The sequence below is a fragment of the Cuculus canorus genome, chromosome 18, assembly GCF_017976375.1.
Source record: "Cuculus canorus isolate bCucCan1 chromosome 18, bCucCan1.pri, whole genome shotgun sequence".
Lineage (NCBI taxonomy): Eukaryota > Metazoa > Chordata > Aves > Cuculiformes > Cuculidae > Cuculus > Cuculus canorus.
This window is the reverse complement of record NC_071418.1, coordinates 6,107,108-6,215,716: the sequence shown is the minus strand read 5'-3', so window position 1 is coordinate 6,215,716 and position 108,609 is coordinate 6,107,108. Positions and strand designations below refer to the sequence as shown.

Here is a 108,609-nt window from a genome sequence, read left to right as displayed (position 1 = left end):
ATGGGAGAGAGGGGCATGGGGATTACATGACCACAAAGAGGTTTTTAAAGTCCTTCCAAGTTTCCTACCATCCATTCCCAGCTGTTCTGCAAGGCTCCCTGTGGAAAACAGCGCTTTCGACCCCTGTCCTGGAAATGAGTGTTGTAAGAAGCTGGGGCTTTGGTTGCCAATGGAGAGGTAGGGTGAGCTGGCCTTTCTCCTTGATATGTGGAGGGGAGGCAGTGAGATCTCCAGCATTTTGTTGGAATGAAGGAGGCTGTGTTGGATTGGTGGGGCTCTGGGATGGTGGAGGGGAACTGGAGGAACTGTGAGGCAGCTGCCATTCACCAGCAGTCGGGAGAGGAAGGATATGGTCCCAAGCACAGCTTGCCCCGCACGTTACTCCCTCTGTGCTCTGCTTGCCTGCGGCCACCCCATACCGCTGGGATGGAGATGGGGCTGCATGGGGTTGGTGACTTACTTTTGGGTGGCAAAAATGCCTGATCATCACTCCAGCACTTGTTTGTGCAGTTTGTCCTGGAGGATAAAGCTTTTTCTTGTTTCCTTTTCCCTGGGTGTTGGCTGTAGTGTCCCGTGGCAGGGTGGGGAGGACCTTCACAAGGAGTGAAGAGGTGGCATTGTCCATCTCCAGCCCAGCCCATCCTAACAGCCACAAGCAGCTTTGGGGGCTCTGCTGACACCAGGGGTGAAGGGTGCCTGGCTGAATCACAGCCATGCCAGGATGGGGGGAGGCTTTGCTTTCTGCTAATTAGCCAGACAAACAGGCCTGGACCGTCTCCCGCACCCCGAGGCAGGGCAGATCCAGACTGGTTGCTGCTGGACAATGTGATCTAATCGGTCAGTGTCTGGAGCAGTGATTGATGGGGACAGAGAGGCGCTGGCGCCTTCACCTGTGGCCATGGTAGCCAGTAGCATCCCCGCATGCCCTGCAGCATCCAGACCCCATGGGAGGCAAGTTTCTCTGCAGCTCTGTAGGGTCAGGGCTCTCCTGGGGAGCCCCACACCCTCTGCATATGGCTCCTTCCCAGGAGCTGCCTCCCATTCCCACCAGATCGCCCTGCAGACAACTCCTTCCTCCCACTCCCTCCTCTCCCATTCTCGCCCTGCTGTTATTTGCCACCATAATTAGTTTATTGATCTCTGCCGAGGGTACCAGGACTGGCCTGCAGTGAAAGCTGCTACACACATTCCCCATGAATCATATCACTAAACCTCTGATGCTAACGAGCCTTTGGCAACCGCGGACCGAAATCTCTGCTCCTGCCTGTGTCTTTCCCTGCTGTGACTCGCTTGTTGGAGGGTTGTGCGCATTAAATCGGGACTTAACAGAGCTCTGTGTTTGGCAGTCAGGCTTCCTGCAGCAGCTCGAAATGTCAGCGTTGGATACAGCACACACTGATCCTCTGGTACTCTTTCAAAGCAGCCACGGGTCGTAGCTCAGTGCCAGTGGGACTCCACGTGCCCACAGTCCTGCACCAGGTCCGTCGTGTCTCTCATGGTGTGCGTAAAGCCAGTGGAGAAGCGTAAAGCTGTCACTTTGTGCCCTGTGTCTAATCAGTGACATCAGCTCTGGGATGGAGGTGGTCCTGCTTGATGCTGCCTGCGGGGCTGTGCTGCTCCCATGTCCCCTCCTCGGGATGTCTCTAGATGTCCTTGTTCCTTCAGCTTGGCAGACGCCTTGGTGTGGGTCCAGGTTGGCTCCGTCCACCGCCCCAGCTTGACATGGATGGATTTGCGTTGGGAAAGAGCCCAGCCATGAGCCCAGCCTGTGCAAAGGGGACACGGGGCAGGAGCAGAGGGACCCCACTTGAGGTGCCTGGTGTGAGGCACCGCAGGGGCATCTCCAAACCCGCCTCAGCCTGCGATGCCCTGGGCCATTGCTCTCCTGGGATGTGTTTCTCTTCACCTTCTGGCTACGCCAAGCATGGCTAAGGAGTTTATTGCTACAAAATGAAGGGATTTGTGTCTTGGCTGCTTGGCAGCCCCAGGGCTCCTCGGAGCTGAGACTGCAGTGCTGCCTCTTGCAACATCTCACATACCTTAATGAGAGATATTGGACAAGAATTCATTTGTTTTCTGGGTTTTTTTTTTTTTTGTTTTGGTTTTTTTTAATGCATTTGAGTGACTCCAGGTGATGCATGGGAGCCACAGGGGATGGAGCGACTGCCCCTCTGCCTGGCATGGGGAGGAGGCTGGACTGGACCCTGTCCCTCGCCAGGGCTGGGCTGTGGAGGATGGCACAAAGAGAAGGAGGATGGCAGGAAGAGAAGTGGCTGATGCAAGGGTAGCCCTGTTATCCCACATGATGACAAGGAGGTATCTTTGCATGCAGAAATGGTACCAGGGAAGAGGGTGTGTGAGTTGATTCTGCTGATGCTTCTGCACGGAGGCTCACTGCCACCAGCACTGTCCCCATTGCCCAGGCTGCCCACACATCTCTAGGCAGGGACATCTCTGCCAGCCACCCCCAGACCACACCAGCGTACGGGGCTCCCGTGCCAGCGATGTCCCCATGGCCAGCCCCGCCAGCTCACCAGCTGTCCCCAGCCCTGCCAGCACCTCCATCACGGCTGGCCAGGGACCCCGAGGCAGTGGGGGGCTGCATTTGCTCTGTCACCGCGTTCCTCCCAGCTGGCTTCTCACAATGCATCTGCCTTGTTACGGGAGCTAATGAAGGATGCAGGCAATTACAGGGGGAGATTGATTAAATCCTAAATCAGGGAGGTTTCAAATAGCCTTGACCTTTCCCAGCTGTGCCATGGGAGGCTGATCAAAGGCTGTTAAAAGATAAGTGCCATAATATGACGGGTTATGTTGCAGAAGAACTGGATGTGTCCTTCTGTCATCCCCTATGCCTTCTGGCATGGCACAAGCAGGAGGCACCAGCAAGAACTGAGGCTGGCCTGGCTGCCTCTGCCCTGTGGCCATCAGTGTAAGCCCATCTCCCTCCTGCCAATCATAATCGTAGAATGGTTTGGGTTGGAAAGGGCTTTAAAGCCCATCCAGTCCCAACCTCCTGCCATTGGGGCACCTCCCACTGGATCAGGTTGCTCCAAGCCCCATCCAACCTGGCCTTGAACACCTTCAGGGATGGGGCAGCCACCACTGCTCTGGGCAACCTGGGCCAAGGCCTCACCACTCTCAGAGGAAAACATTTCTTCCTAAGATCTCATCTCAATCGCCTCTCTTTCAGCTTAAAACCATTCCCCCTCATCCTTTCCCTGCACTCCCTGATCACGAGCCCCTTCCCAGCTTTCCTGTAGCCCCTTTCACTACTGGAAGCTGCTCTAAGGTCACCTCGGAACCTTCTCTTCTCCAGGCTGAACAACCCCAACTCTCTCAGCCTGCACTCGCATGGGAGGTGCTCCAGTCCTCCATCTGGGGCTTCAGGCTTGGCCACCACACGCCCGTGATGATGCTTTGAGAGAACATCAATGGGTGGGAGAGGATGTGGTGGTACCCAATGCATCCTCCAAAGGCCTTACTGGGATAGATGCCAGTGGTGATGTGTTGGTTCCAGCGGGCTGCCCTGTGCTGATCATTAAGCTGCAGCCCGTGGTTGTTAATGATTGTGGCTAATTGCTCTGCGTGGGCACAGCTCCAACGCTGGGGTGATGCTCACCACCTCCAGCGTGGCAGGGTGGGATGCTCCCCAATCGCAATGCCAGGAGGTGGAGCCCTCCCCGGGGTCACCCTGGGGGCTGCGACACGCTCGGGGGTGGCAGTGACAGTGAGACAATCACAGCGATGGTGACAATGACAATCACACCTCCCCCCTTGCCGCGCCCGCCCGCGCCGCCCGCCCGCGCCGCTCTTTCGCCTCCTCACACGCGCGAAACGCAGAACCGCGGGGCGGCCCCGCCCCCGCCGCTCTCCCATTGGCGGAGACCGCCGCGGTGGGTGGGGCTTCGGCGCCGACACGTGTGCCGGGACCAGGAAGTGGCGGCGGCGCCGCGGCGGGAGCGGTGAGCGGGGACGGGAGAGTACTGGGAGCCCTCGGCGGGGCTGGGAGGGGGGGGAAAGGAATCTTGGGGGACCCCTTTGGGAACCCGCAGAGCCGCGGGGGCTGCGGGCGGGCGGTTTGGCGGCGGCCCCGGGGCAAAGCCGAGTGTCCGGAGGGTCTTTTTATGGGAGAGGAGGCGGCGATAATGCATCTATTTCTTTTTATTTACGCTTAAATGTATCGATGTAGGTGTATTTCTTATCTATTTACGTGTAAGTGGATAAATGCATGTGTGTTTCATATATTCATTTATAAATGTATGTGTGTTTGATATATTTGCATGTAATATGCAAACACTTGCACATTTCTTAGTTATTTATACGTGAGTGTACAAATGTTTGCCCATTTCTTAGCTATTTATATGTAAATACGTGCACATTTCTTATATTTATGTATAAAGGCATAAATACACGTGTGTTTTTACATACTTACATATAAATCTATACTAATATATGTGGGTTTTATGTGTTTGTATGTCTGTATTTATGCCCACACGTGTATTTTCTTAGCAGGGCTGCTCTCCGGGCTGTTCCTGGGGCCTGGATAAGCCTCTCCTGGTCCCCTCACAGCCCCACAGGCTCAGCCTTGAGCCCCGTTTGGTGCCCTGTCCCAGGACACCATTCCCTTTTTGCTTGATCCTGGGGCGCTGGTGTCTCAGGGGTACAGGAAACCGGGCGCTGCGAGGGCGTTCGCCTTCGGAGCGAGTAATAATTAGGTTTTGGCATAAATAAGTGCCACGGAGAAGTGGGACGTAGTGCCACGGAGAAGTGGGATGTGATGCCACGTGCCTGGGAACCACCTGGGACGTGGGCTGAAGCGTCTACTCCTCAGTGAGGTTTCAGCGCTGTTTCTTTGGGTTTCTCTGCCCCACATGAGCAGGCGGTTGTGCGCTGGATGGGCTGTGGTTCGTGTCATCCGTCTGTGGTTCCTCCTGCTCCTCTGAGCTTGGGCTCAATTGCAAAGTCTCGCTTAGGGGGAAGAGAGCAGCTTAGAGGAGCGTTGCGGGGAGAGTGGTGAAGCTCCCTCCATCCTTTTTGGTGAGGAGGTCTATGGGCTGTGCTCCCCTGTTAAGCAGAGAGGGATTAGAGGGTTGTTCTCTGTCTTTAGACACCAAGCACTTCTGATGCGCCTCATCTCTCCTAGGTCAGCATGATCCCAGGGCACGGGCCGGTGATCCAGTCGGTGCTGGGAACCATCCTCACCTGGGGGCTGACGGCAGCTGGCTCGGCGCTGGTGTTCGTGTTTTCCAGCGGGCAGGTGGGTGCTGGAATCCCGTTCTCTGTCCTGGGAGACAAGCAGGGAGCAGGGTGGAGGGCTGCTGGGTTTGGCTGCCTGGTCCGAAGCGTGAGGGATTTAACTGGGAGGTCCTGGGGTAGGAGGAGGAAAAAAAAAATCCAGCTCATTTCTATCCTGTGTGTCAACACAGGAGAGAGGGAAATCAAATTCCTGACCCCGGGCTGTGGTATGTGCTGTAGTTGCTCGCAGCGTTTGGGAGATGGGTCAGGGCCGCGGGCAGGGATCTGTTTGGGACAGCAGGTTCTTCTCCTGTAACCTGGTTTTGCTGCCAGGTCTCAGCGCAGGATTCGGGTTAGTCCGTGCTCAGGACAAGCAAAGTGCTGATGGTTCAGTCATCTGGTGTTCCAAAATTAGAGCCCCCTCCTTGCTGTTGTGTTCAAAATTGCCCAGATGAATTTATTATTGATGCTTCTCTCTTGCGATGATTTATTCAGGGGGTTGTTGCAAAGTGAGATTCCTGTTGCAGCAGCACTTTATTTTCCTTCCTGGGGGAGGGCGATGTGCTAAAGAAGGAAAAATGCACTGGGAATGGTCTGGGTCACTGAAGGACCGGTGGCTTTGGTTGTAGCAGCGTGTTATTAGAGGAATGAAAACACAGGGCAGCATCCACATATAGGCAAGAGAGTCTACGGTTTACTTTTCCACATCTTCGGATCATTTTGGTGTGGGCACTGGGTGGGCTGAGCCCCATCTGGGCAGCGTTGGTGGGTTGAGGGAACTGGTATGTGCCGTAGGCTCTCGGTGATGGTGGGGTGCTATTGCTCTGGGGTGCTGGGCTCCTCTGCGTGTGGAGCATGGCTCTTGCCTCAGAGCACAGAAATCGCTTGGGTTGCAGAGATGGGGAGCAGGTAGTTCTCTTAGCGCAGTTGGCTTTGTGGCCTGGTTGTGCTTCACTGCTTCTGCCCGAAGTAAATGTTTTGTTCTGTGTTTGGTTTTCTCTGCAGAGGCGGATCCTAGATGGGAGCTTAGGCTTTGCCGCAGGGGTAAGTACAGCATCGTTCTACTCTTCCTCTGCCTGTGTTCTCCTGCTGATGCCTTGGAAGCCCCACCACACTTTGTTTGGTCACCTGCTCAATGTTTCTTGGATAATTGTCCGAGGTGCAGGTGGGGCAGGGAAGAGGGTGGTGCAATGCTGGTCACATCTTGTCATGTCTTGGTGCCTCTTCAGTGAGGGTGGAGATAATATGAAGGGGATCACGAGGACGTTGAGCTGCCCATGCTGGATTTGGATCTTAACTTAAACTCTTCTTGTTTCCTTGGGCTTTGGGATCGCCCCTCCCATAGCACTGGGGTGATGAAGATGGGCAGGAGAGCCTTTGTCTTGGATGCTAATTCGTGTAGCTGGCTTCGTGCTTCTCATTGTCCTGCAGAGCATGGATACCTTAAACCCTTGGGAGAAGGGGAATAAAGACACTGCAGCTCTGCATCGAAGGTGCACACTATATGTGGGACTTGTTGCATTTTTCTTGGAGAAAGATATGAAACTGTGTGGCTTGAAATTGTGTTGCAGCTTATCGGTGTAGACTTATTCCTGCAGCCCAGCTGTGGGGGTGATGGGGAGCAGGTGGGGCTCATCTAGACGTATTAAATCACGATTGTTTTCCTTCAGGTGCTGGAGTGTGCCTGAGAGCCCTGGGGGATGTGCTGTGGGTAGAAGGTGCAGGTGTGCTGGGACACAGTGTTCTGCCAGTCCTGCTCGCTGTGTCCCGGCTGTGTAACTGGCACCTGGAGCAGGAGTGATGCTGCCCAATTTTGGGGTGAACCATGAGCCCAGCAGTGTGGGTGGTTTGTCCTGCAGCATACATTAATGCTGGTTGTGCCACGGCTGTGCTTGGAGTGGGGCTTCTTCCCCTCCATGCGCCCCCAGATGCTGTGATGCTGCTGATCAGGGTGCAATTCCACTGCAGCTCTGGAGATCACGGATCTTCTGCTGCTCTTGAGGCCTGAAGCAAACCTAGCTGCAGTGACCAAGAGCCTGTGGTGGGTGATGTGAAATGCCACGAAGCTCGGTTTCCTCCTGTGCAAGCTTTCCTGGAACATGCCTGCAACCTGCTAATGATGTAAATAATTCAACTCATCTGTTGTAGCGGATTCTTGGGCCATCATTTATGAATGAATCACTTGCGTTAGGAATTGCCCGTTCTGGAGCTTTCCTCCGTGGTTTGATTTCGGAGCTGTTTCTCTCCAGAAGACACACCCTCATCGCTGCAAGCCAAGTGGGAGCCACTTCTGTGGTGTTGGGGAGATGCTGCTGGGGACAGCGTGGGCTGGGCTGTTCCCTCGCTGTGGCATTGCTGTCTCCTCAAACAGGTGGCACAACCGTTCTGGAGGTACTGAGGCATGGGTGTCTTGGGGTGTCTTGGATGCTGTCCTTGCCACGGAGTCACCCTGCCAGGAGCACTGAGTCATCCCTGCGTGGCAGAGGTGTGGCTCAGCTGGTGAAGCAGAAGTCCTGCAAACATGCTCTCCTCCCAGCTTCTTACAATTTCCTGTGCTCAGGGTAGGCAATGAGGATTTTTTTTTCCCTGGGCTTGCAGTGTCTGGAGGTTGAATATCAGTGAGGCAACCTGCAGTGACAGAGTCCCACTGGCAGAAGGTGCTGCCCCATAAACCACCCCTGAGCTGCTATTTGTGAAGGTTTCTAGGTCGTGTTTATGGGCCTGAGCTGCTGAAGCTGGTTGGGGTAAGCTGTCTGTGTCACCCAGGGTTGCTGCAGTGCTGCTGATGCTGCACTCAGACCAGCTCTTTTGGCCAAAGATGCCAGAAATCCGCAGGAGTTTGTGTCACCAGTGCTTCTATGGCTTGCTGGGAGCAGGACCTTGCTCGGTGGTGGAGTGTTTGGGTGGCAGTGATGTGCCAAAAGAAAGCTTTGGTCTATTTTTGTGCGATTTGCTCTGGATATGCCCATAGTGCTTTGCCTGGTGCGTAACAAGGGGCTGCATATCCCCCTGTGAGGGCTGTCCTCCATCCTACACTGTGATGCTTTCTCTTTACAGCTGCCCAGAGTTTGCTGGATGTAACCCCAGGCAGGAGCATCCCCCAGAGGTTTTAACGGTTTTTCTTTTCCCAGATGGGCAGCATTGTAATCACTTGACCAGCAGTGTGACCGGCCACGTTTCTATCTCATCCTTACCCAAAAGGGTTTAATAATGTGAGCAGTGTTTTCCTCCCCCTGCAGACAGGGAAGGTGCTAGTGATGTGTGTGCTTAGTGGCTTTGGAAAGAGTCCACGGAGAAACTAGAGGAGAAACCGCCTCCTGACTGGGCCTTTGGCAGAAGAGACTGTGGCCAACCCATAGCTCCCTGCATGCAGGTGGAAGTAGGCATGGTGATGTTTGGCTGACAGTTGGACTTGATGATCCTGGAGGTCTTTTCCAGCTTTGATGATTCTATGATGATTCTAAGTGGGATGTGACGCTGGAGCTGAGCCAGCAGCAAGCCTGAGGCTGGTCCTGCCTGAAGAGGAGACTCAAATAGGCTGTGAAGTCCTCCTTGCTGCATGGAACAAGAGGCTGTTTGTTTTCCTGCTGCATCCAGGCTTTTGCTGCAAAACTGGTATTGGGGCAACCTCAGGAGCAGCACGAGCTCTCTGGGTTTTGGCTGCTGGCTTTCGGGGGGAAAAAGCAGGACGTGGAGCAGCTGGTTTGTAACCTGTTTGACTCTTTTCTTTCTCTCCTGCACTGTGAGAAGAGTTTCTTCAGGCAGTGGCATTGCTCTGATCCTGCATACTTGCCTTGCTCTAAGGGATTTCTATTTAAAACATAGTGGCTTTGATGTAGGTCTCGCAGATAGGGGTGGGCTGTTCCTCCGAGCGCTGGGATAGAGAGGCAGAACTTCTTTGTCTCTGCTCTGAAATGTGGGCTGCTACGTTTCATTAAACTTCCCCTGTGCTCAGAGCCAGCTCCAGTTCCTCTACTTTCAGAGGCAGGTAGTTGCTTCTAAACTTGCTGGTTTGGTGCTTAGGTTGAGATCCCTGATAGTCATCTGAATTCCAGGGAGTGTGCATGGTGTTCTCTGGTGGTTCTTTCTCCTGTTGGTAATGATTTGCAAGCTCTCAGAAGGTGAGCAGGCAAAGCGAAATTAACTAAAATTAACTAATTAACTAAAAGCCTACCACTGCTGAGCCAGAAGGAGGACATGTGACAGAGATGTCTTGTAGACCTCGAGGAGGATGATCGGAGATGCAGAGTGCTAGTTTGAGAAGCAGAAAGCTGCTGCCTTCACTAGAGACATGCCATCTGATCTGGAGAGCTGATGCAAGCCTGGAGCATGCTGTGAGCTGGGGTGTGCCAGGAGAGCTGCCTGCGTGTGCTGGGAGCATCCCGACTGCAAAGCAAAGTCCCCTTTTGCACTGACTCAGACTGAACACATATGATGGCACAAGTGTCATGTTGGGTAAAGGAGGGACCTGTGTTGCTGCGGCATGAAGGAGCTCAGCTTCTGCCAGCCTGGTGCCTCTAGTTGGGTGTCTGAGCATTAAGGTTCTCTGCCTCAGTTCCCTCTCTGGAAATCATGGGTAATAGAGGGTTTTGTAAGTGAAAGCCGCTGAGGTGATGTGTTTCCATGGAGACAAGGCTTTACTTGCTTGGGCATCTGATGTGGAATTCTCTCTGTTCTCTTAAATCTTGATATTCTTAAAAAAGACATTTTTTTAGAGGTTCTCTGGTACCTCGGTATTATCCTGGAGGTGCTGTGCTTTCAGATTTCATAAACCCTTGCGGTCTTCCTTCCCTGCAGCCTCGTACGTCTGCTCCTCTTACTGGTTGATAGTTTGATTTCTTCTTCTGTCCCAAGTGAAGCAGAAGATCATAAAGCCATGCTCTTTAAACTGCACCAGGCATGTCTAGTATTGAATATTCCCTTTCAGTGCTGCTTAAAACAGCATCAGCAATTTCCACTGGTCTACTGAGACCGGTTCTCGTTGTTGGAGTCAAGCTAGAAAGCTTAATGAGGTCAAGCTAGAAAGTTTGTCAGGGAAAGTGTCCTGCTGGTCTCTCACCTTGCACTTCTTTCCTGTGCTGCCGAGGGGATCTCTTATCACTTGTAAGCAGCTTGGACTTTCTGATCCACGTGCCACTGAAGTGACTGTTCCCCCTGAAGCTGCCATCCTCATCTCGATGGTCGCACAGGAGCGTGACAAGGTGTTACTGCTTGCAGGGGGAAAGATGAGAGGGCTTCGATTATAATGCTCCAGTGACAACAGACTCGGATGTGCAGGGACTCTACCCCACACCCTAGAGACCGGCTGGGGATGAAGGTCATTCTGTATTTGCGGAGTGAAAGCTTCTGAGTGGCTCTGAAGCTGCCACAGTCTGGGCAGCTTTTAGGAGAGCCCAAGCTGGGCACTCACCTTGATTCCCTGCCTGGAAGGAGGTGCAGGTGATGGAGACCTGTCAGTCCCTAGGAGGGGCGTTGGGGCATGATGCGATTAAAATCCTGCTGCCTGGCATGTTTCAAAGGTATCCTGTCAGCGTGAGGGCACAGACCTGGCTGGATTCGGTCATTTTTCGTGGCACTAAGCAGTTGTGTTTGAGCCTGGGCTTTGTCTCCGGTTGCAGTGATGTATGCCAGGGAAGGACTTGAGCTCGTCGCAACCTGGGGATGCTTTAGATATGCAGCTGCCTTCTGCATGCTTTCTCCTCCCCCAACAACTGCGGCTTGTTTTCCCAAGAGCTGCTGGATTTACGGTGTTGTTGGATCTTGGATCTGGAGCATAAAGTCTTTTTGCAAACATGTCCAAGCCCCGTTTGGCAGGAGGCGCCTGTCTGTCCCCGGTGCCAGCGAGCCAGCACGCTATGGGTCCCTGCTTCTCATCTTGGCTGGGCTGAGTGGAGTAGGGCTGGTATGAGAAGAAAGCTTTGTGCAGAAAATCATACCCTCTGCCAAAGTGGCTTCATCTTTTATCGATCTGAGGAGAGCCTAGGCTGACTTTTTCTCTTTTATTCCTGCCTTTAATGCCAGCCTGCCTGGTGGCATTGGTGGGGTTTGGGTTCCTGTCCTTAGCTGGATAATACAAAGATTTGTAATCGAGTGTGATTTCTCTTTTTTTTTCCTGTTACTTAAATCAGCTCGCAGGCAGAAATCCTCACCCTTTTGTAAGTGTATGAGCATCATCTGGGAAGGGATGCTGAGGGTAAGCACCAGCCCACACCTGAGCTCAGAGGTGGGCTGAGGGCACCCACAGGGATTCTGTCGCTTCCAGTGGCTGCAGCAGGGCAGTGACTTCCAGCTCCCCCTCCAAGTGGAGTCAAGGGAGTTCTCTGCATAAAAGGGTGTAGGAAAAAAAATCTTTTCTTCCTTCCCAAGCAAGCGAAGGTGGTTGGTGCCACTCAGCAGTTTGCTCACAAGGCTGAGGTGGCTTAAAGCTCTGTCATTGTCTTCCCCCGAAGCCTGTGTACAGCAAAGCCAGTGGGAGCTCCATTGCTGACTTTGGTGGTGACAGGATCTGGAGGCTGAGCAGTGTCAGGCCTCTGTTTTCCGTGGGGAAATGATATCTTAACTTAAGATGACAATATAATTCTGCAAAGCCTTTCCCTGTTGCTTGTGTTTCCATGTTAGGGTGTGTGGTTGTTTTTTAAAGGAGGTGGCATTTGAAATATGAAGTTTGACAGCCATGCTTAAGCCTGACATGACAACCTGCTTTCTTCTTACTCATAGTGAGCTGAGATTTACACAGTCCCTCAGGGACGGGTGTCTACAACAATAGGCATCTTGTTCCTTCCTTAAAAATGATTTAAAATGTAATAACTTGTTACGCATTTTTATTCCGCGGGCGAAATATCATACCATGAGAGTGAGCTGAGCAGCATCTCTCCTGAGCATCCTGCAGATGGGACTCTGGGGAGTTGCTGGGTGGAGAGGTCATCTATCCTCCTGCTGCTGTCTCCAGGCTCGCTTTGTTCCTTCGCGCTGCACCCTGATCCTGCACCCCTTTCTCTGTTGAAAGCTCTCCTTGGATGCGCTTCCCTGCCTGCAGGCAGGGTTGGGATAGAGAGCTCAGAGCATGCCTTGTCCACCTTGAAGCAACGCGGACCCTGCCCGCCCATGGTGAATCAGTGGATGCCACCACTTCTCTGCCCTTGTTGAGTCGGTGTAGTTCCCAAAGCCCAACGCAGACCTCGGCATGAATTTTTTTAAGGCCATCCACGCTTATCTCTGACTTGCTTCCTCGCAGCGTGTGATGAGAGCGGTCCCCAGCGCTGGTCACAGCTGAGCTCCTGTGGAGCTGAAGGGCTGCAGGGAGAGAAACCGGGGCCAAGGCTGCTGCTGAGGGCATGGTGCTGGGCTGATGGCTTTTTAATTAACCCAGCCCATCAGGCAGCAGAGAGGAAGAGATTAGGTGGTAAAATGTATGTTAATATTCTTTAGTAGAAGCTGTTGAAACTGGTGCCTTGCTCGGCTTTTTATTCTATGTGCTGGGTTACGCTGAGCAACCAGCTCTGAGCAGGGCTGTGGTGGAGACCCCCACAAGCCCAAATTCTGTTTTTTCTATAGCCTTTTGAGTAGCTGCTCCTTCTCCCTCCCTGCTAAGCAGCAAGCGAGGAACAAAGCACTCTGCTACTGGAAAGGTTTGTTTTCCTGGTGCAACCTGCATTGGTGGGGCTCTGCCACAGGAATTTAGCAGCGCTGCTCTGTGCTGGGAGCTGGCGTGTTGCTGTTTGGGATGAGAACTTGTTCTTCCCCTGGCCTGGGTGCTCTGCGTGGAAGCAGAGGAAGTGCAAAGCCCTTGTGCTGTGGTTGCCTTGGTCTGGGGAAGCAAGGTGGGAACCTTGGCAGCTAAACCACAGCAGGCTTAAGGCTGCGTAGCGAAGCCGTGATGTGCCCTCAGCTACCTTGGGAATGGATCTTTGGCTGCAGGTGTTATCTGATATTTATTCTATTCCTGCATGAGACCAAGGCTGTGTTTCCCTCCTCCTTTGTCCACTCTGCGGAGAAGCCCAGAGCTGGATGCAGAAAGGGTTTGGTTCACCCCAGCTTTGGCAGGAGTGTGGGAATCATGGATCTTCTCCTATTTCTGCAAAGGGTGGGACGGTGGTTTTCCTGTTCCCATTCGAAGGACTGTGATGAGAGTGCTTAATCCCACAGAAAATCAGCCTAATGGGCTTGTCTTGTTCATTTGCTGCTTTGGACTTTTGAGTCAAGAAAAACCCTCTTGGGGAAAATAGGGAGAAACCTCACTTCTCCATCCTTCAGTGATTTGTTCTGTCAGAAAGCGCGTTTTGATGGCTCTGCGGGGTTGCAGTGGCATAGGGAGGGATTGTTTGGGCTCGAGGGTGGGCTGCCACCGCTGCTGCTGCGTGGCATCAGTGTCAGGTCCTCCTGGCATCAGTGCCTACGTGGTTCTCACCCCTCCCATTCTGTCTCCCAGGTCATGCTGGCTGCTTCCTACTGGTCCCTCCTGGCCCCGGCTATCGACATGGCTGAGGAGTCCGGCAGCTTTGGAGCCTTCGCTTTCTTCCCGGTAGCCGTGGGCTTTGCTCTGGGAGCAGCTTTCGTGTACTTTGCTGACCTGCTCATCCCGGCGCTGGTAAGTAGGCATTTCTGGGCTGGGTGGGCTTCTGCTCTTCTTTCAGCTTTGCTGTGACAGGAGCCAGGTACAGCCTAGTTTCTATGACAGATTTAATGAAATCATGTTTTCCCTGAGACTCTGGGTGGCTCTGCCAGTGCTGAACGCAGCTTTAGGCTGTCTGCACTCGTTTTTTTTTATCTCTTTACACTTCTGCTTTTGTTCTTTTCGCTGGCAACACTCTGCAAACAGTTCAGGTGTGACCTTCTGTTTCAACCCAGGGGTTTAATTTGCAGGGCTACCAACCCTTTAAGTGTTTCAAAATTGAATGAACCATCCTACCGTGGAAAAGTATTATTAAAAAAATAAATAAATTGGAAGCTGTTGGAGTTTTACAGCTGAGAACACAAGAATGGCTGAGTCAGTGAAGATAATGTCAAAAACTCCCAAAGAGCCTTTTAGATTTTTTTTTTTATTTATTTATTTTAGTGGAATTGGCGATTATCTGTGGTTATGAGGAAGGGATGTAAAGTTTTCCATTTGGAGAGCGGTGTGGCTGGTAACCCAGGTGTCCGGGAGAGCCCACAGCATCAGCCTTCCCTGTTCCTGTGCTTTTCGAGCCCTTCGTAGCAGCTACAGTCAAATGTATTTGCAGCTGTGAGGAAAATTGCTTGATATTAAGGTGTGTTGCTTTCAGTGGGAATGGATCCATTAAAGAACAAATAAATGAAACGACAGCCGTGTCAGGCAGCTGAAAGCCTGGCCTCGCTCTACGTGCTCTGCCTGTATTCTGGCTCTTCTTGAGGATCCCAGCCCCTTTGCAGGATGGGTCGGGGGCTGCCGTTGAGCAGCTGGAACCTTTGAAAGCCGATTGCCATCAAACCTTGATTTTTTTTACTTCTGCTTTCAGTCACCCAATGTCTCTTGCCGGTGTCAGCTGTAGCAGCAAACACCTCCGTTACAAGGTGCTGGATGAAGCCCACGTTGTGTTTGATCAGCTGCCCGGAGCTGGTGTTTCCCAACAGGATGGATAAACAGTTGCACCACAAAACCGGCTTCTTCCTGATGGCTAACATTCTTCTCTCTTACATTTTGAAATGGGGGTGTGTGGAGGGGGAAGAGCCTAAGGGAAATGAAATTCTTGTGTTGCAAAGAGCAGGATGAGGTGGTGACGAGGGCGGCCAGTGTGCCCACTAAACCATGTTCCAAAGTACAACGTCTACGCGTTTTCTAAACACCTCCAGGGATGGCGACTCCAACACTTCCCTGGGCAGTGTCTGCCACTGCTTCACCACTCTTCTAGTAAAGAAATTTGTCTTAATATCCAATCTAAACCTCCCCTGATGCAACTTGAGGCTGTTTCCTCTCATCCTATCACTTCTTACTTGGGAGATCAGCATCCACTTCACTACAACCTCCTTTCAGGGAGCTGCAGAGAGCAATGAGGTCTCCCCTCAGCCTTCTCCAGGCTAAACACTCCCAGTTCCCTCGGCTGCTACTCATAACGCTTGTTCTCCAGCCCCTTCCCCAGCTCTGTTCCCTTCTCTGGATGGGCTCCAGCCCCTCAATGCCTTTCTTGTAGCGAAGAGCCCAAAACTGAACCTGGGATTTGAGGTGTGGCCTCACTTGGAGCCCAGACTTCTCTCAGGAGCAAGTGTCACTCAGACGAGAGTTACGCCATTGCACTTCTCTTCCAGCGGGTTTTGCTTCTTTCTAAATCAGTTAAAAGCTCAGGATTGGTTTTTTTCCCCCCCACCTTGAAGTGGTGGGGATGAAAGGGAAGGGATGCTGGTGAGCCCGTGTCACACCATCCTTGGGAGGACTGGACCAGGGCTCTGTTTTTAGCAAGGCTGCTCTTTGCACAGAGAGCTTGCTCTGCCTGGCACTCCTCCATAATTTCGTTTGCTGGATAGCAACAGGTAGTAAAAGGTTTTAATGACTCCTTATCACCCCAGCCATGCTCCCCAGGGAGGGAGCAAGGCTTTGCTCCTGCTTGCAGCCCCGCTGGGAGCTGAGTGGCCCTGGTGGTACCTGAGTGTTCGCTCAACAGTGGAGCTGGGGCAGGCAAGAGGGTTAAACCTCCAAGACAAACTCATTAATGATGCCAAACAGCTGTAGTCATTAAATTCCTTACAAAAGACAGATCTAACTTTTGCATCTTTATGTTTCACAGGCTGTCTGTGTGAAGCCTTTAACGTGTTTGTTCATCCTTTAGCTGAGTTTATGGAGGAGGAGATGCTCGCTTGGGAGTGCTCGGCTTGGCTGGTGGGGAACAGCGAACCACAATGGGGCAGTCGGGCGCACTTGGAGAGTGACAGCGTTGCAGAAAGGGACCTCAGGAGTTTTAGGAAAAGGGGCTCTCCTTTATTTTGGCAAGCGTCTCCTTGCATGTCATATTCTGGCAAAGTGTGCTGGTTTCGGTGGCAGCAGAGCTCATTCTGCGGCAGGACGGTGCTGTAGTTTCAGGAATATGTTAAACCCTCTAACGAACAACCTATCTCTCACTTCCCTCCCTGGCCACAGTGATGCTGCAACAGGTTTCTCTCCTTCCTTTGCTCTAGTTGAACCTTATGGCTACTTCTTAAACAAAAACTTGGCTTTCAGCTGGTATTTGAGGAGGCTTCTGGCTGGAGAGGTGTGGGTGATTAAGGGTGTATGAAATGCTGTTGTCTTTACTAAAAGAGGCTGGGGCTGAGGGTCTTTGTCAAAACTTGAAGTCTTTGAAGGAGAATTTACTTAGAAATACCGCTCAGTGCAGTTGGTTCCTGATTTCTGAGTAGCTATTTTGGGTCTACTGTAAAGCATAGGAATGCTGGAATTAGGTATTATTATTCTCATCTGTCAACTCTGTCTTGCAGCTCTGCTGACTTGGCAGGATTTTGTTCAGAGTGTGATGTTTTATTGGCTTTCCGTGATGGGTTTTTTGCTTCAGCCTCCCTTTTTTCCAGAGCGATCCCACAAGAGTCCAGAGAACACATCTAGCTCTGACTCTGTTTTTCACAAAGTCCCTGGCTGCTTTTCCTCCTGAATTTTCACATGCACATGTGTTGCTTTTGTTTTTGAGCTGGGAGAGGTGTTGGGGGGATCCCGCAGGCTGTTGGCATTCCCAGAAGCATTCCTGTGCTACGTGTTGAGTGGGATGCTGGGTCTGGGCAGAGTGGAGCATCCGTGTCGGAACTGTGGCTTCCAGGAGCTCCCTTGCTCTTGCCTTTTCCAGATCACTTCTCTTAAATGCTCCTTCATTCAAGCAGGAATTCAGAGGCGTGATGGTGGTGGGATTGGAAGGTGGCATGGGCTGGGAAGAGGAGAAAGCAAGCTGCCTGTAGTGGGAGATAATAAACCCCTCGCGTGCTGCACATCAGCTTGGCTGACCTGCCTGCCCACGTGCATACACGCTTCTATTAACCACTTTATTCTTTCCGCTCCCTGGCTGCATGACGTCCTCTCGGCTCCTCGATCATTATGCTAAATAGGATAATGAGGCTTAATCAGCTTCATCTCCTCTACCTGGAGGCTTCATTTTGCTTGGAAACATCTGTCTGCATATAGAAACCAGTGCTCTCGCTCCTGTTGTGTGCAGGTCTGTGACCGGAGCTGAGCGCGGTCCAGGACTCCTCTGGACCTGAGGGCTCCTCTGGGAGCTGAAAGGGGCTCAGAGGGAGGGAAAAGGAAGGCAGATGTTGTGGGAGAACCAGGAGTTAATATATAATCCAGGGAGAGAGTTGATGGGCCATTACTCAGTTATAACTAGGAGCCTGCCAATACTTCTCGTGTAAAAGATGATCTGAAACGGGAGGATGGGGAGCCAGGGCTGTAATTCTGTCCTAGAATACCATCTCAATTGGATCTTTTTTTTTCCCCTTGTCAGCTAGATATGGGGTTTGTTGGTTTTTTTTTCTGAGTACAGAGTAAATCAATAAAGCCGCATGTGATGGGTGGACCATTCCATAGATTTAAAACAAATAGTAACTAAAGCGCCTTTTAAAAGTGCCTTTTGCCTGGCTTGACGTGTGCCCCATGAGCGTCAGCGCTGGCTCTTCATGCTGCAGGAGGGACCGGTGTGATCAAAACCCCTGCCTGGGTCTGGGGCTTGCGTTTCATAGCTGTTTGGAAATATTTTGGGCTGTGGTTTGTAGCTGCGTGATGGTTTTCATAAGCAGAAGACAACGCTCTGGGGGAGACCTTAGAGCGACCTTCCAGTATTTGAAGAGAGTACAAGAAAGCTGGAGAGGGACTTGTTTGCAAGAGCCTATAGTGACAGAACGAGGGGGAATAGTTTTAAATTGGAAGGAGGAAGATTTAGATTAGGCATTAGGAAGAAATTCCTCACTGTGAGGGTGGGGAGACCCTGGCCCAGGTTGCCCAGGGAAGAAGTTGCGTTCGCCCACTCCCTCGAAGCGTTCAAGGCCAGGTTGAATGGAGCCTTGAGCAACCTGATCCAGTGAGAGATTTCCCTACCCATGGCAGGGGGTTGGACCTGGATGGGCTTTAAGGTCCCTTCCAACCCAAACCATTCTATGATCTTCCCATGGGATGGATGAGCGGAGCGGATGTGTGGATGTTCATAGTAGGAGGCTGGATCCCGTTAACCCTCTCAAAATGTAGTTATGTTGTTCTCCTGCCTTCTGCTATTTTTGCAGATCGAGGCTTGCAAGTTTTTTTGGAATATAATATGGGAGTGGGAATTTTGCATAGTGAATTTTGGGCTATTTCTGGTAAGCACTGTTGGGAAGCGTTTGAGAACTTGATAAACAGATATGGGAGGGACACTCTCCTGTTTAGAGCTGATGGTGTGTCTTGAGGATGTGTATTTTGCTTTCTAAATTTGTGCAAGTCCTGTACCAGGGGAAAGTGCATGGATGCTGAGAATAGTGCGTAGATGGTGAAGCTGCAGCAGGGGAAGGAGAGACCGTTGCGCCTGCTCCAGGCATAATAGCATGTTAATTAAAATTGCATTGTCTTCCTCAGGGCTGAAATCAGCTGGATTAGACCAGGGGAAGCATTTGTTTTGGGGGGCACTCAGTAGTGATTCCTAAGCAGGTAACGAGGCAGGGTGATGCTTAGTGTCATGGGTACAGTCTGAGGATATTGGTGATGCTCCCAGCTTGGGCGCCGGCAGCATATGTTCTTCCACCCCACCAAGATGGAAAGCTTTTAATACAGCTCTCCCACCTGATCTGCATGGAGCTGGATTTGATGGGTGGATTATTTCATGAGGCAGTAAAAATGTGCTGGGTCTTGTCACTGGTGTTAATTTATAATCGGAATAAAGGTTCCTCTTATGCAATTTGCTAATTCCTATGAGGCATGCCCATTGCAAGTTCCCATTCTTAATGTGCTTTTTCCTGTTCATCTGTGACTCCTAGAAAGTTAATTAGCTGCACATCCTCATTGCCATGGTACGTAAGAGGCCTTACCCATTCGAGAATTAACCAAGGGCCATGCCTGGGTGTGGAGCATGTGTATTTTCTGGCTTATTAGATTTTTGAGGCTGAAATGCTGTCCAGAGCAGCCTGGGGCCCCCGGTGCGGTGGCGTGGGTGGCATCTCACCGAGCTCAGCCTGGCAGCTGCCTGTCTTAGGTCATAATCTTGAGAAAATGAACAAATAAAAAGATCCAGTGAGGTGTTTCTAGTGGGCTGAGGCAGCGTGCAAAGTGACTCTGCCCTTTTTACATGACCACTGTGTTTAGTTTCTCCTGCTGCCTTGGCATTGCTCTCCTGGCGGGAGCTGAGCTGCCATGGGGATGCTCAAGTGCGGAAAGTGGGAACAGGCAGGCAGGCGAGTGCACAGTTGTGAAGCTGCGTCTGTGCTGTGCTCGTGCAGCCCTGAGCTGGGGCTTAGCTCTCCTCAAAGCCGGGTGAGGTGACAGCCTTGCTGCTGTTGGTGTGCTGTCACACCCCTCAGCGCATCAACATTGCACCAACTCTGGCCTGAATTGGTGCTTGGCTTTTGGGGGGCTGCTTTTGCCTCTCGAAGGGTACGAGGATGGACCAGAGGGGCTTGATTGACATGGACTTGCGTGAGCTGCAGCTTGACTGGGACATTCCTGGTTTGCTCCGATTTCCTTTGCTTAGGGGAAAATAAATAGCAGCCCTTCTGTTTGTTTGTTTTGTGGCATTCTGGCCCTTTTCCACTGGCTCTGGAAGGAAGGAAGAATCCTGCTCTGATGACTGAGGAAGGGAAATGTTTTTTTGGAGCCTCATTAGGGAGCACAGCAAAGCTTTCTATTGGGAAAGGTCCTTCCCCTTCCAGCTTTAAATGAATAGAGTACCTGGGCATGGGTTTTTTTGTTAATTTATCAAATAAACTCAACCCAACTCCACCCTGGGGCCACTTGGGGAAAGTTATGGGTCTGTACAGGACTGATGCCTGGGACCTGCTGCCCTATGTCCTGTCCTGGGCTGGTGGCAAGGGCAGGATTTGAAATGTGGTCTGTGATGCTGGCCACAAAGCCCACCGTGGGATCCTCTGTAGTCTTTTGTTAAAGCTTCTCAAAGCTGACATCCAGAAACCCCTTCAGGTTTAGAATCGGAGAATGGTTTGAGTTGGAATGGATCATAAAGCCCATCCAGTTTGACCCCCCCTGCCATGAGCAGTGTCCCCCTGGATCACGTTGCTCAAAGCTCCATCCAACCTGGCCTTGAACACCTCTAGGGATGGGGCAGCTATGACTTCTCTGGGCAACCTGGGCCAGTGCTTTGCCGGCCTCACAGGAGAACATTTCTCCCTAAGGTCTCATCTAAATCTCCTGTCTTTCAGCCCAAGTTGAGTTGAATTCTGTTTACCCTCTGTTCTGTGGAAAGCCTGCCTGCCTGCCTCCTACCTCCTGCCATTCTCTGCCCATGTGCAGTGGTTTTAGTGATTGAAATCCAGTTGGTGTTAGATAAGGTGAAATTAGCGACAAAAAAAAAAAGAACACTGTAATTATACTAATTTTTAAAAAAGCACTTTGTTTTATTAATGGAGGTAAAGGGTTATTTACTTCCAGAGCGCAATTTGTCAGCTGCTCTTAATTATAATTCTCTCTCTTATTATGCATTAAGCATTTCAAAAAAAACCCACTGCATTTGAAGCCCCGAAGTTCGAGCTAAAGAGCAGAGATGTTTTGAAGCTAAGTCGGGGCTAAATCGCCCTCTCACCCTCTGTAGGGTCATGGGGGCAATCACCGACTGCGCTGCCAGCAGATGCGATCCGGAGCATTTTGCTGGCGCTTGCGGCAGCGTGGCTCTGCGGGCTGACAGCAGGCTCGCACAGGGAGCGAGGAGGGGGAAAAACCTGCTGTAACAAAGCAAGGAGCGAGAAAACCTGGCTTAATTTTTCATTCAGTAAGCACCTGCACTGGGTACGTGTTTGTCCAGTGTTCCCTGCTCCGTTATGTACCTGTGATAAAGCACCTCTTTCCCTGCTGGTTACCTCAAGCGGGTATTACTGGCTGATAAGGCTGGTGATGTGATATAGGGCTTTTCTCTCCTCTGTGGCTCAGCTTTTGCTGATTGAATTTCAATCACTGTTTGAGATCTGGCTCAGAATTGCAAAAGAGGATCAATTTTCTGAAAGGAGGAGCACACTGGAATACCAGATCTCTCCTCTACCTGCCAGAAGAGTCTGGGGAGGGATGCATCACTGTCAGCGGAGATGTTCTGTTGGGTCCTGGACAGTGTCTGACCTTTCTGCTTATTGAATTTGAGCACTCTTTTTTTTGTTACGTTGAGTTTTAATCCTGGAATGAGCAGCAAGCAGGCAGTGGGCTCCCAGAGGGGGGGGCAGGGCATGGGTGCTGACCCACTGCTCACAGCTGAGTATGGACTGGAGGGGATGTGGCTGCTCCGAGTGCCCTGGCGTTGCACCCGCGCTTTAGGCTGGATGAGCTCTGGTGGGAGCCTCCTGAGCTCTAAAAGCTGGTGGTGGTGCTTGGGAAACTCCAAGCTCCCCTCCTTGCTGCAGTGATGCTCTGCATCCAGCCAGGCTCAGGGATGGAGTTGGGAATCCTCTGCCTCCCTTTGCTTTCACCACGGTGCCAGTTCACGCTGAAGAACCTGCTGCCTGGAGATGGCATCACCTGTAAGACTTGCTCCTGTGGCATCATGTGCTTACTCTGAACACCTGAATGAGGCTTCATTTATCCATGCCGAGCGCTATGGATGATTCGAGCGCTATGGATGATTCGTGAGCTGTTCTTTGATCTTAAAATCTGCCTTTGAATTTGCTCGTAGCGTAACCCCAAATTAATGCCTCCACTGTGAAAAGTAAACCTGCCATTAAAGTGACAGAGAAGCAGCGAGCAGGGTTGCAATTGGTTGGGTGGTGAACGTCAGGGAGAAGAAGGCTGCTTTCATGGAGATCACAGATAATACATGTGCAGAGATCTAGAAATGCCACACAATGCCAGCTTGCTCCCAGGGTAAACTCTGACTCACTCAGACTGACTTGACACGCTGTCTGCTTTGAAGACAAGCTGTAAAGATTGAGTTTTGTGCCTCGTGTGTGCCCGTGTCCCCGGAGAGGACAGTCCCCTTGGTGCGGCTGAGTAGGTCACTGCCTTGTGATGCTCAGTGGCTGCCCTTTGGCACAAACGGCTCCGCGTGGCGCTGGCCGTGTGCCACCTCCTGCCTTATAGGCACCGTGAGTGGTGTAAAACAGACACTTAATCTGGTTGAACATCGTGCCTTATTCATGCCCTGCTGGAGAGGGACTCGCTGCTGGAGAATTGGGGGGAAAAACAACTGGTTTGTTCCTTTCTGCTCAGCCTCCTCTGCTGGGTTTGGACCCCACAGGTGTCTCTGCTTTTGCAGGCACGCGATGCTCCAGGCTCGCGTCCGTGGGGTGGTGTATCCTCCGGCTGCGCCTGTCCTGAGGGATCTGTTAGGGTGTGCTACACTCAGGGTGGGAAAAATCTTTGTGGTGTGTTTTCCTGTCTCCCCCCATCATGCTCTAATTATCAATGAGGTGGTGAAAGCGATGTGACTTTAATTTGTTGTCTGCAGGCTTCAGAGCTAATGCAAAGTGAAAAAGTGACTGGATGAGTCCCTTCTTCAAGTTTCGGGCTATTTGCTGGCTTGGGAAGGTATTTTCCTGTTGGTTTGAGTTTTGTATGTGTTGATTAAAGGCTGTCAAGGCTTTCTAGGTAAGGTACGTAATACGCATGAAAATAAATGCTGTGAGGGCTGTTTTTGAAGCTTGGTTTCTGGACTTTAGGTCATATTGGTGAGAGTCCAGTGCCCAAACGAGTTACCAAGGAAAGCTGAGGACCAGCCCTGGCCATGGGGATGGTTGGAGGGGAACCAGCCCATTCCCTAGCTGGAAACTCTGCTGTACCCCAGGAAACAGTCCTGGATTTACTGTCCTCAGCTTCCAAAGGCAGGGAAATTGGTTAGCGGCTGGTTGGTGGTAATCAGGAAGTGCTTTGTCCCTTATTGCGCCTCTTTTCTGTAATGAATTAACAAATTAATTGCACTTGCTGAAGAGAATGAAGGGTCTCTCTTGTGGATTTGTTTTTCTGTGCTCCAGGAAGGTGTTTGAGGCTCCTCTGGCTCTGTCGCAGCTCCTGCAGACAAGCAGAAGAGTTGGCGTCTCTCTTGGGCTTTGCTGCTATTTTGGTAATTATGGGATGTGCAAGATGTGGAGAGGAGAAAAGCAGAAACCATGGCCTTGGAAATGAGCTGGCTGCGGGCTGGATCCTCGGAGGCGGCGCTGGCGCCCATGAGACTGGGATGCTCGGGAGGGATGAGGGGAGAAGGGACTGTGCCCTAGCAGTGCTGCTCCTCCATCCATCTGCCAGGGACTGGTGCACATTCACATTGCTAATTGCAGGTCTAAAGGAAGTTATGTTTTAATGTAATGTAATTAGGCACTGGCACGGTGGTTCTTCAGAGGGGTGATGGATCGCTAGCTGAGCCCTGCTGCATCCCACCAGCCCTCCGAGGAGCCCTTGTTCCCCTCACAGGGCTCCTGACATCCCACCCTGCAGCAGCAACCGCTGGCTTTGTTCACCCTTTCGCATTAATTCAATCGACACTGATAGCAAATCATTACTGAGTAGTATATTGTGTAAAAATGAGCTGTTAATTGAAGTTTTGTTTGCTTTTTCTCTTACCCTTGCAAAAAGCCTTGCATAATAAGGGACTGTAAAAATACGTGTTGCCACGCTACAAATATACAAGGTGGGAAGGGGGCAGGGAGAGAAAAGCAATGAAGCTGGTCTCCATTAGACTTTAATAAGCATGTGGAGAAAAAGCTCTTGTTAATCCCATCTGAGGCTTAAAGGTTTATTGCTAACAATTAAAATCTCATATTGTAGTGCTGACTCGATGCCACAAACCTCTCTGCCGTGTCCTGCTGAGCAAGCCGCGGGCGTCGGGGTGGTGATGATGTGCGAGACAGTCCTTAGGAAAATATCCCTTGGGATCCAGCTGCAAGGCTGGCTGTAACAGGCAAGCTTCTTCCCAGCAAACAACTGGAAGCATATATGCATCCTAACTGGTTTTGGTGGGTAGCACTCATCTGCTCAAAAGCCCTGCGTGGAGCAATTGGCCCTTTGAAAAGTAAGTTTACTGCTGGTGCTTTGAGGTTTCTCCAGGCTTCCTGGTGGACAGGAGGTTGGGGGTGGGAGGTCAGTGACACAAACCCTGCTCCTGTGCTTGCAAAGATGGGTTTTGTTTGTTGAACAAGTTGTTTGGTTATTTTGCGTAGTTGCATGGCAAAACCAGGGAAAATATTCCTGTGCTTTTGTTTTTGTAATGGCAAAGGTTACCAAACCGATCTCCTTTCTGCCACTTAAAACAGCGCTGTTGCAAAACATCACGTTTTGTAACAAATCCCTTGGGTTTCCCTTGGAGGCTGGGAGTTGTGCGTGTGTTCCCTCCTCCCGGGCAGAGCTCACTCGGCTTCCTCTGCCTTCCCAGACCCGGTGCCAGCAACATTCCTGCTATGTTTTTCCTCTCTCCTGGAAAGGCCAAAGCCCCAAATGTGCCGATGAGAAAAATCTGTACATTTGTTTTTAATATGAATGTTGCTTTGGCCAAAAAGATGGATTGGCCCGGGCCAGGCACCCCTTGGTGGGAATGGGGCAGCGACCGCTTACTGGTGGCAGCGATGCCCTCTGGGCTTCATCCTGCTGAATACCAGCTGGGAGTGGGTACCGCTGCATCCTCTGATTGGGAGTGCTGTGTTTGCCAAGGGATGCAGGATGCTCCCCTCTCATTCCTGTCAGAGGTCAGAGCTGGTTTATTTGAGGGTTTGGGGTGGATTTTGGTAAACCTCCCTCCCACAGGTTGCCAGGCTGGTGTTTCTGGGTGTGCTCGGTGCTGCCAGCTCATGAGAGCACTACAGGTTTTGGCACTGCTGAGGGGCTCCCATCGGCTGCTGTCGGATGAGGCAGCTCCCCGGGGAGTTCCCATGGCTGAGGCTGCTCCGAGGTCACCTCGCAGGACACCTCGGTGGTCCCCACACTCTGGTGACAATGAAGGGAGGTGATTTATTCCTTCAGCCCTCGCAGCCCATCAGCAGAGGCCAGGGATTAAAGCCGCTGCGTGCAATTTTCAAGAATTATGAGTTATTAAAGTGGCTGATAATTAGCGAATAAAATGTACTTGCAATAATATTACATTAGTTACAGATAAACTGATAGCAGCCTTCCTTAATTTTCACTTAAGCTTCCCTGTTTACAGTTATTAGGGGAAGGCTCTGGTGTCGTGTTGCTGCCAGCTGCGCTGTCAGGATGGGAAAGGCCTTCCAGCCTGATGTGATCTGCTCTTAAGATGCTGCCGGAGCAGATCTGCCGTGAAGACAGTGAAATTTTTGTCTATGGATGAACCTTTCCTTTCCAATTCCCGCTGCAGTGCTGCCATAGCTACAAGCCTCCTGCCTGCGTGCTGAACTGGGGGAGGATGCGGGGCTGGAGGAGCCAGATGGAAGATGCTTGGCGTGGGAAGTGGGGAGCTCCCAGGCCTCCCCTCACACCTGCTGCCATGGCTCTGGAAAAATCTTGGTGGTGGTGCTGGTGCAGGCAGCGGGGATGGCACGGTGGGCACGCGTACCCTGCCAGAGCCGTGGTGAGGGCTACGCTGCGGCGTGTGTTACGGAATTGGGCCCTCAGAGGCTGTTCCTCTTGGGGAAATTGGGTTTCCTGAGGATGCTCTTGTGTTAAGTGATTGTTGGATTGATTGTTTGACTCCTAGACTGAAACTGCCCCTGCTCAGGATGACCTCAGTCCCACCTGGTGCGGAGCAACCTGGTGCTGGTGGATTTCCCCAAGGGCTTCGGCTGTTGAGGAGTGATTTTCATCCATCCCCCTTGTTGGCTGAGTGAGCCACCCCGACCCAGCGCAGAGCTGGTGTTGCTCTGGGACAAGGATGTATTTGGGATCTGGCTGTTGGGATGAGGGCTTGGGTTGGATTCATAGACCCCAAGAGCTGCTGACATCCTCCAGCAGCAGCGAGTCCTTGTGTGATGCTTCCCGTGTGCTCATCTTTTCTGTTTGCCTTCTCTGGTGTGCTTTGTCTTCTCCTGCTGATGTCTTTGGCAGCACTTGTAGCTTTCGGAGGACGGTACTGGTTACGGCCTCTGGCTGCGCATGCTGTGGTTTAGGTTTTGTGAAACTTCAGGCAGTTGAACTCGGGAGAAAAAAGGGAAGAAATCCATTTTACTGTGTGATAGACAGCGCTGACCCAACTTTTGCTAGCAAACCCCAAAAGAACTGGTATTAAAGTGCCTTTCCACCTGCTCTGCCCATCACTGCTGCTCCTTTGTTAGCCATCTCCAAATTAGAATGCAGACCGTGATGTACCTGTAACACTTGGAGACCCTTAAACTTCCATATGAAAGTAAATTCAGCTTTCCGTCTTCATCGCGCAGAGTTTTATTGGTGTGGGGTTGGGGTTACTCGCTGTTACTCTGGCAGCTAGAGCTGTAGCTGCGGTCCGGGGCATGCTGGATGTCTGCAGGTTTATTCCCAGTTTATGGGGGCTGTGGTCTGGTCCAAGGGGTTTGGGTGCTGCTGGTGGGACCCAATTGTGATCCTGAGCAGTCAGACTGGGGTGTGGGGCTGCCACGCACCGTGGGAATAGAAATAAGGGAGATTAGAGCTGCGTATTGGATCCTATTAATCATAAATACGACTGCACCCACTTCAGCATTGAGAAGAGCCTTTTTTTTAATTCTGTGGAGCATTTAAGGTTGCACATGAGTTGTTGATTTTAGTATTTCATGTCGGGGGTTGCCAGTGATTCAGGCTGTGAGAGGAGGTGCAATTCAAGTCTTCTTAAATGCGTGCCAGCTAACTTCTTCCCTTAACTCATCCCTTCCTGCCAGCTCAATATTGACCAACACTGTGCTTTTTTCCCCCCTGAGAAGAGGTGGGTGGATGCAATGTTTTTGGGGATGCCGTGCTGGGGGAACCTGAAGCGGGCTGACTGTTTTCTGGAGGATTCCTCGTGGCATCCAGGCTTCTGGCAGCATGACTCGCTATAGCCTTTAAACCCCATCCCAGGCAGATCCTCACCCGCCTGACAGTTTGTGCTCCTCTAACAAGTGTTGGCTTCTGGTCGCCGCAGAGCAACACGGAGCCTCTGTGAGCAGCCCCAGCTTGGTGATGCTCCAGCACAGTGCTGGGGTGAGAGTTGATGCAGCCAGGTGGTGGTGGTGGTTGGCTTTTTATGATAAAGATGATGATGATTATTATAAAACATACATAATTTGCAACAAGGAGGGCTTTGGAGAAGGTGTGTGAATGAGAGGACCTGCCTTCAGCACCCTCGGTGGAGAGGCTGGAGCAGGGCGCTGCTCCCTGGGAGCAGGATGGGTGTGAGGTGCTGTGTCCAGGGATTGGGGCTGTACAGGGGCTCGGCGTGTCCCGTGGAACGGCGACGTCCCCAGCAACTGCTGGTACTGCCCTCAGACACCTTTGGGAGCAGTGTGACCAGCTGAGGTCTCAAAGCTGAAACCAAAGGGTGCTGAGGGACTGCGGAGCTGCTCGCCATCACTCGAACTGTCCTCTTCTCTTGGTGGGTTACAAAAAAGTGCTGCCTGCACAGGGATTCATAAACCAGCAGAGGTTCATTTGGGAATGTCAAGCCCTTGAGATGTTGTTTCAAATAATAAAATAGCAGTCTGTTGTTTCACATGCAAATGGGCGCTCTCTGCTAACGAACTGCTTTCTGAGGGACCTCTCTCCCCGTCTGATCCCAGTTCATGGTTTTAACAGCAAGCCGTTCATCCGCCTCAGAACAGTGTGGACTCGCTGTGTTGCTGCTGCATGGCCATTGTCTCTGTCCCCAGAGGTGCTGGGCTCTGTGCAGATGTGCAGAAGCAGCAAAGCCAGGCGGGCAGCTGATGCGGAGCTCGCCACAAGCTCGCTGGGGCGTGAGGGGCTGCGGAGATGCTCTCTGCTCATCACTGTGGCTGAGGCAGGCTCTGACACGGGCTGGGGATGTGCAGTGTCTCCCCTTCCTTGCTCCCCACACTGCTTTCTTTTATCACTTTCTGGTTTCTGATCAGTTATCTCTTTCTCTCTTTTAATAAGTGTGAAACAGGAGCCTCTGGGCACCATCAAAACACGACTTGTTGTGTCTCATTGTCTCTGTGTCAGCTCCCAGGCAAGTCAGGAACAGTTTTATATTTGTGTTTAATAAGGTAGTAAAAATGATTCTTTCTCTCTTTGCTGTTGGGATGCTTTCTGGCGTTAGTTGATGTGTTATGGACTTTGTTCCCTGGGGCTTCGCGGAGCCTCTTCTGGGCTATTTGATGGCCCAAAGCTGGTAAAATGTTGCATGAGAAGAGCAGCATCATCGAACTTCACAGACGAGCAGCACCTCCAGCTTTGATGCCAGGTGATCTACCTAAACGCAGACAATCAGGTTTTATCATCATGATTTCTTTGTTAATTTTGATCAGGTGGGGAAGAGCAGGTTGTTTCTTAAAGGTGCCACTCGCTCTTCATTTGTTCTTAAAATTGGATTCAGTTCAATTGGCAACTTGTGCGAGGGGTTGGCTGGGGAGCAGGGTGCAATCTCAAATGTTTGCTTCATCTAAAAGCAAGCGGCTGCCTCCTCCCTGTCTCACTCCTTCACCCCGCAGTATTACGGTGTTGCCGTCAATGCCAGGGGATGGCTGCACAACCCGTGACACTGGCAGGAGAGTGTCCGTACAGATTGATTCATATTGCTAAAGCTTTTGGGTAGCTTTTGGACTGCAATGATCTAAGAATGACTTTTCCGCTGTTGCTCTGCAAGCACGGTGGGGTCTCCCGCATCCCAGAATAGTTTTTCTCCAAGCTCTACAGGTCTTCCTGTCCAAGTCTCTCATTATATCAGGCTTTTTTTTTTTTTTGCAATAATCAGCCCCTGTGGTTATTTCAGCTAATGCTAATTAGTGGCATGAACTAATTAATGTGGGTTGACTTCCCTCTTCTCTTTCTAATGCTTTTTTAACCCACTGTCACATTCCAATTATGGGCCTCATGCGGAGACCGGACTGAAATGACTCAGAACAATCACAGTTGGAATCAATCGTGTGGTTTGCTGAAGGTCACTAATATTTCTTCAAATTGCCGGTGTTGTGTATGTGTGCTGCCAACAGAGACGTAAGCTGACCTGACAATAAGCATCTGAAATATCGTCAAGTTTGCCTCCATTTCGGAGCAAGCAGATTTGTAGGTACCACGTTGTTAAGCATTTGATGCTCTGAGAGTGGTGGCATGGAAAATGACCCTGGGAGGCGTCTCCTCAGGACTGCCGACCTTGAGGAATGTGGCCTTGGCCTCACAAGGACCTTGCTTGTCTGCCTCTGTGGCTGTGCAATGGTAACAGAGGGCAAACACTGAATGCCACCCACCTGCTCTTTTTTGTATGAGTGATTTCTTTGTCCCTTGGCTGAGTTATTGTAACCTGCAGAGTCCTGCGGGCTTCAGCCGTGCCTTGGATCTCGCTTCCCTGCCGGTGCTGACAAGAAATTGAGAAGCACCTCTCTTTGGGCTGAGGGAAGCCGCAAATTTGCTGGTGATGAAGTCCACGATGCTGCTGTCATGATGTTTGTAGCTCATCTAACAAAACGCTGGCAGGAGCCACGTGGGATTGTTTAGAAGAGGAGGCTGAGGGGAGACCTCATTGGCGAGTGCTGGTCTCTTCAACCAAGTAACAAGTGATAGGATGAGAGGAAATGGCCTCAAGATGTGCCAAGAGAGATTTAGGTTGGATATTAGGAAAAATTTTTTTACTGAAAGAGTGGTGAAGCGTTTGAACTGGCTGCGCAGGGAAAGTGGTGAAGTCCCCATCCCTGGAGGTGTTTAAAAAAGATGTAGGTGTGGCACTTTGGGATGTGGTTTAGTAGGCATGGTGGTGGGGGTCGAACTTGGCAATCTTAGAGGTGTTTTCAAACTTTAATGATTCTATGATTCTACAAAGGAAAACCTTCCGCTTCGTGAAACCTGGTTTTCTTCAAATCTAAGGTGAGAGCGATGACAAGTGGGAGGCAGCCATTGCCTGGGGCAGGGCTGGAGAGCCCCATGCAACGTGTGCAAATCCTTCTTGTGCACTTAAAGTTGAGGCTTTACTTCTGCAGCTACAAATTCCCATCCTTGCTCATCCTCAGGATGGCATTTTCCAGAAAGTGATGCTACTCGCTTTCCAGAAACAAAAACCCTTTTAGCTTCAGCAGGACTGAGCTCTCTTCTGGATATGTGCAGACCACGCTGCAGGAGTGCCAGCAGCGGAGTGAGCCCATGAGTGTCTATTCTTGCTTTCCTGCCTTATCCAAGTCAGGTCATGATGCTGAAGCTCTTGTCTTTCCTCATTGTGTCATGCCAGCCAGCTTTTGCTGGAAAGCGCTTATATTTCTCCCTGCTCTTCCAGCTTTTGCTCATGGGATGAGGTGCAGAGGTACTGGGCAGGGCAGTGGGGTGCACTGGGTGTCCCTTCTTCCCGGGGATTTAAGCGTGAGCACTTAGTCGATGCGTGTTGTAATTGCTGGGTTAATGGAGGTGAAAGCACCCTGATTAAACTGCAATAGAGAGCAGACAGCAAATATGTGCTTAGTATTAATAGCACCGATCAGACTGTATTATGCAAATGATGGGAGACTAGACAATTTAGTTATTCATCTTTAACCTTTATTTGTGTTTAATGTGACCTTACCCATCAAGTCTCTCATTATCGTCTCTGCCTGTTCAGTTTAGTCTGCTGCCATCAATCCAACAGCTAACACTGTGTTCCTGGCCGGTGATGCCGGGTGCAGCCGGGACATCCCTCCTCATGGATGCTCCCAGGGGCTGCTTCCAAGCCCTACTACGACCAGGACTTGGGGTCCTGCTCCTCCTGTTTTGGGTAGAGCTGGTTACATCGGGTCATACAACCACCGCAATGGGGACACGTTCCCTTCTCTCAGCTGTGCCTCTAACCCCGTGTTTCTCATTGGTTTTGTGGCTGTCTCTGGGTGGCTTTGAGCAGCCTGTGGACATCCAGAGATGCAGACCTTCCTGCCATGTGTCCAGCGCCACGGGGGAAAGTTAGAAACAGTGTCTACCAGGTTATTTTTGGCTGATGCAGATGAAGACTCTGACGTGTCCTTGAGTTGCGACTAGTTTTTGCCAGCCGTGTCCAGGTTGGCAGGAATCGCTCATGGAAGCAGTGTGGTTGCTTTTGCTGCAGGGTGTCTGCTTGGACACTTTGCGGACTTTACGTGTAGCTGGACAGTATTGGTTTTGGCTGTCCCTCTCTGCTTTCTGGAGGTTACAAATGATGTAGGGATCCATTCCAAGAGAGTCTGAAGTTTCACCGGGCCGTCTGGACGAGTCCGGCTGAACTGAAACTGGATGGTTGTGAACGTAGTGTCTCGTTTGATGCTCAAATGGGTTCAGTTTTGAACAAAGTTATTTTCATTGCAAACTCAATCCACGTCAAAGATCTGGAAGCCTACTGCAAACTAAACTTCTGCAGACATTAAGTCAGCAGCTTGAACCCTCTGACCACCTCCACAGTGCTGAGCGCAGCGAATGTCCCGCCTTGTCTGCTGCTCTCCTCCAGGTTGGCTTTGGAGGGAGTTGCATTATGGAATTGCATTTCTTTGCATTTGCGGAATTGCGTTTCTTGCAGAATTTTGGCTTTCTATCTTTATCCCTGTCCTTCTTGGCCCACAGCTCCTGTTAACCTTGTTCTTGACGTTTCTGCTGGAAAATTGCATATTTAAATCTGAACAACGAGGCAGTCTGGAGAAAGAGAGAGAGAAGAGAACCCAAAAGACACATCTCCATGCAGCTGTGAGAAGCTGATGTGACACATGCCCTGATTGGCTTCTCAACCACACAGATGCCAGAACAGTCCCTGAGGATGCAGCTGGGAGAAGGTTTGAAAGGGGAGTTGGAGGGAAAGTCTTAATTTCTCTCTTGCCTTGCAGGGTTTCAGCGGACCTCCCCATGCAGTGTTTGCCTTGACCTGCGACCAACGAGCGGTGAAAGAGAAATATGAGCATGAACCGGCCCATCACCTGGACTACGAGAGCGAGTTGTCCATCCGGATAGGTAGAGCTGGGCTCCATCCAGGCAAGCATCCTGTCATATACCAACTGCAGAGCATACGGGGAAAATATCCCCCTTAAACTGGCACCTAGGCTGTCATGTATGTGATTGAAATTGGATTGGTTTTGATGTGTGCATGCAAAATGCACCTCTCTCCCCTCTCTGGATCTATGTTTCTGCTGACTCTTCCTCTTAGAATCATTTCTTCTGTTTCTACTTCAGTTCTCAAAACCACTTGCATGTCTGTCTGTGCCTATGAATTATTGATAATTAGATATCTCTTTCACCAGGGAAATGAAATCATCAGCTTAGCTTGAGATAAGTTTATTTTCAGCATGGACACAGTGAGTGCTAGCCCTGCCCTTGCCAAGTTATGCCACGTTGAAGGTGCCCGGTGACACTGACCCTCTATGGCCCTCCCTAATTATAGACCAGGCCTGGCAGTCATGCTGTCACTCCTTATTTTGGAGGTTACTAGAATTGTAGCTGCCAAAGCATGGAATAAAATGTCTCGTTGGCAGTTTCCTACTTAGATTTTAAAGAAGGAACTTCTTAGTCAAGGTGATAGGACCTCATCGGGCTTCCCCAGATCCAGGGTGTGTGTATGGGATGGGTGGTAGCCACCCTTACACCCGCCTGCGTGGTGATGCGTCCTCTGAGGCGGTACAATTTTCTTTTCCTCTGAACAGCAGCTTTTCAGTAGACAAAGAAAGTGTAATTTAGTGAACTAATATTATTGCTTCTCTACTTTTTCTTGGTTGGAGAGAAACTGAAATAGCAGCTTCCAGTATCTGGAGTGTAATCAGGAGCAGACTGAGATGAAGAAATTATCCTTCTTTTTGCAAAGGATAGTGCTACCCTTTAAAATCAGTCTCTGTTATTTAACCACATTGCTTAATTGCATGTTTTGTGAAGTATTTCAAATCCACAGGATTTTTCAGAGCTTGAAATACCAACTTAGATTTTTCCGAAGGGATGGAAGGAAGTTTAATGCTAGACTCAATGGGCTTTGGGTCCTGGATGGTTCTTTGTCAAGGAGTGTAGTGATAGGATGAGAGGTAATGGTTTTAACCTGAAAGAGGGGAGATTTGAGATGAGATCTTAGGAAGAAATTCTTCACTGTGAGGGTGGGAGGCGCTGGCTCAAGTTGCCCAGAGCAGTGGCTTCCCCGTCCTGGAGGTGTTCAAGGCCAGGTTGGATGGGACTTGGAGCCCCTGATCCAGTGGGAGGTGTCCTTGTGGAACCTTTCCTTCCCAGGTGCAGTTTAATTTTTATTCTTTAAAAAAAAAAAAAGTGGACAGCCCTGCAATTTTTGGAAACTTAAGCTGTTGGAGGTTTATGTTTTCATATTCTCTTAGTTGCAAGTAGTAACAGTGCAAGTGGCTCTGAGAATAGAAAATTTCTATTAGACTTCACTGTCATTCCTCTCTCTGGGAAAACAGTATTAAGAGCCTACAATACATTAATTCTTTTATTGTCTTTTCTACTCTGTGTTTTGCTAACTGAAATGAACTCGGTATTTTCACAAGATACCTCAAGCCTTCCAAGAAAGCAGCTTTTTGCCAGCTCTGGGTTCTGCTTGGCTGCGTTCTGGGGAATGCTCTGGGAATGTAATGGGGATTTTCAAAGTCTAATAGTTACTAACTGGAATATTTCAGACTTAATCACTGTTGAGTCATTGAGTCTTCCTTCATATTTACATCTTTTAAAATCACGAAAGCTCTAAACTTGAAAAACAAATCCCAGAGCCGGCTGCTGCCTTGTTTTGCAGTTGTCTTTACTGCCTGGGGCTGGTGATGAGGAGCTGGTATGGAGGTGTTTGGAGAATGTGTAAGGATATAGCTCTGCGGTGCCCTGTATATCTGAGGTCTTTGCCGTTAGAGAAGTGAAACGCGTATTTTAACGTAGCTGCATAAGAGAACCGACTCTACGGTCACACTGAGGTGATGGGCTCCTTGTAGGTGCATGAAGCAAGTGAAAAGGTTTCTTTTAGACCTATAGAAAGAGAGACAGAGGAAGTGCAATAGTTGGACCTATCCTTTATCTACTCTGCTGGGAGAAAGAAACTCTCATTCCACTTTTTCCCATGGTCAGCAGTGTTTTTGGGTGCCTCTTTCTTCCATTAGTTTCCCATCACTTGCAAGTTGCCTGTAGGGAGTGAAGAAGCACGATACCACCCGGACAGGGCTGGGAGACCGCTCTCTCCCTTTGCATCCCTCCTCTCGTCCTCCAGCTCCTCTCCAACCCGCTGCTGCTATGCGGTCACTGGCATTGACACTAAATCAAAGCAAGATTGTTATGGGAGTTGCTGGATGCTGGCTGCCTTGTGGATGCGTGAAGTAAGGCATGTGTTTCGATGTGAAATGGAGTATGGGCGGATCTGGTATGAATTGCAGGGAAAAGCCTGTGTCTAGACTCAGTATTTGATGAGTGGGATAATCACTAGGCTTTAATTACTACAAATGAAAGAGAACCCAGCCTCGTCTTTAATATATCTGGGTAGGCAAGGGACGTCATCTGTATTTCTCTGTCTCCCTCAGAACAGGTTGGGATAAACCTGAGGAGGGTTTGATTGTTCCTCTGGATATAGGTGAAGCCCCCTCTGGTGCTCGGTAGGGACTGGACAGGTAGTGGGTTGACCTGGTCCCTAAAACCTCCCCCTGCAATCCCAGGGCTCGGGGCAGCTCATCCTACTTGAGTTTGCAGACATTAAAGCCAGGAGAAATAGTTTCGATGGGGTCACCACAGGCTGCAGGGCTGTGAGGCCAGGTTTCACCCCTTAGATGGTAGCTACGTGCATGGTGTTCTTGGGTAGTTCTCAGAAAGGATTTACATTCAGCATCGCACCTTGAAACCTGAGCTGTGACTCATGCTCCTACAAACTGTATATTTAACAGCGAGGCATGTTGATTCTTTATCATATCCTGGTGTCGAATGATTCACGTCGCTCCAAATCAGATTACAGAGCAGAGTGGGAGAGCAACAACGTTCCCCAGAAGACTCCTTTTCTCTCTCTTTACCATCCTCACTATCCTGTTGTAGATGGGAGATCTTCTGTGTCCAAGGACATGCTTTGTAGCTGCACCGAGGCAGAGGAGTTCACAGCAATGTGGCTGTGAAGCACCCAGAGCGAAAGACCAAATATGTTGGAGCTGGGAGCATCCTGAGTGGTGGCCACAGCTCCCATCCTGGAATAGAAGTTAAGAGTAGAAGTCTCTGAGCTGGCTGCTGACCCAAACCACAAATAAATGTCTGCTGAAGTACTTGGCTAACCAGTAGCATCTCTGCTCGCACGTTGTCTATCCCAAACTCATGGATATCTGTGCTGAGGGGATGCGATGTGCTTCTGGCATCACGCTGTCTATGCTCTTACGCCACTAGTATTATTGAAGTGAATCAGGTTTTGTTTTAATGACCTAATTGACTTTTGATGGGGCGTGATTTAGGTACCGTGGTGTTTCTGTGTAGATGTTCAGTAAGGAAATCCAGATGGGTTTAGTAATTGGAAAAAGGTACTGGTGTTCGAAATACTGTGCTTAAGAAATGAAATTTCATTAAACTTGTTACTTAAATGAGCCCTGAGGTTTGGGGGCACTGTAGAGAAACCTCATTACATAGAATTTGTACTTCTTTTTTTTTTTTTTTGCCTTAAATTTGAGCTGCTACCTCAAACCATTTGGAGAGGCTTAGGCAGTGTTTTGGCAGGGGAGGTGGGTGGGCTGGTGGCACCGCCAGCACCAGACCTGGCTTGGGTCCCTCATGCTGCGCTGCCCTGACACCAGCTGGTCCTGTTTCGGCAGCATCACCCAGCCTCTGCTCCAATTTTCTACTTCCTTTCTGAGGCTGTCATGTTTTTTTCCAGCTTTGCTTTATTTTTCCCCTCCAAAGGGAAGCTATTGTGTACCAGGGCTGCTGGAGTGCACCGCACATGAGAGGAAACAGTCCATGCTCACGTAGCATCTCTTTCATCTGTGCTCAGGCAGTTGAAGTCCTGTAATCATGGAATGGGTTGAGTTGGGAGGGACCTTAAAGCCCATCCCATTCCACCCCCTGCCATGGGCAGGGACACCTCCCACTGGATCAGGTTGCTCAAGGCACCATCCAACCTGGCCTTGAACACCTCCAATAATGAAATAGTAAACTTCTGATGAATGGGACAAGGGGAGCTGGGGAGATGAGGAGAAAAAAACCCTTTGGGAACAGTACAAAAAGAAGATGTGAGGTGAGTTATGGAGTTGGTACTGATGCTTCAGGCAGCGTATGGGTATGGTTTGAGTCTGTCGCTGGTTGTGTCCTTGCAGCCAGAAAATTCACTTTTTGTCCTGTTACTGCTGGTCTACCAGCTGGGTTTCAGAAAATCCAGCCTTGTCCCAGCTTTTCAGGCTGCCCTGACCTGTGACTGTCCCCCAGGACCAAGGGGAAAGCTGCTCCACAGAAATGCCAGTTCCTATCATAAGAAAACGAGTGTTTTGCTGATGCTTGCCCTATAAATTTTCTCATTTTTCCCTCCCTCCCTAAACAGAAGCATAAGCTGTGAAGGAGGGATGATGTATAAAGCCTCTCCAGCCATGAAACCCATTGTGATTCATTGTGGTAATATTCAGACAGAGCCTCGCGTGTGCATCTGGAAGGTTCATTAAGTCATTGCGACTTATATAACGTGGGGCTCCTTCCGCAAAATGGGATGTTCACCACTTTTAGATGGCTCCAACTGTATTTGTAGTAATGTTGACATGTTCACACCGTGCTTGGTCTGGAAAACTGCTACTTTCAAAAGGCATCAATTCATTTCGAGTTTTAATAGCCAGCCTCGACGATGAACACCTCTGGCAATGTCTCTATTGATTTAGAAACATCCTAAGGCCTCTTTCTGGAGCGTTTCAAATGTTTATTGACCATCCTTGTCAGGCTGGGTTCTGTGGTTGTTTGTAATAGTCATGACTAAGTGTGAATTTATATACGCAGAGCTTCAAAGCGTAAATAAAATTGGGGCATCTAATCCCTTATACGCTGATGTAAAGCCTTCTTCACATGTAGGTCTGTACCCCCGTTATTCTGGTGGCATTCTTGCTCCTTGTATTAGGAATTTTGACTTGATGGGGCTAAATGAGACCTAGTGTTTTGTTCTCCTTTGCTCTTCGTTGGCGTTGTCACTTGGTGTAAACGTCTTTGGTTCTGCTTTGCGATATGTGGGTAAAAATGTTTTGGATGTATTTACAGAGGACCCTGTTCTGCACTCCTACACTTATCAAAGCCTGCAGTAAGTAAACCACCCAGTTCATCAGGTTGTTCCGGGTGAAGTCATTAGGATTTCCAGCTCCAAACAGCCTGATCCCTAAAGAAATATCAACCTGTTGCCTACTGGGAGAGAGCCTTGGCTCTGGGTGACCTGTGCTGTGCCAGGACTGCCCTTCTCCATCTCTCTGGGCTCTCCAGATGGGGATCTTTGTGTTGCATATCCCATCTGTTCACTGTTGCTCATTTCCACCTTGCTGGGGGAGCACAGCTTGTTTTCCCACATCGTGGTGCTTAAATTACTAAGAGGGTGGAGGAGGAGAACCAGGCTGCAGCAGCACTGGCAAAATGACTTCCAAATTGCTTGGGTGTGTGGTTTTGTTGTTTTTTGGTGTTTTTTTTTTTTCCAAGATACTCTTGAGTTAGTGGTAGGTCTTTAAAGAGTTCAGCTGCACTTTGAAGAGGAGGAGAAGTCTTGAGTTGGAAAGTTGTCAGACCTTTCAAAGAGGAGAAGCCTTGATTTGGAGAAGGAAGGTTGTCAGACCTTTCGAAGGGGAGGAGAAGCCTTGATTTGGAAGGCCATCAGAGGTTGAGGACACTTGAGGAATGGCTCCTCAGGATAAGCCTGGCAAAGCATTTGGTTGCTTTGTCCTTTAATGCATTCTCAGTTGAACAGCGCTATAATGAGCGTGAGAGCCACTGGTGAGTGCAGGCAGCTGCTGTATCTGCCTGTGAAGGCAGGAGGTGCCTCCACACTTGCTGCTTTCATGTCTGCTTGGACAAGGAGAAGCGCTGTGCCGAGAGGAAACAGCGTCCCTGTCTGCAGATGACATCTGTTCCTGCGAAATATGCTCTTGGCATCTTGTACTGTTTCCTGCTGGTTTTGCAAGTATCGTCTCTCATGGCTTCTTGTTAATGTGTCCATCTTTCCTGAGCGTTATCCAGTGTCCTCCTAAATGAAATGTGGCCAGAAGGACTTAGCTTAGCTACAGGCTTCTCTGTTTAATTATGTTCAACTAACAGAGTTGCAAGAGAGCTATAGCCTTATTTCCAGCATCTCTGGTTCAACACGGGGGCTCTTCAGTGGGACCTGCAGGTGGCATTTGAGCTTTTTGGTGCCGGTGGAAGAGGCACAGAATTATCTTGTTAGGGATTTGGTATACACCAATGCTGGTGGCATCACTGGAGGATTGAGTTGTGCCCTGCAGGTACTGCCGTGGAGGATGGAGGATGTTGCTGTGCAACAATGCCTTATGCTGTGCACGAGCACTGAAGGGACAGACGCTACCTGAGAACTGAAAGGGCTTTTGTCTTTGAAGTGGCTCTTCCCTTAAGCCACTTATTCTGCCTTTGTCAGCACGGGCACTGATTTATCAGCACGAGGACGTGGCATTCCTGCTCTGTGGTGGTTTGCTGTAGGATCTAGCCGTGTCTTTGACTCTAAAAATGAAGTTAGCAAGTAATGAGGGCTGGGAAGGTCTGTAAATGTGGCAGAATTCCTCATCTGAAGTGCTTGGTGGCAGATGAGCAAGTGGTGCCTTCATGCCAACTGCGTGTGGTGGTGCAGGAAGGGCAGCTCCTTCAGAGACCTTCTCAGCTGGCACGGTGACCTGCACACGCAGCCCACGGGGACTGCAGGTGCTGGGGATGCAGGCGGTATCGTGCTACGTGTGCTTGCTGCTCCTCTCTGCCCTCATTGTGTTTCAGGGTTATTTGTTAATCCTCAAGGCTTATTAAAGTCTGTTGAGTGACATGCTGGTTAGGACCCACGCTCTGAAATCGGGTCTATCGGCAAGCGTGGAACCTGCAGAGAGGCTTTCTGTGGTGCTTATGGCCATTAATCAGAGGAGTAATTTCCCAAATTGAGCCTCGTTAACTCTGTGCAATATTATCAAGGAGCTTTAATTTCCTGGCTACACCTGACAATCTGTTGAGTCTTTTTAATTCTGCAGCTGTATAAAATAGGTTACTCAGAAGCTCATTTCCATCCTCAGCCTGTCGGTGGAGGCAGCTCTGATGGCTTCTGCGTGGTGCTGGGTGGTGGCAATGCTGCAGAGATCAGACGTGTGAGCAAGTGTGTGTGCAGGGGCAGGCACTGCTGCTGTAATTAGTCCTCTAGTAATAACTCTCCTGGCTCAGCAAGATAATAAGCATCAAAATGTCCCCCTGAGGAACAAGGAATCATCGATTGTGTGGGTAGGAAGGCCCCAAATTCATGGGGATCTGGAAAAGAATCATAGAATGGTTTGGGTTGGAAGGGACCTTAAAGACCATCCAGTTCCACCTCCCTGCCATGGGCAGGGACACCTCCCACTGGATCAGGTTGCTCCAAGCCCCATCCAACCTGGCCTTGAACACCTCCAGGGCTGGGGCAGCCACCACTGCTCTGGGCAACCTGTGCTAAGGTCTCACCACCATCAGAGTAAAGAAATTCCTCCTAAGATCTCATCTAAATCTCCCCTCTTTCAGCTTAAAACCGTTCCTCCTGCATTGTATCAAACCCGTGTCTTCCCAGCGTGGTTGTCCCGCAGCTCCGGAGCTGGCTGGAGGGTTGAAATCCTGTCTCAGCTCAGTTCTAGGCTAGAAGGAATTAGCACAAGTGAAGCTTGGGAGAAACATGACTCCACTGCAGCTGCATTCAGGAAACCCATAAATTTCAAGGTTTATTAAACTGAACTAACAATCAGTGTCATTGCCTCTGAAGTGGATGTTGTTTTGGCTTCATTCAGTAAGCATAGTAATTCATTTATTTTCTAGCTATGGTTCTTTAGTTGAATGGGGATGGGAATAACTTTTAGTCACCCTAAGGATGCTTTGGAGGAGTGAAATGAAAACACTCTTGCAGTAGCTCTGCATTATGGCAGCAATATTAGCTGAGGAGGGATGCCAGGGCATGTACCGTGAAGTGTGGGAATGTCATCATCGTTCCTTGGGAGGAAAGGGAATAAACAGCATCAAAAAAATGGATTATTCCCCACATTCAAACTAAACAAACATTTTAAGGATAACAAAGTGTATAAAAACCCATAGCCCAGCTGTGTCGTTGGGGATTGACCTTGGCTTCAAGCGCACAAAGTTGCGTGTAATGGGGTTTGCAATGGATGGGCCAGGAATTGGAGCAATCCTTGGAGTTAGGGGAGGGCACTGAAGTGATCCCCAGCCTCAGTGCATCTGTGCAGAGCAGTTTGTATCCATATATTACAGAATGCGAGGTTGGGAAGGACCTCGAGGATCATCTGATCCAACCTTTTTGGTAATATATAGTTAAAAAGAGATGGCCCAGAACCCTGTCAAAGTGAGCTCTTCTTTTCTCTGAGAACAACCCATTCTCTTCTCGGTGACGTGCCCATCAGGAGATCTGTTTAGGTGAAAGCCTGCGCTGCTTTGGGATTTTTAATCCTTGCCTGTGCTTGATGGGTGGTGGCGGTTGGGATCTAATGAGAGCATCCTGGCTCTATTTCTGCTTTGAGTCAGCTCTGAGCAAGCACAAACCGCCTCAGCAGAACCGCAGCTGATCTCTGAGCACCCAGAGGGCTGCGGGGGAACGCCACGAACTGCATTTTTATTGCCTAAAAAGCATGAAGCGCTTGTGCAGGGCCTCTTGTCTTTGCAAGGCTGTGCAAATGGTTCCCGAGAGCTGCTGAGAGATGGCAAGAAGTTTGGCAGCACTCACCAGTGGGCTGGCACCCCGTGTCCCAGCTGCGGCTGGTGGGTGTTGGAGTGCTCAAATGCCTTTGTGGAGCTGAGCCTGTGCCCCTGAAAGATGGATAATCAAGACTTTGATCTTGTTTGTGATTTGGGAGCTCTTGGCGAGATCTCCTGCACCGCTGCCACCCCAGAAGGCTCTGCCTTGTGGATTTTGCTCTTGTCCACCAGTTTGGCTCCAGTTTACATTGAAGCTGGTCACCAAGCAGGTGCTGGAGCAGAGGGTCAGGAACCATTTTCCTACTGAAGGTGGTGGGTTCTTTTTCTCCAATGACTGGTACTGATGTGATTTGTTCTGGTCATTTATTTTCCATCTGATTTCAATTTCAACACATTTTCATTTCAGTTTACCGTGTCCTGAGACAGTTGTTCATGTCCAGGCCTCTCTGTTATCCTTTTCCATGTGGTATATGGCACAGGATGATGGAATATGCCTTTTCACTAAAAATCAATTTTATTTCCTCCCCCCCTGCCAGGAAGCTTTCATAGATATGAGTATTGATTGCTGGGATAAAAGACACGTTTACACTCTAATTGCTCTTTAAATCAGTGGGGCTGGTGGGTTTACACCATAATTGCTCTTTAAACCAGTGCGGAGCTGGTGGTAGGTGCCACGGAATGGAGCTGCTCCTTGGACAGAGATGTTTAGAGACGTGTTGGTCATCTGAAGCGCTGGAGTAATAATGTTTTGCAGAAACCTCTGCTGTTTTCCAGGTTGTGCAGAACAGGGAGCTGCTGCGGCAGAGACATCGCATCCTCCACGTTGGTCTTTAGTGCCATTGGGCTGACTTCATCAGTATTGATATTTTCAGTGTTATTTTCACTGCACACACATTCCGACAGGCTCCTGAGAAGGCAGCTGGGCGGGAGGGATACCCTGCTGTGTGAAATGGCAAATAGCCTGATTTTCACCATGGGAATCGCTGGCTGCTTTTCAGCAGTTGGATTCTCTCTGCTCTGGGAAAGGAGATGATGCCCAGCGTGGTGGGTGTGCACCCACTCGTGGCTGTGCAGGGGTTGGTGGCCTCTTCCTGAACGAACCCAGCCTGCATTCTGCCCCCCAGTACATCCCAGTCCCTGCTCTGTGCTGCCTTCCGTGTTCCAGGGGCACCAGGAGCGAGTCCTTCACTTCTGTTACTGGGGTGCCAATGGATTCAAACTGCTCCCTGGGGAACAGTGCTAGAATTCCAGGGCCAGGCCAGCTGGAGTGATGTTGCCCAGGCTTCAAGCAGGAGACATCGCGAAGCTACAGGGAAATTTTTACATATTTGAAGGTGAAAGCTCTGCAAGGAGCAGAAGTAATGAGTGCTGCGCTCCTGCATCGCATCGAGACCCTGCTGCCTTGTGAGACAGAGACTGTGATTGAGGCTTTGTCAGCGCCTGGACTTTTGTAACAGCTCTATTTAATTTGAGTTTTTCAGCATCTGAAGAGAAGGGAGCTCCTGCTGGTGCCATTCCCAAGAAGGAAACCCTAACAGCAGAGCATCCCCCTCCTTCATCTGCCTGTTTCCTTGAAAGGGAGAATAGCTTTGAAGCAGCTGCTTTTGCCTTCCCTGCCTCCAGTCTGCCTGCTGCATCCCAAAGCCATTCAGCAATGCCCAGGGGACCCGGCTGAAACTGTGCTTTGTGGCTGGGATGCAGGCAGGGGGATGCAGGGCTGGGTGGGAGACCCTCACCCAGGCTGGGGCAGGTCTGTGTGCCAGTGATTCTGAGTTGTACGGCTGCCAGGAGAGCTGCTGGATAAATAACCCCAATTAGAGATTGTCTTTCTGTTTTTCACATAGGCACCACTGGGCTGAAATGGCTTTTAGTTTCAAGCTGAGCCTGTGTGGTGGATTAGCTGTTTAGACAGCCTGTCTGTCACATAATGTCCTGCTCAGTGGGCTGGGGTAAATGAAGGCTTTATTTCCTCCCTGTATGGGGGGCAAACAGCATTCAGCCTGGCTGGGAGGCTTATTGTTGGGCTCGTGCTTGTGTTTTTGTTACCTTGCTGCTCGGCACAGAAATAGAATCACAGAGTGGTTTGTGTTGGAAGGGACCTTAAAGATCGTTCAGTTCCAACCCCCTGTGATGGGCAGGGACACGTCCCGCTAGATCAGGCTGCCCAAGGTCCATCCAACCTGGCCTTGAACACCTCCAGGCTGTTCCTGGTTCAAGCAGGATCCAGGGAAGCGGTGCTGTCTTCAAGGCTCAGCTCTACTTTGGAGGCTGCACCGAGTTGCTTCATCCGGATTCGGATGTAGAATAGCTGCAGCCTCAGAGCGGGGAACTCAAATTGGACGTTTTCTCCCTTATTTTCTAGTTGGTTGTGGAAGCAGGAATGCTCGTGGGACTGGAACAGCCCCAGAACCCTGAGCAGGAGCCTGACAGCTATCTGCGAGGGAGGTGTGATGAGAACACGCTCCCCATCACATTGCCCTCGCTGGGACTGGGCTGGGGGCAAAAGCCTCTGCTGGCTGTGAAGGCATTGCAGCCGCTGCAGGGACCGAGGAGGCAGCGGGGTTTGGCACTCAGCTTCTCGCCAACTCTGCAGAAAAAAAGCCTTCTCTTTTTTTTCCTCTTTGAAGACTTAGTGGTTTCTCATCGGTATTTGTTGTAAGCTCAAACTAAGTCTCTGTATTTTTTGAATTGCTATCTGCAAGTCCTAAAGCTGTGGCGTAGTCATTGTCATTTGGATGTCTCTATATAGGAGCAGAGTCCTCGCCTGGAGCCCTGGTTTTGCCCTTCTGGGTGCGAGCTGAGCAGGTGATACCCTCTGTAGCATGTGCTGCTCAGCGATAACGCTGGCCTTCAGGGCATCTGGAGAGAGGAAGCGAGGCTAAGACTGATCCTCTTCGAAGCCCCGAGATGTATCTGTGACAGCAGATGGTGTGAACAGCCTTAAAGTCAGTAGGAAATAGCGCTGAATTCCCAATTGCGTGTAATTGAAATGGTGCTTATTTATGCCAGTGGGAGGCTCCCCTCTTTGTGTGAGGGGCTCCGGCCAAAGGGTGCAAGCAGGCAACGGCAGTTTACAGCACCCACAAGTGATGCTCAGGTTTAAAAATAATCAGCAAAATATTTCTTTCCACCCAGGAGTCTCTCTCCAGTGCACAACGGGGTTTTGTCCCCTGGTGTCCCATCCCAGCCAGATACGGTTTGTGGAATGACATTTGTTTTTTTTGAAGTTGCACATCCTTTTCCTGGTGGCCCCCAGCAGCTTTCCCAGAGTGCGGCATAGTGGCTGAAACACTTGACTTTTAGTATTTTATTAGCTTCAGAGGAGACCTCAGCCTGCTCGGAGTCACGGTCACGCTGGGCTTGGGGAATCGGCCGTGCCTGGGAGGGTGCATCGCTGCTGGGTGCAAGTGCCCTGTGAAACACTAATTCCTTTCTGCATGCATTTTGTTGGTTTGGTGCTGGTGTTTAGAGAGAGCAGGACTGGTCCCAGCACGGGATCTCCATGTGCTGTAGGCATCAGGTCCCGCTCATGGTGGGGAATACCTTCAGCTGGAAGCCACAGGATTACTGTCAGCTGGGAGCAGTTGTTTGGGAAGCTTAGTGCTAAGGGCTTTTCCATGAAAAGGAAGATAAAGGCTGTTTAAAATAACCTTCTATTGAAACACTGGGGGAAACTTTAAGAAAAGTTGTCTTTTTTTTTTTTCATGTATGTGTGTGTCCTTCCCAGCTGAATTCCTGTGCCGCAGTGGAGGAAGGAATGCTTAGTGCCATTCTGCTGGCTGAGTCATCCCTGTCTTCCCACCTCAGGCTGAGAGAGATCGATTTGCTTTGGATTAAAAGAAGAAAAAAAGAACCCAACTCCTTCCCGTCATAAACACCAGTTCAGATCCCCCTCTTTTTTTTTTTTTTTTTCTTTATAAATTTGATTTTCAAGAGGTGTTTGTTGCCCTCCCCCAGCTCCACGTCTCCATGTGAGCAGGGAGCAGCCTCGAGGAGATGAGATTCTGCATATCTTTTAAATGTTGGGAACTGAAGCCCCCACCAGAGCATCCCCTCTGCCCCTGTCCCCACCGACTGCAGCGAGCTTGAGCCTGGCTGGTGGTGAGGATGATGATGGCCAGGGCTGCGTGAGGCAGATGGGAAATGCCCTGGAAAACTGGCATATCTTTGCTGCAGGGCTTGGGGTGATTGCAGGGCAATCCCGGTGCAGGTTGGGCTGTCCCAACCCTCTGAGCCATCCTGAGTGGCCAGGCTGGAGCTGTGAAGGCTATAGTCACCAGCCTGTTTCTACTTAAACTCTCTGCAGAGACAGGAGTTTTCATTTCTGAGATATTCATCCCAGATCCATAAATCAGAATTTATTGAAGGGAAAAAAAAACCCAGACCCTAAGCTAAGAGTCTTGTCTTGCAGCTGAGGCTGTTGCTGAATCCTCTCTTTCGCAACATCACGCTGCGAGTCAAGCCTCAGGTTTGCTTTTCTAGTTTTACCCTAAGGACTACCTAAAATAGGAAAATTAAAAATTTAGTAGCAGGCTGGATGGCACTGTCACGTAGAAGAAAGACTGGGATCCTTTCATTGGTGCTGGAAGCATCTCCTGCTTGTCTGGCAGGGCTCAGTTCAAATGTGTTTTATTCCCCTTAAGCACTGCCCTGCCGCAACAGACGGGTGCCTCTGAAGTGGGAGAAGTGAAATTTTCTGCTCTTCTTCCTGAGTGCTTGTTATGTCTCGGCTAATGAGCATCCGTTGGTCGTGGACCGGCTGTTGGAGTGGGAGGCGTACCTTAGGGTGCTGTTGGGATCTAACCCCTCTGTGCTGGCATCACTGAGGGATTCAGGGATGGGAATTGACCTCAGCAAAGCCTTGTGGAAAGGATGGGATGTGGGAACAAAATCTGCTGTAGGTCCCAACGCCCAAGCCCTGTGCCAGCTGTGGCATTGCTGCTCCTCTCCAGGTCTGTTTCCATCCCATAGACTGTTTGAAATCTGCTTTATTTGCAAAAAAAACCCCACTGTTGTTCTGCTGGAATTTGTTTCTGTGGATCAAGGGACTGGCTGGTGTGTGGTGCCAGTGTGACACCTCCCTCCGAGACTCACCTGCCTCTGTGGCACAGGGGAGTGGGGGGTGATGGATTGTGCTCCTGCAAGCAGCCTGATGGTTTGGTTTTACCAGGAGAGCGGGCGAAAATCCAATCCGCCTGTCCCTTTAGAGGATGCCGAGATTGATTTTGTAAGTCTGAGGGCTGAGCAGCTGAGAACAAAGGAGCACTTTATTTATTTTCCTGGGAAATTGATTCTTTATTAGTTTCATTTTTCAGACTATGTGAGCAGCCCCTGTTCCCAAGTGTGTGTTTGGTCTGTCCGGCCACGACAGTGACAAGCCCAGAGGGATCGGTGCCTTTTCCTGGGCTGCGGCTGGAGGTGGGGAAAGGCTGGGAATCCCAGATGTGCCCCTCCAGATGTGGTTTTATTCCAGAGCATGCGTGAAGCTGCTGAACAGCAAATGCAACTTGGGAAACTCTCTAGGAATCAGCTTGCAAGGTGCTGACACTGGAGGAACATCTGATGTAAAGGTTGATGTCTGGTGCCACCTGTATTTATTCCTTTAACACTGGAGGCTGTGCTGGTAGATCCAGGTGGAAGGGGGTCACTGTGGTACCCTTAGTTTGTAAGTTGTGGTGTTGGGATAAGAGCTGCTCAGCCTCATGGAGGGGAATCCCCTTGGACCTTGAAGAACTGAGTCCCAAGATGGGATGCGTGACGTGTCCCCAGGGTACCCCGTTAAGTTTGGGGGTAGCCTGAGGTTGAGATGTGGCTCCACAGCTCAAGGAGTTGGGGCTGAGAGAAAGGTGGATCCTACCTGCCTTTCCAGCTGTGTAAATCTGCTGGGAGAGCGCTTGGCAGAGGTGCGGAGGATGGCACTGGCAGCACCAGAGCCCACCAAAGCCACTCGGCAGAGGCTGATGGTGGAGTCCTTCAGGATGTACGTATGGCCAAGGAGGGGTCTGTGGGTACCAGACCCTGTGGTGCGGAGTGGGGAAGAGTGAAGAATACCCCCTGGAGTTGTCCTTCCCTCTTGGGGGTTTTGCTTAGACCATTACAGGGGCTGCAACTGGCCCCTGCACTTCTTGATTTTGGTAAGTTATTGCCTTATAATTTCTCCTAACTCTCCCCTGCCCCAAGAAGCCTCATCTGCAAAAGAAAGGGGATGATTTGACAAGCCAGGATGGTGGTGGGACCCCGTGGTGATGGCATCAGGCAGCTCGGTGGAGCCCACGGCTCAGTTCCCACCGTACCGACCTGGCTTTGGGGCTGCTTGGAGGAGGCTCAGTGAGTGCCCTGGCATCCCAGCTGCCCCCTCGCTGCCCAATCGTCATCCGAGCTGCGATGAAGTACCTCCTAGTAGAAATTATTGATTTCTTTTAAAGCAGGCAATGAGATTGTGGTATTTTTTTTTCCCCTTCAGAGATTCACTGGTTCTGATCTCACTCAGATCAGAAGCTGTTCCCTGGCAAGGATCAGAGATCCGAACACAGCTCAGCCCTCTGAAATGAAGTGATTAAATTAACTTGAATGTGTAGAATTTCAACATAAAATGATTCAGCAATGCGCTTGATCTACTGGGAACTCTTTAAAGAGCTCTTGGAAGTTAGTGTAAATTAGTTTGCTTAAAAGGACCTGGTGCAAGTAATTAAATCTAACATCATGCTATCGTTCTTGCCCAAGAAATTAATCTTTAAACACCTCTATCACTTTGCTCCACAGTCAAGGACCAAACCCAGCCTTGGTGGTGCTGTTCACTGCAAGGTCCCATGCCTTATGCAGTGATTTCTGGGGCAGGAACATGCAGTGATGGGGTTTAGATGGTTCCCAGCCTCAGGTTCTCCCTCCTTGACTGAGCATCCTCCCTCACACAGCGAGTGCAGTAAGGGACCCTCTGGCAGACCCCTCTTCAAAGGCTCTGCCATGGCCCTCATCCTCCTCATCCTCATGGAACAGGCTACCATGGCATCGGCATTGCTGTGAATGGGAGGGTTGGTGTCTGTGAGAGTAAAGCCCGGCAGCTCTGGAGGATTGAGGTGCGGGTTTAATGCATCTAATTGAGATTTCCAGAGGGCTGATTTGTCTGGACCAGCTTTGGTCAACTTGTGCTGTTCCTTCCCTTTATTGCATTTCTCCAGCACCTTTCCCTGTTAATGAAAAGCTGCGTTACAGATTCATTTTCCTATTCAGTAGTGTGCCCAAATGCACGCTGGCAGCTCTCTGGGTTGACAAGAGCTTTCCTGGCTGTGGGAATTACATGGCAGCCTGAAGGATCACCAGGGTGGAGATAAAGCGGGGCAGCAAGAAAGGTCTGTGTATTGCGTATCTGCCCGTACGTGATTTCTCAGACTGCTGTGGATGACTGATGGCACGCAGAGGGCTGGAGCAGTAATTTCACGTTCAAATTTCAATTTCGGTCGATGATAAATTGCAGGAGCAGCGGGGGAGAACTTTGCACATTAGGATACAGGTTTAGAGGGGACAGAGGTGGTGCTTGCGAAGTGAGAGGAGGCTGGGAAGGAAGATGAAGTGGTGCAGCACCAGCAAGGATGCTCTGGAGCAATAGCTAGGACTGTTGCAAGAAGGAGGTGCTGTGAGCCCTGAGGGAGCGCTAGAAGCATGCTGCATCTCTTTTTAGCCCAGGTTGTTACAGGTCTGATGTTTGAACTGGGTTTTTTTTTAGGTCTCAGGCTCCCCTTTGCTCGGTAGCTGATGCTCTTGTTGCAAATGGGATGGAGGAGGGACCCAGCGGGGCTGGTGCCAGCGCAGGGCAGGCTGGCACACTCCAGCATCCTCCTGACTCCAAATTTCAGATGGATCCTGGCAATAATCGGGTGTCTGAGAGCAAGTGGTAGTCAGTCATGCTGAATTAAACAACCTTTTATGAAAGCTCCTGTGCACGCTTGGATAAATGAAGGCGCCTAATAGACAGTGAGTCATGACACTCTATTTATCTTCTTTGCTGAAAGCCTGAGCAGATCCGTGGACCTCTTTTATCTGCCAGAAACGTTGGAAAATGAATTTGTTACGTGTGGGGGGCTGAAGGGCTTGAGACCATGCCAACAGGCTGGGACTGCAGTCACCGCAATGTGCAAATGGGTGTCACGGGTGTCGTGCTTCCATCCCTGCCGTGATGCCTGGTGCGGTGATGGGGTTGATGGCCACGGGCTCTGCTTGGGCACCTGGAGCCTGGGCAGCCTGTGCTCTCTGCTCGAGCAGCCTGAGCTTTGCTAGCAGTAAAGATAGGCTTTTTTTTTTTTTTAAACACCCTCGTTTTGACTATAATTGGACAAGGAGTAGTGGGTTTTAAACTAAGGGAGGGTAGATTGAGACTGGATATAAGGAAGAAAATTTTAACTACGAGGCTGGTGAAACACTTGCACAAGTTGCCCAGGAAGGTAGTGGAGACCCCATCCCTGGAAACATTCACGGTGAGGTTGGGTGGAGCTCTGAGCGACGAGGTTGAGTTAAAGATGTCTCTGCTCCTGCAGGATGGTTGGAACAGATGACCTGTAAAAATCCCTTCCAACCCAAAGCATTCTATGATTCTGTTAACTGTGAGGAGCTCCTTGTTCATCAGCTTTGTTCTCTGTGTGCACATTTTGCAGGAGCTGGATTTTCCTTCCTTTTGGGACTCATTGCTTAAATGGAAACCTTTTCCCGTGGCAATTTTATTTCCAGCTCCAGTGTGATCCATGCTGTCAGACCTGGGCAGAGCAGAGGCGTGTGACCTGGGATTCCCTCCTGCTCCCTACTGCCTTGCTCGGAGCCTGCTGCACTCCCTGCCTCTCCCATATCTGTCTGTGAAGGGGATAGCAGTTATCCCATAAGAGGTGCTGTGCTTAATTACTTAGAGTAATTAAAATCACCTCTTGTGGAGGTGTCAGACAAAAGCAGCATGCCTGTGCGGCGGCAGGGAGCAGATGTTCGCTAACACCCATCTGCTCTTTAGCATCAAGGCCCTTCTCTGCTCCCTGAAATTTCTGCTGCAGTGGCACAAGGAGGATGAGGAAAACAAGGATGTGGAAAGTTTGGATGAGGGATGAGCTCTGATCGCTCACTGCCAGCCTGTGTGAGGAATAGCTTCAATTATGGGTGTGCCTGATGGGATGGGCACTTGGTACTGGGGAGAGAAGTTGGGCTGATGGCTTCAGACCCAGGATCTGCCCATAATCCTTGAAAAAGAGCCTTTAAAGAAAGAAAAAGAAGAGGAAGCAAGATAATATTGGTGTCCTCGGAAGGCAGAGTGTGCTGTTTCTGTAATGCGGAGCAAAGTGTGGGTGCTGCTCAGAGCGTGCATGTGTCTGGCTCGGCTTCCCAAGGGCTGAGACTGTTGATTTTGGTGCATTTTCTCTTCTGAGGTTTCCTCGTGGTCAAAAAGAGAAGGAAAAGAGAGGCTGAGGAGAAGGGAATAGTGCACAGCAGTCCATTTGTGGAGAAGTGTGCTGGGGGATGGTGCTGGCTGCCTCCTGTAGCCTTTAGATGGAGGAGGGATGCTCCATACCAGGGTGGTCCTCCCTGTGCGCCCATGCATGAGATCTTTGCTGACCTGTGGAGATGCTTCTGCTGTCTGGCTTTGCAGCACTGCTGTTGTGCTTGCAGCAAGAGGGGGGGATCAAGGGGTGATTTTATAGAGCGGAAGCTCTGAAGGGACCAATGTGCCACAGAGATGAAACCCAACTTCCATGGAACATTTGTTACATCTGCTTAAAGTTAATGGAGCATTGAGGGTTTATGGTGATGAACGGAGCGGGGAAAGGGCTTGGGTTTGCAGACTGAGAGATGTTAATAGCGTCACGCTTGCTGTACAGGCAAGCATCTCTGTAAGGGGCTTCGACTGGCTATTAGGCCTTTGGGAATCTTAGAAATTCTCAAAGTAATTTTCATTTCTCTCGGCCATTAGGGGAGAAAATTTAACATGCAATTATTTTCTGCACCTTGAGAAGAGATGTCAACTACTTGTGTTATCATTTTCATTAGCAAATGGTTCCCTCTTCCCTCCCCACTTAGACAAGAGGTCAGACCAAGCTTGCTCGGCAATCCTGGTTTTAATAGAGCGGCTATAGTGCAGAATACGGATTTCTAGTGGCGAATGAGCTGGTGCTGGCGATAACGGGAGCGGTGTGGGGCTTGAAAGAGCTGAGAGGACTTGGACAGTATGTTTGCTGGAGTCGGGCTGACCACTGGCTTAGTGTGTGGCTGCTGCTTTGCTGTGACCTGTAACGGATATCATAGAAACAGATGGGAGAGGCAGAGACATGGCTGGGTGGAGGCTTTTGAAATAAAAGTATTTGATGCCTTTCTTCCTTTGCCTTCTTCCCATGCGCATCAATATCAAACAGTTTTTACAAATATCTGACGAGTGGCAGTTAATCATAGATTTTAATGAGTCTATTGTGCATCCGTGCTTGGCACTGTCTCTCCTTCCCTTCTCCCACACATTAGAGATGGGAGCTGACAAATATTTATAAATGAGTTTTTATAAATTCATCACTCGCAAGTTTAAGCTGAAGGAAGAAACTCTAGATCCCCAGGCGTGGGACTCGTGCTGCTGTGAGAGCGCAGAGATCCCTTCCTCAGCCGCTGGCAGGTCCAGATCCCTTCTTGGGGAGACAGAGTCGTGTTGGAAGAATTGCATCAGGAAATGTATGAGGAAGAGATGGGGGAGGATTTTGGAGATGTAGATGATTTTTCCTTCCAGCATCTTCAGCCAAGGGAGGCTCCAAATTCCCATGAGCGTGGAGGAAGGAGATGCAGGGATGCTGCTCGTGAGAGCGTGCCTCCCACAGCGAGTACTGGGTCCCTCCAGCCCCCAGCCCGTTGTCTCCCTCCCGGTGCTCTGGAGCTCCTCAGTGCCATGGGCCTGGGCTGGAGGAAGAATTTTGCAGCTGAATAGAGATTAAAATAGGTCTCGGGCCACCTAAGAGGGGTTGCATGGAGACTTTGCTGACAGGGAAATTAAGCAGCCTCATCCCCAGCTCAGCAGCCCAGTTGAGCACATTTAACTTCAAGCATTTGAGAGCTGTAGGAGGAGAGAGACAGGGCTAAAGCCAGGCGTGATTAGAGAGGAGGAGAATGGCTCTAAAGCAGATGTGAAAAGCTAGAGAGCTCCATAGACTTTGGTTTGAATTTTGGAGCTAAAGTGCTGCAGTCAAGAGGTTTGGTTTTTTTTTTGAGCGTGAAGAGTAAATAGTGTGTTCATCTGTTTGTGTTCTGCTTGTGCATGCAATAAAGCTGAGCTCATGGCTAATGCAAACAGTTTTCATTAAGAAATAATAAAAAATAAAAAGCCATTTCACATGCTGATAAGAAGGCAGTTGTTTTTTCTATTTCAGCAGCAGTTTAAGCCATACTCAAAGCCATTTATCTTTTTCCAGTGCTGGCTGCAGAGGATATGAAAAATGCAGCAGGCTGCACGTATGTAATTAAACTTTTGGCAGAATCTTTGCCCTGCAGCTTTGCGAAGAAATTCAATAATGATAAATTGAGTCGAGTATATAGAGGACTTTTTGTGAACAAGATTTAAAATAATGTATGTGGCACAGATAATTATTTGCCACATAATTGTCTTGGCAATGTTCTTGCGAGTACCCTTGTCTGATTGTGTCAACTATTCTTTCAAAAAACACCCCTTGTTCTGCTCTTATCACTACTCCAATTTGCTATTGAGGCTTTCCTGATTTCCAGCCAAGTCCGGGCTTAGCCATAATTATTGTTTTGTTCTCCTTAGTCTGCACAAGATGCAGAATTCCGGCTGGGAGCACTCTGGGTGCTGCATTTGGTCTTACAGCCGCACGAATCCCCTCCCGTGTTGTGTCCAACACTGGGAGCTGGGATCATCAGTCCACTGTAATTATCTTCCCCCCCGCCTCCTTTCTCCACAGCAACTGGTAGCAAAGTACATCGCTTGACCCAAGTATGGTTTGTAGTCTCACAGTTGTATGTGACACTACTGGGAAAATTACCCTGGGCTTGTCTCCCTGGTTTTGGTTTTGCTGCCTTTATCCTCTGTTAATGCACCGATAATTTGTATGAGAGGCAATTTTGCGTTCAAATTGTCCATCTAAGCCGCTCTCTGTGCTTCCCTTAGAAAAGCCGCATCTATTCTGTTTATTTCCCCCGGATTTCTCATGTCTGCAGCAGACGGGAGCAGAGCTCCTTGCCCTGTGGGCACCGTGGTATCCCCCCATCCTTTGTCACCAGAGTCGCTCCAGATATCTGTGTAAAAAGTCTAACTTTCCTCAAAAGTTCTTTCCATAGAAGCAAGAAGGCTACTTGAGTGAAAAGTTAGGACTGTTAGGCATTGGAAGAAGCCGCTCAGGGAAGTGGTGGAGTCACGATCCCTGGAGGGATTGAAAAGCCATGTGGATGCTGTGCTGAGCGACATGGTTTAGTGATGGACTTGGTAGTTTTGGAGACGTTTATAGTTGGACTTGAACTTAAAGGTCTTTTCTGCTCTAAATGATACTGTGAAAATCTCATTTTAAACAAAGGAGTTTAATACAAGTGTGTGCTGGGATGGAGTGGAAACCTTAGCAGGTGTCAGGCTTATGTTAAGCAACGGAGCCGGTCTGGGCGTTTGCTTTCATTGATGAGAGCTGTGAAATGGTTCTTCTCTGGAAATTTGATAATGGATGAGTGTGCTGCTAGATAGTTCTCAACAGAGTGGGAGTAGCTGGAGTTTCCCCAGTTATGTGACACAAGGAGATGGATTCTGACCATTACATCCCTTGCTCTGCTCCTTCGCGGAGTCAGGGAAGCCCAGTCCTTGCGAGCCAAGTGGGATGTGTGGGAGGATGATGGATTTGTGTCTGATGCTCTTGGGCATCTGTTTTCCACAGGTATGAGCGGCCCCGAGGTGCAGCGAGGTCCCTCTGCAGCACTCAGCTCCCCGCCGGGGCTTTCCCTGTGCTCTTGGCCAGGCGTTCAGTGTTGTTTTTTTTTTCCCAATGAAAATTCACCCACAAATAGGGGTCAGGAGAGCTGAGATCAAAGCCTGGAAGAGGTTGCTGGAAAGGCTTTGCTTTGATGTTTAAACGTTACGAAAAGCCTTGCTCTGCCTTGGTGCAGGAATCCTGGGGCGATTTTACAGTGAACCCATCAAATCCGGGGACAAGGGAAATAAGAAGAAAACACGACTGATGTAAGGCAATGAAAAAGCCCAATAATCCAACAGCTCAAAGCGCTGAGAGTTTCTGTGCGTGAGTGCATGGTGATTGCCAGGGTTGGTTTGGACAGCTGGGTCCACCTGGAGCAGGAGGCAGCAATTCCCTTCCCCGGGGGGACTCTGTGTGTCCGAGGGGACAGCGAAGGATCTTGGCCATCCTGCCACCGCGGTGGTCCCTTCCCTGCTGCCAGGCTGGAGAGAGCTGCAAATCCCTGGGGAGCAGTACATGAGGAACAGCTGAATGGGAGCTGTGGGTGCAATAGCAGGGGACAAACCAACGTCCCTGCCAGCAGAGCGGATGCCAAGGCAGAGTTGTTTTGTTCAGAGATGGAAAGATAGATTTTTTGGAAACGCTGATGACATTTGGTTTATTGGTTCTGTTAAGTGCCAAGCGAAGAGCAGCTGGGAGGTGTTGATTTTTTTGGCTCATTCTCCCTAAACTGTGGGGACAAGAACTGAGAAATCTGGGGGTTCCACCCACGGCTCTGCTGCGGGTTTGCTGTGTGGCTCTGGGTGAGGTACTCCTGCCTCTCCTGCCCAGGAGCAGATGGATATCAGCTGTATTGTAATGATCGGAAATTCCCTGCTAAAGTAAATGCCTAGATTTACTAATTTTATTTAGTTTATCCCATAAAAGATGAGGGGGATGCGATCAAGGACTTTGCCAGAGCAGTGACATAGGATGATGTATGGCTCCTTGATTTGGCATTTTGCTACATGCGCTGCTGTGGCTGGAGGGAGAGGCTGGATTGATCCAGGGGAGGATTTATCCAGGAGCCTGAGCCTGGTTCCTGGGGTAGGTGAGAAAAAGGTAAGGGAAGAGCTAAAATTGCAGAGGAAGATGTGTCGCACACAGGTTTGTTCTTGCCTGGATGGCACAGGCTGCTGTCAGCTCAACAGCTGAGTTTAGTTTTAAGTGCACCCTGAAAGTAGGAGATGCTGAGGATGGACTGAAGGAGGTCATGGAATGAGCTGAGTGAAAAAAAAAAGAAATCAAAATTGAAGAAAATTGCCAGTGCTGTGGAGCAGCTCGCTTGGTGTCGGTAACACTGCTCCGAGCTGGTGCTGCGGGAGGTGAGAGCGCAGCTGAGGTGCTGCTGCACTGTTGGCAGGTGGTATTTCTGGCCTGATTTAAGAAAAAACAACTCGCTGATCTTATATTCTGCATTTTCCCTGCATTCCCCAGCGCATACCTGAAGCCTGCAAAATGCAAAGCTTCCTCAGCAGTCATAGAAACCTCTGCTTTCAGCATTCATCCTGTGTTTGTACCTCACAAAAACTGCCTGTGGAGCCCACACTGCCCTGACTGTCAGTGTTGGCTTTGCTCGTGCTTTTATTTAACATTTGTTGCTTTCTATAAAGGGAAAAGTGCTGATGTTTTGTCACTTGCATGCAAGTGCTTTTCTCTAAATGTCACGTAAACCAGTTTTCCTCCTTCCTGGAAAGCCCTTGATTCTGGAAGGGGATTCCTTCACCTCCCTATATCCTCGCCTTACCCTGGTTTTCGTGTGGGTGGTCCTGCAGTGTGAGTGATGCCGGGAGCCCAGGGGCAGCGTGAGGACAATGCCGTGGTGCAAACCCACGGCTGCATCGGTGATGGAGCTGTTGGCAGTGTGCTGGGTGTAGGTCCATGGGTCAGCATCGGTGGCCAGGGCAGGTTCAGCTGAGGATAATGCAGTTTGTGGGGCCAGGGGGATGCATGCCAAGCAATTAAAGGAATCCAGTCGCCTGGCAGAAGAAGGGAATTTCATCTCTAAGTGGCTTCAGCCTTGGCTGCCCCGTTGCCAGCGGTTTGCTGCGCCAGCGTTCCTGCGGTGAGTTGGACAAGCTGCTCCGCTGGATCTGATTGTCCTTGCTATTGCTTAAAAAAAATATTTATCTTTGTCCCTGCAGGCTGGAATGAAGCTCTCCCATCAAGTGTTACTGTGCATTGTTGACTGGGCTAGGATTTGGGGACAGAAAGTGTCTGGCTCCGTACGGCTAATGACAATGACAATATTTATCTCCGCAGCATCTTGCTCTGTTTGCAGACCAGCAACGGCAATGGCTTTTTGGGGAAAAGCATGAGAGTTGTGGGTGCTGCAGTTTGCAGCCCTGGTGAGGCCATCCAGGGATGTTCCTGTAGCATGGGAGGAGGGAATCAATGGAGAGCCGTGTGGTCCCACTGCAGACAAGTGGAGTTTTAGTGTTTGTCCTGTTTTTTGGGGTACCAAAATACATTAAATTCATGGTTTTATTTTCTGTATTGTTGAGGTCCCTTTCGGGATGCCTTTACGTGTCCATTTTTGTGTTAGAGATGGCAAGATGCAGAGCGTTGCTGACACCCGTGCTGTCCCAAGGTGACCCTGTGTGTCAATTTACATGAGCGCTTTTATGCTGAGGTTCTTAATTGGCCCTAAAAACACATGCTGCGCAGTGCGCAGCGTGACAGTTGGGCATCATCCTGCCTCCAAACGGCAGGGGAAGCAATTGCCGTTCTGTCCAAATGGTTCCAGACTGCTCCTTACACTGTGTCTGCGAAAAAATTCTTGGAGTGGGTGGGTCAAGTGACAGGAGAAAGAACTATAACTCCAGGGGCAGAGAATTGTATTGTCTGCATGTTACATCTTTAATAGGAAGCTATAGTTGCTACTGGGTGAGATTGAGGTATTTGTACTCCTTGTTTCTCAGCTTCCTTTCACCTTTTCGTGCTCAAGGTGAGCAGTGAAGGTCTTGGTATGCGTAGGCTGTATTGTGTTGCTGCCTGGTGCTCGTTCCACCATTCACAGCCCTAACTGGGGTTTGAGGTTTAGTGGTTTGTTTTTAAGTAACTGATTGAAATAGAGCTGATAGGGATGGTCCAGCTGGGAGCAGAGGTCCAGGAAAGGCAGAGTTATCTCATGATGTCTTGGCAACTGGCAGCAGCAAATCTTTTGGTAGTGGAACAAATGGTTCCTAAATATGGCACAATGGACTCGTTTCGTGACTGGAGTGAAATCAAAAGGAAGCATTACAGGGTTTTCCTTTATCAGCAAAGGCAATAGAACTGCTGACCTGCCAGGTTTGAGGTTGGTTGGGGGACACGATCTGGTCTTGCTGTGGCTCCCTGGGGCTGCTGTCTGGCAGCTCTGACCTCATCATCCTCGTTAGCCCCTGACCCAGAGCCGGCCCCTGCCAAATCTGAACTTTATAGGTGGCTGTGAGCTTGGAAGATGATGCTGGGGAGCTGTGCGGGGCCAGGAGCAGGTCCTGGGAGGAGGAAAAGACGGAGAATGAGCTTTGGCTTTGCCTCAGGGTCTCCCTGGCCCGTGGGCTCTGCAGTTTGCCTGGAGGGAAGCTCCCTACCCCAAATTGAAATGAAGGGGAGGAGGGGACCAACACATCCCCCTTCATCCTGCCTTTGGTCAGTGTTTTTCCTTGCCTCCGCTTTTTCCTTCTGGGAGGGGCGGCAGAAGATGCTCAGCTGTCTGTTTGTCTCCTTCTTGGCTGACCCAGCTGTTTTTTGTACCTACAGACAAAGTTGAGAACGGGGAGCCCTATCAGAGGAGGAAGGGTGTGGGGAACAGCTTGCCCGACGGCCCCCCGGCATTCCCTGCAGCCAGGGATGGTGCCCCGACAGCCAGCAGCAGCAGCTGGAGGCGGATTATGCTGATGATCCTCGCTATAACCATCCACAACATCCCAGGTAAGTCCTAGCCATCTGTCCATCCATCCTGGATCATAGGCAGCCTCTTCCCAGTGCTGTCCTGGGAGGATTGCACAGAGCTGCCACCTTTTCGCCCTTCGTTTTTCTTGCTGCTCACAGGTGGCACTCACTGAGCAGGTGCTGGGGTGCATTTTGATAAGGTCTATCACATCAAATCCTCTCTCTCTCTTGGCAGGGCTGCTCTGTATAAGGTCTTGGCAGCAAAACCCTCTTTGGGGAGGAGGACTTTGGAAGGAGCCTGTGGGCTCGGGCTTGCTCCTGCATCTTGAACATCTGCAGCCTTGCTTGCTATTGCCAACCTGTTGGGGGCGAAAACTGTAAATCGGAGAGTATATTGAGAAAGATAACACTGTAAAGACAACAAATTCTGGTCTCTTTTCAATTCTCTTCTGCTCTGTGTACCAGCAAGAGATGCATTTTAAAGCACTGCTTTTCTGCAGGAGCACGTACAATTGGGGTTTTCTTATTCAAGGGATGGAGTTTGCCAGTAGATGGAAAACTGCAGAGCCTTGAGTCTTACAAGAGCTGTGTCCTGTCAGGGGCTGGGCGTTGAGACCATAGGAAAGGATGCAATTACCAAAAAGATGAGATAAATTTGTAACAGCTGAGGACACTTGGCTGCTTTGCAATTCTTAACGGTGTTGGAAGTAATAGAAGGTAACCTTTTAAACCGATTGCTTTCCTGGTTTACTCTCCCCTCTCTCCTCTTCTCCTTCCCCTCCTCTTTTCTTTCTTCTTTCCCAGCTCTGTCTCTGCCTCTCTCAGGTTGTAGCCTGGAGGGGTGGGGGCAGGAGTAATAGGGAAAGGCTTTTTCTGCATGACTTGGATATGTAAACCTGGGGAAAAATGATGAGTGCCCTTGGAAGAGCCATGGTTTCTGAGCTGGTGTGAACGTGTGGTTTGTTGGCAGGGAAGCGGCTATTGTCAAGCCGTGAGAGCTGCAGTAGCGCAGGGCTGTCTTGAGAGAGGGGGAGGGGGAGCTGCCTTGCCTCCTCATGCCTCCTTTTCGACTTCCACAGCGACTTTTAGCTAGGTCATCTGTCTTGAATTCCATCACTGGATAGGCTTCCCATTACAGGTCTGTAATCAGAGATCCTCTATTTCCGCCCTGCAAGGGCACCCCAGGATTGAAGGGGAGTTAAAAATCCAAGCCAACATGCAGCGAGCTGCCTCGACGTTGGAGTTGGGCTGCGCGTGAGCATTTGAGCATCCGTGTGCTGCTGTCTCTTCCAGCCTTACTGCTTCTTCCTTGTCTCTGGGCAGCAATTGCTTTATTCCAGTTGGTCATTGGTTCCAGCACCCTTGGGTGCTCCTGGCCCTGCAGCTTGGGGCACCCCCCTGCCCAGGCTGTTGTAACCCCAATGCCGGTTGATACTTTGCTGCACCTTTGTGGTTGAACTGCCTGTGCATTGCTAACAGGGTCTCCTTCTGCACATTAATGCTTCTCTAGTCTTGTCAGCAAAAGGATTTTCCTCTTTTCACCTCTTTTTCTCCCTTTAATTATAGGTAGATGACTCAAATGCCTTAGTGCATCTCCACCTATTGCTGGGGAGGGCAGATGCCTGGCAGACGAGGCAAATAGGGAGCTTTAAATTAGACATGGAAAAAGGGGAAGTGTTTGCACCAAGTGAACTGTAATTGGAATTCATCCTTCAAAGTGTTGGGGAGCCTGGGGTGAAGAGCTTGGCAGTGTGTGTATCTCTCTGCCTCTAACTGTGTCGGCTGGAGATTCCTGTCACTGGAAAAAAAGGGGAAAGTTTTGTTAGAGGAGTGAACAAAGTGTCACCAGCAGCAATAGGTTAATGGCAGCGTGGTCCTGGCTGCCACGGAGATGCCGGTCTAACCTTTCATTGCTTCTGCAAGAGTACAAAGTCTCCCTTGAATGGTTGCAGAGGCTCAGAAATTCTCTCTTGTGTCGTAAAGGGCACAACATTAAAGTTTCATATTGAGAGGTGTGTGAGAGCGATGGCGTGCGGATGGCTCTGCCGCTCAGCTCCTGCCTGGAGGCTTGACTCAGCTCAGCAGGCATCTCTGGGGGTGTCTGTCCCTGCCAAGCCCTGTCCCCAAAGCCCCTCTCCTGCTCTTTTCCAGCTGGCATGTCCCTTTCTAACAGCTCCACAGTGCTGGTGTGCTGCTCTTTCTGCTCAGTGGGTCCACTCAGCGGTGGCAAAGCCCTCTACTGATGTCCTTATTTCAACGAGGATTTGCCCAAAGTCATCCAGAGGTTTCAAGTTGTGCAGAGGTTGGACTTGAACCGACTTCTCCCCAGAGCCCGGCCTGCAGGTCACAGGTTGCCAGTGCCGATTTTGCCCCAATAAATAATTCAGATTATGATGAAAATGAGAGCTTGTGGCCTGCCCTGTTTATTACCAGGGTCTGGTCTTTCATAGAATCACTAGGTTGGAAAGGACCTACTGGATCATCAAGTCCAACCATTCCTAACAATCCCTAAATCATGCCCCTCGTAGAATCATAGAATCACCAGGTTGGAAAGGACCCACTGGATCATCGAGTCCAACCATCCCTAACACTCCCTTAAACCATGTCCCTAAGCACTTCATCCACCCATTCCTTAAACACCTCCAGGGAAGGCGACTCGACCCCCTCCCTGGGCAGCTGTTCCAGTGCACGATGACTCTGTCTGTGAAGATTTTTTTTCTGATATCCAGCCTGAACCTCCCCTGACGGAGCTTCAGGCCATTCCCTCTTGTCCTGTCCCCTGTCCCTTGGGAGAAGAGCCCAGCTCCCTCCTCTCCACAACCTACTTTCAGGTAGTTGTAGAGAGCAATAAGGTCTCCCCTCAGCCTCCTCTTCTCCAGGCTGAACAACCCCAGCTCTCTCAGCCGCTCCTTGTCAGACTTGTTCTCCAGCCCCTCTCCAGCTCCGTTGCTCTTCTCTGGACACGCTCCAGAGAAGCGTATTTCTTGTGTGAAAAAGCAGATGCCGGTCCAGCCTCTGGGTGAGCAGCGGGATGGGGTTTGGCTTGGCTTTTGCCAGAGTCCTTTTGCTTTCCTGGCAGAGTCCTAGCAGCACTGGTGGCAACTTCTCTGCTCTGCTGTGGCCCCTGCCTGCAGCGCAGGGTTTGGAAACACTGTAATGCTCTACCTCAATTATCATCCCTGCGAGCGGAAAGGCTGACACTATAATTAGCACAGCCTCCTGCAGTGTAATGACACCTCAGTTAGTGTGCGGGATGGCAGCGCCTGTGCGGGGGGAGGAGGCAGGAGGTGCTGAGCTGAGAAGTTGGGGGTGCTCAGTGTCTTGGCACAGCTGGCACACTCGCTTCTTGATTTGGCAGCAGGGCATGGCTCTCATGCGTGCCGTGCTTCCACATGAGCTCAACGTCCTTCTCTGGTCATCAAAGGTTGTCCAGGTGGTTTCCAAGGGTTTTCTGTCCTACCCTTATCTTTGTGCAGCACATCCCTCTGGGAGGATGCAATGCTTGGGTTGCTGCAGCGAGAAGGATGCAGCCGAGAGTGGACCACTCCAGTCCATGCTCTCCTTCTGCCCAAGTGCCTCTGGTGGGCAGGAGCTGCCTTGCTCCTCTGAAACCTGTGGTGTTTCACATCTGAGCCCAAGCTCTACCCAATCTCTCCATTTGAGGGTTAAAACCTTTGCGAGCACAAGGCCTGGTCGTGTTTTCAGATATTAGGAAGAAATTCTTCATGATGAGGATGGTGAGGCCCTGCCCCTGGTTGCCCAGAGCAGTGGTGGCTGCCCCATCCCTGGAGGTGTTCAAGGCCAGGTTGGATGGGGCTTGGAGCAACCTGATCCCATGGGAGGTGTCTCTGCCCATGGCAGGAGTGGAACTGGATGGGCTTTAAGGTCCCATCCAAAGCAAACCATTCTATGTTTTCCACTGCCACTGGTGGGAAATGGGTTTCCTTTTTTGTTGCCAGTAGAGAACAGTTTTATTTACTTTGAGCCCCGTTTTAGGGATAAACACATTTCAGTCTTGGCAATGAGCTATCTTGGGTTTCAGGCGAATATGCTGGGAGCCAGTTAATGTGCGGGTGAGATAATTGAATGTAAAGACCAGCCTCTCACATTCAGTTTGTATTTAGTGGGCTCTGCCGGCAAGCTAAAGATTTGTTAATTTGTTCCAAAGCTGGGGCTGGCAATGTAAAGAATAAATTGATAATGACAGGAGATGCCAAACCGCTGACTATTCCTGCAAATTAATATTCATATATGCTAGGTTTAGTGGAACATTAATTATGTATTTAATCAAGCCCTGTTTATTCTGGTTTATCTTTGTACCTTGGGTGGCTGTTATGCTGAAGACTTCAGATTAATTAAAATGTTACTGGTGTATCACAAATAACAATTAGCGAGGTGTGAGTTGAACGGCTTTCCTCTTTGTGTTCCTTTCAAAGGGAGGAGGAGAGCCCTTTTGGAGGGATGGAGCTGGTGGGGCTCGCTGGGGTGCAGGGTCCTTCTGCAGGGCTTGGCTCCTGGAGAGCTCTGCTCTGCTCCAAGCCGTGGTGCTGTGCAGGCAGGGATGTCCCTGCTGTCTGATGTCAAGGAGCCCTCCCATGTGGAGCCTACGTCCTGCCCATATTGCTCGTACTGGTACAGGGGAGATGGAGGGTAAGGATCAAGGCCAGGTTCTGCAGCTGCCTTTGTGCCCTGGGGCTCTCCTTGGAGTCACAAGGGTGTCGTGAGGATCTGTGCCTGCCTGGGACCCTTAACCAGAGCCCCACTCATTTCCCAGCAGGTGTCCATATAGGGTGATGGGCATGGGGAAAGGGCTGCAGATGATTCCTCTGTTGGCTTGTGGTGATGCCCTGCCTTTATTTCCTCTGGCAGCTGGGAAACACAGGTTTCTCTGCCGCAAAAGCCCTCAACTGTCAGCAGGTACCTGAGATCCTGCTTGCTCAACGCTGAGATCTTGCTTGCTCCAGGGCTGTGGTGTCCCATCCCTCCATCACGCTGAGGAGCATCCCTGCTGGCACAGCCTTCTCTGCTGCCGCTTGTCCCTGGGGGAGGCAGCGGGGCTGATTCTGGGACTGGGTGCTGGCAGCCACCCTAATGTTACCAGGGAAACCTGAATTTTCCTTTTTCTTTGCGATGCGGTGGGCAGGACGTGGTGGCCCCTGATCCTGGCACATGACACGAGTCATATGCTTTGCTCCAGCTCTTTCCTTCCTGCAAGAAAATATCTTGCTTTTCCATATTCAGTCTATGTTTGCTCCCTGATTCGATTTCTGTGATGTTTCTGCTCCAGCTGTTTCCGTTAAGCAGAGGTGCCTGGGAGGGAGAAAATGGGATGTGGCGGTGGTGGTGTGGTGTTCACAGAGCTACCGAGTCATGGTGCGAGGTGGCACTGATGTCCCGTGCTCGCCCCCAAATCTCACATGGCTCCATCTGAGACTCCCTCTCCTGTTCCCTTTGCCAGAAACCCATTAGCAAGCCAGGATTTATTTCTTTTTCACGAGAAAGGAACAAAGCAAGGAGCAGAACAGAATGTGTGAGCTAAATATGGAGCAAATTCACTGTCGGTGGCGAAGGTGCAATGGGGAGCAGGGGAGGGGTGGTGGGGGATCGCCATGGACAGGAGAGAACAGAGCAACTTTTAAACAGAACAACTTTTAGATCGTGACATCTATGAGAAAGATGAATTAATCTCCTGGGAAGCTGAGCTGGGGTGGAGTAGGTCCTCGCATACCCAGGTGACAGTGTCCAAGTGCTTAAAGGGGGCTACAGGTAAGCTGGGGAGGGGCTCTTTGTCAGGGAACACAGTAATAGGACAAGTGGAGAAGGTTTAAGCTGAAATAGGGAAGATTGAGATGAGACCTTAGGAAGAAATGTTTTTCTGTGAGGGTGGTGAGGCCCTGGCCCAGGCTGCCCAGAGAAGCTGTGGCTGCCCCATCCCTGGGGATGTTCAAAGCCAGATTGGATGAGGCTTTGAGCAACCTGATCCAGTGGAGAGGGGCTTGGAACTGGGTGGGCTTTAAGGTCCCTTCCAAACCAAGCCTCTTCAGCTGGCCTGTTTGAATGATTGCCAAACAAGTTCCTGGCATTGAAGGCTGGAGGAGTGCGATGGAGGGATGCAACCAACTTCTTGTTTGTCAGCTGGTAGAGATGTGTCTAAAACAAAAGAATATCACTGATGAGGCAGGAGCTTTGTGGTGAGATTCACAGGATCCTGGAATAGTTTGGGTTGGAAGGGAACTTAAAGATCATCTAGTTCCAACCCCCATTCATGATGAAAAGGGTTATTTGATGTCTTCTTTCTCTTTCTCCTCAGTACAAGAACGACATTGAGTTACTGAAGTGTGTCAAGAGAAAGGCAATGGACCTGGTGAAGGGTCTGGAGCCACAGTCTTATGAGGAGCAGCTGAGGGAACTGGGCCTGTTTAGTCTGGAGAAGAGGAGGCTCAGGGGGAGACTTCATCGCTCTCTACAGCTCCCTGAAAGGAGATTGTAGTGAGGTGGGTGCTGGTCTCTTCTCCCAAGTAACAAGTGAGAGGACAAGAAGAAATGGCCTCGGGTTGTGTCAGGGGAGGTTTAGATTGGATATTAGGAAAAAATTCTTTACTAAAAGAGTGGTGAAGCACTGGAACAGGCAGCCCAGGGAAGTGGTGGAGTCATCATCTCTGGAAGGGTTCAAAAGATGTGTAGATGTGGTGCTTCGGGACACTGTTTAGTAGGCACAGTGTTGTTGGGCTAATGGTTGGACTGGATGATCTTCAAGGTCTTTTCCAAGCCAAGCTTCTATGATTCAGTCTTCCAGGTGAGCACCCTGCAGTGGTGGTGTCTTACTGCCACAAAGCAGTGACTGAGTCCAGGTTTGACGTGTTCTGCCAGTGAGTACAGGGTGGGATGATGGAGACTGCAGCTTTTTAAATCTTGAGCCAAGTCAGTGAGGTTCAGACAGAGCTTGTCCATCAGACCCAAACCAGAGCTGATATTTTCTGTGGTGGAGCTGGTCCTTAGATGGTCGTAAATTCAGGGATACGAAGGGATTGCCTGTTGCTGAAGAGGAGGGCATGGAGAGAGGCGTTTGCGGGTGGCTACAGCAGCACAGAGGTTGCATACCGTGCTGTCAGATTGGTGTTCCTTGAGAAGGGGTGATTTCCAGGTTGGGTACTTTGTCATTAGCAAAAATTGATTGAATTTGCTCTCCTGGGACAGGCGCTCCCATGCACTCAGCCTCCTGCGAGAAGGCTGGGGCAATGAGAGGGATATTGCATCTCAATTATAAAGAAAAGTGATTATTTATATGAATGTTCCCAGAGATCCATTAAAGGCTGGTAACATTCATTTTGAATTTTTTTGTTGGTCTGTTGAAATCAAGGCTTGTTGACTTCAATATGCATTTGGTACCCACTGGGGTTCGGCAGAGCGTGAGAACGAGAACTGTTTAGCTGTGCCGATTAATCTGTGTCTTGTCTGCGTGATGCCTTCTTCTGAAATCACAGCAGACCTTCTTCCACTGCTGCTTCTGGTGGGCACATTGCTCTTAATGGTTATTTTTGGCCACTCTTGGAGCACCTTTGGTTTCTGCTGAAAGGCATTATTTTTAGTAAGAAAAAGGAGAAGATTTCTCTGCAGCTTGAGTTTTTGAGAACAAGGTGAAGGGAAGATGTGGGTAAGAGGAGGTGTCCACGTTGTGCAAAATGCGATGGAGTTCAATCGCTGTGGAGGGGAGCAGAGCCTGGCGCCAGCTCAGCCTGCACTCGTGACTCGAAGGGAAGATGCACGTTTGAACAGTCATGATTTTTTTCAACAACGGTTTCTACCACGGTGGGGAAAAGCATCCTGGAATGAAGCTTTCTAAAGCTGCTACCCGTTGCATGTCTGATTTGATTTTTGGAAGAACCCTTTGGGCGCGGATATGTCAGGGGTTGAGCAGTGGTTGTTTGCAGTGGCGCTGTGATGTGATGACCCCGCGAGCGGCCAGCGGGAGAGGAGAAAGGTCAGATCAGAAGCAGCCCTCAAAGGCAGAGCTGGGTGTTCAGCGCTAGCCGGAGTGTTTCAGACGGCAGTGACTCATGTGGGATCAGGAGGAGCGTGGCCGCATGCATCGCTCTGGCAAAGATTGCTCTAACCTTTCATTAAACCTCCCATTAATTGTCACCTCATCAGCACATATTTTGACATTTTCATCTATTAAGCACCTCAATGGATTGAAATGATTTGCTCAAAGTCATTAAGTGTCTGTGCAAGGGGGTGGAATGCGTGGGGAGGTGGGCAGGTGAAGTGCCGGCACCGGGAGAAGGATGCAGGCAACAGCCCCAGCCGTGGGTGATGCTCTCAGCTCTGCCCTGCTCCTACACTCAAGATGAGGTGCCACCAACAAAAACCTGGTCTTGTAAAAGTGAAGGCTAGAAACAAATCCTCCCATGGGAACAACAGGGCTCTCCTGGGTACCTGTGTGCTGTGCATCGCTGTTTTGCTGCAGTCTGTGTGCACTCAGGGTATGGGTACCCCTCTGCAGAGCAGAGCTCTGTCGTTGTGAGAGGAAACGGCCTCAAGTTATGCCAGGGCAGGTTTAGATTGGTTATTAGGAAAAAAATTCTTTGCTGAAAGAGTGGTGAAGCACTGGCAGAGGCTGCCCAGGGTGGTGGTGGAGCCTCCATTCCTGGAGGGGTTCAAAATGCGTGTAGATGTGGCACTTCGGGACATGGTTCAATAGCCATGGGAGTGTTGGGCTGATGGTTGGACTGGATGAGCTTAGAGGTCTTTTCCAATCTTAGTTATTCTGTGATTGCCAGGGATGGGAAGGGGCCCTGGCCTTGGCTCTAGGCTGATTTTTGGCTCTGTGGCCGCTGGCTCAGCTTCCTTGGGACCTCTCTGTGCTCCGCCTGAGCAGATGGAGGCTGAGGCTTTGGGTCTGGGGTGCTCTGGGAAATGATGTGTGAATAACAGCCTGACATAAATGTAATTTTGTCTGTTACGTGGGCATGGTCGGGAGGTCTTCCTCGCTGGTGCTCTTAAAGAGAGGGAGAGCGTGGTCGGGGGGGAGAGAGTCAAGGGGTCTCTAATGCCCCACTGGCAGCAGCTCATATTTCAAAAACTCGTTTGTAGGCAGACACCTGGAAAGCCTGCAGAGATCTGATAATGTACATTTATCTCTGCAGCATGGTTTTGAGTTGGTGATCGGTGTTTTCTAAGTGGTAACAGCCACAAAGGTGACAAAAGCCAATTAAATACAGTATTTCCACCAGGTGAAATGAAGGGCTGCTGAAATATGCATGTGGAAGCTCCTCTTTTTTTCTTATCCCACTCGGATCTCACAGCTCTATTGCATTAAACATCTGTGAGCAGTGGCCTGAGAAATTATTTGTGTGCTAGAAATGAAACATTAAATATCTGTGATGGATTCAGGTTGTGTGGGGTCACGGACAACCTGTTTCCAGCATAAGTCTGTCCCTGCTTTTAGTGTTGTTCTGGGTTGTTTGGGAAAGAGTTTTCTTCTCCAGAGAAGTGTTTCCATGATGAAGGAGCTTTGGGATATTGGGCAGTTAATGCCAGCACCTTTAATTCTTTAAAATTCCCTGGGACCCCCTCTGGGTAAAGCATTTGGTAGCCTGTTGGGGGTTAAAATCCCCTTTTAATGGCAATTTAACTCCATGGTGTTGCAGCATACACAGCAGTATGGTCTGGTTTTCTTCACGTCCATTTGCTTTTCCAGGTGATGTGGGGCTCAACCCTGTTGTTGTCTGATGCTTTCCATCATCTCTTGCATAATCTTGATAGAGCCTGTCCACAAATCCCTGTGAAACTTGGAGGCAAAGCTGCACTGTTAGTTTTTATCTTTCAGAATCAAAGCAATAGAGTTGAACTGTTTGGGCATGTCAGAAGGTTTTGAGAGGTTTTACCTTCTTTTGGCTTAGCGTATGCACCTCACGGGCTTCAGCCGGTGCTGGATTGTTTCTTTATTAATGCCTGTAATGGGTAAACTCCTGAGTCATTTATAGAGCTGTGTCTGGAGCAAGAGGGAGAAGCTGAGCTAACAAGCGATGCTGAAGCAGGTCCGTGGTGGCTTGCCTGCAATTCCCTATCCAGAAAGGCAATTTCTTTCCATTTTCAAACTGTCTGGCTTTGCTATGCTTTCCTACTGCTGTTGGCCACACAAACCTTTACCAGGTTTTCATCCCACTCACCTTTTGCCTGCCCTGAACGTGCAATCACCTAAGCAGGCACTGCAGGGCTTCCCATCAGTACCAGCCATGCTGGAGCTGGCAGCTGTCTGCACAATGTGCCTGGCCACGCTCACCCATTTTAGTTGTTTTCTCCTTCTGGGGTGTTATGGTGTGAAAAAAAAACCACATGGGTTCAATTCTCCTATTGCTTTTTTCACAGCCAGCATTTTGGTGGCGGGACACGGTGGGACTGGGCTGGGCAGGATCCACAGGGCTTCACGGCTCTGCATCTGCCTGTGGTTGCAAACAGTTGAGAGTAGTGATTGCCCAGAACTGCTTTGTCTGAGCAGATTAATCCAGCTGGTGCCTTGGGTTTTGTTTTCTCTGTCCTGTCACTGTCTGTTGGCAGGGTCAGGATGCGAGCGGTGCGTGGGCTGCGGCGTGCGAATCCGCAGGGGAAAGGGAACCGAGCCATTTCCCTATCCCACCATACGTTCCTCGAACAAAAGCTCTTGTTTGCTGGGAACCCAGGGGAGGCGAGGGGACAAGTGAATAATTCATACCACAAATAATAATACATGCTGCTATAAACTGCAAATTAATCATTTAAATTTTGTCTTTGTGTTCTGCTGAAAGGAGTTTTGGTTAGGCTAATAATCAGAAATGATCTGGCCTCGTTAGCTGGCTTCTCCTGCAGGGCTTTAGAGAAGGCATAAAATGCATTGAAATTCTGCTTGGCCAACGTGACTTTGTCCCATCTCCTTTTGGTGTTGGGGTCTCCACAGGCAGCTTCTACCTGTGGCTGCAGGGCTGCCTTCAGGTCAAGCCCATTGTCGCTGCTTAATAATTCATGAAAATGTAACTCGAGGGACTCCTGTGCCTTTGTTCCATCCACACTCCAATCTGCTGCTGCTCTCCAGACTCTCTTCATGGGCGTGTTTCAAGGATGAGGACTTCTGTGTGTATATGTCCCTCTGTGATGAACCTACCTGAGCCTGGGGAGCTGTGTCTCACCCAGATGAGCTGAACCAAAGCCAAACTCTAACAAGTAGCAGTCTTTTATAGTAAATTGCAGGTTGGTTTGTTCTCACGAAGCAGCACGGCAGCCGTGATGGGTGCCATAAATGTTTAAGCAGAAGGTATAGGTGTATTGCATGTGTGTGCATGGGCAGCAGTGGTTTCTAGAAGAGGATGGAGAACCTTACATGTGCTGATGGGGCAATTCATGAGGGTCTGGAAAATAATCATAGAAGCCTAGAATGGTTTGGATTGGAAGGGACCTCAAAGCCCATCCAGTTCCAACTCCCTGCCATAGGTAGGGACACCTCCCACTGGATCAGGTTACTCAAAGTCTCATCCAACATGGTCTTGAACAACTCTAGGGATAGGGCAGCCACCAACCTGGGGCAGTGTCCCCCACCGTCATAGGACAACATTTCTTCCTAAGATCTCACCTGGATCTAAAGCATCTAAAGGCACTTGCCTTCTTGCTGGCTTTGAGGGAGTTTGGGCTGGGGAGCCGGGGCTGTGAGCTTTTGGGGGTTCTGAGAATCACCACACTCTTGTGCTAGGGCAGTTTGCTGGAAGTCCTGGGGAGCAGGGAGGGTGCTGCTGGCATTCTGAGAAGCTGACGCCTGAGCTGGAGTGGGAGGTAAACTGTGTCCCAGGGCTCCTGTACCACACAGGGATGTGGAAATCCAGCCAAGCAGATGTTTCTAGGAAGTCGCGTGCCAGAGATCCAGGTGCTTTCGTGTGGAAGAGCCTGTGTTTATGGATGTGGAAGAGAAATGCAACATGGTGAGTGGTGAGGTCAAGAGTAAGAGCACTCACACCGCTGTGCTGAGACCTCTGATCTTGTTCCAGAAGTGCCTGTGACAGCAGCTGGGGCTGTAGAGGAAACACCCCTCCGCAGGGCTGGAGCTGATGGGACGTGCTGCCGCGTATGTGTGTGAGTGGTGGTGGAACAAGGCCACCTCCAGAGCCGTGGTAGGATCGATGTTTCAAACGCAAAATGAGATCTGCTGCTTTCTAGCTTGGTGAAGTTAAAAAAAGAAAAGAAAAAAAAAGGTCTTTCTGAAATGACTTTAACCTCCTTCTTGTTTGTCTTGTAACGGTGGATACCTAGAAATGTGAAAATCACTGAATTCTGGTAATATCTGTGCTTTCTTGTGCAGTAACAATAAAATGATGTTACCTAGAAGGAACTGGAATTCAGTCTTGAGGGAAGAAGCTTAAGAGTTTAAATGTCGACAACAGGGACATGCTTCAACTCTCCTAGAAATAAAAACCTCATTATAGCAAGATTAATTTCCCACTAGAACTTAACAGTTCTTCAAAGAGGAGGATGAATAATTGATGACATGTTGGTATCTAGAGTACGTTCCTAAAGGAAGTGTGTTCATTTGCTGGCCCAGGAGAATTAGCTCCTTAAATCCCTGCAGGAGGAGATAACGTCGCTCACGGCTCTGTTAAAGCTGCTGCCGGGCTCGCGGTGCTGGTGGGGGCTGCACAGTCCCAGCTTGGGGTCTGTGTGTGTAAAGCACTAAGGTGCAAGTAGCTGTTGCAACAATTCATATCACCGAGGGGAGGCACCTGGGCAGCCCTTTACGAGCCCAGCAGTGCTTTAATCTTTAATCAGATGATGCTTTTGCAGTGAACCCTGTGAGCGTGTCTCTGTCACAGCGTCCGTGTTGATCCGGTGTTGCATCGGGTGTGCGTTTCCTCATGCTAAGGGGATTCTCCACATCGCAGACTCTTCCCTTTGCTCACAAAGGCTTTTTTACTCCCGTTAAATCCATAATTCTTTCCCTTTCTTTCAAAGCTACGCTGAACCCTGTTCTCCTCGTTTGCTCCAGAAGTCAGATGTCCCCAGCAGGCAGAGCTGTGGTATTTCTGCTGTAGGTAGAAGTTCTTTACAAACTCTTTTCCTCTAATTTGTGCCCTCTGTCCATGCCTGAGATTTTGCCTCCGTTCAGACCGCAGGATCTGTGAGTTGGTTTTTGTTTGGTTGTCACCGCAGACCCTCCTGGCTGTGTCCTGCAAGGGTAGTTTTTAGGTGGGCAGCACCCTCCTAATCCATCCTCTTGGAGAGCAGGAAACATGGGATAAACTAAAGGATAACAAGTGTCCCTGTCACTGCCATCCTAACCTGCTTGTAGGATGCACAAGAAGGACTTAGATTTGTTGGAGTGGGTCCAGAGGAGGCCACAAAGATGATCTGAGAGCTGAAGCACGTCTTCTACGAGGACAGGCTGAGAGAGCTGGAACGCAGCCTGGAGAAGAGATGGCTCTGGAGAGACTTTATAGCAGCGTCCCACTGCTGAAAGGGGCTCCAGGGAGGACGGGGACAGACTTTTTAGCAAGGCCTGTTGTGACAGGAGAAGGAGTAAAGGTTTTAAACTAAGGAAGGGGAGATTTAGACTGGATATAGGGAGGAAATTTTTTTACAAACCTAGCACAGGTTGTCCAGGGAAGCAGTGGAGTGCTCCATCCAGGGAAACATTCAGGGTCAGATTGGACAGAGCTCTGAACAACCTGATGTGGTTAAAGACGTCGCTGATCATAGAATCATAGAATCACCAGGTTGGAAAGGACCCCTGGATCATCGAGTCCAACCATTCCTAACACTCCCTAAACCATGTCCCTCAGCACTTCATCCACCCATGCCTTAAACACCTCCAGGGAAGGCGACTCGACCCCCTCCCTGGGCAGCTGTTCCAGTGCCCGATGACTCTGTCTGTGAAGAATTTTTTTCTGATATCCAACCTGACCCTCCCCTGGCGGAGCTTCAGGCCATTCCCCCTTGTCCTGTCCCCTGTCACTGGGGAGAAGAGCCCAGCTCCCTCCTCTCCACAACCTCCTTTCAGGCAGTTGTAGAGAGCAATAAGGTCTCCCCTCAGCCTCCTCTTCTCCAGGCTAAACACCCCCAGCTCTCTCAGCCGCTCCTCGTCAGACTTGTTCTCCAGCCCCCTCACCAGCTTCGTTGCTCTTCTCTGGACACTCTCCAGAGCCTCAACATCCTTCTTGTGGTGAGGGGTTCAGAACTGAACACAGTACTCAAGGTGCGGTGTCACCAGTGCCAATCCTGCAGGGCGGTTGGTCTGGAAGACCTATGAAGGTCCCCTCTAACCCAAAGCATTCTATGATTCTTGTGCATCAAGAGAAGGGGGGAAAAAGACCCCTATCACCTGTGACGTTGTTGCACAAGAGTGGGCTGTCAGCTCAAAGATGACACACACACTAGTGGTGATCCCAGCCAAGGCAAAACCTCTGGGATGCTGCAACATCATTTTCTTTCTTCCTGAAACACTGCCTATGGGATGACAAACAGATTTGGAGAGAAAAGTGAATTTTAGTTGATTCCTTTTTTTAACGCTCCTGTAGGATATTGTTCTCGATGCACTGCCTGCTTCTTTGCTCTTTACTGCATGTAAGAGTAATGTGATAACAGGCATTAATTTCCTTGGTGCTGTAATTCGTCAAGACCCTGTAAGTGATGCTTGCCATTTACTCACTTGGATTTCTAGGAAATCTGAAGGACTTTTATTTTCAGTTGTTTTTGTGAACAGTCCTTCTCCTGAGGATTACGAGTGGCTTCCCACAGGGGCTGTGAAGCTCATTTCATGCTCAGAAATGGAACTGGTGAGGGCAGGATCTCTGAGCCACACGAAAGCCTGGGTTTGCAGGAGGGTTTTTCTGGTTGCTGATTGATGCAGCAGGCTGTGATTCCTGCCTGGCTGCATAAGCTGTCCTGAATAGCATTTAAAAATCACAGCCTGCTTAATTTCACCCATTTCTTTCACCCGGTTTCTCTTGCGGACGTGGTTGGTGGGTGATAAGGGAAAGATTTGATGGGATGAAATCGGCCATTCTGCTTTCAAATTGATCCTTTGATCTTAAGGCTCATGTGGCATTTGCAGCCTGTGGCACTGGGGGATGATCCCTGTTCTGTGAGCATGGAGGTGAGCTCTGAGCAGGACTGGAGCTGGTGCTACTCACAAAATAGTTACTGGAGAGTGTGAGAGCAAAGAAACAGCGTTCAATGCTCTGAGCAATGGCAGAAGTTAATTCAGACCAGAGGAAGTGGGCAAAAGCAGATTTCAGACCAGGGGAACCAAGCAGCCTCCCAGATGGGTTTAATCTCTCTTTGTTTCTCAGTTTAGGCATAGTTTGGGGTTCCTACCCCTTTGGTTGAACACGTATGGCACCATCAGTGTGTACCTGAGCAGTGAATCTGGGCTGGCTGAGCCTTCCCTGTTAATGACAGCCTTTTGCTTTCAGAGTAGAAGCATCCCTTCATTAAGTGTCTCCTTCTTTTTATTAGGCTGTTTTGTACCTTATCCTCATCCAGGTCTTTGCTCTTGGCTGCTTAGGAACTGGCAGCGCAGAGCCATGTCCAGGTGCCCCAGGACCATCTCACATCTACCACAACTCATTCCGGTGCGACTGGGCTGCCTCGATGCCAGCCCCTCGCTCCTGCCGAGCAAAGCTTCCTCTCCTCCCTGCCGAGGAGAAGAATTGACAGGAAAGTGCAGCACTAAAGCACTTTTTGGGGAGTGAGGCCAAAGGCAGGACACCCTCCTCTAGCTCAGAGCACCACAGTGGTGCACAGTGTGCGGAGCCCACATGGTCCCTCAGGGCTGCAGAGCTTTGGCCTCCCTGGGAACATCCCAGCATGGATTGGGAACATTCAGAGCTTTCCAGTCTGAGGAGGAGGTGGATCAGTGCTGGGCTTCATCCCAAAGCCCGTCCCAGCCAATTTGTGTGCTCCTGTAGATTAGAGCAGACGGGAATGTTGTCACTGTCCTCCTGGCTCAATGTGACAGAACATCTTGTGCTGTTTTGCAGCTCTGCTTATGGGGCACTGAAGTGAAATTAAAATAAAAATAAAACCAGAGCTGTGGCAGTGTGCCGCACACATCCGAGTCCCCTTCGCTTGAATGCAAGTGGACGAGTATTGGGGGAGCTGTGGACCTCAGGCCAAGCATCAAGGTGTCAGGGGTGCTCTGGGAGCAGCGTGGCTCTCACTTTGGCTGACGTCCTCGTGCCAGCTTTTCATGTGCTGTGTAAATCTCTCCTGGGCTGCTTTGCTCGGTGCTGTGGCCGTTGTGTTGTACCGCATCATCACCTTCTGCCAACCTGTGGTGCCTTGATGTGACTCTGTGCTCCTCTAGCTTTGCTCTGCTCCTGTTTCCATGTTCCTTCCCTCTGCACCCACTCCTCCTTCCTGAGTTATTTCATCTTGGCTTTTCCTTTCCAAATGTTACAGTGGCTGCCTTCTCGGTCAAGATGTTTTCTGGGCTCGGAGCAATGCTCCTGCAAGACCTACGTGCTGTCCCCACTCCTGTGTGGTACTCTCCTGCCGTGCCCATGGCCACCATCCACGTGGCTCTGAATGTGCTCTCCGAGGCTGTGGAGAAGGGAGTTGATCCTGCATCAAGGAGGAGTGGAGGAGGACAGCAGAGCTTGGCCCCAGAAATGGTATCAGCTCCCAGAGCAGGGAAGATGGATTCTCCTTGGCTTTGGGGCTGGTGGGTGGTCCATGGTGCTATGAAGATGCCCTGGTTTAGATCAGGTCTGCATAGCAGACGTCAAATGTAAGAAGACCCATGGATTTCATGCTTTTTGCCCTCGCCACCACTGGCAGCAGACAGCCACAACGTATCCTGTAGCCATCCAGCATTAACAACTGGAATCTCTGTAGTGACCCTCCAGTGCGGTTATTGCTTTTCAGGTTGAGATTTTTAAGCTTTTTTTTTTTTTGCTTTTTTCTGAAAACAAGCAGAGAGGAAAATGCCTTTGCAATGAGCACTGCTGGCTGAGAGGTTTGTAGCTGATCCTTAAGTTGGCGTAGGATTAGCCTGATCCCTGGGTAATGCCTTATTGGGATAAAGCATCTTGAATTGTAAGCCAAGGAAGCCCAAGAGAGGCAAAATCCTTTTGTTTAGCTTAAAGAGAAGCATTTTTCTTGTCAGTGGTTGAGATTGGTCATATTTTTCTTTCTGTGTTCTGCCACTCTGTGAAGAGATGCTGAATTAACACCCCAGCCTGGTGCCTTCCCCGTGCGAGCTCTCCAGCTAATAGGATTGTCCTGAGCCACTGGTTCTTCCAGTGCTATTACTGGTTGCAAGAGGGGCTGACAACTGCTTCAGCCACTGGAATCCTTGGAAACCCCCTCTCTGACAGGGAAAGGTTTCCTGGGGAATCATGGAAGCCCCAGTCAGTCACTGAAGGTGTTCAAGGCCAGGTTGGATGCGGCTTGGAGCAACCTGATCTGGTGGAAAGCATCCCTGTCTGTGGCAGGGGGTTGGAACTGGATGATCTTGAAGGTCCCTTCCAACCAAACTGTTCTTTGACATACGTGCCTGCCTTCCACCTTCTTTCACATCCCAGGCAGAGGGACTTTTGCCTTCCTTTTTGTAGAGTAGTGGCCCGACGTAAATCCTTCAGTAATTGAGAGTTTCCTGGGTCTTTGCTTCTCTTTGTCTTTGCTTGCGATGGTGCCAATAACCAGAAATTGCACAGGGCTGTTTATTTTTCTATAAACTGAGCCGTCGGTGGGTGAGGAGCTCTGCTCTCCCATCCCCATCTTCAGTGACCTAATGTCTAGTCATCCGTTTGCAGAGCTTTCAGTGCAGCGTACCTGTAAGTGATTGATATAGAAACGTTAACCTTTCTCTTTTTGTATCTTTTCCCACCTGAAGAAGCCACTTGGATTATTTATAATTTAAGTATGTGCAGAATATCCGAGAGAGGGGCTATAACCAGAGGGCTGAGCTGGCCATGGGGCTTTGAGTGTGGGCAAGCTGACAGCAAAGCTGTTTGCTTTCCATGTAAATCTCAGTGTATCGTCTTGCTTACCTGAAAAACAGTCATTTTGAGGTTTGACATCTTCTTTGAAGAGGTTGAACGTGTGTTACTGAAGCGGTGAAGTGATTGTGTGATCTTAGAAGGCTTTTCTAAATAAAATAATTGAAGCAAATCTCAGCTGTGGACTGAATGCATCACACCATACTTTCAGTGTATAATTAGAGGCTTCTCGTGCCTCAGCAGTGACCATGGCTGGGGTCCCTGATGTCTCTGGACCATGCACGACACCAGATTTGCTTGGCTGTGGGTTCCTGGTGGATGCTCTGTGGTCACCAGCCCGTTGGCCAATTTGTGGTTGTATTTGTCCCACCCCAGCTCTCGTGTCCTCCGATGGGATGTGGGGACCTGGACAAGCCCATGGCCTGAGGCTGCTGTGTCACCTGCCCCTCTCTGTGCTGGTGAGCATTTCCACTGCGCTGTCGCTTATACCATCGGCGGCTTCTCCCTCTCTAAATAAGCAGTTCACTACACACCATCTGTTGATTTTAATTTGCCATAATTTGTTTCCATGTATATGTAATTTGTACTTGCCATTAATTGTGCTGCTGACTTTCTTATTCTATGAGGCTTGCTTTGCAGCGGGAAATTGCTGTGGTTTTTCCCCTCTGTCAAAGCTATTTTTGTTACTCACACAAATTGGCACTTTTGTCCTTTGAATTTTGTTCTCTGGGCAAGTCTTGCTTAAAAAGGAGCCTTTTGGAAGAGCAGTGCCAGACGCGTTTGTGTGGAGCTTCGTTACATCCTCATAGCTGTACTGAGCACGGTCATTAAATGTCTTTATGAAGATCTGCCTCCAAACTCTGCTTAACTGCCTGCGGAGCAGAGACCTTCCAAGCCATCACCATCAGCCCCTTGGGCTCTGCTCCTGCCCCAGGCGCTTGCCCACCTCCTGGGTGGGTGATGTTGGGGCAGTGTCCACTTGGCACCAGTGTGGGATCCCTCCAGGGCTGGCGCGTTCCCATATGCTTGGATTCCTCTGGCTGTTTCTCTAGATGGACTTATCACCCAATCATGGTGTTTTAGAGACAATTTGGAGTCTCCTTACCCCATAACCCTGGCTCTAAGGTTGATGACTGCTGTCGTTTTCCCTGTTTCTATCCTCCGCCTTGTTACAAACCTTGGATTGGGGCACTGAGGTGGTGTAGTGGTTTGATTCTCCTTGCTCAGCCTGGACTCGAGGATGCAAATGCCGTGATTATCCGAGTTAGTGCTGCATTTTATGATGTGTTTCCAAGGCAACTGGAAATTCAGAAGACCACAAACACACACACACAGTCCTTTCCTTCTGCGACCTTATCCTCCAGTACACAGGTAAACACTCTCAGTGACATTTTCAACCTGTTTGAAGGCTCATCTAAACAGTTCCCACTGTCCCCTCACACGGCTGCCAGCAGCCCGAGTGGGTAATTGTCCCCTTTGAAGGCTGTAAAACCCAACCAGCTACACAAACAGGTTCGTTTTTGTTTCCCCCCCCTCCACCATCTCATCTTGCTTTCACGGGAGCAAAACCAGAGAGGCTGAAAAACCAAAAATAGGATTTTGAACAAAGGGAAGAAAAGTAGCAGTGGTTTGATGCTTTCTGAAAACAAGGTTTTATTTTCTGGGAGGGATGAGGGAGCTGTGCCAGTGGTGGGAGGAGAAGAAAAGTTTGAGAAAGGGCAGGAGGGGAACGAGGAAGGATGGAGCACTTATCCCTAAGGAGCTGCACAGAGGAAGCAGTGGTGGATCTCGAGTCTCTCACGCCTGCTACCCTCCTGGGAAGGCTCTTTGGCTGGTTTTCTTTGGGTTTCATGGGATTCACTGTAACCTAAAATTATGGGATTAACTGCAGTCTAAAATAATCTGCAAGGTGGGGATTTTCTCATGGAGTTTGGGTTGCCCTCTGCGTTGGAGACTGTCAGGACAGGCATCGTGGTGATATTTGGGTGTGGAAAGACCAGCAAGCGGGGAGGTGGCATTGCTGGGAGCCTGGTTCTGGCTTAGTGCAGCTCCTGGAGAGCTTTTGGGAGAAGTCGGTGTTTGGTTCTTCTCCAACCCTCCGTGGCACCAGTTCATCTGCACTGTGCAGAGGTGGCTCTCTGCAGAGAGCTTTGCCAGCCTGGGGTCCTTTTGAGCAGGCTTTGCTGTTTCACTCTGATATGCTCTGTATTAAAATAGCATTTCAGCTGGTGGGGCTTGTGATCTTTTCCCCTCCAGTGCACTCATAAATTCGGAAACCTCTCCTCTTTCTCTGTTGGCTGCCTAAAAAACTGCTGATTTGGGTTCGTTGTGGGCACCCTGCGCAGTGGTAGACTCTTGTGTTGAGCTTAAATACACTGAGATTAAAATAAGAAGAATAACGTCCCGCTTCTCTGCTCACACCAGTCTTTGCTCTGTTGAAGCGCAGGAGGAAGGACTGTCTAAGGGCTATTGTAGGTTTTGACCTTACTGTTTTTTTCCTTCCTGTTTCAGAGGGTCTGGCAGTGGGAGTTGGATTTGGGGCAATTGGAAAATCAGCATCTGCGACCTTCCAAAGTGCCAGGTAAGGCGCAACACTGCTTCTGGTGTTCAAAGTCAGGTTGGATGGGGCTTGGAACAATCTGATCCAGTGGGAGATGTCCCTGCTCACGGCAAGGGGAGGTGGGACTGGATGAGCTTTGAGGTCCCTTCCAACCCAAATCATTCTATGATTCTGGTCTGCGTGCATCAGGTTTTATGCACACCTTTGCATCTTGGAGGTTCTCTGTCCCGCTTTGCTCCTGTGCCAAGCTGATTGGAGATGCATTGATTACTGAAACTTGTCTGGAAGCACAAATGCGGGCAGAAGAAGTTCCTAGTTCTGTCGTGTTTTCCTAGTGGTTATGCTTGTCATACGCGAAAAAAAGGTTTCTGTCATCAGTGCCTGGTTTCTGCCCTGGTTCTGTGTTCTGCCTCGCTGAGCAGATCAATGGAGCTGAGGTGGCTGATGGAGAGGAGGCAACATGTGTAGGTTCCACTGCAGGGAGCTTGGGTCTGAATAGGTGCACACAACCCTCATTGCTCCAGGAATTTAGGGGGTATATTGCTGGGCTACATAAGGAGGCACTCACAGCTTCCTCCCTGCGCTGCTTGCTGCCAAGGGGTTTGCGTGCATCACACTGGGTTTTTATTCTCCTCTCCCTTATCCCCATTAAACATCCCTGGTGATGCTGCCAGCTTAGCTAAAGACTGGAAGCTGTTTCCATCTGGGGAGCTTCCCCCATGGGGAACTTCAGAGTGAGGGGAGAAAAAAACCCTGCAGATAAGACTGAAAACCAGAAACGTTTAAATCGTGTTGAGACAGAGTGAAATCTCAGCCTGGCCAAGTCCCTTTCCTTGCCCAGCAGCCAGAGTTTAAAGGTGATTGTGGGCAAAAGTGAACAGCAGAGACTTGCAGGGTCTGGGACAACCTTCTCTCCCACTGCTCCTGCCAGTATCTTCATGACTCCATGCAAGGATGCTGTCATCTTGTCCTCATCCCGCTACAGCTGAGCTGGGAGCAGTCGTGGCTCCATTCCCTGCGGAGCAGGCGGGCTCCCCAGCACAGCATCCCCACTCTCTCTTCAGAGAAACGCTGTGATTTGCCACAAAACCACCATCTCCAATGGGTAAGAGCAGCTGCTAGAGCTGTTGGAAAGTGTGTGGTGGCTTTGTTTTCCATTCCTCCCAAGCGGGGCCACTAGACTCTGGTGACAATAAAGGCTCTCAATCCTTCTGCATCCCTGCTTGCCGGCTCCTGCCTTGCTGGCAGCTGCTCTCGTCTGACTCTGGTTTTGGCAGCACCAATATTGCCTCCATGCTACCAGGCAGAACCTTTTGTATGGGACTGATGTGAACCTGGGAAGGGTAATTCAGCTCCTCCAGTCTGCCAGGAGGGGATTTGGGTTTCAGGTGCATTTTCAACCCAAGCAGGAGCAAAACCTGGGTGTTAGAGGGTGGGTGACAGCAGGGAGAGCCTTGCTGCTTCCCCACACCCTGCCTCTTCCCACCAGCAGAGCTGAAACTGGGCTGACTGGGAGCATTGCTAAAGAAATGGGAGAAAGGAAGAAGTGTGATGGGAAACAGAGCCGGAGGAGCTGCCTCAGTTCTGGAAGAGCTGCTTGCACCTCTTTGTGGCTGCCTGGCAAACGGCACTCTTCTGCTGAGGCTCCTCCAAGTGCCGGGACTAAATGCTTTTCTTTTTCTGTTGGAATTTTACACGGGAGGCTCGTGGCACACGGTGTTCTCTTCGCCCTTTGTTTACCAGACCCACACTGTAATTTGTGTTCTTTGGGGACTCACAGTGTGTTTGGTCTGTGAATAACCTGCCCGGCCCTTATGGATGAAAGCGCTGGTCTGTCTCAGCCACCTTGTTCCTGCCTGGTGATCCATGGGGCCCCAGGGCTGGTTTTGGAGCCCTCCAGGCTGTCCAAATCCTTCTCTGACCGGACGCAAGCTGAGCTTGCTAGGATCTTGCAAAGACATAAGCAAAACCTTTTATACCCAATATGCTGTGACAGCCCTGGCTGATGGGCGACCCGTTCTGCCAGCACTGGGTGTGCTGCTCCAGGCGCTTCAATTGCAACTGGTACCACCCAGATTTGTGGTGAGAAAAGCCGGCTGCACCAACCCTAGGCACCGCGTTTCTCCAGCCTTTTGAAATAAAAGGCTCTTCATAAATTCTACAGAGGCTCTAGAGATGCTCAAACAAAAGGACTGTTTTTCATCAGCTGCTCGGTAGAAGCTAAGAAGCCAGAAGCAGCTGGTTCTTTCTCTGCGTTTACAACAGCATTGATCATGTTAGATGAAAGGTGGAGTCTATACCATGAAAATACCAATGCAAATTTAGTCAGCTGCGAAAGGAGGCAAAATAACTTAATTGCCATCAATCTGTCTGTCATTATCATGTGTGGGACAGCCCAAAAATCAGCCAGTGTAGCCCCTCTGCTGTGAAGCTGTTTGGAAATATCCAAGAGTAAAATTTTAGGTGGCTGATTTTTGTTACATAGGCTTAAAAAATAGCAGTGGAATTATACTCAATGTGAGCTACTGTGAGAAACAGAGCTGAATCTTTTGATACATCTGAAGGGGAAATTGCTCCTTGGCCAACCTCAGCTTTTGGGGACAGAGCGTTTATGTCCGTTATTTAGAAACGGCGTTGTAATGGACCAACTGCGTGACTCAGTTTACCTCCTTCATTCTGCTTCTGGTTCCCTCCGGGTGTGACTAACCATGTTAGCACCGAGCTGAGCCGGAGCTGGGGTGAGCTGCCTCTCGGGAGGGTTTTGTCCTTCAAACCCTGACTTCTGCCAAAGTATTTATGAACGCTCTGACGCGCTTAGAGCCCAGGCTAGAGATGCAAATGCCTGGGGATGCTTGCAGTGGCTGGTAGATGTTTCCAGGGCTGGCTGTGACTTGCCCACGCTAACCAGAGGACCCTCTGCACTGCCTTGTGTGCGATGAATAAATGCTGGCTTGCCCGGGGAATCGCTGCCTCATCGCTCCCAGAGGGGTGAAATCTCGGCAGGAGCCTGAATTCATTCCAGCTCATGTTAGGGCCCTGGTGAAACACGGCTGTGCTGTATCCTGGAGGAGCCATAGGCTTTGCAAATAAGCAGCGTGTTTGCAGAGAGACAGTTAGGAAGAAGGGGAGAGCACCAGCCGCTCTGCAAACTGCAACGATGACGTCTGAGCGTTCAAGCAGCCAAGTGCTGCTCTGGCTTGGTTGGTGTGAGGAAGCTCTCCGGGGAACCCCTGTGCACCAGAGCCGCTCAAGGGTGGGTGTTGCTACAGGGTCCCTGCACGCCTCAGCTGGCCACCACGGTCCCCAGCGCTTTGCCTTTTTCACGTAGCTCCCAGCTTAGTTTGGATGAGGGTTAATAACGTGCTGCCGATACCTTGCAGAGATCCCGCAAGGTTTTTCTTTCACTGAGGACTTTCCCCTGTGCCGGTGGTTGGGAGTTTTCTGGTGCTGCCCATGTCAGGAGGGCTGCTGCAAATCTCCTGCCCTGGCCGTGCGCTTTGGGCTGTGCTGGAGCAGAGCCCAGCGCTGGCTGAGCATGGGGAGAGACCCTTTGGGGGTTTTGAAGCTCAGTGGGAATGGATGTGCTGCAGATGGGGCTGGATTGGAGCTGTGATGGCCAGGGAGCGCTGACGTGGGTGGTGTAAGCAAAGTAGTTCAAATATGGACCTGCAGCTGATGGTCCAAGTCAGGGGGTACTTTGAGGTTTGGTTAAAACCCAAACCAGAATGATTAGGAAGCAGGGTGGGATTCCCACCTTTCAAAACATGCGGCGTTTTGCATGTGCTGACTTCACCTCTGCCGTTTCCTGACTCTCTGGGTTCTGGTAAGGTTGTGCCCTTACCTCTGTGCTTGCAGGATCAGGCCCTCCGGGCTCCTCCCTCCACCTCAGTCTCCTGGAGCATCTCAGTCTTGCCTGCCAGGCTCCTGCCTTCACTCGTCTGCGTTTCTTTGCTGCCACCGGGTGTGCAGGCTCCGTTCCTGCGATCTGGCTCCTCTGCAGCTCCTCTCTGCCAGTGCCAGAGTTTGCCCTTGGATTACAGCTCCTCAGCTTGTGAGTCGTTTTATTTCTGGCTTGAAATGTGGGGAGAATCCACTTTATTTGGTGTGTCAGGAGATGCTGGTGAAATGTGGTCCCTTGCCTGAGGAAGGTGGTGTCTCAGCAGCGGGGCTGCATCTTCATTTTCATGTGTGAGTGGTGGTATATATCAGTGCTCCTTTGGCTGGGCAGCGCACTCGAGCCTTTCTTGGGAAGGTGATGGTTTCACTGGGGTTTAGACAGGGCTTAGGATGAGCTAATGTCTGCTTTTGAGGCGTTTCCCATCAAGAGCTGAGCTGCTGCTCATCCTCGGGCAGGAGCAGGCTGCTGCGGAGCATCCCTCCCTGCTGCGGAGCATCCCTCCCTCCCTCCCTGCTGCAAGACCGTGGTTTGCCTGCCCAGTTCCTCACAAGGATGAAGACATTGGAAAATCTCAGAGGCTGGAAAAAACTGCTGTGGTGACAGAAAAGGAGTGAGACCCAGAATGAGTGTGTGCAGAGGATCTGTGCCCGGTGTGGGGCACGCAGGGAGCCAGAAGGGGAAGGTCCCATCCAGATGCGAGCAGGGAGGCATGAGCTGCTCCTGGCTGCATTCCAGGCAGGAAGGTAAAGAGAAGGGCAGCCATGTCTTAAAAAAGAGCTGGTTTTACCTCCCCCTCTTTGCACGCTGTAGCGTGGGGGGAGGAAAGCTTCTCCACCTTGTGTGGCTGATTTAACAGGAACCAGATGGGGCTGGAGCTGCTGAGATCAAAACGGGCTGAGTTTGCACATCCCTTGGCTGCTCTGGGGAGGCAAAGCAGGTAGAGGTGCGGGCTGGGGGACAGGCAGAGCTGTCCCAACACTGGTGCACTTTTTCGGTGGCTTCCCCAGGGCTGGATGTAGGGAGGGAGGCTGGGGCAGATCTCTGCTGCTGGCCATGCTCTGCACATCTCTGTCTGTTGAGGCTACGGCACAGGGGAGTCGTGTGTGTTGCAATACTCTTCATCTCTCCAAGTCCCTGCTGTGTCTTTTAGAAGACAAAAGCACCCACAGTGAACCCTTGGGCTACCTGGAGCCCATCATCCTATGAGGGTTGTGCCTATAATGCTGGGCAGCTGCAATGTGGGGTCCGGGACTTGCAGAGAGGACATCCCACGTGTTCACTCTGCTGTCTGCTCTGGACCATAGGTCTTTCCTTGGGACCAGCCTCAGTGCTGCTACATTGGCACCCAGGAGCCTTCAGCATCTCCACTCCCGCATCACCTACCCACGTGATGGGAGTTTGTGCGTTGGCTTGGAACAGGAGAGCAGAGAGGGAGAATGGGGTCCTTGGAACCTCTTTATTTTTCCTCCCCATCAGCAGCTCTTCCTTTCAGAATCAGTACCAGGAGCTGGTTATCCCCTCCTTGTTCCACCTGACAGTGTGCTGGTGCCTTGGCAGGATGCTTGGGTTTGGGGGATGCCTGATGGTGCGGGGGAGCAGAGATGTAGGGGTCTGGTTTTGCTTCTTGGCCCTTTATAACTTCTCCGTGTGCTGTTTGCCTTCTTCAAGCAGAAGGCAGCTTGTAGTCGTGCTGTATGCAAGCACACAGAAGCCAAATCCATTTTCTTATGGAGCATTGATTTTTTTTTTTTTTCTGTGAATTTTTTCTGTCAAAGAGGAAATTCACCGTAAAATTAATTTCCTCGATCAAGGTTGTGGAATCTCCTGAACATACCTGCATTATATTGCAGAGTGAACAGAGAACTGCTGTAAAAAGCCTGTGCCAGCAATTTTGCTTTTAACAAGAGTAAGATTTGGGAGTGTCTTTAAGACACAGATCCACTGCCCCAAAGAGGTGGATGGAGGGTGAGGGCTTTGCCTCTGGATGGCAGTGGGAGAGAGATGGAGGCTGATGGTGAAAGCAGTGAGCGATACACCTGGCTAATATTCATGGGTTTCCATTGCCTGAGCTGCTTTCTAGCTGGAATGTGAAGCCTGTGCACTAAGGGATGCTTTTCCAGTGGCAATAATCTCTGCGTTGCCAGTTCCCCCTTACCGTGGGTGCACAGGGGCTCTTCCCTGCCCCGTCTGTGTTGCATATGGGTTTTGTGTGCGTGTAACCTCGGAGTGTTTCATTTTGCATCTTCAGGATTATGTTTGTCATTTGTGTGTATAATATTAAAACATGATACAAGATTATTATTAAGGAAAATCAACCCCATAGCTACTGGGTGATGCTGGAAATGGGATTGCCAGTGCACTTTGTGTTAGAATCTTTGGAAGCACACATTGCAAACCATGATTTTTGCCTGGATGTGTTCTCTCCTGCTCCTCACTGTCTTGTGTCCCTCTGTGGTTTGGTTTAGGCTTTCTCCCCTTCGTAGGACAGAGGGGATGTGAGCACCGCGGTGCCGGGCTGCAGCCTGCAGGGACAGAGCATCCTTTGAGAATGGGGATCCTGGGGGGGGGATGAGGGTCCCCAGGGACCGGAGCTGCTGTCTGTTCTCATATGCACAGCACGAGAGCTGTGGGGCCACGGTGAGCTGCAGCGTTAGCTCTGCAAGAAAGCAGCCTTTGTCACGGCGCAAGGCTCAGTCCAGTCACAAGGGACAGTATGTGCCAGAAAATAAAATATTGAAAAAGGATAGTTTCAACTCCGGCAGCATTTTTGGGTCCTGGGTAATTAGTCAGGTCCAAGTTTGACAGAGGAAAGATTTCATTTTAATTCCAGGCAGTGCTGCCGAGCTGTCCCCAACTCAGGGCCAGAGCTCCTACCCACGCTGGTGCACCCGCAGCCTTTTGGCTTTGCCATGGGATTCCCATGGAAGTGACGGACACCTCCTGCCTTGTCTGAAAAAGCGCTCCTCTCCTTTGCTGTGCATTTGCTGTGCTTGTTTCGCTAAATACCTTCCCAAGCGATGGTTTGGGCAGCCGTGGCCGGTGCCCTGTCCTCACGGATCTGTTATGCTCTGCGTTCTGTCCTGCATTTTTGTTGCGTGTCTCTGTGCTGGCTGCTCTAGGGACCTTCGTGTTCCCAACATGGACAGGGCAGAGCTGCTTCTCTACTGCTGCTGTCAAAATAGAAGGTGAATTAGGACAGTGTGGACCTGACTGTTCCAAGGAATAACTTGGCTGGTTGTAAGCAATGAATGTCTGCAAGTCCGACTCGAATCTAAAAGGTGAAATAAATCACAGAAGGGCTCTTTCCACACTCTTCCTCCCCAAAACTGTATCATGCATTTGTATTTTTAAGTCCACCCTTTTTACATGGATTGAAAGCTCGTGTCCCTGCTGATGACCAGGGAAGCAGAGGTGGTGGGGATGACCCCCAGCTTCTAGGCTCACACTGTGGCACTGGCTGTTTCTCTGAAGCAAGAACCATTCCCATCCTCATCCCTGGTCCCTGCTCCTCTCCTGTCTGACACTAGGTGGTAACATCCATGCTCCTATCAGCCTGTGCTCAGCAGATCTGGGGCTGATTCGTGCTCCTGCACCACTGCAAGGTAAGGTTTGGAGCTGGTTTGCTTTCTCGGGTGCGAGAGAATGTTCAAATAAATGAAGCCAATATCGAATTGAATTCCTTCCAGTACTAAAAAGGGCTACAGGAAAGCTGGGGAGGGGCTCTTGATAGGAGATTGCAGTGACCTGGTGAGGGGGAATGGTTTTGAGCTGAAAGAGGGGATATTGAGATGACATTTTAGGAAGAAATGTTTTCCTGTGAGGGTGGGGAGACCCTGGCTCAGGTTGTCCAGAGCGGTGGTGGCTGCCCCATCCCTGGAGGTGTTCAAGGCCAGGTTGGATGGGGCTTTGATCCCCCTGATCCGGTGGGAGGTGTCCCTGCCCATGGCAGGGAGGTTGGAACTGGATGGGCTTTGAGGTCCCTTTCAACCCAAACCATTCTGTGATTCTATGAAATGACTCTGAGCAGGTGTTCTATATAAAGAATGAAAAGCTTGAAAAATAAAGTGAAATGTTTTGTTAAGCCGTGGGTGGTCTGGGCACCGAGTCCTCATAGGGTATGGCTGATGCAAATAATTCAGAGGGGTTAAATATGGTGCAGGCGAGTTTTTGGCAAAGCTCTGCTATAGGACAAAGCTGCGAGTGCATTGAGGGGTACCAATTGCTGTGTCTGGTTTAAAGCAGAGGGAGGCGGAGGGGTCTCTGTTCATGGTGATGGTGGCAGCATTTCCTGCATGGCTGAGGAGCGATTCCTGGATTCCTATGGATCCCCTTTAGCAGCTATAGCAGTCGGAGAGAGAGCTGGTGGCCAGGGAACCCCTTGGCACCCAGGGAGGGAGCAGAGAGGTCTCCACTGCTATTAATGTCACCCTTCCTGCACTTTCTTTTCCTAAACACAGCACTGCCAGGGCTGGGACCTTCCTGGGTGAGGTGGACCTGCACCACCTAAACCCCAAAATCCTACGGGTAGGGATGGATCCAGGATAGATTCCTCCTCCCGATCAGCAATACTGGGGCAATCAAATCCCACCAAAGAGTTTGTTACATCCTCTTGTGCAAGCTGCAAGTAATATTTTGTCCAGAGTCTGAGCCCTGTGGATGCAAGGAAGGGGAAAAGTGTATGGTTTTGTAAGGGTAGTGTTTAGCTAGGAATTGCCCTTCCCCAGCACAGCTCGACTTGCAAAGTGCTTTTGGTGCTGGTGGACCATTGCATTGTGGCACCGGAGCTCAGCTCTCTCCTGAATGAAAGCTCCTATCCAGGGCAGCTGGGGAACGGGTGTGACTGTGGAAGTGATATAAACAGATATATTTTTTTCCCATTATGATGATGATGGTGATGTTTCCTCCACCGCAGCACAATGGTTCCCATTCATCAGCCCTTTTGCTGGGAATGCTGGCCTTGTTTTGATCTGTTGTGCCCACAGATTGTTTCCTGTCCGGCTTTGGTAAAACATACAGAAAAGAGGCTTCGAGTTGACAGGCAGACATTGACTATGGCTCGGAAAATATTATTTCATGGGACAGCCTGTGCCTCCCACGCTGTGTCTCTCAGGCTGGGGAAAAAAAATAGGCTTGATTAATGTACGGAGATTGAAACCAGGCAAAAATTTTATACTGTGTTTTCTTTGAATGAATGGAAATCATTGTGGTCTGAGAGACAGCAGAAGACACACTGGGTTTTTCTCTCCTTACGCACACGCATGCAATCTCTGCCTCTTGCTTATGAATAGATCCACAGTGGAGTTAATAAAGAGGTTGCTTGAGTAGGATCAAAATGTGAGGTCGAATCCCGACCTCTATATCAGATCAAAGCCGTGCACAAAATGCTTAATGGGAAAAAATCCCACCTATGGGTGGTAGGGGAGGTGGGGCTGGATGGGGGTTTCCACCTTTCCCTGGGATCCCAGATAAATGTTCCTGCTGCAGCCAGCGTGCTCCTGCCTGGGGCACAGCGCAAAGCCTGGTTACAAAACAAAACTGTTGGAAGATGCTTATTAAGCACCTTTTAATTAGCATCTCCTGGAGGCAGATGTTTAATACAAAGTGAGAGTTAGTGAGCTGAGTAGGTTTCTTGAGGGCTTTTCTTTAGTGAAGGGTGGAGATGGTACCAAGGTGCCTTTTCACCTTGTTGGTGCTCTGGAAAAGAAATTGGTCTGGAAGGGCTCGACGAGCAGCAGAACAGGACTGTGGCTCCTCAGCTGCTGCGTTTCTCATCATGGCTGATCAACCTTAGCAGCAATGGCTGGAGAGATGGAGAGGAGGCTCCTGCCGATGGTGACAGCAGCCTCAGGTGCAGATGTCCCAGATCCCATGTGTGAATGTGCAGATTGGCTTCCCCATCCTGAGGCCTTTCCCAGCAGCTTCTCTCATCTTGGGTGAAGCTTCCTGGTTCCCATTTGAAGCCTTGACAGATGCTGCAGGACTGCTTTGGCATGCTTGGTTTGTGGTGTAGGTGAGATCTCATGGAGTAGACCCCAGTGTGACGCCAAAGAGAGGAAGATCATGGACTTACGGAGTGGTGTAGCCTCCCTTCCCACTCCATATCCTCGAGAAACAAGCGCACCACCAACAGACAGAAGACAGACTGACCGCAATGTCTTGGCTTCATCCTCTATCCAAGAAAAATTAACATCTGCATGAATAATGAAATCAGTGTGACACCAAACACAACAGCGTGTGTCCAACCTCTCATGGAGCAGCTCCGGAGCTACTGAAGGCTCCGGGTATCTTGCATGGCTGTGTCTGTGGGACGGGAATAAAAAAACATGGTGGGGAAGCTGTGTGGCCCTCAGTGTTTGTATTGAGCTGCTTTCAAAGCTACCAGATGTTTTCCACACCCAGAAAACATTTATTCACCTGCAGTGCCTGGATAATCTATTGTCCTGCAGATGGACCTGCTTCCCATTTTGGTGCAATGCTGGGGAGTTAAATTTGGGATCTTATGGCACTTTGCTGCTCGGTTCCTGTTGGGGAGAGGTGTGGGCAGGGAGCAGAGACCTTGTTTTCCAATTCTGGGATTGGGAGCAGAGCTCAAATGTTCTCCTGGTCCTCAAAAAACATAGCTTGGTTTGGTGACAGCAATCTGGGATGTGGGAGACTTGGGTTCAGGGTGAGTTTAAATCTGTGGGGAGGACTTTCCCAATGCAAACCAGGTCTCTGGATCCCAGCAAAGACCCTCACCTGCTGGAGTGCCACAAGGTCTCTGAGCAATGGATGGGCGATGGGAAGGTGCTTTGTGCCTCATTGTTGAGCAGGCATGAGGGGAGCCGTGCCAAGCCCACATGGCAGAGGGAGCAGATTTCGAATCGGCAGCTGCTGTCAGGCAAGACTCCAGCCGGGAGAGCAGCTCCTCAGTAGTTCTTGGCAGCAAACTGCATCTTGAATGGTTTACCTTGGCCTCGCAATGCTGGTCCTGCCTCCTGCCAGGCTCCGGGAGGTCGAGGTGGGTCCATTCCTCAACCTCTGTGCACTGGCGCAGGGTTAGGGTTCAGCTCCGGGGCTGAGGAGCACAGGCAGCTGCCCTTTTTGGAGGATGCTTTTTTGACTCTGAGTCTTGCGAACAGGCACTTGGCGGGCTGAGGGTTGTTTTCCGTTGCATGGCTATTTAGGGGCAGCTGCTCCTTCTGAGGCAGAGCTGGCTGTCAGAGGTCACTCAGCTTGGCGACGCCGCTGGGGAGCACGTGGAGATACCAAGGAGGGAATTGTGGAGCTGCACTCTGGCTGCTGGGGCCCTTAGAGGAGCTGAGCAGGGGGTGAGAGAGATGGGGTGCATCTTCCAAAAGCAGCCACGTTGCAGGAGGTGGAGAAATGAAGTGCTTTGTGCTTCCCTGAAATTCAGAAACAGAAATTCAAGGCTCTCAAAGACAGTGCTTCTGCAGGAGAAACCTGCCCAAAGTGGTGCAGCCCACGGCAGAGCAGAATCCCTTGGGCTCTGTTGCTCGTGTCTGCATGTTGGAGGCTCCTTTGCTGCACTGGTGTCAGCAGGTTTGGTGGCAACACTCATTCCTCTTTGTTGTCTATCCCTTATCCCAAATGGGCTGTTTGAAAGCCTATGGCAGCGCAACCTCTGTTGGGTCCCAGCTCGTGGGGCTGGATGGGTGCTGCGGCTTTATTTATTGCTGGAGAAGGAGAAGACCTCCCAAGTCAGCAGGGAGGTCTCCAAAGCCTGGCTGGGAACTGGGCTGTTGGCTGTGAATCCCTCGCCAGCTGTTCACATTTACATCATCATTTGTATAAATAGTTTCCCCTCCTCTTCTCTCTTACTTCTTCCTTCTCACTTACTCAAGCGTCTAGACCAAGGAGGGGTTTGGGTTGATTTGTAATACTTGCAAGAGACAGCTGGCCTCCCAGACAACATCTGGCTCCATGGAAAGTCTGTGTAATGGTTGCTTTCTTCTCTTTGCGTGATGGTCACTGCGTCTGCAGACAGAGCAAGAAGGACAGGGATGCCCAGAGCAGTTCCCAGTTGAAGCTCTTTGGCTTCTCACCTCCCAGGGAGAGGGATCTGCAGGGAGCTGCCCAACCCTTTCCCCAAGCGTGTTGTTGGCAGACTGAATGGTTTCTGGCCAAGCTACAACTGGGTGCAGCTGTGGCCAAGCAGCCCGTGGTGGCTTTGCAAGTGGAGAAGGCTTCAGCTTAGCCTTTGCAAGAACCCATGAGCAGCAGCTGCTGAACATGTTGTAATAGTTCCCTGGAGGCACAGCTCAGCCTGTGCCCTGTGTTGGAGGGGAGGTACTCATGGGTTTCAATGCCACCATGCTGGGTGTCTGCATCATCTTCTGATGTTTTGCAGGAGAGCGGCTGGGAAGGCTGCCCAGAGCCAGGGAGGACCATGGAGGGGTCTCAGGGCCAGCTCTCCGTGGCGGTCCAGGCTGTGGAAGAGGCTTTGTATAGCGATGCGATCACAGTGGATGCTGGAGAGGATGGGTTAGTGGGGAGGTGAGCTGTGGTTGATGGTGCTAGGCTGGGCGAGTGCCTGCCCTTGATCCTGGTCCCCTCTCCTGCAGGACAAATATCAGGTCCTGTTCCCTCCCCAGCCCCAAAAGCCAAAACCTGGTGCTCATATTCTCTGGGACTTTATTGCAAAAGTCTCTCCTGCTTTGATCTGCAAAGTGCTGCACCCCTTTGGTTCCTGTTCACTTCAAAATAAAAGAGGGCAAAGAAAAAAGCAGAGAAAGAAAAAGCCGTGTTATCCATGTTTATCTTATCAAGATAATGCCAAACAAGGCTCACTTTGAACACCAGGTTCAGTCTGTCCAGCCCCGGTGGCCTGTTCCTCTCTCTGGCAGCCTAGCTTAAAAATAAACCCTCCCAGGAGGGGAAACAATTTGAATGAAGACATTGTTACTGCACACGATAGGATAATCGGACCTTTTACAGCTACCCTGTTAGTAAATTGTTTAGCTCCAGGTTTTCAGGGGCATAAAGGAGTCACCCGGGTTTGCACTCTTTCCCAGCGTGTTTTAGCAGTGATGCTGCAGGTGAAAGAAGAGGCGAAACCATTTCAGTGCTTTTAATTTTACTAATGATCCCCATCAGGGTGTGAACGTGGACATGCAGGACGTGTTTAGGAGCCCCTCTGTGCAGCCCTGCCGTGCGAGCTCTGCTGTAGTGGGGTGGCAATGAGTAGGATGCTGAGCTCCATCACGGTGTTACTGCAGGCAAGGAAAGAGGACGAACAAAACACGTATGTATATTTATCTATACGTGTAGCTTGGCTTTGATTCCCTTCAGGTTCTTTTCACTCCCTAGCAGGGAAGAGTAGTGTCTTTATTAACTGCACTTACCTTTCTTCCCTTGCTTTGCTCGAGGCTTTTGTTCTCGTATGCAATCCGTGGCTGCCTGGCCCTAGAGGGCAAGACACAAAACCACCTAAAATAATCCCACCCTGAACCATTCCCCTGTCCTAATGTGTTATTTGCTCTAAGATCTCCATGGCATAGAAAATTATTTTACGTGTGAAATGTGCTTACGATTGGAAGATTTGTACATAGGGAGACAGATGGCATTTTTGCGTGAAGCTATAAACATTAATTGGGAATTTTTGTAGGTGGGCAATAATCCCAGCCCTGCTTTTAGACCACCTAGCTTCTGTGTTTGTTTAATTTTATAAAAAGTATTTTAATAACCTTTATAAGGTTCTATATCTCCCTCCAGCTTTAGCCCTACCCAAGATCAATGCAGCCACATCGTTAAATCCCCGCTTCATTTATGGGTGTGCCTATGAATATCTAAAAATTTAGATTTTCTGCAGCCGGATGCTGTTTAAAATAGAGTTAATGAAGTCTCACATAGGGTATTTAAAAATAGATGCTTCTGACTTAAGAGTGTCTTAACCAAAACCTCCTGAGTTGATGGTTGAGTTGGAAGGTGCTGCCAGGGAAGGACATTCACAGAATCACAGCGTGGTTAGGGTTGGAAGGGGTCTCTGGAGATCATCCACTCCAATCCCTCTGCTAGAGAAGGGTCATGTTCTTGGATTCTGCTCCAAAATGGAGAAATTTCTGTCCAAGCTGTCACCTTCAGGAGCTGGATCTGACGAGGTGCGAGCTCTCGTTGTCTCTGCAGATTCTGCTTTTTATGGACGTTGCCGTTCTGCTTGTAACGGTTTGGTGGGATTTACAAGGTGCTTTGGAGCTAGGTGTCTCCAGGGCTGGGGTTGGCTCTTAATGATGCAGAACTTTTCTCCAGCTACGTTTCTGAAAAGGAAATATGCTGCGGGTAACAGCAATGGTGAGGTCCTGCAGCTCTGCGTGCTGCTTTTTAGTGCTGCATTCCAACCTTTGTCTTATGAATGGGGAAACTGAGGCAGCTCCCTGCTGCATGGGGAGCCTGTCCAGGGGCTGGAGGTCACCCATCCATCTGCAGCCAGAGAATCATCCCACCACAGCCAATTCCACACATCCCTACCTGGTGTGGCAGAGCTGGGAACCACCCGCCAGCTGCCGGGGGCTGATTTGTGCGTGGGTGGTGTCACTGGTGTCAGACCCGGGAATATCTGGGTCTTGTGCTGCTCCCTTTCCTTGGGCATGAATTTAACCTCAGTAAATAGCATGGGGAAGCGATGCTGAGAATGGGACGGGATGTTTTCATCCGTTAACAAGTATCTGTTAACTTTTTAGCTGGGTAGACCCCTAACTGTGCAAATGGGATTTTGTCTGTGCGATGGATTCTGCCTTCCGTTATGTGCCATGAGAGCAAGAGGCAGGACAAGGGCAATCGCTCCTGGCTTGCAGCTCCTACAAAGGTGATTTTTGCAGGGAGTGAGCTCAGGGCTTGGTCACATCTTGTGATTATTTTGCAGATGCCAGCTTTGGAGAGCTGGAGCTGGATGAGGCTTGGCCAACACTGGCTGGATCCTGCGCTCACCGGTTGTGTTCACACTCTTATCTGGCAGTGGGAGAAAGCGCCGAGGCTCCCTGAGCCTTTCCTGTTGCGCAGCTGAGGTCAGAACATGGCGAAAGAGAGAAGAGAGCAGGAACACATGGAGTTCATGAAACGTGTCTTTGTGCTTTCCAGATCAGAGGAGATGTGAACTTTTACCCTGTGCATGAGTCTGACTCATAAATCAAACAGTTACATAAATAACCGGGCAGATAAGAATAAAGATTTTAAAACCCCAGAGGAATAAATATCCCCTAGACAATGGGACCCCTTCGTGCAATCAGGCTGTAGATACATGCCTGCTGTAACAAAACTACAACCTCTGGCCAGCCGCACGCAGCCGCTGTTTCTAGCACTTATTGCCTGCCCTGGCTGACACTGAGGTTTTGAACTTCTCTTGCCAGCAGCTGCTGACATTGGGGTTGGACAGGGGTGTCCTAGACTCGTATCCTTTTGTCTGAGCCCCTCCTGGCTTTGCTGGGATTGTGGGTAGATGCCACAACCCTGTGGGGCATCTGAGCCTGGGTTGCAGCGCCTGGTACCCAGTGTGATGGTCCTCACTTGCATCCTGTATCGCGTGGGATGTTCTTGCACCCTTGGCCAGCTGCGTCTCAAGGCTAGTCTACCTTCGTTAGGGTTGATGAAGTGCTTAGGGACGTGGTTTAAGGGAGTGTTTGGAATGGTTGGACTCGATGATCCAGTGGGTCCTTTCCAACCTGGTGATTCTATGATTCGTGTGCCAGTCCCCAGTTTCCTTGGCCAATTAAGCTGTAATAATGACTTGGTGGTTCACATGGGAAGGGTTTAGAGAGTCATTCCTTCTTGTGGAGCGTAGGAGGATGCAGCAACCTGAGGTGCAGGGAGATCTGAGCTTTGTGTTTGCTGTCGGTTGAGATGGGATTCGAGAGGGAAGGTAGGACAGGACTTCAGTGCTTGGACGAGTCTAGCAAAGATGTGTGTGCTTTAAGTATTACACAGAGCACTCTTAACATGCAGCAAGTTGGGTTTTAGCTCAGTGATGGAACCTGAAGATGGAACCAGCTTGGGCACGTGCATGTGTTTGGGTGCTCCATGCACAGAACCATCCCCATTGCCTTGGTGCGGGGGTTACAGCTGCCTGGGTGGCATGGGGACTTCCCTGTCCTGCCCACCCAAGCCCTTCCTGAGCCGAGGTTTGCCAGGAAGGGGAGGTGAGTGGCAGCCCTGGCCTGGGCTGGTTTGGCACCGATGGGGAAAGAATTTCTTGCTCTTCAGGTAGAGTTCACGTGCTGGCTGCTGCAGTCAGAGGGGAGAGCAGGTTTTACGACTTTGAACTTAGCATATGCACCTCTGGGATAAATTAAGGGTAAAATTTCCTAAAATTGTAAATGTTTACTGCGTGCGGATCCAGAGCGGTGTATATTTAAGGCTGGCAGAGGGCCAGGCAAGCAGATGTGACACAGACCAGGCGGCACTGCTTAAGAACCCAGTGACTGAATGGGAAGAGGGAGGGAAGAGGTAGGAAGAGGTATGGAAGTGGTTTCCAAGGAGCGGCGTCGAAAGGGCCAAGCACCAGGGGAGCAGGTGTTGTTTCCATTGGGATGCTCTTACCATGCATGGCTGTAGCAGAGACCAAACAGGAGCTTCTCTATTCCTAGGAGCAGGCTGGTGGGGGGCTTGTGCACAGGCTATGTAACTGCTCTACGTGGTTCCCCTTTTTGTCTTGTGCTTTTGCAGTTCTCATTGGAGATGGGTGTTCATGCTACTGTCCGGCCCGTTCCGGCCTCCTGATCTGTGCACCTCTTCCCCTGGTTTGTGCCCCAAGTTCTTTCCTGCTGCTTTTCTTCCCCTTTTTTCCTTTCAGAGATGTACTGCCTCTTCGGTGCCATTTGGAAAGCACCTTGCTTATGGTTTGGGTGGGGGCTCTGCCGTTGACTTCCAAATGAAAACAGGGTGCCTACTTTTTTTGGATTTCATTCAGGTGTAGTTTCCAATCTGTCTGTGTGTCTGCCTAACAAAATCAGGCAGTGCCTACCAGCCTGGTTGTATCTTTGCCAGTCGAGACGAGACCAGAGGATATTTCAGTTTCAGGGTGTTGTGCGATGGGCAGCACACGCAGGATCCCCTGCCCAGAATGGAGTCTCGTGCTGCTCCTTCTGCCCGGGATGGGATCTCAGGCTGTGCACCCCCTGTCTAGGACGGGGCCACATACAGCATCTCCAGTATGGGATGGGGCTGCACGCAGCATCCTCTGTGCAGGGTAGGTTTGCACCTTGCTCAATGCATTTCTGCATCTCTGTGGGTAAAAGGGCTGGTGGCTACACTCAAGATGAGACGGCATGGTAGGGTTGGATCCGCTTTATTTTACTGTGGTTTTGAGTGTTTGAGATGAAAGATGCTCTGTCAGTAAAGTGCACATCTGTGGGAGTAACATCCTCCTACCTGCTTGTGCAGATTTAGCCTTTTGGATGCTGAGCACCTAAAGCAAGGTCAGCAGGTGCCCTGTGTGCCTGTGGGTGGATCAGGCTGCTCCTCAGGGTGGGAACGTGATCCAGTGGACATCGGAGTCCACTGGAAGGGTCTACTGGTACCCCTTTTACCCCCATAGCTCTCTGACCACCTCCTTGCGTGAGAGCGTCCCGTCCCAGCAGGACAGAGCGTACCGGCAGCTGTGTTTAACAGGTAGGGCAGGTATAGAGAAACACTCGGGGCCCTGTGCTCGCCGCAGAGCTCCTTCCCACCTGCGTAGCCCTGATCAAACACCTCGACGGGCGGCCTGAGTGGGAGCCATGATGTAATCTTGGGAAGCCAAAACAATCGGCCCTTTCATGGCAAGACGATAACAATCAAAACAGTATGTAAGGGCCTGCCATGCAAGAATACACATGCACATTATACACTGGAGGGAATTGAAAGCCGTAGTGAAAAGGGGCTTGTTAAGAATATGTAGCCTGCTTTCATAATCAGTTTGTAAAAGAATAGGCCCTTGAAAACAAGGGTTTAGGCTTATAGAAGGCTTTCTGTGCCTTGACCTTGCAAATATGCAGAGATGCCAACTTTTTTTTGAAAGTGAACTTGGAGTCTCCCAGCGTGGTGCCATAGCAGTTGGCAGGCAAGCTGGGGGTAGGAGGTCCAGCCCCGGTACGTTCCCGGGGAAAGCAGAGTCTTTTCCTCGTGCCACAAGGAGCTGGTCCTCAGTGGAGCTCATGGATGCCATGGTTTTACCTTTTCTTCCTTAAAACTGCAGCACTGAGCTCTGCTGCAGGATGGGATCATCCAACACAAAGGCAGACCCATCCCAGCATCGCTGGCCCTTTGCAGATCCTGTGTGTGGGTGGCATGTCTTTTAGTGGTGTTTCTGTTCCCAGATGGAGAGGGTTATAGAGGATTGTCACTGTTGTCAACCCCATGATACAGGTGGGGAAGCTGAGGCAGAGAGCTAGGAAAAGTAACATATCCAATGCGTGTTGGCACCTTGATGTCTGATGGTTCCAAGAACACCTGAGTTATTGTGCCCTCACAGAGGAGATTCCCAAGTGACATTCCCACATGTGTCAGTGTACCTGTGCCAGAGCCGCTAATGAGGCACACACATCCTCATACAGAGTCTGTTGGGGTTTCCCAAAGGCTGCTCTCTCTTTAGACCAATGCATGTTTGTAGAATGAGGACAAGCCACACGTCATCCTCCTTGTCTGCAAAATACCTTCTATCTGGACACAGGTGACCCATCAAACCAGATGGGATCTGCTTCTGACACCTCTCTATCAGTTATTCCCCACCTTCCTCACTTTAAAGATCCTAATATCTCTAAACATTCCATTGTGATGATTGCCCCTGTGGCTACGTCAGCTCATCTTCCCATCATTGTCTCCTCTGTGTCCTGTAGCCCACCACAGGCACCCAGAGGTTCCGCTTCCTTGGGCCAGGCTGCTCCAGTCTGTCTTTCTGCATCTGTTTTACAATGTGTTTCTTTGCAGTCGGGGGAAGCCTTCCAAGAATCCCCACCTATTTCCGTAATAAGGACGCCTTTGTTTTCCTCATACACAATGCAGCTTTGATTCAGTTGCTTTCTCACCGACCGTGTTGCCGTCAGCTCGACACGGGAGCTCTGGAGAAGGTGTGAGGTGGGGATGGCTCAGCAGCAAAGTGGGAAAGGAATGTCCCCTGGGTTGGTTTTATTTTACAATTGAGTCTTTAGAGGTAAATCTGCTTCGTCTCAGCACCCGGACATCTCCCGAGATGCTGCGCTGGGCAAACAGAGGTGGCCCCTGAGCAGCAAGTGGAGGTACCCTTCGTGCAGTGAACCAAGGCAGAGCAAATAGGAAGGCTTATGTGTTCCTGCCCTCCATGTTGTCACGGAGTTATGTGATGAGATTAGTGTCCTTGGGAAAGACTCAAAAGGCCATGAAGTCCAAGAAGTGTTGGAGCAGAGCTTGTGGTAAGAGAGGAAGGGTTGAAGGAGTGAGTGGCCCTAGGGGTGGAGGAGAGTGGTCTGAACGAGCAGAAGACCTTTGTGGGGACATGTAGGGACTGGAGGCCAGCCTGATGCTGAACCCAGAAGGTTCTTCCTTCCCTGCCAGTGTCCCAAGACAGGAATGAGAAACCCCATGTACAGGGACGCCTGTGACCAGGCACTGGGTCTCTGATGTCCTTTGCCTCTTGCTGTGCTGCATGCTGAAGCTTGGTGCGCCTGTTCCAACTCCCAGCACCCACACGGCATGGTGCCAACACGCATTTCTTGGGAAAACAGGTTAAAATCTTGGCCTGAGAGGGTGGGCACGTGTTGCTGCCTCCCTGCCGAGGGCTGGGGGAGCTGGTTGGCCTGGCCCCAGTGGGTCACCGCTGGTGTTGGAGCGCACCGTGATCTGCTGCACACTTGCATTTTGCATGCCGTGGTGTGTGCATGCCGTGGCACGCTGCTCACTTGCTGCGCTTGCTGAGCTCACTGCAGCCCCATCCCTGGCACATGCCAGACCCACTGGGCATCCGGCACGGCCATGGAGGTGCCCAAGCTGTAGGGCTGGTGCCACTTCTTGCTTTTGGGGAGCCTTGGTGAGTTTTGCTAGAGGGGTGTGTGGGAGAGAAGAGGAGAGCAGGGTCAAACCCACCCGTCTGTGCTTCTCCAGCTGGATCTTGCCCTGTGCTAAATTCCCCTTCCTCCTTGTCCTGGGCTTTCTCTCCCCCAGGGCTGCTGCAGGGTGAGGGGTCAGCGCGGGGTTCTCTCCTCCTGGTGGGACTCAGGGTGAAGGGGGGCTCAATGCCCTTCCCGTACAGACCCTTCCATTCACACCTCCCTCTCCCACCCTATTAATTTGTTGTGGTCGAGGCCAGTAATAGCTGCTTTGTGCAAAGGCGAGGGAAGGAGGGGAAAAAAAAAAACCCAGCACACAGACAGCAGCTCCAGTGTTTTCGAAAAGGGATGTTTTTCCCCCCTCCGTTCTCTCTCTCTTTCCTTTGAATAATGTTTTTGATTGTAATAGCCTGTCCTGGTTAGGGAAACCCACAGCCTCTCCCCCTTCCCCTCCCCTCTTCTGTAAACCCTGGTAGAAGTTTAAACAACTCGGAGAGATTTTTCTCACCAGTCTTATTTTACTAATAGGAAACAAGTGTTTAAAGCAGCAAAGGGAGCTTTCAGCTGCTGGCAAAGGAATAACTGACCTTGCAGAGACGCTCCGGGATCCCACTCGGAGCTTTGGGCAGGTTGCAGCCCTGCACTTTGGTTCTGGAGCTTTGAGCCCCCCAGGATGGTTGTGCTCTTGATGTCCCCCATGGCCAACTCCAACAACACACACCAGCCACGATGGGAGAAATGGTCCAACTGTGGATCAAGTTATTGTTTGCTCTTGGGGAGCCGCTCAGCCTAAGGAGCCCACACCATAAAAAAGGAGCCCCATTTGGTTTGGTGCATGCAACATTTTTGTTCCTTGAGGGAAAGATAAAACCCCCTATCCCAATTCCCTAGTTTTCACCAAAAATCCAGAACTTCTGCTGAGCTGGAAAGGACCCTGGAGCAGAGGGGACAAACTGTTCCCAAGACTGGAGCAAATCTCGTCTGAGAATGGGGAGTGGTCGATGAGGTGCTGGGGCACAGAGCTGGGGTGCTGCTGCCTCCTGTGTAGACAATCCAGAATCCTCCCACTTGCAAATCCAGCTTTTGGAACTGCCAGCTGTTTGAGGAGGTATTTCTATTTTGGATAAGCTCTAGATGATGGTGGTTCCACCATCAGGTTGCTGCACAGCAGCAGATGCAGGGTGATCTGAAGGTGGATGCTGAAATAGGTATTAGATCTAAGTATCGAAGGGGAGAGGGCAGGCAAGGAGAAATCTTGCCTAATTCTCTGCCCTTGGACATCCCTCTGAACAGTCCTTCGGTTGTCACCTCTAAGAGCCATGTTTTGTGCTGGTGGGGCCATGGGGTTTTATTTGGGGTGGTTCAGGTTCATCGTGCCTGCCTGCCTAACCCCCTTTATCAGGCTTTTTATCTCTTGTGGGTCCTCCTAACAGCCTCCTCCTGTCTTACTTTACCAGTGGACAGACCAGCTCTCCCCTCTGGCTCTGAAAGTCCAAGTACTGCCTTTCCATAGGATGCAAGAGAGGGGAAAAGAAAGACAAAGCAGGCAAAATTTTGTGGCTACAATATGCTTCCTCTCCTCTGAGGAGCCCTTCGGCTGGAAGGCTCATAAAGGGGTGGTGATTATGGTTAAGGACAGTCCTGGTGACAGTTGGGGCAGGTGATGAGAGGGGTGCCACCCCCAACCCTGGGTAGGAGGTATCCCGACCCTCTGGGGCTCCTCAAACACCAGGGCCCGGGGATGCTGCAGCTCCTGGGAACCCTTGGGTTGGAAACACCTCATGGGGCCTCCCTGGACAGATCTCTTCTTCATCTGATCTCTGTCGCTCCCAGGGCTGGTGTCGAAGCTGATTAAAGGTCTATGGAGCTCTTTGAAGATGAAGTTTGCTGTGTTCACATTAAATATTAGCATGACTCGCCCCAGGGCCAGCTGCGTTTCCAGTCGAAAGGCTTATCTTTAATAGCGTCTCTTTTTTCCCTAATTCAGCCTACCCCAGGCTATGCTTTGCACCTAAGAATATATATAAATATATATATATTTGTGCTTTTTTTATGTGGATAGGAACTTAGCAATCGGCATTGGGATTCAGAATTTCCCGGAGGGCCTCGCCGTTAGCCTGCCGTTGCGCGGTGCTGGATTTTCAACGTGGAAAGCGTTCTGGTAAGCTAAGCTCCTCTTCGCCGTGGAAAAGAGAGCCCTGGGCTGACAGCTCCTAACGAGCGGATGCCCATAGATTTCCTCCTTGTACCCATTTGTGTCGCTCTGTCATTGAGCTGTTCTTGGGATGGGTTTGCTCCAGACCTGCCTGCTCCCCTCCTGGCATCAGGGAGAGCTGCTGCTGGTTTCCAGCTTTGAGGAAAGGTGTGGAGCACTGCCCTGCTCCCTCCACAGCGCCTGAGCTCAGGTCTCCTGACTCCTGGGGGAATGCATCATTGATGCTGAGGGGGGAGGCTGAGGGGAGACCTTATTACTCTCTACAACTACCTGAAAGGAGGTTGTGGAGAGGAGGGAGCTGGGCTCTTCTCCCAAGTGACAGGGGACAGGACAAGGGGGAATGGCCTGAAGCTCCGCCAGGGGAGGGTCAGGTTGGATATCAGAAAAAAATTCTTCACGGAAAGAGTCATCGGGCACTGGAACGGCTGCCCAGGGAGGGGGTCGAGTCACCTTCCCTGGAGGTGTTTAAGGAACGGGTGGATGAAGTGCTGAGGGACATGGTTTAGGGAGTGTTAGGAATGGTTGGACTCCATGATCCAGTGGGTCCTTTCCAACCTTGTGATTCTGTGATTCTGTGATCCCAGTGGCTCACAACTTCGATTTTCAGCTGAGTGCCTGTGGGGAGCTCCCAGATCCTCCACTAAACAGGAATTTAAAAAAAAAATTATTTTGTTTCATTTTTTTTCCTCTCACTTCGCTCTGGGTTGGATTTCAAACCTACTTTTGATTTTTTTTTTTCTTTTCTCTGAGGTGAAAAAGCCAAGGGCATGAACTCTGCGAGCGCAGGGCTGCGTTCCTGGTGGTGCACGTGTGCTCGGCCGGCTGATGGATGGGAGGGCAAGGGGATGGCCTGGAAACGGCTCCCGCCAACGCTTTGTTTTCTTTTCCTCCCACCCATCTCCAATTCAGTATGCGCAGCCGGTGCTGGGACTTGTACCAGGATTGCTGCTGTTGGGAAGGGATTTCCCATGGTCTGAAGAGTTTTCTGTATTAAAACAGCCTCAGAAGGAAAGAAAATGAAGGGGAAGAGCACAATTTCATCCTGGTTGGGGCTATGGCCAGATGTTCTCTGTGGGATTGAGCTATGTTGGTTGGAACCATTTCCCCTCTGACTCATCCCTGACCATGAGCTGGATCCCCAAATCCTGCAGAGCTCTTCAGGGAAGGAATGGGATCATGCCTTAATTTCTTTCCATGAAAAAGCAGCTAGATTAGATCAAATCACCTTCATCACCTGTTGAAAATGATACATGTAACTTGGCTTGGTGTGGCTGTGTGAGTGACCTCCTCCTGGATGTGGTGGCTTTAGGGAAGATGATGGAGATAGAGAGCTGCCATCCTTCGTGCCAGTTCCCAGTGGCTTTTAGTCTTGGTCTTTTGTAGGTATGGGCAGCTGAGTGGCATGGTGGAGCCCTTAGCTGGAGTCTTCGGTGCCTTTGCTGTGGTGGTAGCAGAGCCTCTACTCCCCTACGCCTTGGGCTTTGCCGCTGGAGCCATGGTCTACGTGGTGATGGACGATATCATCCCTGAGGCACAGACCAGGTGAGGCCCCTCGGTGACCACCATGAAAGGCAGATGGACATAGGAGGATGTGCTGAGAACTCTGGAAGATCCCTTCCCTTGTCTGGATGAGATATAGAGCAGCACTTCCCTCATCCGAAGAGTCAGTCCTGGCTTCTAGGAGCTCATGCCCTCCCTTTTTCTCCCCGCAGTGGCAACGGGAAGCTGGCATCCTGGACCTCGATATTAGGATTTGTGGTGATGATGTCCCTGGATGTTGGGCTTGGGTAAGGCAACGTGCTGCACTCCAGGAGAAGACTTCAGAGCTTTTTGTGCGGTGGCATTGGAACTGGACATGCATTATTCTCTAGACCTTTTTTGTATATATATTTTTTTGGATCTGGTTTGGTGTTGATTTCCTATAATTTTATATCTCTTCCTCCCCTCCAATGTCATGTTGATGGTTTTCAAAGCACAAATACGGGTGGTTCCTTGCAGGTCCTGGTTTCCTTTCGCCACCAGATTTTCCTCTTGGGAGGGTTGTTGGATGACGTGTCAGCCGGGCTGCAGGTCACCCTGCCCTTTCCCTCCCACGCTGGGCTGGTTTCTCCGAGTCAGGTTGCTCTGGGTTTTGATCATCTTTGTTCTGTAGAAGATTAGACATTCCCTGTTGCGTGTTTAAGCTGGTCTGTGGTTAAGGACCAAGGCATTTGAATGAAGTAAACTCCTTACAGAGTCTCAATTTGCACACTGTCTTTGGAAGGCAGGTGGAAGGCGTTAGGGCTAAGATAACACTTAAAGCACTCTGTGGGATCACAGGTCTTGTGTATCCTGCTGGTCCTTGGGAACGGTTTAGGGTGTTAGTTTTGATGGATGCAAATAGTTCAGGCAAATAGAAATGAGTTTTCTTGGGAGTTCTGTTAGAGGGAAATGCCATTTTTCCTAAGTTTATCTCCTAAGTGGAGTTTTGTTCCAATACCTCAAGGTTTTCTCTGCAAAAAAAAAAAACCACAGGACAGGAGAATATTTGTATTTTCTAGCATGTGGTTTTTAGAAAGGCAAGGCCTGGTCATCTACATCATGATACCCTTCAGCCTGACTGGCGTACAGCAGATTACAGGGCCTGTTGCTGTGTCTGGCCTTACCAAACGATTCCTAGTTTATGGCTGCTGGTTCCAATGGTTCATAACTCCCCAAAGAGCCAAGGCAGGATTTTCCCAGTGGTGGCCCTGTTTGGACTTCACCCCAGAGCTCAGAGCTGAGTCAGGATCCAAACATGCCATGAGCTCTCTCCTGAGCCACAGCAGGATGAAATAATTCATTAGGGTGAATTAATTACCCTATCCGAAGAGCCAGAAGCATGCATCTTGTCTATCTGCCTCTTCACCCTCTGCTTTTCAAGCATCTCTTGTTGAACGGCTGTTCCTGGGCAGGTAGGATTAATGCCCTCCAGGCTGAGGAGCAAGCCCTGCCCATCTCTGTGCCTGGGGCGTGATCCAGAGAGGAGCCAAAGGCCGAAGCTGGAAGGATGCTGCAAATCACAACTCCCCCTTCGCTAAGGAAGCTCTGTGTTCAGTAAAAGGGGTTCCTTAGACCTTTCAGCAGGGATAACTGGATAGTCTGGCTGCCACCTGCATCCTGGTCCCTCTGCAGCCGGGGGCTCTCAGGGGATGGGGCTGCAGGCGCGGAGGGTCGTGATCCACCATTCTGCCAGAAGAGCTGCGGGAAGGGCAGCCAAAGGGAAAAGGCTTGAATAAACTAAGCTAGAGCCACGCATTTTTGTTTGGTTCATTTCTTTATTTTCAGTTGGATTTCATTTGTATTTCATTTGTGTGTCACTCTGGACGATACAAAACTACTGTTTGCCAATGGATTTGACCTTTTAACTGTGATTGGTTTCAATAAATGGGAAATTCAGAGTTTGCTCTGATGTATTTTAATGCCATAAAGCTGTACCTTTGCTTCTCCTCCCTTCATTCTGCTACGTTTCATTTCTCCAGCTTAATTGTTCCTGGGTTGCCAAAAAGTCCTGCCTCTCCGCCAGGTAAGCAGCCTCTTTAGGGGAGCAAAAGAAGGGAATAAAGAGCCAGAGAAAGGCAGCTTTGCAGTGCTTATCCAGGCACCCATGAATGTGTTTTAGTGTTCCCTGGATTTGCTGCAGCTGACCAGCCCCAGGACCAGTGCCTGACACTGCTTCGTGGCTTATGACACAGAAAAAAGCGACCACAAGAAATCCCTGAGGAAAATAAGCAGCTCTGCCTACTCCAACATGGGATGCAGGCTGGGGAGGAGCCACAGGGGTGATGCTTCTGTAGGACAACCTGGAGCACAGCAGTCCTTGGGGATAGGAACAGGGACCCTACCTTTCCTGGGATTCTTAGGGCTGTGGAGATGACCTATGTCTCTCCAGATATTGGGAAATTTGGGAAGCTTGGACCATGTCAGGACACTCTTTCTAAATCCAGCAGGTGAGAGCTGTCCCTACCATCCCTGGGGCAGGAACAGGCAGGGAGAGGGAAGGAACTTTCTTACCAAAGGAGTGGTGAAGCATTGTAATTGTCTGCCTAAGGAAGTGGTGGAGTCACCATCCCTGGAAGGGTTCAAAAACATGTAGACGTGGCACTTTGGGACATGGTTTGGTAGGCAGACCGGTGGTGTGTTGATGGTTGGACTGCATGATCTTAGAAGTCTTTTCTGACCTTAATGATTCTGTGATGCTATGACCTGCCTGCAGCCAGGCAGAAGGAGAGCAAGAGCCCTTGCTCCTGCAGCCACTGCCTCCTTCCCAGTGCCACCAGCAAGGCTGAGCAATCTCCCACGCCTCTTCACCTTGTTGCTAGACACACTAGAAGTGTTTGTAAAGCTTTTGGCACTGCGTTTTCAGCTGAAAGCCTTTGCGTGAAACTTAAAAGCCTTGGGGGTGTCCACGAGTCAGGATTTCTCGCAGGTAATATTTTCTTATTTGATTTGTGGCATGTGGTGTAAGCTGGTACAAAAAAAAAAGCCCCACATTATACATTTAAAGGCAGCCTTGTAATCAGATTGCTTCGAGATAATATCACGTAAAGCATTTAATCCCACTTAGATGTAGCCAGCTGAGATAATTATGTACATTGGACCCGTAGGAAGCCAGTGGGAAGGCTGATGCAGAAAGCACATAGGAAAATCCTTTTCTGTTTGTACCCTGGAGGAGAATGAAATTATATATCTGTTCCTTGGTGTGATTGAAAAGCTGGCTGGGGGCCAGGCCTGAAATTACCTGTGGAAACAATGGCTGTCAATGAAAAGGTAGAGTTTAGAGCAAAAAGGCAATATAAACACACAGCCAAGCCCTGAAAAATGGAGACGAGACGGAGATGGAGCAGGAGGCAAGAGAGACCGAGGTTATCCTGTGATTGGAGCTGGGTTTTAGGAGACTGGGCTGGATGTGCGTGCTGGGGTGCAGCCCCTCCTGGGGGCTCTGGCAGCGGTGTGATCCCCCCATCACCGGCAGCTTGAGCCTTCTTAGCAGAGGAATTAGGAAATCAGGAGGACCCCCTGGCCCACGGCACACAAGGCGATACACCCTTGGTGAGCCCAGAAGGGTTTTTCCTGGCTTTCCATCCTTTTCATGGTAGCAATCAGCCTTCGGAGAGGCGCAGCGGTGCCTGGTCCAGTTTGAAGTGTCCCTTGAGCCCCTTACCAGCCTAATATTAAATTGTAGCATCAACTCCTTGTGATTTCTTACCCCCTACTAATTTTCAATAGTATCTCACACATACAAAAACTTCAGATACTTGGATTTTTTACCTTGAAATGGTTATGACTTTTTGCATTGGCTGGAGGAAAACTGTGACTCTTCTCCATCGAAAAGCCTCAAAATCCAAAAGGTAAAGCGAAAAGGGCATTTTCTAAGCAGCACGTGTGTATGCTTTTACAAGGGGGGGTAAAAATAACCCCAGAACAGAGTATAAGCTTGTGGGCTGCTTGCTGGTGTTGTTTTGTGGCTGTTTTGAGGTTTTGCAAGCCCTGCTAATGACAGAGGGTGACCGAGTGTTTAACTCGGAACTGGAAAACCCCAATGTTTCACAGCCCTGGAGATGTCTGCGTTTGGCAGCGGGTGAAGCTCGGCAGCGGTTCGCTATTGTGTGTGCAAGCACTTGTGCCCTGGGTGTAGAGCTGGTGCTTGGAGAGCTTCACCAAGCCAAGTTGCTGCAAGAAAAAGCCTGGCAATGCTGTGTGCTTGATGTATTTTGCTGCTTTTCTTGTGTGTTTCTTTCAGAGGCTGAACCACCGAGATGCTGCCCTGTGGAACGGCTGTGGGCATGGTACCCATTCCATTAATGGCCGGTGAGATGATGCAGGAAACTCCTGCACCATGAGGAAACTCCTCTGCAGGCAGGAGAGTCGCCTGGGATGAGCGTTGGGTTAAAACTCCTCTGCAGGCAGGAGAGTCGCCTGGGATGAGCGTTGGTTTGAAACTCCTCTGCAGGCAGGAGAGTCGCCTGGGATGAGCATTGGGTTGAAACTCCTCTGCAGGCAGGAGAGTCGCCTGGGATGAGCGTTGGGTTGTGCTTATGACTAAGTGGTGGTTGAAGAGGCTGCTGATAGCTCGGGTGTGCGGCACCATACGCGTGTTTGCCAGTGGATTAGGGCTTTGGAGAGGGGATTATTTGGAGCTATGAGTGTGTAATGCAAAGTGCTGGGCTTCTCCCTTCGGGGATGCAGCTGATCCATCCCACCTGGAACTGTGGTGCAAGGGAAACCTGCTGTCCCTTTGCTCCAGGCAAATTCCATCTTACTCCCTGCCTCTGTGCTATGCCAGGCAGCTCCTGGTGGGTGCCAGGGTGGCAAGTGGCCAGCACAGAGACTGGCACCGTGGCACAATGCCTGCTCAGCTGCCACTTTTCCTTCCCCGGCAGCTCCTGCCTGCCCAGCTCTGCTCACTCCCAGCTGCAGAGGGTCATGGTTATGGTTGTGCAAGCAGGGAACACGCACCTTCCCCTACGCCGGCGTGACACGGCTCACATCGCCCCATGCGTGGTGCCGTGACTCAGGGAGCAGGAATGGGTGGGTTGGCTCTCCATGGGTGCCGGGCGCCTGCCGGCCCACGCCACGGTACTGGGGAAGGCAAAGGCGGCTGTGGTTTGCAGGGCTGGGCGGGGACAGAAAAACCCCAAGCAAGAGCTTTGCACGCAACTGAACAATAATCCCATTATTAGGGCCCGTGCTGTCAAACAAAACACGGCACAAAACATTAGTCGGGCTTGCAAGATGTGCGCCCAGGGTAGATCATAGCACCTGAGTCATTGCTTATAAAGGAATGGATTTCACCTCCCTCCCCTCCCCTTAGGAAAGAAACAATTCAAACCTTAAGACAAAATGACTTCTATTCTTTGTATGCAGACTTTGTTGTACTTGGCAATGAGGCTGCAATTAAAACTGAGACGCTCGCTCTTGTGCACACACACGCAGGCTCCCGGCTCTGAGCTTGAGAGCAAATGTACAGCTCCTCTTCCTTTTGGAGCTTGCTCGAGCACTCCAAGCCCGTTGCCCTGACCCTGGCCATGCCGGATTGCCTTGCTTCAGTCTCAGCGTGGACCCCTCAGCCTCAGGAACAAGCCTCGTTCTGTGGGATTGGAAGGAAGAGGAGAAAGTTCAGCTCAAGTTTTCCTTTCCGAGGGCAGATACTACAGGATCGTTGAGTTTGTAGAGGAGATTTAATGCCGGTCTCTCTTTCTAGGTATATATCGGCACTCTTTAAGTATGTATATTTAGTCTTGCATGGTCAACCAGCCCTCAAAAAGCTATGTGGTCATGTCTCTGCTGGGTTGCTGAGGCTGTAGCTCACGGATCATCCCCTGGTTGCCTTTCTCCTGGTTGCTTTACTTAACGAAACTTCATTTCAGCTGACTGGTAGTGGTGACTTGAAAGTTTCCTTTCTGCCATCCCAGAGCAATGGTCTCCATGTGGTTCCTTATGTGTTGCCTGAGGTGGCAAAGATCCACACAACGATGAAATGCCGTTCAGGAATGGATCCACTGCAAATTCTTCAATCTGGAGGATTGTTCCAAATGGTAAAAAGAGGAAAAATTAGAATGAATCATAGAATGATTTGAGTTGGAAGGAACCTTAAAGATCATCTAATTCCAACCCCCCTGTCATAGGCAGGGACAGAATTAGGCACTGTGGGATGTGCATATTGCACAGCTCTGGTCTTAGTCCTTCTTTTCTTGTTTTAAGGCTTTTACAGCGCAAGAACTGGGAGAAAATATTCTTAGTAGGTCCTTGGTTGAGATTTCTGGGATACGTTTCTGTGCTTTATAATCCTACGAGGGGATTCTTGAGAGCAGGAAACTGAGCCTGAAGGTTTATTTTAATATAATCTTACAGAATGTTGATGATAACTGAAAAGCTTTTGTGTCCAGAGCTGGTTTGCATGGGGGAATTGTTTAAATCTCTCTCTCGCACTGTTGCCTTCT

General features: G+C 50.3%; 1 protein-coding gene across 3 annotated transcripts; it reads left to right on the top strand.

Moving 5' to 3' along the window:
- The first annotated feature begins 3,837 nt into the window (after nucleotides 1-3,837).
- Nucleotides 3,838-104,067, top strand: SLC39A11 (solute carrier family 39 member 11). Of its 3 annotated transcripts, none has more exons than XM_054083662.1 (10): nucleotides 3,838-3,965; nucleotides 5,147-5,260; nucleotides 6,244-6,282; nucleotides 13,667-13,825; nucleotides 32,191-32,314; nucleotides 57,892-58,062; nucleotides 78,495-78,564; nucleotides 100,496-100,594; nucleotides 102,032-102,190; nucleotides 102,361-104,067. In XM_054083662.1, exons 2-10 carry the CDS (start codon nucleotides 5,153-5,155, stop codon nucleotides 102,437-102,439), a joined length of 1,008 nt encoding a protein of 335 aa, XP_053939637.1. In that variant the 5' UTR covers nucleotides 3,838-3,965; nucleotides 5,147-5,152; the 3' UTR covers nucleotides 102,440-104,067. The 3 variants fall into 3 exon arrangements, with proteins under 3 accessions (XP_053939637.1, XP_053939635.1, XP_053939636.1); XM_054083660.1 differs by having other exon boundaries at nucleotides 32,191-32,335; XM_054083661.1 differs by lacking the exon at nucleotides 3,838-3,965 and adding an exon at nucleotides 5,021-5,040 and having other exon boundaries at nucleotides 32,191-32,335.
- Nucleotides 104,068-108,609: the final 4,542 nt, after the last annotated feature.

Excerpts from the sequence above, each read along its gene's own strand:
- SLC39A11 (XM_054083660.1), top strand. The coding sequence starts at position 5,153 with ATGATCCCAGGGCACGGGCCGGTGATCCAGTCGGTGCTGGGAACCATC. Across the intron at positions 5,261-6,243 it reads TCGTGTTTTCCAGCGGGCAG|AGGCGGATCCTAGATGGGAG; the intron begins GTGGGTGCTGGA and ends TTTTCTCTGCAG. Across the intron at positions 13,826-32,190 it reads ACCTGCTCATCCCGGCGCTG|GGTTTCAGCGGACCTCCCCA; the intron begins GTAAGTAGGCAT and ends CTTGCCTTGCAG.